A 141,920-nucleotide genomic window follows, 5' to 3' on the forward strand; every position below is an offset into this window, starting at 1 on the left:
ACTCCTCTCTAGAATTAGAGGTCTCTGGGCTCCACAGGGTCAAATTCAAGCCCGGCAGAGAGAAACTTCTTACCCATGAGCATGAGTACTTTACAAACCTTCTCTTTATGACCAAAATGATGTCCCAGCCATTCAGAGATTAGTGATATGAGAATTTGTTAGTAAACTGGTGTAGAAGCCTTTGGAGGCACGTGTTACAAGCTATGCTGGATTTTGGGGCCGTGGACCTGAATCTGATTGTCAGCTTTGGTGCTCTGAGCCAGGCCAGCCTCTCTGGGTTCTTGCTGACTGGCTAGCCTGCAGCACCCCATCTCACCCAGCACAGACCTGGAATGCCCTCTGGGGAACCCATTGTTGGGGCTCTTCCCTGCTCATGATTAGAGCTGCTTGCCAGGAGGCCTCCCAGAGCTGGGCGTCAGGTGCCGAACCGCAGTCTTGTCCAGGGACAGACACAGAGTGGTGGAAGGAGCCTGGGCTTGGGAGCCAGGGGCAGGGACAGCCCTGCTCTGTCGTTTACGGACTGTATTGCTCCAGGCAGATTACTTCGTCCTGTTGAGCCTCAGTTCCCTCGTTTGTAGAATGGAGACAGAACTACTCCCTTCTCAGTGCTGTCGTGGGAATGAAGTCAGCTAGTGCACGCACACAAGGCCTCTGTCAATGTTAGCTACCTGTTATCATCACTTTGCCCCGACAGGGATCCCACTCGGTGGGGGCAGGCGGGAGCACTCGGGCTTTGTGAGCTGCCTGGAGGAAGTCCTGACGTCATGGGAGCAGATGCTCTTTGCCTGTCTCTGGCTGTAATTGTCAGGCTTTGTTCTCTTCCACAATTAGACATATCAGGTTCAAAAGAGACGTTGTCTCACACTAATGAATAGATTAATAGCCTCCCTCCCCAGAGCAGGAGACTTTATCAGCCTCTTGAAATGTTGATGACGTCTCAGAGAGGGAGCTTTAGGGAGCCACTCGTAAATAAATCATTCATCCCTGCCGTACCTGAGCCCCATGCTTGGCTGAGAGGTGGGGGCTGGTGGTCATGGCACACGAACTGGCCTGGGGATCAGTCAGGGGCACATGCAGTGGGTGGCCGTGGGCTGGGCTCTAATCAGCTGTGTAGGGAAAGATGAAAAACCTGACTCTGATATCAGAGGACAGGATAAGGGCTGAAGGAGCTAGAGAAGGTAATGCCTTTCAAGCTCGGGCTCAAGTTTGCAACCCGAGGGTGTGTCTAGCAGACCTTGGGTCAGGCCAGAGGATGCTGGGCAAGCTGAGCTCTGGAGTTGGGAGGCTGGTGGTCCTGGGGGAGCTGGTGGACACCGTGCCTCTGCCTTTCTTCTCCAGGAGGCCTGCTTGCTAATGTGGTGCCCTTGCCGAGTCTCACTGGGCTAGGTGTCAGCCTGTAGGCTTGAGCCTTGTTTACTTCCTGCTCTGCTATGGCATGCAGACCACTCAAGCCAATGTGCTATGCGTGAAGGCCTCCTCTTTTGTCTTCCCAAGGAAACCCAACCAGTGGTCTGTTTCCTGTATCCCTCGGTGCATATTTCTGCTGTCTGATATGGGGGCAGACCCATTAGCTGGCAGACCATCTCTGCTCCCATCTTGGGGGGAGCCCTGGCTTGTCAGCATTTGATGAGATCTGACACCTTCTCACTTTCCCTGCCCAAGGTCAGCTGCCTGGGGAGGTTGCAGATCATATCTAGGGGAAAGATATTTCCAAGAATTTGAAAATAATGTCAATCTTTTAACAAACAGAAGCCAATTTCATATTCATTCCTCTGCTTTGACCTATCCTGAAATGAGTGAGTTTTTAAAATTATCTATCAGATCACACAACAGAAGGCATTAGTTTTTTTTTTTTTTTAATCTCTCCCTTTAGAATTAACATTTTAATTTTAGAGGCAGAGTTAAAAGAAAAACATCGACACCAAGGTATCTAGCATTTCATGAGAAGATGGTGAGAATTTCAAAACAGGCAAGTTTATCAGGCCAGGCCCCCCGCCCCTGTTTTGGCCAATCTGTAGGAACTGACCTTCTCAGAAGGATTGGAAGTCTGAGCAAAGCCAACTACTAGTTTCCAAATTGATTTTCTGACCAAAATTGGAACAGTTCTCAAATGCTCCCGGGATTTGGGGCTATTAATACCGAAGAACAATGAGAAGGGAAAAGTGAGTGTGTAAGAGGTGATTTATGACCGAAAGGAAGTTGTGAGCTCGGAAACTTGCATGCAACCCAGTCACAGAGCCCTCTGGAGAAGTTCCAGGGAAGAGATGGGGAATGTAAAGGGAGAGCGTTTCCAAGGGATATTAAAGCTTATAAAAGGAGGTAATGTGGGCTTTGGGCCTGAAATGAGCGAGCGAGGAGCAGACCATGTTGAACTACTCACAGTCACAGCAGGTTTCATGCAGCTGTCATCAGCGCCTGAGACTGCGCCCCCCCCTCCCCCGCCCCGAGGCTCTCCTTGTATTTATTTCTTACCATTAGTTTGTCACCAAGCAGGTTAAATGGCAGGAAGAGAGTCTCCCCACCAGAGTGTGGAACTGTGACCGCTGCTGCTCGAACCCGTGGTGTCGTCTCAGGTGTCAGGTTCTCGGGTGTCAAGGCTGAGGCTCAGCTGCTAACCGTGAGACCAGGTCGGAGTGGAGGTGCACGGGGCAGGGCAGTTGGGCAGTCACAGCCTGGCCAGGTGTTCTGGCAGTGGACACCCAACGTCATCCTTTTTATTTTGCCTCCCGGAGTTCTTGCAAAAATTATCATTTACAGCTTTACTGAGGTAGGATTGATATTCAGTACATCTCTCATATTTAAGGTGTACAAATTGCATGCTTTATGTGTACACATAGTTGTGTATAGACATGCGCATATACAGACGTGCCTTTACTTGAAGGACTGAAGAGAATCAGCTAATTCATACAATGCTTTGGCTCTAGGCAGGGCATCCTCGTGGGATGTCCATACCAATCATATTCCTTTGGGATAACAAAACCAGGAGGAGGTAAGGCTGCTGAGGTGGGCTTCCAGCTCTTAGTCCCTGAAAGGCAAGAGGTGAGACCCATTTGCAAACATAACCCAAGTGCCTCACATGGCCAGGTAAACGACTTTTTTGAAAAATGAACAACAGGAAATAATCTCATCTAGGGGGCCAAAACAATACAGTGGGGCCATCTTTTATAGACTTAAAACTATCATACCACCAGGATTTCATCCAGGAGGTACAGTGTATCTGGATTGTTATGATTATAATTAATCATCATTTACCAATTCCGCTTCTTGGAAGTCATGCTGTGGCTAAATGGGAGCGGGAGAATGGGATTCACGTCACTGGAGGACTGCGGCTGTTTCTAAGCCCCGAAATCACTCTGGGGAATTCTCTGAGGGGTCGGCCAGAATGACTTTCCAGTGTTCCTACCTCTACTTACGCCACTGATCGCAACCCTCCACCGCCCAGACGGTGACTCCAGACAATACACGTTGCTGCCAACAGAATGAAAGTGGAGAAAATACTGTGGGTGTAATCAGTGTTGGCCAAGGAATGGCGGGGCGGGGGTGGGGGGGGGGGGAGGCCAGGGGCGCAGAAAGGTCTGGGAATGAGGAGAGATCTAGTACGTGGAGAAGAGTCAGGCCTCATAAAGGCATTTTATGGTGTGGCTAGGACCAGAATTGTTGGCATCAGATATTTACTGGTCCCGCAGGATCTGCAAGAGCTGAGAAGTGCCTCCACTCCCAGTCTCTCCCTCTGCCAACTGGCATTCTTGCTGACTTAGCAGTTCTTGAGAAATTCACCTCTGATCTCACTTAGAATGCTTCAGTTGTATATTCATAAAGGGCATGAGGAAGAAATTTCTAAAGGCAAGGGCTTGGCTCACTGTGGAGGCAGAAGTTCTGTTTGGAGGAAGCATCTGGAAAAGCACACCACCAAATATGTGTTGAAGAGCTGGGTGGTCAGCAGCACCAAGGCAGGGCGAGGCCAGGCATCCAGATTTCTTCCCAGAAATGGGCCTGGTGGGAAGGTCAGCTCCATCATCGTCAAAGTGCTCCTAACCGGAGGATACACACTACCTTGTAACTTTCCTGTTCTCTGAAGGATAATTCGGTTAGTGCCAAAGACCCGAGTTCCCTGGGTGACACCTGCACTTTGGAAGCAACCCTGCCGATTGCACAGGTAGGGATGCCTGACAAGAGCCATTTCTCCTTTCCAGCCCAGCTTGGATCCAGGCTGTCTCTGTGGGTTTTGAAACAGAAAAGGAATAATGTCCTCCCTGCAGGAGGCCAGAGGGTAACCCAGACTCTCTGATTTCAGTGCTGTGACCCAGGGTGTCTGGCTAGCAGAGACCTCAAGCTGCTGGCAATTATCTAAGGACTGGAAGAGTCCACTTAGGTTTTCTTAAGCCTCCTCTGCCTTCGCTTTTTAAAGGCATTGTTACTTTTTCCGTTTTGTCAGTAGGCGACATATGCCAACGATATAAATTTCAAAAACACTAAAAGGGGAAACCCTTTTAAAATTAAAAAAAAAAACAAACAAAACAAAACTAGAAAGGGTCTCTCTTTTTCCCCTGGCCCCCAACCACCAAGGTCTCCTCCCCAGAATTAATCCATATTGCACGTTCTTGCTTCTAGAAGTATTTTTTTGTACAATCAAGCAGGTATGTAAATGGATAATCTTTCTGCCCTTACCTTCATGCCTTTTTCCCTTACAAATGGTAGCAGCAGTGGTTGATTCTATGGAAACAGACTCTGAGATGGAGATTGGCAGGGCCGGAGTCAACACCTGTGAGGAAGAGAAGGAAGCAGGATTGTCCAGACGGAGGAATTCTAACTGTAACGCTTTCACGGCAGAGGTTTCAGACCTCCCCACCCCCCTCCCCCATCCCCGACCCCGGGGAGCTCTGGAGCCAGAATGTCCCTCTGAGTTGTCCCAGTTTGGGCTATGGGGGGGCCAGTTTTCGATCAGTCTTTGCATATGGGCATAATCTTTGGTGAGGTGCTCTCTTCAGGCCTGGGCAACCCCCTGGAGAGAAACTTGGGGTCCCTCCGACACTCCCAGCAGCTGGTGAATCTAGGTGGGCCCAGTTTAGCACCCACTTTAGCAGCATATTATGTATGTTTGGTTTTTTCCCACTGTACAGTAGATCTTGAAGATTTTCACATCAGTACATAAATAGCTTCCTTATTCCATTTTTAATGGCTTTAGAGTGTTCCATCGGGTAGGTATAGCATAATATAAGTTCTCCATTGATAGACATTTAGTTTATTAGCAGTCTTTCATAAGTACATCCAATTTTGTGGAGTAGATTTGTCTTTTTACACATGTGCAAGTATACCTTTTTTAAAATATTTTTTAACATTTATTCATTTTTGAGAGTGAGAGAGACAGAGGATGAGCACGGGAGGGGCAGAGAGGGAGGGAGACACAGAACCTGAAGCAGGGTCCAGGCTCTGAGCTGTCAGCACAGAGCCTGACGCAGGGCTCGAACTCACGGACCACAAGATCATGACCTGAGCCGAAGTTGGACGCTTAACCAACTAAGCCACCCAGGTGACTCTGTGTGCAAGTATATCTTATAGTCAAATTGCAAGGTCCAAGATTATGTGTGCCTATAATTTGGAAGATACTATCTAATGCCATCCATTGAGGCTATATCAGTTTACTTTGCCACCAGCAATGTGTAAGCTTGGCTATTTCCCCTACTGTTGCCAGCATTATGCTATTAAACTCCTTTTTTCCCCCCCAGTCTGAAAGGTTAAAAATAGTATGTCATGGTAGGGTCAGTTTGCATTTCTCTTTTTATGAATCAGTGTCTCTTTTTGTTAAGTTTAATGCAATTTTCATCACCTTTTCTGCAAACATTTTAATTACAGTCTTTGATTTTCTTTTAGTTGGCTATTTTCTTATTGATTGGTGGAAACTCTTTATATAGTGTGAAAATCAGAACTTTGTAATATAATATAGTATATTTAGGGAAGTTTTAAGGATTAGGCATTAAGGCCTGCAGCTTCCCTGGATCATTTCCACCTGGGCTTGATTTTAGTGTGATCTACCTATTTCCCATCTTTCTGTCTCTCAGGTGACTGTCCCTGGAGCTGTAACACCCTGACTTGGGTAGATCTTCTTGTGGGGTGTGCTCTTTATTTTCACAGGTACTAGAGTTGGACAGACCTGAGTTTGAATCTTCTCTTTGTCACTTAACAGCTATGTCGTAGTATTATTAGCCTCTCGGATGTTCAATTCCTCACGTGTACAATGGAGAAAATAATAGAGATCTCTGTGGGTTGCTGAGAGGATTAAATGATATGCCTCTGTTTATCCCTCTAACCTCCCCTCTGTCTGGCACTGTCCCTCTTGCTACTTACACTCCAGCCACCCTGAGCCTCCTTTAGTTCTTTGGAGACACAGGCTCAGGCTAATGGCCACTCACCTGTAAGTCTCAGGGTAGTCTTCTCCTCAGAGAAACAGCCTTCTCTGGCTCCCCTGTGTGATTCAGATGCCCCTTCCAGGGTCAACCCTGGCATGCTGTGTTACAGAACTTTTTAAACTTCTCCTTTCCTGACCACCAGTCTCCCTCCTTAGACTGAGAGTCCCATAAAGGCAGGCCCACTAGATCTCTCTCCTAGACTCACATATATCCAGCAGGCACACCAAGTTTTCTGGAGGACAGATGGGTGGTTAGATGGACAGTTGAATGGAAGGATGGGTGGGTGGTGGATGGGTGGATAGGGAAGAATGGGGGCACCTGGGTGACTCAGTTGGTTAAGCATCCAGCTTTTGTTGTTGTTGTTGTTGTTGTTGAAGGTTATTTATTTATTGTGAGAGAGAGTGTGTGTGTGCAGCAGAGGAGGGGCAGAGAGAGAGGGAGTGAGGGGGAGTAAGAGAGAATCCCAAGCAGGCTCCACACTGACAGCAGGGAGCTGGATCTCACGAACCGTGAGATCATGACCCGAGCCGAAATCAAGAGTCAGAAAGCATCTGACTCTTGATTTCGACTCGGGTCACGATCATACGGTTTTTGAGATGGAGCCTCATACCAGACTCTGCACTTGGGATTTTCTGTCTCCATCTCTCTCTGTCCCTCCTCTGCTTTCTCTCTCTCTCTCTCTCTCTCTCTCCTATCTCAAAATAAATAAATTTAAAAATAAATCTTAATTAAGAATGGATGGCGATGAATCACTGGATTCCACTCCTGAAATCATTATTGCACTATATGCTAACTAACTTGGATGTATATTTTTTTAAAATGAAGAAATAAATTTAGAAAAAAAAAAAAAGAATGGATGGGGTGGATGGGTGGGTGTGTGTGTAGGTAGGTGGATGGATAGATGAATTTCCTGGGGTGGGGGTCACCCCTGGCACTTGGGATGGGAGGCTTCATTTATTTCTGCAGGCTCTGACTTGGAAAGAAAGAGAAAATGCTTTCCTAGAAGCATTAGAAACCTGATAAGAACAATTTCTTCTCGACAGAACCCAGGCCATGATAACTTTTTTTAAATGCACCAAGAAAGCATGACTGATTGTCTTGGCTCATTCAGGATCTCTGTACCCAAAGCCTGTGAGGCTGAGTCTCAGTGTCCTTACGCTCAGGAGCAAGCCCTCAGGGGACTAGGAAGAAAGCTGACATTAAAGAATCTCACTTACTTTCCAAAAAGTTTACCTACAGATTGAATGAGAAGGTGAACCACTTTACCACCTACATTATTTGAAAATCATTAGGTATGCTTTTCTAAAAAAGCCACTCATAATCTATGAAAGGATTAATCCTCAAAGGGTTTACAGTGGCACTTAGGAGTGTAGTATTTATCCATGGAAAATGCTTCATTTACTGCCAAGTTGAGGAACATGGTGTTCCAGATGAGTGAGATTTCTTCTTCTTCTTTTTAAAAATGTTTTATTTATTTTTGAGAGAGAGACAGAGCACAAGCAGGGGAGGGGCAGAGAGAGGGAGACACAGCATCTGAAGCAGCCTCCAGGCTCTCAGCTGTCAGCACAGAGCCTGACCCTGGGCTTGAACTCACGAACCATGATATCATGATTTGATTGGAAGTTGGATGCTGAACCAACTGAGCCACCCAGGGGCCCCTAGTGAGATTTCTATATAACGGAGGCTGGGTATTTAAATACTTGTTTTATTTTTCCAACACTACTGTTAGTTTGAAGCATTTTTGAAATCCTTCTTTTGCAATTTCCTTCAAGTTCACTTAGGACAAGTCTTATTTTTTTTATGTCACTGTTTTTATAGAGCTATAGTCCCTTCCCCGCTAAGGAAACAGACCACCTCAGACACAAGTCACCATTTCACAAAGATTCAGGCTTATCATAAATAGACCTTGTTTTCCTGAGTTTTGTGTTCAAGAATGTTTTCTGGGGCTGCTCTAATCTGAACGGCCGTTTGGCTGTGTGGGAAGGGGTCTGTAGCTGGTGTGTCCATTACTAAAACTTCCTCCCCCCCTGTTTGTTTCCTTTCCTTTCTGGTGTCTGCCATTGTCCTGAGTGTGTCTCCTGTGGTACATGGGCTTCTTGATGGCCAGTCACTTCTCTGAGGCCTTTTTGTACAGCTTTCATGGACCTGGGCAGTTGAGAGGTTGACCTTTACTGGGGGCCTGATTGCTAGGTCTGAGGAACCACAGTGCTCTTGCATTTCTTAAAAAAAAAAAAAAAAATTGTATTTAATTTATTTTGAGAGAGAGAGAGAGAGAGAGAGAGAGCGAGCGAGCGCATGAGTGGGGGAGAGCCAGAGAGAGGAGACAGAGAATCCCAGGCAGACTCCTCATGGTCAGCATGGAGCCTGATGTGGGACTTGAACTCACGAACCGTGAGATCATGACTAAGCTGATGTCGGATGCTCAGCTGACTGAGCCACCCAGGTGCCCCTTGTATTTGCTTCGGGCTTCAGGGATGTCTGTGAAGATGGCCATCCTGAAACAATGTGTTGCAGCTTAAAAAGAAATAATGGAAAGAAATTGCTCAAGAACCGATTCCATGAGGGAACGTGGAGATTGTTGTCCAGGAAATATGGATCTAACATTCAGGTTTATTGTGCACATGCCAGAAGCGGAGGCTGAAGTGCCAGCACTCTGCCTGCGGAGCTGACACTCACCCCGTGCAACGGGACTTGTGGTGAAAGTACTCTGCCCCTGCCGGCGGGCGTGAGTCCACGGAGAAGCGACTGTCTCGGTCACCTGTGCAGCGAAGGGAGCAGTAAGGGGGACTGTGAGTGAATGTTATCACCACCTGCCACCCCCTGCCTGAGCCTGGCTGAGCCCTCACTGGGGGTCCACCTCCACAGGAGTCAGATTGGCAAATATCAATCCAGTCCCACTCGATTTGGGGCCCTCTTAAACAACGAAGGTTGAAGATCTGGCCACTGTCCTTAGGGTGTTTGCATCTGCTTGGGGGCTTGGGGCTGAGGATGGGGAAGGGAATAGGAACAGGGAGCATTGGAGAAAGAGCACTTTGGGGGCCAGCCAGGTGTTTGCGTTCAAACTAAGGTGACCTAGTTTGCCTGGGACTGAGGAGTTTCCCAGGACAAGGGACATCCGGTGCTAAGGGACCAGGAAAGACCCGGGACCAGATAACTTGCTCATCCAAATGTTGCCAAACCTCCTTTTGTGCTTCAGTTTTCTTATCTGCGAAATCTGGACAATAACACCAAACCCTTAAAGTTGATGTGAGAGAGGATGGAATGTGATAAGGTTTGTAAAGCGTGGGGCATGTGGGAACACTAGTATATGAATGCCTCAGGACATCAGAAAGGGACAGAGTCCCACGGAGCTCTGGTGCATTCAGGAAAGGACACAGCCGGCATGAGCCGAAGAGAATTGGGGAAGACTGTATGGAGGACATGGGCTCCAGAGAGCCTTAAAGAGCAGTGGCACTTGGTCTGAAATTATGCATGGAAGTTCGATTGTCTTCGAACAGATTGAGTGACTCTAGAAATAACTTCTTCCCTGCTTCAAGCCTCTTATGTTTTGCACAATTTAGCCACTGCTCTGATTTTCAGTTCCCTCTATTCCCCACCCCCACCTATCTACTCTTTTCCTTGGGATTTGCTTCTGCTTTGCCATAGGCCGAGTCCCCCTTCTCTAAGACACCTGCTCATTAATTGGCCACCCGCCCCCTCCCCATGAGAGGTGTCTAGTGAGCCAGGATTAGGGAAACTTAAGCTCAGAGAGGTCAAGTGACTTGCCAAGAATCACCCAGCAGATCAATTTTGAATCCAGAAACAGGAACCAGATGTCTGCACCTTACTCCGTGCTTACTTTGGAAGGTGGAGTGTGGGGCCCCAGAGGCCCCAGTGGAAACTCAGAGCTCCTCTGGGAAGGACCAGGAGACCAAGAATTCCAAAGGCGTCCTGTAATTTATGGCCAGGAGTTCCCCATAAATATGTGTCAGGGAAAGGCATTTTTATAAAAATTCGTCTTTGAGGATACCCCATGGTTTGGGAAGTTTTACAGGTGAAGGAAATTTCTGACTGTCAGTAGGAAAAGATGCCACAATGAGTGAATTTAATGAATTAAAGATTTGGCACAAGCTCTATCAAGTATCAAGTAATGGGCTTTCCGTTTCCAGTCCCACATGCGATACTGCTCAATTCAGCCAAAATTGGCGAGAGTCAAGCTGGTTATTAAAGCAAAACCTGTAAAAGGCAATTAAGCACTCCCAGGGTTAAAAGGTTAACTCCAGTGGAAACACGAATCATAAATTTTGCTCACAGATACTCCTGTTATTCGGCACCCTGTGTGAGGGGAAGGCTCCTCACCCAGGCGCAGGGCCGTCAAAGGTGCGGATGGCAGATGGCGCTTTGCCTGTCCCAGGAGACCGCACTCTGGTGCTCTGTCCCGCTGTGGGCCACGCGGGGGTGAGAGCAAGCCGGGGAGTCCGGGCAAGCTCCATGTCTTTCCAGTCGCTTCCCCGGAGGTGGAGGGCACTGTTGGAGACATCTGGCATGTGCTCCTTGGGCATTTAGAAATAGGCTGAGCAACCCGCCTGGACACTGAGGGGTGTCCTGGGATGCAGGACTTGGTTCAGCACTAAAACTAGAAAAATCCCAGGTGAACTTGGTGACCAGTTTGGTCACCCTGTAAGGGACCCTGATAGTTTTCCAGGAGTCCTTTCTTCCTGCCTAGTAGTTTTGCGGAATGTTTAAGACCAGGGATGTTGGATATAGACGTCATGCTCCCACGTCCGGAGCTGTAAAATGAGAAGCTCTGCGTCCCGCCACCTGGGGCGGCGTGAGGCTTTGCTGAAAGTAGGCGGCTGAGTGCCCAGCGGCATGCAGGGCCCGGACAAGGTCACTGCCCCTCAGCCGCACCCATTTATCATCCACTCCTTGCTCCGTGTGGCTGCTTTAGGGGCGCTTCCACTTTACCTGCAGCAGCCCAGAGGGCTCGGAGAAATCCCAGGTTCTCACCAAGGGCTACTCACATAGTGCTCTCCAAGCTAACCTATCTTTGGAAAAGAGGTGGGCATTAGCTCGTATTAGTTCTTTGTCTGAAAGTGGGCCCCTTTTCAGAGCAGCCAGCCAGAAGGGCCAGAGCTCTCTGGGGAGCCAGGCGTGCTGCCCTGAGGATGGCTTTATCTTGTGTCCCGATTAAACCTGTTTTGAACAATCAGTCGTGCAGGTGAAGAAATAGATGACCTTGGGTGGATTTGTGAAGGCTTTTTGGTGTTAAAGAATTGTATCCCACTTTGCCCTTTTCGGAGGATTACTTGCCATGAGAAAGTGCCCCAGAGGAGACGCTATGGGGAGAGAACAACTGTCACCCCCCAGCCCTGAGAGCTGAGAAGAGCCGGCCTTGTCTGCATGTGTTCATGTCTTTGGAAAAAGTTACACGGCTGAGTGTCTCACTCCAAATTTACATGCGATGCAGTCATCCATGGAGACGCTGTCTTTGCTAATAATCTAGCAATTAAAATGGAATGTGGCTGCTCGTTAAGCCTGCCACTCAACTACAAGATGCGTATTTGTTTTCAAGCAGAGCTGGGTTTGTTCAGCCAGCCTTCCATGGGAGCTGAGGATTGAAGATTTGGATTGGAACATAAGGCCCCAAGAGGAAAGTTCCTCTAAATACCTTTGGATTTTCTTTTTCTTTTTTCTTTTTTTTCCTTTTTTAAATGGACTTTAATACCAGCTAAGAGCGAATCAAAAACTCAAACCAAATAAATCATCTCCAAGTTGAAAAGTGTTTGTCTTCAGGATGTGTTTTCAACATACTTTTTAGTCATTTGATTTGTGGATAGAATTTTAATAATTTGAAATGTTGAGACGTGTTTCGCGTTCCACTTTCCTTAAGTTTTATCTGTTTAAAACGCCTGCCATTTAGCTTGGAAGCTGCTTAGGGTGCTGTGGGGGATGCCAGTCTAAAAAGTTCTGGGTTTGAAACCTGCTTCAATCTGCAAATAGGGAATTTTGAGTCAAGGAAAGGAATGGATCAGGCCTGGGTAGTGCTGGGCAGTCCTGTGCTGGGAGACCCATAGGGCCCCGAGTGGGATGGAATTGGGGAACTGGTTCTACAGAGTGATTCACCTGCCTTCCAGATGCTCAGGTACACAGAGGAAGATGCAGTCGTATGCTGGCTCCCTTTCTGATGTCTCCACACCTGCTGGCCTGTGACAGGATTGGCAAATCAAGGCACGTGCACCTCCAGTCTTTTCCCATGCTCAGGGCAGACATCCCTAATCTATTCTTTCCTTCCGTCCTCCTGAACCAAGAAAAGATGCGAAGCCCTTTTTCTCAAAGCAGCCACTGCCAGTTGAATGGAGCGGAGACTCAAGTGAGACATGGCCACCATCCTGGCCACATGGCATGCCGCCTGAGTGCCTGCCCGGTGAGGCAGGCCAGGTCAGAGATGAGAGGTAAGGAGGAAGGGCTGGCATGCTACAGCTCCGTCCACAGTCTGAATGAGGATCCCAGGGTCCTCTTCCCCAATCCCTGAGCCCTGCTCTGACTCCCAGCCTGTGGAGTGCATGTGGGGAGACTGGCCTCCCCAGCTCCAGAGAAGCCTGCTGGACCTTCTCGCCTGCAGGCTTCTGGGGCTGGTGGGATGGAACATCCTGGAGAAAGAGTGTTGACTCGCCAAATGCTTTAAGGGGCACACTTGAAAGGCAGTGAGGAAGGTGTGGGTGGTGAGCTCCTGGCCACTGCTCACCTTTGCAGCCCTACCAGGTGTCTGTTCCCGGACACAGGAAGCCAGACAGCCACGACAGTGGGCAGGACCATGGCGGGCCAGCACGGAGACACAGAGAGACTGCGAAGGAGGCTCTTGGCTTCTGGATGAAATGCGCCGGTCCCCTGGGTGGTCTGATGTGCTACATTTACTATTTTTATCGAGCCACCGGCTGCGCGGATGTGTCCTACCCACGCAGGCTTCCAGAGGCCCAGTCCTGGCCATAGGCTCCACGGAGGGGAGGGCTGCAGAGGGTCAAACAATCTGAGCAGTCTTCACCTTGAGGTATATGAAGATGAAGCCAGCTCTCCTCTTAGCAAGACACTGCTTAGGTATTTAGGGATGTGAAATGGCTCCGGGACATGGCTGCAAATGATATTAACGTCGGAACTCTATCAGCTCCCATCGCCCTGCTTTGACTTTTCTCTCCAGAAACTCAGTGTCCTCCTGGCAGCCAGAGTGAGCTGCCCTCTCAGACCCCACCAGCTCCCTCTCTCCTCACGTCCTTCATCTTCTCCACTCACGACTTCCTGCTCCTCCAAAGCACGAGCCTGTTGGGGCCTCTGCCTGGACCGCCTTTTCCCGATACTTGCAGAACTGGCTGCTTCTTATTCCCTGTGGATCAATTCAGGGGTCCCCTCCACAAAGGGGCCTTTCCTGGCACCCCGTCCAAAGCAGCCAGCCACCCCCTCCCCCCGTTTCCGTGTCACTCACCACACAGAGCTCATCACTCTTGGAAGTTGTCCTATTTACTTTTTTTTCTTGCTTATTGTCAGTCTCCCCCTATGAGAGTGTAAGATCTGTGAGAGTAAGACATAGCACCCAGCCCAGAATATATTCTCAGTATGTGTTTGACAATGAACTTGACTTTGCTAGGTCTCCTAGGACCGGAGGATTGGTTTTTTCTTGTTTTTTCCAGCTGGCTTTGCAGAGTGGTGAGCTAGGATGTAAGCAGTCTGAACCTCCTGGGGCTGGTATGCCAAAGCTATGTATGCATATGCCCGGGTGACCCCTTTCCCTTCAGCCCTTGCTGGACACGGACAAAGGGCTGCCTTCCACCCACGGGAGCCTCTCTTGGGCCGGCCTCCCACCTCGGGGCAGCTGTGCCGGCACCTTCCTCCCACTGCCTGTGCTGGAGGCAGCTGTGTTTCCTCTTGGACCCCGGCTGCAGGAGAGACACTCCTGGGAGTCTCCTCCGATGCTGGCCACGTGTTTTTGTTCCTGCCACCACCTTCCCAGGACACAGGCTTTTGAGTTCAGAAGTGAAAAGATTCCCAGCCCCAGTGGGATGTGAGGGATGTTGGCCTTCCTCATTTGGAAAGAGAGAAAATACTGAAGTCTCACCATGAGCAGGATCTCTGCCCCTTCCTATCCCAGACAGCCTATCCTAGCTCAAGAACACAAAGGTTTTCGCTTTCTAATCTGCCGTGACAAAGCAAATAATCTAAGGGAGAGATACGTGGATCCCCTGTGACGTGCTGTGACCATGATCTCTCTTGAGCCTCAGTTTCTTCACCAGAAAAGGCAGTAACATCTATACCCAAGGGCAGTTTTGAAGAGTAGACTGCAAGTCATGCATGGAAGGTGCCTGGCACGAGGTCAATGAAGAAACAACCAGGAAGGCCAGGGAGTGTTCAGGGAACACAGAGCAGCAAGGCCATAGGTAGGGACCAGATCGACTTGCCTCAAAGGGGATGGATCCTCCTCCCTGCTCTCAACTGAGGATGGGGTGGGGCCAGGAGTCATGCCAAACTTGGGGGTAGGGCCAGAAGTAGAGGAGCTCTGAGTGAGAAGGATCTGAGTCGTACTTTGCTCAGATCCCTTGTGCCAAATTCTGTGCCAGGTATACAGTAGGTGTGGATGGGGAGAGAGATTTGCTTGGCCATGAAGTCTAGGAGGACAGTGATGCTCAGTGAAGTACGAATGAGCGAGTGAATGAATGAACGAATCAATCTGTCAAGAGTTGCAGTCTCCCTGGCTCCCGTACTGTCCCCACTGGGCCCCTTCAGTTGCATGCCGATTCAGATACATGCTGTGGATCAAGGGCAGGCCCGGGAGTACCACTGGGAGTAGGAACAGGAGGAGGCTGATATGGGGGTCTCTGCTCCTCTCCAATACGTGCTGGGGCTGCAGCTCCCTGTGCACCTGTGGGAGGTCTGTGGATATGCGCAGGTTAACCTTGGCCTTCATGCTGGAGAGCAGCTCCAGCCAAAACTTCCCACCTCCTGCCAGTCATTGTGCTTAGAGATGGGAAGTCAGTCCCAGTTCATGATGACCTCTCCTCTGAACCAGTGTGCGGGAAGCAAGGATGCCCTGAAGGAGCGGGGAGATGGGGCTGGGTGGGACACATGACCTGGTGACAAGGTACCGCACAATTAGAGCCTCATCACTTAGCACTTATCTCAAGGAGAAAAGAAAGGTAATAGAAGGATAATTGGAAGCCTTCTTTCTTTATTTATTTACTGAAAGGAGAAAGAAGCAGAATGCCTGAGTGTGTAAAAAGTGCTATTTAAATTTCTTGTCTGTAGCATATACTCAAACCTATAATTATGGCTTTGAAGAAAAAGGGTAATTATGAAAATTTCTGGGCTCATTAAAGACACACAATTGACATCCAAAATTATTTGAGTTAGAAATGATGCTGGAATGAATCTCTTACAAGAGAGTCAGAGGAAAAGAACTTGGATATTTAAAAACTCTAAGTTCTGGATGGACCTAGAGTGTCATAGACCACCTCACGTGATGCTTTTCTCCTTATGAAGGAGATTACATAGACGGTGCTCCCTCTGCAGGGCCAGCTCAGCTTGGCCTCCAAGGTTTAGGCTTGCTGGTCTCAGTGGGTGATGATTTTCAGGGGTTCCCATAAGGGGCAGTCGCGGAGAGCCTTGCTGTCTGTTTTGCAGAGGCACCTGTCCTGTGCTGGACCGCTCAGGCAGCTGAGGAGGATTCAGAAACCGCTGGTCCATTTATTTCCTTGGGATATGCTGTGACTCTAGAGTCAGGCTGCCCAGACTCAAGTCCCTATACCATCAGTTGTGAGCTGTGTGACCTTGGCCATCTCTTCTTCTTTCTGGAGAGGTTGGACCCATGGAGTGTGGGCAACTGAAAAACCTCCTTTGCCAGAGCTTGGACCCTGCTGTTCTGTGAGTCCTGGCAGCACCCTCATCTTTGAGAGTACAAAGAAGAGAGAGAAGCAGTATGACACAGTTTATATTAGTTTTAGCCAGTTCGTATTAACTCGTGTTATGATAAGAAGAGCCAGGTCCAACTAATGAGAGGGTAGACCAGATGTACGAGGGGTAGCTAGTGGAGACAGCAGGGCACTGAGGTTGTGGCAGGGTTTCTGGGAGAGACGGAACACCCCAGTGGCTTTCTCCCAGGGCCCAAGAGATGGACGTCCTTTGAGTGATAAGAACATGTCTCCTAGGCCCTAGCTTCCAGATGAGCTTACAGAGGAGGGCTTTCACAGGCTGGGCTGCTAAGGCATTTGCTGCTAAGGTCACCACCTTTGGGTGCCTCTCTGCCTTGCTACATCTCTCAGTGACCTCCCACTGCCTCTGACCCAGGATCCCATATCACTCTATCTCTGGACCTGCCTCCCCAGCTGTCCAGACTGTCACTGAACCATGTGGAGGGCTCTGACTTCTGCTGCAAGCAGGCCCTGCCACCTTCAGGACTGACTACATCCAGCCACAAAGAGCTGCTAAGTCATGTCATTTTCCACGTTGTCAGTTCAGGGAGGCTTCTGAGGGCCAGCTGGACCACAACGGGGCGGGCCTCACCTGTATCCCGAGTGCTGTCTCCTGGTGGTCATCCTAGGTCCCTGGGCTGGGACCTGCTATGGTTCCCAGGGCCACTGTAAGGTCATGCTGTGGTTGTCTGAGTTAGTAATTGGAAGTAATTGGGGAAGTCAACATAGCTTTTTCTTTGGCTGGTAGTTCTTACACAGGCCATTTGTGGCCTGTGGTCATTCAGCCACGGCTCTAACAAAGCCTCTTTCTTTGAACTGACATTATGTCTTTAGCCTGAGGCTTAAGTAAAGTCTGATCTTCTAAAAAGCCTGGGTGTTTTCTTAGTCTTTATGGCTCTAATCAACAATTTTGAAAAATAATAATTTGAGTTGGATCATAAATCTAAATGTGAAACCTAGAATCAGAAAGCTTCTAGAAAAAGACATAGAGAATACCTTCACTGCCTTGAGGTAAGCAAACATTTCACAGGCTGGATACAAAAAGCACAAACCGTGAAAAGGAAGAATTACAAACTGCTTGTTAAAAGTGACAAAAGGATGCCTTTTACCTTCCACAGACACCATTAATAAAATGAATGGGTAAGCTACAGAAGGGAAATATGTGAAATACATGTATCTAAGGAATACATATTCAGAATATATAAAGGAACAGTGTTCAGAATTTATAAAGAACTTCTACAGATCAAAACTAACATACAAGCCAACTTTGAGACTGCACAAAATAACACATACCGATGGCCAATAAGCACGCGAAAAGATGCCCAGCATCATTAGTCATCAGGGAAATGCAAATTAAACACGGTGAGGTGTTCTTTATCACCCGGTGGCAGTATGGCTGACGTGGAAAGGGCTGGTAACAGCAGATGCTGGTGAGGGTATGGAACACCCAGGACCTCTCACACACTGCTGGTGGCAATGTCAGATGGCAAAGGCCTTTGGAAATGGTTTAGCAGTCTCTTACAAACATATGTCTCTTCCGTGACCCAGCGATTCCATTCCTGATTATTGACCCAAGAGAAATGAAAGCATCTGTTCACACAGAGATTTTGTACAAGAATGTTTATAACAGACTTATTTATCATAGCTCCAAACTCTAAACAAACCAAATGTTCATCCGCAGGAGAATAGGGTTTGAGTGATGTGTTAATACAATGGAATACTATGCACCAATTAAAAAAACAAACTGCTGAAAAAGAAAAATAACAAACTGCTAATACCTGCAATACCATGAATGAACCTAGAAAACATTATACTGAGAGGGGAAAAAAAGCCAGTCAGAAGAATGGGGCCAGGGAATGTCCTTTATGATTCCACTTATGTGCAGTTCTAAAATGGACAGAGCTCGTCTATGATAATGGCAGTCAGAAATGGTTGCCTCTGGGGGCAGTGGAGGCAGAGAATGACCAGAAAGGGGTGAACTGGGGTGATTAGAAATGTTTAATATCTAGATCTTGTCTGAGGTGATGGTTTACACAGGTGTGTACAGTTGCCAAAACGCCTCAAGTGAGACATTTAAGGTCCGTGCATTCTGTCTTATATAATATTCAATGTGTTTTATGTTTTAATTAGAAAAATAATATCAACAGCCAGCATTTTTTGAACGCATACTCTGTGCAGCATTGTGACTGACCTCCCATCAGGGGCCTCAGCAATGCTCACAAACACCTAGAGGGGCGGGACCCATCATGACCACTTTTTTTTATTATCATTTTTTTTTTTTTTTATTATCATTTTTTAAATGTTTATTCATTTTTGAGAGGGGGAGGAGGGGCAGAGAAAGAAGGAGACACAGAATCTGACACAGGCTCCAGGCTCTGAGCTGTCAGCACAGAATCTGACACGGGGCTCAAACTCACGAGCTGTGAGATCATGATCTGAGCTGAAGTTCGACGCTTAACCGACTGAGCCACCCAGACGCCCCTTGACCACTTTTTATCTGAGGGGTTACAGGGCCATTTAAATGGGGGAGATAGAACCTAAATTCTGTGGCCTGAGGCTTCACCCACCCTAACTGTGTCTCTCATTCTTACTTTGTTATCTCCATGTCTCCATTAGCATTTGTCCCCTGGCCTTGCAGGCACTTACAAAATTGGAATTCCCGGCATTGTCAAATACTGAGTGAACAAATGCTGGCCACTGTACCATCAGTCACGGTGCTGAGGCTGAGGAGAAGCAGTGAACAATATGGGGGCCACCCCGGGAGCCCACAGCCTGCAGAGGTCTACGCAGGCAGACATCTGGTCTCCTGGGTATATGCTGCCCCAGTGTCCCCCCTGACCTCTAAGCCCAGTCTTAGGTTGTATTTTTCTGATTCCTTCCAAGGCTCCACCCTGGTTCCAGAGGGGGCCCTGGTTGGAAAGGCTTCCCTCGATGGTGCAGGTGCCCTTTTATCTTCACAGACACTGGTTCCAGAAGCAGGTCAAGGCACAGACCTCCTGTCAGAGAAAGAGAGGGTTCTGAAGCCCCCTCGGGCTCCGGGTGCACACCTGGGCCTTTGCATGGTCTCCTCATCTCAGGGGCTCTTGGGGAACATTGCTGCCATCAGCAACACACTGGATGCTGCCTGTGCATGTGTTGAGGCCCAGGGGCAGGGGGCCAGGCCTGCCCTGGCTTCCAAGTTTCTAAAGACAGGTTTGGTGCAGGTTGAGACATCATGGCCCCCATAAATCACAGGGCCTTAGGGAGCTTGCTTTCCTGCCTTGAAATCCACAGGCTGCTTTGCTGGGCTCTGTCCCACCTGGAGATCTGGTGATAGGCATTCTTCCCTATCATTTGCACAGAGTCTCCTGGAGACCTCAGCCCCCAGCGCCAGCCCCAGCAGCAGTGAGCAGAGTCATGTCCACCTACCTCAGAGTTTGGGCCATTGGGCACCCCATCAAGATATCCTAGTGACAGACCTCTGCTGCCTACTCTGCTCTACATGGCCCAGGCCGTGCCTCACTCTGCTTTTCCTGCGCCTGTCTGGTAACGGGCAGTCAAAGACCTCAGCGACATGGCTGAGGATGGCTTTGGCTGAGGTTCAACACCTTCATATCTGAGGGGACTTTTTCCTCATAATGGCCTCCACTCTGTTCTTACCTACTTTGGGATGTGAGTCAGCCAGACTGTCCGACCAGGGCACTTGGCGACCTGCAGGGAGCAGCATTTTGAGGGGCATAATCCCTATCGTCAACACCATCCCACATACATACATCTTGAGCACTAATTGCATATTACAGGGCTCTTTGCTGTGCATTTTGTCATTCAATCCCCATGTCATCCTATAAGGGACATAGCAAGAGACTGTCACTCTCATGTGTAGAGGAGGAAACTGATCCCAAAACTTATGACAGGCTGGCCTATGTCTCATGGCGATCGATGTCTGAGCTGACTGTCAGTGGGACAGTCCTGTCCCAAGTCCTTGTCAGACAAGACAGCCCTGACTCCCTGTTCCCTGGGCAGAGACTCACATGGTCCAGATCTGGGCATTGCTCATACCTATTTTTTTTTTATTGTGGCCAGGTAGGCTGTGTGGGGTGTTCCTCAGATGTATCCAAGAGAAGGAAGGCCCAGGAAGATGAAGAAGTCTGGTCCTGCCACTCATCCTTCACCCAAAAACCAGGGTGATTGTTTTCTGCCCAAAAAACTGATCTGACCCTGTCACTTTCCTGCTTAAAGCCCAGTTGTGTACCAGGCACTGGGCTCTGTGCTTTATGTATTTCTCTCTTTCATCCTCACAAAAGGCCTATGAGGTCAGTGTTAGGACTTCACACACTGATGAGAAGAATGAGCCTGGGGGTACGACAGTTACTAACTTGCTTCGATTCAGCCAGCAGTTGCTGGTTGGAATTTAATTTGAGATCTGGCTGCAAAGCCGAACCACACTGTGCTCTGCTTCTGGCTTAAAATTTTCTTTCGCTCCAAGCCATCTGTAGTGGTTGGTGTCCCCACCGCCCCCCTAAAAGATACGCCCCAGTCCTAACCCCTGGTAGCTGGGAATGTGACCTTATTTGGAAACAGGGTCTTTGCAGAAGTAACCAAGTTGAGTCAGACTGGATTAGGGTGGGCCCTAAATCCCAGGACTGGGCTCCTCATAAAAAGGCATGTGAACACACAGAGCCATGCAGGGAGAACACCGCGTGACAATGGAGACAGAGATTGGAGTGATTTGTCTCTAACCCAAGGAATGCCAAGGGTTGCAGGCACCCACCAGAAGCTAGGAAGGCATGAGCAAGTATACTTCCCCTAGAATCTTCAGAGGGAGCATGGCCCTGCCAACATGTTGATTTTGAACTTCTAGCCTCCTGAACTGAGAGAGAACAAATTTCTGTTGTTTTAAGCCACCCAGTTACACAGCCCTGGGAAAGCAATACACCATCTTACCGTGGCAGTGGGGAGAGTCTGGGCCGCTCCCGGTGCTATATTCCCCTCCCAGAGATTCTCAGTGCCCATCAGCATATGAATGGCTCTGAGAAGTCCCAAAGCCAGGAAATGTATTGAATATTTTTTAGCCAAGTATTTCCCAAACAAATGACCTTGGGACTCCTTTTCTCATAGAACACCTTTTGGCATCATGTGAAGCTAAAGCTCCAGGGAGCATACTTTGAGAACTGCTGTCAAATGCCAAACAGGTGCCCTTGCCAGTTAACCCAGGGCTGATGACACGCAGGGCCCTTTTTAGGAAACTGCCTTCCTGATTGAACTGCCTGAGAATTTCCATCACCCTGTCACCGGCACTGGGGAGAAAAAGAAAAAAAAAGACATCAAGAAATTAATTATTATAGAAAGGGCTATGAAAATGCCATTCACAGCAGCGAACAAGATGGCAATATTTAATATTGGACAGGGACCCACAGGCAAAAATAGCACAGGCAGATGTGCAGGCTTGTGCTGTTTCATCTAAAGTGTGAAAAAACATCACCTCTGAAATCTGGAGCAGCTCTGTGGGAACCATACGTTAGCTTCTGCGGAGGAATTTCCCCAAAGGCAAACCTGGAAACTTCAATCACTACTCAGGGATGCTTTGGCTTGCCTCCACCTGGGAGCCAAGAATGTCTCAGAGATAACCACGCAAGGCAGCCCAGCCAGGCCTCCCTTTTGTTCCCGAAGGGCAAGGACCAACAGCTTCTCACCCTTTGCAGCTACAGATACTAAGGCTGGGGGACCGATAAGCCACACCGTTGCTTACTCTGTGAGGAGCTGTTTCCATCCCCAGGCCCAGTGTGTTCTAACAAGCTGGGATGTTTGAAAACAAGGTGAAGTAATGCACCTGACATTCTGCTGCCCACAGTCTTCCCCACCACCCATCCCTGCCGGGTTAACTTCTCAGAAGTAATGTCCCTTCTTCCAGGAAGCCATCCCTGACTCTCTGGCCTATGGTGTCCCCCTGCTTTACTCTCCCTAAACACCCTGGACGTCCTGCTTTGAGACACTGACACCACACTGTGATGTGCTAATGTCCGTCTCTGCCAGACTGTAGGGCTCTACGGGGATAGGATGGTCATATTCACCACTGTGTCCCCAGCACCCAGCCCAGTATCTGGCCCAAGAGGGTGCCCAGAACATAGCTGATGAATGAAGTCTGTGCTTTTCCCTGGGTACCTCCTCAATCCCCACTGCCATGGCCATGAGCATCCTTTCTCTGTGTGTAAGCCCCACCACCACCACCTGCCCCCTGCCCCCATTTGGGGGAAAATGGCCACACAATCACCAGCACCCACGAGTGCCTTTCTGGTGATCAGCAAACGATGCCAGACTCAGTGTGTGGTGTTTACAGCCGGCTTCTGCTCTTGCAAAGATTTCCTTCCCGAGATGTGGCAACTATCTCTATCAATTTGCAGCATTCAGTAAGTGTTACGGTTGTCACATTCACTTTGGACCTGGGTCAAAGTCCTGAAGGAGGCCTAGGTTTTAATGGTGGGCTTATGCACTGCTCTGAGCTGGGGAGGCTCATGGGCAGAGCAAACTCTACTGCAAACACAGAGGGCCAGGAGGAGGGCATGGGGGTTACACTATGGGGATTTGCCAGGGAGCACATCTGCTGGGTGTGTGTGTTGGTGGCAAATCAGAAGGAGACAAAGGTTGTTTTCTTTCTTTTTTTTTTTTTTAACGTTTATTTGTTTTTGAGACAGAGAGAGACAGAGCATGAGTGGGGGAGGGTCAGAGTGAGGGAGACACAGAATCTGAAACAGGCTCCAGGCTCTGAGCTGTCAGCACAGAGCCCGACGCGGGGCTCGAACTCACGGACCGCGAGATCATGACCTGAGCCGAATCAACCGACTGAGCCACCCAGTTGCCCCGAGAAAGGTTGTTTTCTTAACCCACTCAGCTTCTCATTGGCATCAGACCCCGTACCCCAAGCTGCCCTTAATGAGAGCTGGTAGATTCTGGATTTGTTATCTAGAGGACAAGGCACTTCTAACTCATCTTCCTCCAGGCTTTAGGCTTTCCAAAGGTCCTCATGCATTGGGGTGCCTTGGTGGCTCAGTCAGTTAAGCGTCTGACTTCGACTCGGGTCATGATCTCACAGTTCGTGAGTTTGGGGCCCCTGTCGGGCTCTGTGCTGACAGCTCAGAGCCTGGAGCCTGCTTCGGATTCTGTGCCTCCCTCTCTCTCTGCTCCTCCCCTGCTCACACTGTCTCTCTCTCTTCCTTAAAAATAAATATTAAAAAAAATTGAAGAAGACAAAGGTCCTCATGCATTGGCAACATAGATACTTTTAAAAAAATATTTTAAAAGTAACATGTGGGCAATATCCCCATTTTAAAAAGAGAGAACAGACCCAGAGTCATGTAGTTATTTGGGTAAATAGAGACTCAGAACTTGTGACTTTCTGGTCAGTGCTATTTGGTCATTTACTCTAAGGGACACATATAAGGGCCAAATTGGATCAAAACTAGCTACTTTTTTTGTTTTTTTGTTTTTTTGTTTATTAAGTTCTGGTAGGTACGTGAAGAGCTGTATGTACATTATGTCATGTAATCCCTCTATCAACGCTTTCCAGCAGGTATTATTATGAGCCCATTTTATAGATAGGGAAACTGAGGCTCCGAAAAGTTAAATAACTTGCCCAACTTAATATGGCTAATAAATGGCAGACTCAGGATTCAAACCCAGTACTGGCCAATGGCAAAGTTACAATCTTAACTGAGTTTTCTAGCAACTTCCACATACTAGATAGTTCCCTGGTATAGGGCAGACTGCAGTGTGCAGTCTGAGTTGACATGGCAAACACCCTGACTGCCACCCAGGTGAGGGGGACTAGGAGGACGACCATGATTAGGCTTTGACATGGATGGGTATGGCCAGGATGGCTGCAGAGGAGCTGCGGGTGGGGGTGGGGGCGGGAGCATTCTTGTCTGGAGGAAGTTGACCTGGGCCTGGGAGGGACTAGCCAGTGTCTCATGGGGCCTGACCATGTAGCTAGGCTCTAGAATCCCTTCCTGTTAGAGCCACAGTCTATACTCAGGCCCTCGGGCCTGGACTCCCTGGTTCTGAGCTCCCGTATCAGGTTTGAGACCTGCATTTCCTGGGTCTGACTCACAGAGTGGCAGTCCCTGTAGGGAGAGTAGCTGCCCTCATGACGGTCCCCACATTGCCGCTGTGGCTTTGCTGGGATGGCTGGCTCCACCATCCAGCAGCGGAGGCCTTGGGCATGTTCTGTAGCTTCTAAGAGCTTCAGTTTCTTCATCCATAAAGTGGGAATGTTAATGCTTGTCCTACGAGTCACTGTGAGGAGTCCGGTAAATATGCAAGGCAATTGGTACACAGTAAATATTCCATACCTGTTAGCTTTGAAGATGATGATGATGATGGCGGCAGCAATGACAATGCACGGGCTGTGTACCCGGCAGATCCCAGTCCGTGCTAGGCTGCGTACCCGCATCATTCACTGCCCCAAAGAGGACACAACAAAACTGCCTAGGCATGAGGTGGGCTGGGGTCATCCTTCTAGTTTTGCATCTGGGCTCTGGTGCCTACTTATCGTGTGAGTTTGAGCAAGTTACTTAGCCCCCCTGAGCCCATCTGCTCAGAAGAGAGTTCGCCTACCACAGGAGGGCTGGGTCTGCTTTCCCCATAGATGGAGCTAGGCCTTCCCAGGGCATTGGGACGTCAGCAGCTCCTGAGGTTGGCTGGTCCCACAGACACGTCCCATGTCCCAGCAGCGCCAAGGCAGAGGTGGTCTGGCTGGAGCACAGGCGTGTGTGTGTGTGTGTGTGTGTGTGTGTGTGTGTGTGGCCACTTTTGGTGTCCCACCTTTGTTCTCAGGAGTCATTCACCCTGCAACCGCTTTCTTTGAGCTTTCTTTGAACTCTCTTCCCGGCTGCTCATCTGGCCACCAGTCCAGCCCTTTCTTTTCAAAGAGAGCCTCCTGTCTGTGAGGTGCTCTGCCTTGAACCCAGACCCCCCCTCCCCACCCGGCCCGGTACACCTGGCACCTGAGTAAATAGGGCCTTTCTGGTGCTTCTTCCCCAGGGCAGGGCCTGGCCCTAGGCCGGGCAGTCAGGACTGGGATGTGTGTTCTGAACCTCCTGGGGCCCTGGTGACTTGTGCCAGGCACTGGGTCTAAAGGCGATTCAGACTTTCTCTCTCCTGGGCTTGGCATTGGAGGGTGGTGTACAACTGACCAAGAGCAGGATCTCTGTACTCACACAGACCTCAGTCCACCTGTTGGCTCTGCTACTCACTGGTGTGTGAGGTTGGACGAGGTACTCACATTCTTGTCGCCTCAGTTCCCCCTTCTGTGAGTTGGGTTAGCGATATTACCCACCTCAAAGGATCAATGGGAGCATAAAATGCACTTAGCATAAGGCCTAGCACATAACAGATATGCAGCATTGATCTACCACCATCAGTGCTTTGTTCTTATGGAGAGGCTTCTGATTTGTAAGAAGCTCACAGACCATCCCAGCGTGGCAAGGCCAGTGCTCCAGGGGAAGCAAGTGCTGGAGGCACGAGGGCTCTGAGAGCTGCCTGAATGCCCAGAAGGTGCCATGGGGATGAGACTTGAGGGAGGAGCTCCCAGGAGGATGAGAATCGGTGTAAGAGGCTCAGTCCCTTCCCTTAAGCTGCCAATGTGTGGCCATGTGTCACCTCCCCATATATGACAGGCAGGCCATGACAGATGTCATGTAGGAGCTGAGGGGACACTGCCGGGCAGGGGCAGCAACCTCTTTGCACTTCAATGATCAGGAAAGGTTTCAGGAGAGAAGTCAATGTGTGATGGATTCTGAAATAGTGACAGCCTGCGATCTGATGCCCCCTAGTCGCCATTCTTGCTCCCTCTCTGTCTTCTCCTCACTTCAGACTACAGTGGTTATTGCATTCCTCTCTCCCCACTCACAGTGAGCTCCCACAAGACTTTAGAGGACTTGCGTAGTACCCCCAACCCAACCCACCCCCATAGTGCAGTGCCTGCCCCTCACTCCTGCTTGTTGCACTTCAGCCATTGTGGCCTCCCTGTGGTTTCTCATATACTCCCAACCAAGCCCTGCCTCAGGGCCTTTGCACTTGCTGTTCCCACTGCTGGAGCACTTCCCTGAGCAGCCCTTATGGTTCATTGCTTCCCTTCGCTCAAGTTCCTGCTCCAACGTCACCTCTTCAGAGAGGCTTGTCATGACCCCATAGGTAAAGCAGCCTCTCTTTCCTAACATCCTGGTTTCCTGTCTTCCAGCTTTTATCAGTCTGAAATGACCTCAAGCGTTTGTTCATGTGTTTACTGTCTGTTTCCCCAAGGTAGTGTGTGAGCTTATGAAGGCAGGCACCATATCTGGTCTTGTTGATTGCTGGGCCCTGGTGGCTGGCACGGAGCAGGCTTCCTGGTAGGAGGACAGTTAATATGTGAGTGGCAGTGGATGGGCGCAGGCAGTTGAGGCGTCCCTGCCTCAGGCTGCACATGAGGAAAGAAGGAAACATGGGACCCTGCAGCTGTGACATCCCTCCCCCGTTGGCTTCGTGCCATTGGGACACGGCCCCACAGCCTCCCAGGCAGCAGGAACTGTGCAAAGGAGTATAAATTATATCCAAGGGTCCCTTTTTTGATTTTTAACTTTTTATTACAGAAACTTCCAGACATCTGCAAAAGTAGAGAAAAGAGTATAATCTGTACCATCACATATCACCCAGCTGCAGCAGTGATCAACTCCTGGCCCATCTTGTTTCGTGTATTCTGCGCACACAGCCCAGTCCCCATCCCCCGCAAGGGTTATCCTGAGGCAAATCCATGGGCCCTCCTTTCGTGTAGAGAGCTTAGAAATACTTCCTGGCAAGTGTGTTCCTTCACTTCCTCCCCCAGGAATCCCAAGTGCTTCTGCTGACTCTCCCCAGTCAGAACTAGCTCCCAGCAGGGCTCTACGAAATACAGTCCCATAGAGGTGTCATTGACTGAGATTTGCTCGGTCCTGGGTGGTGCTGTCATCCAGAGTCTGTATTGCAAGGGCGGGTGTCAGGCCCTTCCCCAGCCAGGCAGAGATGGCCAACCCATCCCAGGGCAATGTGACCACGGCTGGTTTAGAGCCTGTGACACGGCTGCTTTCGTTCTCCGAGGTTGGTGCCCTGTAGGGAATGGCTATGGGCAATGGAAAGGACATTTGCTGTGAGCTGTTCCAGACCTGAGCTGGGGCCAGGGAGAGCCCAAGTGTCTCCAGAATCACTCCTAATGACTTCTGGAGGAAAAACCCATTTGAGGGAGGGAAGGGAGACAGAGAGAGAGACAGAGAGAGAGAGAATGCCCGCAGGCTGTGAAGGCCAGCGTGGTGGGCAAGTGTGGGCTGTCCCTGGTAGCAGCTGTGGCCAGATGCACCCATGAACCAACCCCCTTCCCTTCCCATCTAATATATGACATTTACTTTGTTTCATGGTCATCAAGTGCCATTTCACCGGACAGTGTTTTCGTTTATTTAGGTTCATGGCTGTCCTGCCAAGGTGATTTTATTATTATAAAATGTGGGAAAGTATTTTAGGAAGAAAATAATGCAAAACAGATTTGGTGCACATACTGAAAATTGTTGTAAAATTGAGATCTTAACCAGCTCTTTTCCTGACAAAGAAAGGTCCTTGCCACCTGCTTCGGGGTGCCAGTTCCCAGGGGCCCGGCTGCCCGCCGAGCCTGCCGAGAGGGGGTCTCACCGGCTTCTGGGGAAGGAGTTGGAATCAGAGTCTGGACTCCCCAGCCCTAGGCTCTTGGGCCAATGCCTCAAACTCTACCCAAGTTCTAGACCAACTCTCTGGCCAGGTTTTCCAGTAAGTTTTGTGGCGAGTCATGAGAAGACCCCAGTCCGAGGCTCATTCTTAACCCGTAAGTACTGACTTGCAACTTTTAGTGAACAGAAGAATCGCTAGAGAGCTTGATACAAATCCGGAGTCCCAGCCCCTCTCCCCCAAACATCATGACTCAGAAGGGACGGTGTCTTGGAATCTGCATTTTAATAAACCGGCCAGGGTGCTTTGGAAGCAGGGGGATCTGGACTGTATTTCAGAGGCACTGCTATGCTGAGAGGTGCAGTGAAATGGTTATAGGGTGGTTTAAATGAAAATGGTAATAGGTACATAATATGTTTCCTGTGGGTTACATAAGATAATACCTTAGAAGCACAGCACAATGTCAGGTACGTTGTAAGTGCCTGGCTCATGCTGGTTGCTATTATTATTGTTTATATTTCCTTCCATGCCTCACCTGCACATCTCCCTCCCACAACATATATCCTCCCCAAGGACACTATCAACGGGATCACTGCATTTAAAAAAAAAGTATTGATTTGAAGCATTTACCAGTTTCTCTGGTGTAAATGCTCCCACCGTGGCCGATTTAAAGCTCATACTGTGATGACATCGAACATGGAGTTGGGAAGAGATGTGCACAACTGGCCAGGATGGGCTGCTCCAAGCCGGTACCAGTGCCCCAGCAGAAAGTCCCTCTTCCCTGTGAGATCCCGAGTGTATGTCATTGTCTCAGCTGGGGCTGATAAATGCGGAGGGCTGAGGGCAGAGTCCCAGGTAGTTGCTACCTCCTGCTGCAAGGGGAGGCTGGTTTTTGCACAGTTTTGTTACCCGTGTGTACTCCTAGCTAATGCAGGAAATGGGAATTGTAGCCTTGAATTACCGGCATTGGGAATCCAGAGAAGAAATGATTACCAAAGGGCAGGGATGGCCCCAACATGCTCATTTTTACCATTTGCCACAGACCGTGTGAAAGGGTGCAAGGCCTCTGTTGTTTCCTTGCTGGTTCTGCTTTTGTTTTGTATTGATCGCTGAGAAAAGCAGGCTTCTGCCGAGGAACAGGTGTGGGTCTTGGAGCCAGACAGTTTGGGATCATATCCCAGGACTGCCATGTGACAATAGTGTGACCTTGGTGCAAGTTAGCTAGCCTCCCTGGTGCTCCGTTTGCCCCTCTGACAAGTGGGTGTATTTGTGGATACGTTGCAGATTGTGGTGAGACACAGACGTAACACACATCATGTGCCTAGGATAGGGCCTGGCAGAGAAGCACGGCTCAGAGAAGGGGCGCCAAGTTATGGCTAATCCTGGCATGCCCCCGTGGCTTTTCGGAAGCTGTCCTTCATCCAAGAGTTTACAAGGTCAGTGAGAATCCAGCCTCACTCGTACGGATGAGAAGGAGAGGTCATTTCTGTCACGGCAAGTTTCATTTCCTCCTCGAAGAGACATTTTCGACACAAAGAAATATTAAGTTCTTTCCTATTATTCCAGCATGTGAAAGAAGCTGGATGGACTTTTTTTTTTCTTTTGCCAAGTTTGGAGGAATCTTTGGAACGCTTTGATTTAAAAACATAAGTGGTTACATGCCATTTAGAGGCCTGGTTATAAAATATGACAGTCTTTGAGATGGTGGAGCCACACAGTGGAAGGAGCCAGAATGCCGGCATTCCCGCTGGAGGAGAGCTGGCTGGCTGATCAGGGGTCCACTGTGGACTTTCTGTGAGGGAGAAATAAACCTGCTGTGTCGTAAGCCTTTGAGGTTTGAGATATTGCTGCTACAGCAACTAGCCTTAGCCAACCCTGACTAATACACTCCCATTAAGCAAACACTTTGAGAAGCTGGGTACCACCTAGGGAGATGGTCAGGTACAGTCCAGAGAAGCTACCGTGTCACTGCCATTGTCTTTGACATAGAGCAGCTGTGAGAAGACCCGGACAGAAAAGACAATTAGTGGAGTCAAATATGAACCTCACCTTGGCAGGCACGGGGCACAAGTCTGCGTTGCAGATGCTTTTCCTGTGGATGGCTCTACATGTCAAGGTCTCTTCACTGTCCTGTGCCCCCTCCTACCCTTCACTCCAGGGGGAGTCAAGGTGGCAGAGACGAGCCTCAAGTAGAGTTGATGATACTCAGCTCAGTGTGGATATGATTTTCCCCAGCCTGTGGGGAATTGCAGCCCTCTCCAGGGCCCTGCCTCACCTGTTACCTTTTTATTTTTTTTTATTTTTATTTTTTAATTTTTTTTTTAACGTTTATTTTTGAGACAGAGAGAGACAGAGCATGAACGGGGAAGGGTCAGAGAGAGAGGGAGACACAGAATCTGAAACAGGCTCCAGGCTCTGAGCTGTCAGCACAGAGCCCGACGCAGGGCTCGAACTCACGGACCGCAAGATCATGACCTGAGCCGAAGTCGGACGCCCAACCGACTGAGCCACCCAGGCACCCCGCCTGTTACCTTTTTAAAAAAAATTTTTTTTAATGTTTTCATTTATTTTTGAGAGAGAGACAGAATACAAGTGGGAGAGGGGCAGAGAAAGAGACACACACAGATTCCGAAGCAGCCTCCAGGCTCTGAGATGTCAGTCCGGCTGACAGCTCGAACCCACGAACCACGAGCTCATGACCTGAGCTGAAGTCGGACATCTAGCTGACTGAGCCACCCAGGTGCCCCTCACCTGTTACTTTTGGCCTCATGTGTGGCCCTGCATGGACCAAGCAGTCGCTTCTCAGGAAGACACTATGAGGTGCTATTTTCATGCAGTTTGGAAGGAAGGGAAGCTTCAGTGCTCAGAGCCTCAAGGAGTGTCCCCAAGAAGCAAGGTCCCCACCATTTCCTTTCTCTCTCTAATCCCCTCGGTTCACTTCAATTCCCTCCCTTCCTGGGGGCCCGGGAACATCTAGGCGCTGCCGGGACACAAGAAGCAGGCCTACTTTCACACTGCTGCTGACCCCACAGAACTCTCCCCACCATGTTTTATTCTCCCATCCTTTGTTTCCTCTCCCCGTTGCTGGACCACGTTCTTCAGTCACTTGGAGGTGGCACCTCGAGACGGCTGTTGTCTCCCGGACCCCCCTTCCGTACACTTTATTCCCTGCTAGGCCCTCTTGGTTCTCCCTGCACAGGCTTCTACCTGGATCCCTCTTCCCAGCCTCCAAGCTGCCACCTCTGTGGGCCTCGAGCTTTGTCACCTGGACTGTTGTAGCTGTCTCTGGCGCCCCTGCCTCTAGGAGCCCCTCATCTTACCAGGGATCCTGAGGCCTGTTTTTCATCACCCCCTGAAGCACAGCACTCCCAGCTCGTTGCAAGTCTGCTCCAAAACTTTCCTCGTCTCTGTTGGCCTTGACCCTGAATTGTCGATGATTTTCTGATGGAATCAGAGGCGTCCTTTGTTCCAAAGTTTTCTCATTGTTTTCTTTCCATGGGATTGTAGAAAACATCTCCCGCCAGGCACACCCTACTGTTTTTGTGAAAATTATAGGCTGCAAATAACTGCTTAAGTCAACTGCCAGACGAGGTACTCTCTTCAGAGGGAAAATTCCAGCTGTTGAACAAGTTTATGGGCTTTATTTTTGGCGCAAAGAGTTCATCAAGTGAAGAACAGTATTTTCCAGGTGCCCCAACTCTTATTGTAAAGCATATGTGTCTGAGTGGGCGTCTGCTACCAAGGTCAGATTTATGACCCCAGTACTTATTCACCCCTTTTCTTTCTGTTGACTTCCTTGGGCCCCTTCTGCAGCCCTATGGTAGACACCTTGGGGAACACAGACAGGAACAAAGATGAGAGAAAGAGGGCCTGAGCAGGAGGTCAGCCCCCAGCCCTCTTCCTGAAGCCTGACAGCATTCCCTGCTGCAGACTCCCTGAGCTGATGCTCTGCCCTTAGGATATTTTCTGGCTTTAGTCAGACTGATCTCAGAATCCAGTCCCGACTGAGACCCACCAAAAGACCAGCCTCCTCCCCTTGAACACGTGTAAGGAGAAGCGGATGCCCCCAGAAGAGGCTGCCCAAGACCCATGCCCAAACTCTGCCAACCCCTGGCAACCTGGGGCAAGCTGTCTTTTTGCAGAGCATGCTGGACCCTCCTGAGGAGCCCGTGAAGTGGGCTCGTCTGTCTCTTCCTCCAGACCTCACGTCCCTCAAACGTCCCTGCATCTCACTCTGCCCTATAGGTGCATAGACCACCCTCGCTGGCCACCACTCAGGGAGGTCCTGTATTCTCTTTTTACTAGGTTTTTTTTTTTTTTTTTTTTTTTTTTTTTACGTTTCATTTATTTTTGAGAAGCAAAAAACAGAAAGAGACAGAGAGTGAGCAGGGGAGGGGCAGAGCGAGAGGGAGATACAGAATCCAAAACAGGCTCCAGGCTCTGAGCTGTCAGCATCGAGCCCGATGCGGGGTTCGAACTCACAAACCGTGAGATCATGACCTGAGTGGAAGTCGAACACTTAACCGACTGGGCCGCCCAGGCGCCCCGGGAGGTCCTGTATTCTAAAACTTGCCCATGGGGCGCCTGGGTGGCTCAGTCGGTTAAGCGTGCGACTTTGCTCAGGTCATGATCTCGCGGTCCGTGAGTTCGAGCCCCGCGTCAGGCTCTGGGCTGATGGCTCAGAGCCTGGAGCCTGTTTCCGATTCTGTGTCTCCCTCTCTCTCTGCCCCTCCCCCGTTCATGCTCTGTCTCTCTCTGTCTCAAAAATAAATAAACGTTAAAAAAAAAAAAAAAAAAAAAAAAAAAAAAACTTGCCCAGTGTCAGGCACTCCCATCAAAACTTATCCATTCTATGTTCCCCTCCCAGCAAATCCTGCAGTTAGCTGATCTGATAAACCAAGTTGTATTTTATGTTTAATGAAGGTAATCACTCAGCGTTAACCTGATACCTCACTGTTCACAACATGGCCCACAGCCCAGGAGCTGCAGTGTCACTTGAGAACTTATTAGAAATGCTGAGTCTCAGGTACATCCCAGCCCGTTGAATCAGAATATCTGTCTTAACAAAATCCTCAGGTGATTCTAGTGCCCGTTAAAGTCTGAAAAGCATAACCTAATATACGTTTTGCCCTTTTTGGCAGATAATTACCTTTTTAAAAAAATATATTTATTTTTTTAAATTTACATCTAAGTTAGTTAGCATATAGTGCAACAATGTTTTCATGAATAGATTCCTTAATGCCCCTTACCCATTTAGCCCATCTCCCCCTGACAACCCCTCCAGTAACCCTCTGTTTGTTCTCCATATTTAAGAGTCTCTTATGCTTTGTCCCCTTCCCTGTTTTTATACTATTTTTGCTTCCCTTCCCTTATGTTCATCTGTTTTGTCTCTTAAAGTCCTCATATGAGTGAAGTCATATGATCTTTGTCTTTCTCTGACTGACTGATTTCACTTAGCATAATACCCTCCAGTTCCATCCACGTAGCTGCAAATGGCAACATTTCATTCTTTTTGATTGCTGAATAATACTCCATTGTATAGATATACCACATCTCTTTATCCATTCACCCATCGATGGACATTTGGGCTCTTTCCATCCTTTGGCTATTGTGGATAGTGCTGCTATAAACATGGGGGTGCATGTGTCCCTTCGAAACAGGACACCTGTATGCCTTGGATAAATGCCTAGTAGTATGATTGCTGGGTCGTAGGGTAGTTCCATATTTAATTTTTTCAGGGAACTCCATACTGTTTTCCAGAGTGGCTGCACCAGTTTGCATTCCCACCAGCAGTGCAAAAGAGATCCTCTTTCTCTGCATCCTCACCAACATCGGGAGGTAATTACCTTTAACGTGAGTTATTCCGTGTTAATGATGTCGGTGTGGCATTTCACACTTTAATGAAGATTTTTCACAACTATGGACTTGAATGGTTATCCAAGCAGCTAGATTGGGAGCTCCTGGAGGCACCAGGGACCCGCAGGCTTCCCCTGACAGCCCCAGCTCAAGCCTGGCATTTGACTGCAATTTAATTAGCTGCACAAATGAATAAATGTCGAGGCCCCTGCGGGAGACAGGACAGAGGGCATTATTTCCATTTTGCACGTGAGGGAACTAAGACTCAAATCAGCCAAGACTTGTTCCAGTTTATTTCCTAAGTGTCAGAACTGAAATTCCACCAGCCTCCCATCTCGGGGTCACTGCAGGCTGTTTTTCATGTTCTGTTGCAGGGGATTTGCACGGTCCCCCTGTCATGGTTGTGGAGTCTGCTTGCAAGTTCTAAAAGGAACCTCTGTGTGTAATAACCTGCTCTGGGTGGGGACATCCTTTACAGCCCGCCTGAGTCTCTATCCTGGCACCTGGCACAGTGTCACAGGCCTCTGGCCACGGGAGGCCCCCTTGCAGGCTCTGTGGCTGGCGGTGGGAAACCATGCAGGCAGGTGTTCCAGAGGATGGGAACACCTGCTTGCCCACTGCCTCCCCCGCCCCCCCAACCCTTCCGCAGGACTGATGGGAATGGGGGAGAGTAGGGCAGGAATGCTGATGAAGCTTATTGAGAATAATTTCCGGTTGTGAAGCTTGTTAACATGTAATGATTCGATCAGGAGCCCCTTCCCCGAGGGCACAGGGTTCTGCCACCCACCTGAGTGTGGAGAGGCATGTATTCGCAGAAGACCTCACAGGACCCTGCCATGAGACCTGTGGCAGAGTGAGTAATCAGGGGGTCAGGGGGATCTGAGTGCTGAACCCCAGACCACAGGAATGTGGCAAGCTTCCCTCGGGGATCCCTGCAAATGACAGAAGCCGACGAGGCCTTTGGTATTCCACAGATTCATCCAGGCCCTGTCCTAGGCCTTACACGAGGGGTACCTGAGCCAAGAAGGAGCCAGGAGGGCAGATGTCTCTCTCTGCCATCTTCCACAGTTGGAGGCCCATCATCTCATTCTTTTGTTTTGTTTTTTGTTATTGTTTTTTTTTGTTTGTTTGTTTTTTGGTTTTTTGCAATTGCTCAGCTTGTCAGCAGCCTGGACGTCTGCCCACCATCTCTGGCTGGTGGTGGAGGCCGAGCCCAGTGGGGTTGGTATAGCATCTTCTCCCGCACGCTTTGGCTTAGGTGCCCTGGCTGAGGAAAGCCCCCAAGTAGAGGTGATACCGCTAGTGATGGCGGGCACTCTGTGAGCACTTCCCACCCCAGGCACGCTTCTAAACACTTGACCCGCATTAGATCCTCCGACCCCCTACCCCAAACTAGGCAGTAGGTCCTGTTCTTATCCCCATTCTACGGATGAAGCACAGGGAACACAGAATGGCCACGTGATTGCTCCTAGTCACACAGGGCTGACTGGAAGAACCCTTCTAACCACCTCTCCAGGTTAATTAGCTAGGGGAAGGCAGGGGGCCCCCGTGGTCCTGCACAGTGCAGCGGGAGTCAGTACAGAGGACACGAGCAAACCGCGTGGTGCTCTGCACCCAGACCTGGAGTGGTGCGGAGCGGCGATGCTGAGGGGCAGGGTAAGGAGTCTGAGCTTCACCCCGCGGACGAAGGGAGTCCCTGGAGGGGAGTTAAACTCTGACGCATGGTTCAGGAAGGTAGGAGGTGGCATCCTGGGCAAGAGACAGGAGGCCCAGAGGCCACACCTGGAGGCTGCTTCAGCAAGGCAGATCGATAGGAGGTGAGGGCAGAGCACCCAGGCCACATCTGCAAGAAGTTGCAGAGGTGTGGCCCCAATGGTTCCTCTTCCGGGCTGGGGTTTCCAGCCCCAAATGGGCACTTTTCTGTCTCTCTTTGCTCTGTGAACCATGTGAGTCACTACGGCAGAGAAGAGGAGGGTTGGGGTTGTGTTCAAGTTTCTGAAGTTTGGCCTCAGGGCCCCCACCCTGGCCAGGGTAGCCCACCTCTTCCTGAGGGTCCAGAGGTGGTGGATGTGCCTGAGGGTGTCTCTATCCATAGCCTTTTCAAATCCTTCCTTGTCACCCAGCATGGCCTGAGCCATTGTCCCTCCGTGGGCTGTTAACAGATATTATAGCTACTGGGTGGGCTGCTGCTCAGGTGGGTGCTGAGAGGCTGTGGCTGGCCAGGGGTGACTTCACCTCTCAGGACTCTCTCCAAAACCCCAGGGGGTGGATGAAAGGCTTGGACATAAGAGTGTTGGCCCAAAGCTGCCAACTCGCAGTAGGAAAAAACAAATTTCTTCAATTACTAATCCATCCATTCTGTGCTAATGCCTCCTGAAAGAAAACTTTCAACTTGGATAGCAGTCTCTTCTCTCTTGGAACCACTTGTACCTATAGTTAGGAAGCTGTGTCTCATTAAAGCTATGGTCCTAGATTACAAAGCTGGAAGACCCAGCTTGACCAGGGCATGCATGGCTTTCTGCGGCTAAAATCAGATTTCATTTTTGCCATGGTATAGTCCTGTTTCCCTGGGCCACCAGGCTCCCGTTTTGTGTTTCCTGTTTTTTACTTGGAACAAGCGATTCTTATGGAGATTTCCTCTTTAATTCCCAGCACTGATAATAACTAATGCCCAGATACACAGTTTCTGAGTCTGTTCCAAGGCTTTTTGGTGCACGTAGCTTGGACCCCTTGTTGCCTGGTGATGTATTTCCAGCTTGAAAAAAGAACGTTCACCTACAGGGGAAAGTGAGCCTCAATCTTACCTGGTCTCCAACTACAGGACAACCGTCAGGATCTTCCTCAGGAAGAGAAGCAGAACTGACCACATCACCGAGAAAACTGGATGAGAGTTCCTCACACCCACAACCCTTACCCCACACACATTGTTGGTGTATTGGCTTAGACAGCTGGGGTTCTGATGAACACCTTTACATGGGCCAGCAAGAAGGTAGTGGGTTTGAAAAAGGTGAGGCTCTTGCTCACCTGACGTCCCCCAGAATCTTCTGACAGAATCTTCTGTCCCCCAGAATCTCCCACCGAGGGGAGATAAAATGCCTCAGAGTGACCATTCTCTGATATCATTGATTTTTGTTTCTTTACACCGTAGTGTGTACGAATCGGCTACTTCCTGGGGAGTATTTGCATAGCAAACCTCTCTCATGGTAGATAATTGGCTTTGTTTCTTCTTCAAGAGCTCTCAGGCATCTGTGAGAGGAATCCTGTCCTTGTTCGAGGAGTCTTTCCTGAGATTGTGATAGGAAGGCAGTCCCTGATTCTGTCCATGTAAAAAGTTAATAAGAGACAGTTCATGGGGCTGAAACCTTAAATCGCAAACATGGGATTGGGGCTGTCGAAAGCTGTGGACTAGGAAGAATGACCTTTGAGACTGTTCACCCCAAGATCCTGCCAGCATAGAATTCCCTCAATAGCGTTGTGCTTCAGTCTGTTCAGACACTTTCCACCTATGAAATTTTAATACCTCAGAAATACCATGTATCTGTTTATGTGCTATGGCCGTTTGAAGGGCCACAGCCATTGTAAGAACTCTCAAGAACTGGGTTTTGTCCAGCTAGGTGTATATCACTCTCACTGAGATAGGTGGCTGGATACCATATCCCTGAGGAGTAGCTAGCCAGCTTCTGCTTGGATGTTATAAGTATCAGGGAGCTCAACTACCTGCCTCCTTCTCGCGGTAGCCTTGGAATATTACTTAGCAACAAAAAAGGAGCAAACTATTGATATACACACAACTCGAATGAGTCTCCAGAGAATGATGCCACATGAAAAAAAAAAGCCAGTCCCAAAAGGTTACATATTGTATGATTCCATGAATGTAACCTCTTGAAATAATAGAATGTTAGAAATGGACAACAGATTGGTAGTTGCCAAGGATGGGGGGGCTCGAGGGAAGTGGGCGTCAAGAGAGATCCTGTGGCTTTGGAACATTTCTGTATCTTGACTGTGGTGGCAGATATACAAACCTTCACGTGTGATAAAACTGCATTGAACTAAGCACACACTGAGTACAAACAAGACGAGGGACATCTGACAGTGCTCCGCGGGTTATATCAATGTCAGTATCCTGGCTATGATATTGTACTGTTTACTGTTTCACAGATGTCACCATTGAGGGAAGCTGGGTAAAGGCTCTCTCTGTGTTACTTAAAACTGCATGTGAATCTATAGTTATCTCAAAACACAACATTTAATTTAAATAATAACTAACTTAGGGGGTCCCTGGGTGGCTCAGTCGGTTAAGTGTCCGAATTCGGCTCAGGTCATGATCTCACCGTTTGTGAGTTTGATCCCCACGTCGGGCTCTTTGCTGACAGCTCAGAGCCTGGAGCCAGCTTCAGATTGTGTGTGTGTCTCTCTCTGTGCCCCTCCCCACTTCTTGTGCTCTGTCTCTGTCTCTCTGTCTCTGTCTTTCAAAAATAAGTAAAACATTAAAAAACAATTTAAAAAATAGCCAACTTAAAAAAAATAAAAATAGCGAATTTGAAACTAGAAATGTAAACAAAATAAAAGCCCATGTTTTCATTTTACAGGTCGAGGATTTATTATGCCCTTTGGGATTTTCTTAAGACCCACTGTCTCTTTGTCAACTTCAGTCAAATTGACTGACAAGAGAGGTAAATGAGCCCACTGTGTAGCAGAGGCAGCAAGTATCTGCGTGTCCCAGTGTCCTGGAGGCTGGGCTGGAGGCAGGGGTGCCGAGCAGGCTTGCAGCAGAGGCGGGAAGAATGGAAACCTGGATTCCATCCCTCCCTGTGGAGCCCCAAGGGTAAGGACGGGGACAGGCAATGGGGGACAGGAGAGGATGCTCCCTGCATTCCCCTGGGGGTGCCCCTTCAAAGGAGCAGCAGGAAGGGAAGGTACTCAGATTGCTACATAAGGACGGATCTGAAAGCATAAAGAAGCTTCAGTGAGGGAAATGCCTAGGCCTGCTCAGGAATGTGGTGGGGGTACTGGGGGAGCAGGACTGGGGAGGCACAAGGGAGAGCCCAGTGGTCTCCAGTGCTGGGCCTGACAAGAGGCTGAAGGGCATCACCTGTCACTGAGGAGGGCCGAGAAGAGGCTCTGGATTCTCATTGTAGCAGCTGAGCTCCCTGATACGGGGTGGGGGCACTTTCCCCCCGGGGACCCTCCCCCATCTGGAGCTGATTCACTTGACCCAGACCAGACCCAACCCTGGGGCCTTAAAGACAGACTCCACATTTTGGGTCCCAGTGGGCTGAGGTGCCTGGACCCGGGGAAAGGATCTCCATTGCTTGCTCAGCCTTCTGTTGCCAGGGCCCAGCTGGCAGGCTTTTAAAGCAAGCCTGAAAGTCTCGGGGGCCCTGGAAGTGCTGTCTGGGCCTGGCCCTTTGTGAGTGGGTTTGGTGGATTGGGTGCTGAAGGCCAGGCCCTGTACTGAGGGATTCAAAGGACACACGCAGAGCTCACACACTCTTGCCCCGGGCCTCGACGTGGTCCTTCAGTCTCCTGCTCCAGGACAGGCCCGCTGAGTGCCCGAGGCCCCACAGCTGGCTGTGTTCACACTCAAACCCAGGGCGGTCTGGACCCCCGAGCTGCACTCCTCACGAGATGGCTGTTTGCTTTCCAATCGCGTGTCCCGCTCTGCAGGGCCTCTCACAGCAGATTGTGTAGCAACCAGGCGAGGGAGGTGGGGATGGGTGCTCAGATCCCGGAGACGGTGACATGTGCAGAGGTACCCAAAGCTGACAGCAGGGTCAGCTTCTGACACCCACTTGTGTGTGCTTCACCTGAACTGCATGACCTGTCCCGTGACCTGGGAGCCTCGTGTAGCTGAGAACACATTTACCGAAGAGTAAGGCCACTCTTCACGGGAATCGGTGGTCCTTGTGAGCCCCGTATTTGCTGGAACTGAATTTTTTGCTGGTACTGAATGACACTGGGTTCCTCAGAATGGTTTGATGCCCAGGAAGTTTGATGTTCCAGAAGCCCCAAAGCCCCTGCCCAGCCCAGCCCTGGCACAATTCTGGCAGATGCTAGTCACCTGATTGTCTCCCACAATCCACTGCACAGAGATGCCAGGGTGGAAAAAGGAGAATAACATTTGGGGCCTAGACACCACTGGGCTCACACCAACAAATGTGGGGAGTGAAGCAGGATGGTGTGGGGAAGGGAGACTGTTTTGGGGGGGGGGGGTTCCTCTGGGTAGTGGATTTGGTAGAAGCTTCTGGCTGCTGTCGGGAAGCCCAGGTTCTGGCCCTCCCTCTGACACTGACCTGCCGGATTATCTGCACATGCTCGGACATATGCGTGTGCAGAGGCTGCTGGGAGGAAGGGGCATCCCGAGGGGCCGGGAGCACAGGGGAACCTGGCAAGGGGGCTCTGCACGGCCATCCCCATTTTAACCACTGCTGTTCCACTCGCATGTGATTGCACGGTGGAGGCCACCTCGTGTGGCTCATCAAAAGGATTCCCCAGCTGAAGCTGGTTGCAAGGCAAACTACAGGGTTCCACTCTCCAGAACCAAGTGTAAGAGGCGAGAGAGAGAAGGGAAGAAAGGGAACAGTTCCTGCAGGAGGAGGGGACTTCAAAAGCAGGTGTGGGTTAGGGAAAGGGAGGGAAGGATGCAAAGAACTGGGTGTCGACCGTAGGCCACTGACAGCCTTGGTCACTGACAGGGATGACTCCAGAGCTCTGGGAACATTAACCTGGACGCAGCCCAAGAAGATGCGGTTGTGATGCCCCAGGATTACTCTTCGATTATTATTAGACGTGCTCTGGCGACAATGCGTTGCTGAAAACCAGCAGTGACGGCATCCAGCCCATGCACGCGGGGCTTCTGCAAGCCAGCCGCAAAGCACCCCCGAGCAGGGTTCAGGCCATACGGCTCGAGACCCCAGGCTTGTGGGAAATGGAGCATTGTGGTTTTGCCTCCGCTGTCAACAATTTCAGAAGGCCCAGGGCAGAGCAAAAGTTTAAGTCGAATATCTCCTTCTGAGTCTGTGTGCCGACTGCTGATTGAACAGCCAGGGATCCGGATTCTGGTTTCTTTGTTTTGTTTTGTTTTTTCTCTTCTATCTTCTGCATCTCTGACATGGCTCACTGTGTTTGCTCTCCACGAAAACAGCACTGGGTCAGGCCCTCGGGCTCTGTCTGCTGCTCCATCCACCGCAAGCTCCGTGCTTCTGTCCCCAAGCTTCTCATGCTGTTAGCAGCAGTTGGTATGTCCTGGGAAGTTTGACCATGTAAACCTGCTGTCTGAGGACTCTGTGGGGAGCGGGGTGTGAGCGCAGAGGGAATTTTGCCTGCAATTTCTCTTTTCTTCCTCTTGTCAGGCACGTGGCTGCCCTTTCCTGTATTTTCATTATGGGAAACAGGCAGGAACAGGATGTGGGCTTGAATCTCACCCGGTCACTTACAGGGACACGTGGCTTTGACCTTGAGTAAGTTATTTGTTTCTTTGAAGACTTACTTTCCTCACCTGAAGAGATGCACTATTCCTGTTTACGGACTCTCCCTGGGAGAGACCAAAGACATGCGGAGCCTTACTGCATCACAGCTGAGCTGACGTATTGCCTGGCTGGGCCCCAGTGAGGGGGGGGGACAAGACCCGCCCCCCCGACTGTCGGGACATTGATGGGGGTCATTGCTGTTGTTTCCATCGTGAGTGATTATCTACAGTACTGCATCTCCCCACCCTGGCTGCCACGAGGGCCAGAACACAGGTCCCCAAGTGACCGCTTTGCTCACGACACAACCTCTGTCCCTCTCCAGAGAGGCCTTCCTGGCTAGGTGTCCTGTGGCTAATGAAGTAGCTGGGCCCAGTGGACTCTACCTGAGGGGTCAAGGCTTTCTCTCATTCATCAGGCTCCTTGCAAATACATGTTTTCATGGCTTCCTCCCCCTGCCCTTAAACTCTTCAAACTCCCTGTTGTGCCGCAAGCCTTGATAACAAAGCCCAACAATGTTTTTCTCATTGGCTAGTCAATTTGCTCTTTTCTGAGCTACTGTAAATTTGCAAAAATCCCTCTTGGACAGGTCCTGTTGGCTAGAGCCGTTTTAAACGGTAGCAAGTGGGAGAGATTGAGTACCAGAGAGGGAGAATTAATGAAGGAGGCAATGCCAAGCACCCCTACATACATACACGCCAGTGCAATCCTAACTCGCTCCTTTTTACTGTAAAAAAAATGACAGAGACCACAGTGTAACAACCGGGGCAAAAACGTTCTTTTAATCACCCTCGATGCCGTCACTCAGGCAAATCAGCTGTTTTTAATCTTTGCTTCTCTAGCCTGTGTGCAAGCAAACGTGTTTCTAAGCAGCCATAATTGGAACACAGTTTTGTATTCCGTGTTTCTCCCTATTTCCTAAGCCTCGCCTCTCATTGCTACACAGTCTTTATAGGTATCATTTTTAGTGGCGCTCACTCAGTTGTGGCTTCTGGAATGTACTTCCTGTCCCCCTGCATGGCCATCACATCATTACCCGTAGGGGCCCACATCTGCGGGGAAACAAGCGTGGAGGTCATTTGTGCAATCCGTCCCTATTATTGAATTCTAGAAGCATCTGGCGTGAAAATGCTTCCTTGGGGCAGGCGCATGAGTGGTCCAGGAAGGGAGCCCTTCCGTGTGCTTTGTGTATAAACAAATGCTTTCGTTTTCGAAGAAGGCTCAGGCCCAGAACCCTTGCAAGCATACTTTAGTCTCTCAAGGGTATAACCAGGGGTCATTGCTTTTGCTGCTTTGTTAGGGTGCGAATTCGTCTTCCTCCTCAACTTCTCCATCATCCTCGTCCTCGCTGTTGTACTCAGGGCTGCTGTTTATTGAGTGCTTACCCTGTGCCCGGCCCTGTATGTCGTCTTGCATCCTGGTTGTATCTAATACCATCAGTTGCCGCTGTTGTTATTCTCAGTTACAGATGAGGAAACTGAGGCCCAGGATGCTGAAGTGACTGTCGAAAATCTCTTAGCTCTCAAGGGTCAGAGGCTGCCTGCCTCCAGATGGGGGAGCCTTGACACCATCTGGCTCCTCACGTGAGGGCCTTTCCTCCAGGGCAGAGTTTGGTCTGAAGCCCCTAGGTTGGGCCGCGGGGTCTAAGGAGCCTTACTATCTTAGTCCCTCTGGGCTGCTATCACACAATATCACAGACTGAGTGGCTTATAAACAACGGAGATTTATTTCTCACCGTTCTGGAGGCTGGCAGAGTTGGTGTCTAGAGAGGGCCGGCTTTGCTGTATCCTCACAAGGTAGAAGGGACAAGGGAGCTCTCTGGGGTCTCTTTTATAAAGGCACTGATCCCACTCATGAGGGCTCTACTCACATGATCTAGTCACCTCTCCAAGGCTCCACTTCCTTTTACCATCAACTTAGGGATTAGGTTTCAGCATATGAGTTGGGGGGATGCAAATGTTTAGTCCGAAGCATTTACCACGATGGACCTCTCTCTCCAGGGGAGAAAGAAGGCCTCTCCCCAATCCCATAAGAACCCTGGGCAGGATAGGGTGTGCCTGGCTAATAAGATGGCAGCTGAGAGGCCATGTGCCCTGGTCAGAGGCTCCAGGCATGGGACACACTTCCCCCAAGGTCACACGGAGAGGTATTGACGCAGCCGGGCTAGAATCTGGGTCTCCTGACTTGTGACCAGGGCTATGTCCTTCTTGCGGAGAAGTGATTTCACATCTGAAATTGAGGGAGAGGCTTTAGAATTACCCAGCTCCTCTGTTCTTAGAAACTGCTGATGCCGTCGCATAGGTATCACAGGGCAAGAGAGAAGACCGGGGAGGAGACAGTGACTGAGCTCAGCACGGGTGGGTGAGGCAAGAGAAAACAGCGTGACTTAGAAATGTCAGAGATACCGCCCTGGGGCCCCTGAGCCTGGCCTCAGTCTGCTGACTGGACTTGTCAGACTTAGCAAAGTTCCTGCCAAAGGGATTTCCTAAAAGGTAAAGGCTCTTTGCTCTTCTGAGTCTCCCATGGGCAGCAAAACCCCCTGAGAGGAGCCTTTATTGTGACCACAACCTTTCCTGAGCAGAATTAACCCAGAATTAAAGCTGCTACAGGAAAGGAGATATTTTACTTATGATTCTTTCAATGGGTATTCATTGACACTTTCTGTGTCAGGTAATGGGAATGAGAGACATATTTCCTATCTTTATGATAGGGATAATACACTAGTAAAGGTAAGCTCTGTGAAGGACACCAGTGAGGAGATGTGGTAGGGACTGTGGGTAGAAGTGGAGGTAGGAAGCCAACTTGGAGGGAATTGTCAGGGAAGGCCCTTCCCAGGAAGAGGCACGAGTGTTGAGACCCAGCAGATACCTGGGCATCTTCCCAGATCTGGGGGCAGAGCATTCGGGCAGGGGGAAACAGCAAGTGCAAAGGCCCTGAGGTGGACTGTTGAGTGAATTGCAGGAACAGAAGGAAGACTGATGGGAGCAGTTCTCTTCAGGTTCAGGATTGGTACTGTTTCAAGCAACGAGAGAGCCGACCCAGTGGGATTGTCGGCCTTCTCAATACAGAGCATCCACTTGGACTGTATTCTGCCTTTGCCTCTGTCAGTCACTACTGTTTTCCCCTCCTGCCTGTGTTTGCATGCTGCAGGGAGTGGCGTGTGGCTGGTGCTCTCATGCAAACAGTAGCTCCTCTAAAAGGCAGTGCTCCCTCCCATCTCTCAGTACCCTTGATCTGATGGTTTGTTTACATCTGATAGCTGTGTCCTCATTAGAGCCAATTAACGTGGCATTTCTTGGACCTCGTAAAAGTAATAAATCATGTTGTGTTTACCTTTTGGTTACTAGGCAGAGTGCTAGGGTTTGCAAAACAAAACAAAACAAAGCAAAACAAAAACTAAAAAACCCCTGCCTGTGGTTATTTAATTGGAGAAAGCTGCTCTTGTTGCGGACTCAGCTAAACGGGCCATTTGCTCTGGAAGGGACAGCCCTGAGCCAGCCGCACCTACTCATTTGCTGGTTGCTGATGGACACTGACTCCAGACCTCACCTGGGAAGAGACAGTGCCACGGTTTTATCCTGCCCGTGGGCTGGGTTGGTCCAGGTGCGTGTTACAGTGAGGTCTGCTGCTGGGATCTGGCCGTGCCAGGACAGGGGTGCCGGGCTGGCTCTGCCCACCGGCCCAGACTGACTAGGGAGAACCCCCGCCACCCTGGCTCCTTTCCTCCCCTTCCCCTAAGGACCGCCAACAGGACAGGGGGAGGCTGTGCCTTCAGAAGCTCAGAGGAGCCTGACAGGCTGTTGGGGACCCCGCCATTGCCCTCATTCTTGCCACCCTGCTGTCACTTGGATGCTGGGGCACTCCTGGGCACACACAGTCTGCCCCATCTGGGCTCCCTGCTGGATGCGACGCCTTCGATGAAGCCCCAAGCAGCACAGCACACAGGCCCATTTCTGCCAGTTTTCTGGGGACAGTCTCATCTCTGTCCTTTTTATTCTCATGACACTTTAATTTTTTTTAATTATTGTTTTAATGGTTTCAGGAGTGGAATTTAGTGATTCATCACTTACAGATGACACCCAGTGCTCATCCCAGCAAGTGCTCTCATCAGTGCCCATCACCCATGTAACCCATCCCCCTACCCACCTCCCCTCCAGCAGCCCTCAGTTTGTTCTCTGTATTCAAGAGTCTCTTCTGGTTTGCCTCCCTCTCTGTTTTTATCTTGCTTTTCCCTCCCTTCCCCTATGTTCATCCGTTTTGTTTCTTAAAGTCCACATAGGAATGAAATTATATGATATTTGTCTTTCTCTGCCCGACTTATTTTGGTTAGCGTAATACATTCTGGTTCCATCCATGTTGTTGCAAATGGCAAGATTTCATTCTTTTTGGTTGCCAAGGAATACTCCATTGTGTGTGTGTGTGTGTGTGTGTGTGTGTGTGTGTGTGTGTGTATACACCACATCTTCTTTATCCATTCATCTGTCGATGGATATTTGGGCTCTTTCCATACTGTGGCTATTGTTGATAGCGCTGCTATTAAACACTGGGGTGCATGTGCCCAATTTTTGTATCCTTTGGATACAAAATCAGCATTTTTGTATCCTTTGGATAAATACCTAGTAGTGCCTTTGCTGGGTTGTAGGGCAGCTCTGTTTTTAATTTTTTGAGGAACTTCCATACTGTTCTCCGGAGTGGCTGCACCAGTTTACATTCCCCCTAAAGAAACTTTTAATTTTGAGATCAGTATAGATTCACATGCAGTTTTAAGGAATAATACAGAGAGATCCTGCATACCCTTAACCCAGCTTCTTCCAGGGGTAACATCTTGGAAAACTATTGTGCAAGACCACAAGGATCTTGACCTTCATAGTCAAAATACAGACATTTCTGTCACCACACAGGATCCCCCATGTGTCCCCTTTATAGTCATACCCGCCTCCCTCTTGCTTCTAACCCTCCTTAACTATTTGCAACCACTAAATGTCTCCATTTCTATAAGTTTGTCATTTCAAGAATGTTACAGAGAAGGAAGCACACAGGACATAACCTTTTAGGATTGGCTTTTTCCACTTAGCATAATTCCCTGAGCATCATCCAGATGGTTGTGCATGTCAGTGGTTCTTTCCTTTTTGCTGTTGAGTAGTTTTCCGAGGTATGGACATACCACAGTCTAACCTTTTACCCACTGAAGAAAATCCATGTTGTTTCCAGTTTTTGGCTCCTATGAATGTGACTGCTACATACACTCTTCTATAGATTTTGGTTTCATTTCTCTGGGATAAATGCACAGGAGTGCCATTGCTGGGTTCTCTGGTAGTTGCATGTTTCGTTTTACAAGAGACCATTTTCATGAGTGAATGTCCTATTTTACTTTCTCACCAGCAACGTATGAGTGAGTGATCCAGTTTCCGAACATCTTCACCAGCCTTTCGTGTTGTCACTATTTTTTATTTTACCTATTCTGACGGATGTTTAGTGGTATCTCATCGTGATGCAACTTACATTTTCATAATGGCTAATAATGTTGAACATCTTTTCCTATGCTTATTGGTCATATGAATGAGGTATCCTTTTCCTAGTTGGACTCTCTGGGTTTTTTTACTTCTTGGTTTTGCAAGTTATTTACATGGTCTAGATACTGGTCCTGTGTCCCATATGTGCTTTGCAGCTATTTTCTCCCACTCTGTAATTTGTTTTTTAGCCTCTTGCAGAGTCTTTTTCTGAGCACAAGTTCTTAATGAAGTCTAGTTTATCAATTTTTCCTTTTATGTATTGTGCTTTTGATGTTATAGCTGAGAAATATTTCCTGGCCCTAAAGATTTTCTCCTAGTTTTTCTTTTCCTAAAAATTTTATAGTTTTACATTTTACATCTAAGTTTGTGATCTGTTCTCAGTTAATTTTCACATAAGGTATAAGACAGGTTGAGGATATTTTTTCCCCCCACAGATGTCCAATTTCTCTGGCACCATTTGTTGAAAATACTATCTTCTCTCTGTTGATTTGCTTTTACACTTTCATCAAAAGTCAGGCATACTCGTGTGGATCTTTTTCTGGGTATCTCTGTGTCTCCACCTATCCCACATAATCTTGACTTCTGTAGGTACACATTAAATCTTGAAATCAGGTAGAATGATTCTTTCCATTTTATTCTTTTTCAAAAATTATGCTAGCCATTCTAGTTCCTTTGTCTTTCTGTATATATTTTAGAATCATCTTACCTATATCTACAAAATATCTTGCTGGTATTTTGATAGGACTTTGGGGTTCTGTCTTTTTTTAAAAATGTAACTTTTCTATAGCTAGCATGTATTTTGTATAGTATTTTTTTACAAGTTGAAAATAAAAAATTAGCAAAAAGAGAACTGAGAACATACATACATATATATGTATATCCTGTATATACTGTTTCTTAACAAGCTGTCTTGGGGTGCCTGGGTGGCTCAGTCAGTTAAGCATCCGACTTTAGCTCAGATCATGATCTCGAGGTCCATGGGTTCGAGGAATGGGTCGAGCTGTATGACAGCTCAGAGCCTGAAGACTGCTTCAAATGGTGTCTCCCTCTATCTCTGCCCCTCCCCAGCTGGCACTCTGTCTCTCTTTCTCTCAAAATTAAATAAACATTAAAAAAAGATTTTAAACAAGCTTTTACTTAATATATTAAGACTCGTTTTTGTATGGCAACAAATGCATTTCTATGTTATAATTTTTAATTGTTTCATAATATTTACTCGTGTGGATACAGTATCATTTATCAGACCAATCCCTCGCTACTGGATATTTGGGAGTTTTCTTAAAAAATATTTTTTATTTACTTTTCCCTGTTGTAAACAACACTGTGCTAGATATGTTAAAAAGCCATATCTCTGTAAGTATCCTCAGTCATTTCCTTAGAAAAAAAATTCTGTGAGTAAAATAGCTGGCATCTTCTTGATTCTTATGTGTTTTTTGAGTTTTTAAAGAGAGCTTGAGAATGAGCAGGAATGAGCAGGTCAGAGGGGAGAGAGAGAGAGAGAGAGAGAGAGAGAGAGAATCTCAAGCAGGCTCCACACTCAGTGCAGAGCCTGGATGCAGGGCTGAATCCCACAACCCTGGGATGGTGACCTGGGCAGAAATCAAGAGTCAACACTCAGCTGACTGAGCCACCCAGTTCTTCGGTTTTTCTGATCACAGATGGAGATCCAGTTCCTTGAACTGAGTCTAATGTTCGGTTATTAGCTCAAAAAAGGCAAGCCACTTTCTGCCTCTGGCTTGCCTACCACCTGGGCTTGCCCTCACCCTCACCTGGACCAAAACTTGGGTGCAGGCATACTACAGATGGGAGATCCAAGTTCTCTTCTGCTTTTTAACTATCTTGGAGGCTCTCCCTGTGGTTGAGAGCTCTAAGGCCTGTTTCTAACCCCAGATGTAAAACAGATGGGAAATGGACCCTGTGCCCTGCTCTTAGGAGATTTCCCCCGCAACCCTACCTTTGCCTAGTGATTCTCTGAAAGCTGTTCTCCCTTTCTGGAAAAAGGTACATGGGGACTCATGGGGCCTTCCACCTCCACCATCGCTTAAAAAAGCCTCTCTCCTCCACCCTGAGTAGCGTGTGACTATTTTAAGAAAAATTCTTTAAGGGCTTCAAAGAGTAATAAGATAGTCTTCCGGGATGACTATTAAAATTCTTGAATACATTTAAGGGATTTACATTTTCAAAGAGAGAATGTTTTCTGTTTGATGTTGAAAAAAGATGATTTTTTTTTCCATCCCTGTGAATTTAAATTATTTGCTTGACTTTCTGGTGGAATAACCACAGTGTTCTTACATTCTGGATGCAGCATTTGTTAGGATTCTCCATGATTGACTGCAGGGAGATTGTGTGTATAAATGATTTTGAAATATGTTTTCAAACCAACAGCCATCTGTAAGTTGTCAGCTTAAAAAAAATGGCATCTTCCTCGCATAGGGAAATCTCATTTGAGAGAAATAGTCACACACACACACACACACACACACACACACACACACCCCAGAAATACCAGTTTGAAATGATCTTTAATGATGAGCCAATGGAGACCTTTCAGAAGAAATGGAATCAGTCTTCCCCCTTGTGGATAACTAGGAAAATGCCTATTTTCCCTGCTAAAGGTTACATGTAAGAGTCTTGAGGGAACCATAGGGTATATGATGTTTTTCTATCTCATTTAAAAGTAATTTTAAGTGTATTTTATCTAAAATTTGTGTTAAAGTGACAAAATATCTCTGTAATAGGTAATTGGATTTATGACTAGAATTTAATTTTTTTTAATTTTAAAAAATGTTTATTTCTTCATTTTGACAGAGAGAGAGAGAGAGAGAGAGAGAGAAGGCAGGGGAGGGGCAGAGAGAGAGGGAGACAGAGAATCCCAAGCAACCTCCACACTGTCAGCGCAGAGCCAACCCAGGGCTCGAACTCACGAACTTTGAGATCTTGACCTGAGCCAAAAATCAAGAGTCAGATGCTTAGCTGACTGAGCCACCCAGGCATCCCATGACTAGCATTTTAAAATGAAACACAGAAAATATAAGTACAAGGGGTAGTGTGAGACATATATATTTTTATATATAATAGAATGTTTATATTATATATATATATTCATATATACATACACACACATATATACATATGTATATATGTATACATATATGTATACATATATACATATAAACAGGGAACTCTAAAATTTTATATATAAATATAAAATTTTATATATGTATACATATATGTATATATGTATATATATATGTGTATATATATATGTGTGTATATATATGTATGTATATATATATAAAATTTTAGAGTTCCCTGTTTCACATGCCCAGAGTATTGGCAACAGGTAAGTCAGTCTTTTTTTAAAGTTTTTATTATTTTTTTTAAAATATTTTTTAAAGTGTATTTAATTTTGAGAAATTTGAGAGACAGAGTGCAAGCAACAGAGGGGCAGACAGAGGGAGACACAGAATCTGAAGCAGGCTCCAGGTTCTGAGCGGTCAGCCCAGAGCCAGACGCAGGGCTCGAACTCATGAACCGTGAGATCATGACCTGAGCCAAAGTCAGACGCTAAACGGACTGAGCCACTCAGGTGCCCCTAGTTTTTTTTTTTTTTTTTTTTTTTCCTTAATGTTTATTTATTTTTGAGACAGAGTGTGTAAGTGGGGGAGAGGTGGAGAGAAAGGGAGACACAGTATCGGATGCAGGCTCCAGGCTCTGAGCTGTCAGCACAGAGCCCGAGGCAGGGCTGGATCTCATCAACCGTGAGATCATGACCTGAGCTGAAGTCGGACACTTAACCGACTGAGCCACCCAGGCATCCCATCAGGTAAGTCAGTCTTCATGTCTCTGTCTGGATCTTGGAAGCTGGGAAGTTTGGGAAGAGCTTTGGGGACTCATAGGAGAGGTGACAGTAATGATCACCATCATTTGGGAGCAGGCTACTATATGTCAGTCACTATTCTTACCCTTACTGTCTAAATTAAGAAGCGTATGCTGTTCTTGTCCACAAATGACAGCTGAGGGATTGGAGACTCGGGCTTTCTTCCCCAAAGTGACACTGTCAGGTCATAGAGCTGGGATATAAACACCCACATTTGGATGCATCCAGAGGGTGCAAGGCAAACTCCCTGCTGGGTACCAGGAGACACCAGAACAGCCCTGGCTGGTAGCTGAAGCAGGTGGCCTGGCTCCTGCCCCTGAGAGATCATGGCCCTTCTGTCTGTAACACAGCCTGAGGGGCGGGGACAGAAGAGGGCTGGACACCTCACAACCCAAACAAACAGAAAGCAAAGCAAGGTGAGAACCCCTCCAACCCTTGGCTGAGAGGAAGCCAAAGACTAAGTCTGAGGATGGACAAGAGGATCTAGAATTTCTGGAGTCCACCTCAGAGGACTTTATAGGCTAAATTGTGTCCCCTAAAATCCGTGTGTTAAAGCCCTAACCCCTCGCACCTCAGAATGTAACCCTGTTTGGAGATAAGATTTCTTTACAGAGGTAACTAAGGTAAAATGAGGTCATTAGGATGGGCCCTATTCTAAGATGCTGGTGTGTTTATAAGAGAGAAGGACATACACACAGAGGGAAGACCGTGCACAGACCAGGGGGAAGCTCAGCCTCCAGAACTGTGAGAAGATAAAATTTCAGTGTTTAAGCCCCTCAGTCTGGGGTCTTGTGTTAGTTGGGCCTAGGAAGTGAATATAGCACCCGTGGCCACCTGGGCCGTGTCTTGGGAGAAGGCTGCGGGCTTGCTCAGGCGGGAGCGTTGCCCCACGTCAAGAAAAGCACAATAGGGCAATGTGCCAGCTTTTAGGGGCTTTGCCAAATCCAGGGTGGCTGAGGGGAAATTTGTTTTGCATAGTAGAGAGGCAGCTAGATTGTAAAAGCCCTGGGGCACCAGACTGTATGGTTTGGATTTGCTTTCCCTTTTTTTTTAAATTTTTTTTAACGTTTATTTATTTTTGAGACAGAGAGAGACAGAGCATGAATAGGGGAGGGGCAGAGAGAGAGGGAGACACAGAATCCGAAACAGGCTCCAGGCTCTGAGCAGTCAGCACAGAGCCCGACGCGGGGCTCGAACTCAAGGACCGCGAGATCATGACCCGAGCCGAAGTCGGACGCTCAACCGACCGAGCCACCCAGGCGCCCCTGGATTTTCTTTCTTAAACCAGAGGGACCCACCAGAGGTTTTTGAGCAATGAAGCGATAGGAAAAAATCAGAATTTTAGGAGGAGATGTCTGGCAACATGTGTGGTTGGCAGGGGAGCATCTGAAGGTCGGAACCAGCTGGAAGGGACTGCAATTGTCCAGGATCAGAGTTTTAAGTGTCAGAATGAGTGTGGCTGGAGGTCAGGGTCACATGTAGATCCTGGAGAAGAAATAGCTAATACGTGACATAGAGACCCTGGGGCGGGGGCGGGAGGGACAGGGGGTGCGGTGCAGATGATGCTGATAGGCAAAGAGGTGTGGAGACCAGAGTGGGCAGGGAGGTGAGGGTGGGAGAGAGCCAGGCTCTCCAGTAAGAGCTACAACACTCTCAGGTGGCCCTGGTACCATTCCTGGGACTGCTGTCTGTAAACGCATGTCTTTGGTTTGCCAGTGTTGTAAAGCAGACAGTCCTTGTAAGTGAAGTTCTGTCCTAACAACTGCAGACTTATCTGGATTGCACAGAAGGTGGGTGACCTGCTCACCTGGTGGCCTGGCCGAAAGGGGAAATTAAACACATCATCAATCCTTATGGGAAGAGATAAACGACATAAAAAGTACTGGATGATTATTACATCTTGAAAAGGCCCTAGGAAACTTGGCCTGCTCCTGCCCTGAGGTGGCTTAGAATATCAACTGTACTGGAGCTTTTCCCTGGAAGACAAAAGAAGATGAGAACATCTTGAGAGAGGTCAGAAGACACTAGAAGCTTGGGGGAGGGCTTCCCAGAGGCAGGAGGCAAGTTCCACCCCTGGAGGGACCCTCAGGGCATCTATTTCCCCTCCCCTACCCCCCCCCCCCAGAGCAGCAAACCCTGGGGGCAGCCTCCAGGTGATAAAGGTGTCACTCCTGGCCTGGCCTGAGGAGGAAAACACAAAGAGCCATTTTGGCAGCAGGAGCACCCAGGGAGTGGACGTTGTTTTTTCCCAGCGAAGAAAACAAGGTTGGCAGTTGACACAGAATCCGCCTAGTGGTTGAGCTCCAGATTTTAGTCTGACTTCTCATCAAGCGCGAGGTCCCCATGTGCCCTCTGCACCCTGGGCCCCCATGTGGCCTCTGCACCCTGGGCCTTGTCCATGCTTTGTGTCCTCAGCAGGGACATTGCAAGGGCATTTGTTCCTCATGTACATTCCCTGGTGGGACAGAGTCACTCTGCCTGCAACCTGGGCCCTTGTGCCTCCTGCGGGTGGCTTCGCTGGTCACCCCGCCTTCTCAAATCTCTGCTTCCTCATCTGGATTGCCCGGGCAGCGAGCGTACTCCTCCTGGACGACAGGGGCTAAAAGCTCAGGCTGAAGGGCCAAAGGGACCTGGAACAAGACACTCAGCCACACTGGCCTCACGTGCCACATCTCCAGAACAGAGATTTGAATCCCTGCCCCCGGGATTGTGAGGGTTACAGGGGAGGGTGTGTTCCAGGTGCTTCCTAGGCGCAGTGCTCATTACCCGGTCCTCGCTCCACATTCTGTGACTCCAGAAAAGTCAGTCCGCATCTCTGGGCCCCGTCGTACCAGCTGGTCCACGAGTGTGGGGATCGAGAGGGGATATGCAGTGAAGCCACAGAAGGCCCATGCCTCATGAACTGGCGGCAGCCCCCAGGGGATGGGTCCCCAGTGGTAGAGGCTCTGCTGAGCCAGACGCTTGAGCTACAGTTAGAGTAAGTGGCACAGCAGCTGTGAGGAGGGGGCCCTCTAGAAGTCGCCTGAAACTTCTTGCACCTGGGGAGGAGCACCAACCCCACGGAAAGGCCAGAGGGGCTGGCTTTAAACTATATGGAAGGGCGCCTGGGCGGCTCAGTTGGTTGAGCGTCCGACTTTCGCTCAAATCATGGTCTCAAAGGTTCGTGAGTTCGAGCCCCGCATCGGGCCCACTGCTCTGAGTGCAGAGCCCGCTTCGGATCGTCTGTCCCTCTGTCTCTCTACCCCACCCTCACTAGTGCTCTCTCTCGCGCGCAAAAATAAAACATTAAAAAAAAGACTATACTGAAAGGGACGGGCTAAGTCCAGCACATATGGAGTGAAGAAAGCACATTGTGACGCCTGAGTCCTTTTATGTAAAATGAGTTACAGTCATCCACATCTACAGAGGCACGTGGACGCAGGGGCCAAACTGGAAGGGGTGAAGTGTAGTACGTGTGGCCTGGAGCGCAGGTGTTCTCACGTCACCTGTGTGTTTTTGCCGTACCTGATGACAGCCTGTGATCAGTATGCAAGGAGACTCAGCATTTTATTGAAAAACAGTCTACCTTAGTCTTGTCCCAGGCAGAAATACCTGAAAAATCATGGCTTTGATGGGAAAATTACATTTTTTCTAATATACGGTAAATCAACTGTATTTGCTGTTAAAATAAAAACTGATCACATGGTCACCTAAAATAATTTTCTTTTTTTTTTCTTTTTTTTAATATGAAATTTATTGTCAAATTGGTTTCCATACAACACCGAGTGCTCATCCCAGAAGGTGCCCTCCTCAATATAAAATAATTTTCAATGGCAAAGTGATTAAATACTTTGGCCTCAGCATCCGGCTGCCTAAATTTGAATTCCAGCCCTGCCATTTACTGGTGGCCTTTTATTGCCCTCTTTAAACCTCCTTTCCTTATGTTTACAAAGGGGTAATAATGGTACCTCGCTGATAGGATTCTTAAGAGGACATAAAGTAATCAACAAAAAATGACTAGCATGGATCCCGGCCTAGAGTGACCACTGAAATAAATGTGACTATTAAAAACTGGTTACAGCGATTTCTGCTTCTAATCACATCAATACTGCTGGTATTAGTTGTTCTCCCACTGTGAACAACTAGAAAACTGGATAAAATAGGAAGCCACTATTTGAAGACGGTGGAAAACAGAAAGTTCTGGACAGTGATCTAGGAGGGAAAGGGAACAAATGAAATGGGCCCTAAACCACCCCCTCCCCCCGCCCCCGGCTTTCTGCCTGATTGAGAATGCAGCGAGAAGGGACACTGGTGCAGACTCCGTGGCCTCTGGTAGTCCAGAAGGCAGAGATCTATGTTCTAGAGGATGGGAGACTGGAACTTGCATCCGATTCTACTTATGTGAGTTTGGGGAAAGGCAAAACCACAGGGACAGAAAGATTGGAGGTTAAATAGAGGTGAGAAGGGTTTTCAACTGAAGGACAGAGTGAGTGGTGCCCTAAGAAGCAGCTTACAGGTGCCCAGTCCGCACCTCTCTTCCCAACTGCACATTTAGTGATGCCGTGTCAGCAGTTTGAAACTGGCCAGGGTGGGAGTGTTGACACCAGGGAAATGAGCCAACAGTCAAGGCTTAGTTGTGTTGTCTTCTTTGTTTGTTTTTGAGAATCGGTTTACCAGCACACCACTGGGCAAAAGGGAATTTGGGGAGTAATTGGACTGGTCTTTATCTTGATTAAGGTGGTGGTTACTTGATGGTATGATTGGTTAAAATTCATAGTTCTGCAAACTATCGAAGGGGTAGATTTTACTAACTAAAAAAAGAAAGTGCAAAAAGCTTGAAATTTAGAGATAAATTCAACATAAATTTCTATGAAAGTGTGGACATAGGCTTTTGAAAAGTATTTAATATGAATAATGTGTTAACATTAAATATTTAATATTATTTAATATTTATTTAAAATTTTTAAAATATTTAATGTATTTTTTTTGGAAAATTTTTAATCTTTATTTTTGAGAGAGAGAGCGCACGTGCACACACAGAAGTGGGGAGGGGCAGAGAGCGAGGGAGACACAGAATTTGAAGCAGGCTCCAGGCTCCAAGCTGTCAGCACAGAGTCCAACACAGGGCTCAAACCCAGGAACTGCGAGACCATGACCTGAGCTAAAGTCTGACAGACACTTAACTGACTGAGCCACCCAGGCACCAGTGAACTATTTAATGTATTTTTTAAATGTTAAAGTATATTTTGAAAAAAAACAAAATTGGCAAACTACCCTAGCTGATTTCAAGGCATAGAGTAAATTTGAGCTGTCCACAGGACAGCTCCCACATCAAAGAGTATAATCTGGCTCAAACTGTCAATAGTGCCAAGATTGAGAAACACTGATCACAGTAATCAAGAAAATGCCACAGTATTGGTCAGTTGGACAGAGCAGAGAGGCCAGGATGAATGGACCTGTGCGTATAGTACTGATTATGAGAAACAGGAAAAGTCTTCAACCAATGACATTGACATAGTGGAGATCTAAATGGAAAAATAGATCCTGATGCCTACCTCAAACCGTATCAATTAACTCAAAAACAATTATAGGAGACCTAAACATAAAAGGTAAGGGTATAGAACATCTAGAAGAAAACATAGGAAGAAATCATCACAGTCTTAGGATAAGCACGTGTTTCTTTGGATACCAAAAGCCCAAATGAGAAATGCAAATTGGATTTCCTCAAAATGAAAAAAATTTCCTAGAAAGACATTGTTAACAAGATTGAAGTCAAGGCACAGCCCGGTAGAAAATATTCGCAATACATATTTCTGACAAAGGACTTGTATCCAGTATATATAAAGAGCTCTTACAACATAACAATAAGAAGACAAAAAACTTTATTAAAAGTGGGGGAAAGGAGCTTCCAGTGTTGGCATGGTAGCCTAAGCTCACTTAGTCAACTCCTCCCACTAATTATAACAAAAACTTTGAGCCATATTAAAAATCCAACTACCGGAGAACTCTAAAAAGTAAACAAAAACAGATTGTGGAGATGACGCTTCTAGACAAGTGATCCATGCAGGGGGAACTTTCTCATCTTCTCTCTCTCGGTCTCTCTCTGTCTCTGTCTTTGTCTCTGTCTCTCGCAGTCTCTTGGCTTTACCCAGAAGGCAGGCTCCACTTGCACAGCAACAATGCAGCAGTGGCAGAAGGGGGGCCCTGGGAGGAAGTGTGGAAGGAATCCAGGAGTGGATTCCAGTGTGGAAGGAGTGTGGAAGGAATCCAGGAGGAGAGAGAGCCAGGAAAGTGGTCTCTTAATTCTGTGAATCAGTGCACACGGATGGCCTAACCTCTGAGCTCTGCCTGAATGGGACAGACCCAAACCAGCACAGCCAAGCTTTGAAAACCAAACTGAGCTTTAAACCATGTGCACGTATCTTTTTAGCTCAATCACTAAATAATTCATGCTCAAGAACAGAGCCAAGCCAATACAGCACAGGCTTAGAGAACTGAACTGAGATTTGAGTCGTTAGGTACGGAAGGCAAGACAGAACATGCAGCTTGAACCTAACCCAGTTGATTGTCTGCTAGAACAAAAACATAGACTTCTCTGGAGGATTATTTACAGGACCCAAAGTCTACACAACATAACATTCACAATGTCTGGGACAATTCAAAATTAGCCAACATACAAAGAACCAGGAAAATGTGGCCACTTCTCCAAGGAAGAAACAATAAATGCCAATGCCAAGGTGGCCCATGCATTGCAATATCAAACCAAGAGTTCAAAGAAGCTATTATAACTGTGCTCCATTAGGTCAAGTAAAACACATTTGGAATGAATAAAAGGATAGAAGTTCTCAGCGTAGACACAGGACCTATAAAAAAGAACCAGATGGAAATGTTAGGACTGAAAAATACAAAATCGGAATTTAAAAAATTTACTGATTTCAATAGCAGCTTGGTGATGAAGAGAGGGCGAGAAAACCTATAAACTTCAAGATAGATGAATAGAAATTATGCAATCTGAAGAACAGAGAGAAAAGAAAATTAGAAAAAAATGAGCAGAGCACCAGGGACCTGTGGGAAAATATATTTAAATTTTTAAAGGTTAGTCAAATTTAATTTTTTTCTTTTTTAATTTGATAGAGAAGGCATCAAGGATGTGTCATGGAGAAGAAAGGGGCAATGCTGAGGGACTGGGCACAGACAGGTCAGGAAGGGTAGGCATCTAGGTCTGACCCCACCATGGGAGGTCCTGGAGCCACTCCAGGGAGGGGAGAGCCCAAAGATCTTGTACCCAGTCTGCCCTGTGACTTCAGTGGGACACTGGCTTGGAGAGGGGCAGATGGTTCTTAGGGTCACAAACATCAGGAAGAGGCAAGAGCCATAAAAGGGATAGTTAGAAGGCCCAGGAAGAACTCCCAGCTCCAGAGATTCTCCAACAACCCCCACTGCCATTGCAGCTCGGTTCCTGTGCCCAGCCCCCACCCCATCCAAACAGCAAGGTTCTAGACCAGCCCCCACATGAGTCCATGCTCCTCAGGGTGGAAGCCCAGAAACAGGGGCTAGGTGGTCCCTCAGAGGTGTCACTGGAGTCCCAGCAGGAGAGGAAAAATCAACTGCAAAAAAACATTGGAAGAAATAAGCCTTCCAAGATTTGGTGAAAGATGTAAACTGATATATTCTGGAGGCTCTGCAAACCCCCAAAGGATAAGGTCATTGGAAACCATGCCTAGACACATTATAAATGGCTGAAAATGAAAGCTAAATACCATCAAAATAGCTGGAAAAACATGACACGCTACATATTGTGGAATAAGGATTGTGATACATCCATACGATGAAACAGCACTCTGTAAGAAAAAAGGAACAAACTATTGGTACATGCAAAAACATAAAGGAATCTCGCAAATATTATGCTGTGTAAGACAAGTCAAAGTAGGGGCATCTGGGTGGTTCATTCATTTGAGCGTCCAGCTCTCAATTTTGGCTCAGGTGATGATCCCAGGATCGTGGGATCAAGCCCCACATCAGGTTCTGTGCTGAGTGTGGAGCCTGCTTAAAATTCTCTCTCTCCTCCCCTGTCCCCCTCTCCCCCATGTCCTCTCTCTCTTTCTCTTAAATTAAGAAAAAAGTTAAAGTATCTGGTGTATGATTCCATTTATGTAAATTTCTAGAAAATACAGAATAATCTATAGTGACAGAGAGCAGATCAAGTGGTTGCCTGGACATGGGAGGGACAGATTACAAAAGTGCATCAGGAAATTTGGGGGACTGATAAAAATACTTGGTATCCTGATTGTGGTGATGGTTTCCCAGGTGCGTACATATGTGAAAACTGGGCAAATTGCATACTTTGCATATATGCGGTTTGTTATACTTTGTAACAATAAAGTTGTTAAATACGCAAAAGATTTCAAACACTTAACAGATGAAGGTATATGAATTGACGATATGCACATGAAAAGATGCTCAACATCACGAGTCGTTATCGTAAACTAAAACCATAATGCTGTCCTTGTACATACCCACCAGAATGGCAGAACTTTTAAAGTGATGGAGAGAAACTCCATCTTTCACACACTGCCCCTGGGAACGTAAAAGGGCGCAACCTGGCTTGGGAATCAGTGCATCAGCTTCGTAAACACATGCTTACCGTGTGATCAAGCTATTCACATCCTAGGTGTATGATCAAGCTATTCACATCGTGAGTGCTTACCGAAGAGAAACGAAAACTTTGCCCCCACCGTCTCATACACTACCATGCCCAGCAGCCTAATTGCTGATGGAAACAACCCAACGGTCCACCAATGAATCGACAAACACACTGTGGTGTAGAAAGGTGCAAACAGAATGCCGCCAACGTGGATGAATCTTAAAAACAAAATGCTGAAAACAAGGAAGCTGCGCACAAAACTACGTACTGTGTGATTTCATTTATTCTAGAACACTCAAAATGAATCTCTGGCATCAAAACGCAGATCAGTTGTTGCTTGGGGCTGGAAGGCCGGTGCAGGGGGTACTACGTGAAGAGAGGCATTTCTGTATATTAATTTTGGGGTTGCTACATGGATTTTTAGGTTGTGAATGATATGCTTTATAATGTATATAAACTAGACCTCAATAAAGCTGATTTTTTAAAATATGGCTGTATAAGGGGGCGCCTGGGCAGCTCAGTGGGTAGAGCATGTGACTCTTGATCTCAGAGTCATGAGTTCAAGCCCCGCATCGGGCACGGAGCCTACTTATTTTTTTTTTTAACGTTTATTTTTGAGAGAGGCAGAGACAGAGAGACAGAGCGCGAACAGGGGAGGGGCAGAGAGACAGGGAGACACAGAATCAGAAGCAGGCTCTAGGCTCCAAGCACAGAGCCTGACGTGGGGCTTGAACTCACAAACTGTGAGATAGTGACCTGGGCTGAAGTCGGATGCTCAACCGACTGAGCCACCCAGGCACCCCGGAGCCTACTTATTAATAAATAAGTAAATAGGGGTGCCTGGGTGGCTTAGTTGGTTAAGCATCTGATTTCAGCTTAGGTCATGATCTTGCAGTTCATGGGTTTGAGCCCTGCGTTGGGCTCTGTGCTGACAGCTCAGAGCCTGGAGCCTGCTTCGGATCCTGTGTCTCCCTCTCCTGTGTCTGCCCCTCCCCCGGTTACACTCTGTCTCTCTCTCTCTCTCTCTCTCTCAAAAACAAACAAACAAACAAACATAAATAAATAAATAAATAAATAAATAAATAAATAAATAAATAAATAAATGTATAATGTATGGAATTGGTACCAAAAGAGACAAAGAGGGACAGAGCAATAAACAAATTAGAGAAACTGACTGGAGTTTAAAATAGTTACAATTTGGGGTGCCTGCGTGGCTCAGTCGGTTAAGCAGCCGACTTCGGCTCAGGTTATGATCTCGCGGTCTGTGAGTTCCAGCCCCGCGTCGGGCTCTGTGCTGACAGCTCTGAGCCTGGAGCCTGTTTCGGATTCTGTGTCTCCCTCTCTCTGACCCTCCCCCATTTATGCTCTGTCTCTCTCTGTCTCAAAAATAAATAAACGTTAAAAAAAAATAGTTACAATTTCAAATGTGGTTACTCTGGCTTTTCAAATCAGGTTGGTGGAGAGATCCATTATTCATAAATGATATTGAATCAACACATATAACTCATAAAATAAAATTAGAGCCTTATCTGTTACCACTTACAAAACATACATTCCACGTGGATTAAAGAGTTAATTCCATAAAACAAGAAAAGCAAGCTTTAATGGCCCCGGGGTAGGGGTGGGGGGTCCAGGGCCTGGCCCCGAGGAGTCCTGCTGGGTCACACTGTGCTTGGAATCCAGCAGTGGAGAAGCTTGAGGTCCTGGAGATACCAGGGCCTTGTGGCCCTCAGCTGGGGTTCTCCAGCCTCCAGCCCTAAGGCTAAAGACTACCTCTGAAGGCCGTCCTAGCGGAGGCTCAGCTTTCCAAGTCTGTAACACGGCACAACAGTGGTACTATTTCTAACTTGAAGGTCTGGGAAACGCCCAGTGCAGCAGCTGATTCTTGGGAGGTGACAACAAAGGCTGGTCTCTTCCTCTGTGCGGGACCATCAGGCCTGGGACAGAGCTGGGAAGGGTGGCTCTGTGGGGGAAAGTGGGCATTAGGCTTTGTGTCTCACTCTGTGCTCTCAAGTGACTGGGAAAGACCCACAGAGGAGAGGGGGCTAAAGTCAAGTGGCAAGAGTAGAAACCCAACGGGACTGAAGCACTCAGGTATGGAGCGGTCTAGACAGCCTGAGACAACAGCATGAATCCTTGGGGTGCCCCCTCACCTTCCTGGGGAGGCTGCTGAGGCACTGAGTCTCTGGGCACAAGTCCTTGAGTGAGCTCACTGGATCTGTCATGGAGAGCTGTTCTGATTCCAGAAGATGCCTGCCCTCCCTTTGTATCCTGCAAATCCCAGGGGGGAGATCTGGATTAAGCTGAATTAAGAGGCAGGTGATGATCACAGGTGTTGGGTGCTTGGGCAGGGGTCTCCATGGTAACGGTGCCATCTGGCTTTCTTGCCTGGCAGCAGGCCTTGTGACTTCATGGTGGAACCTTCTCTGACAGGCAGAGGGGGATTTGCCAGGGGGAAGAGCAGGCCAGGAGGAAGGGATCTGCCAAGGGCAGCTTTGTCTTTTCCATCAGAGTCTGAAGATTAACCTTGATCATGGCACGACGTGGGGCTACCACTGACTCCAGAACAGATGCCAAGACGGTGGCCGAGGGACAGCATAAGCCCCTCTGGAAAGTAGGTGGGGACATACCTGGCCTCCTTGAATCCAGAACCCACTGGTGAAGTGGAGCCAGGGCCCAGGCGGGCAAGACTCAGACATGGGAGAGCCTCTGGGCCAACACCTCTGGATGGCAGGAAGGGTAAGGTCTAGGGAGACCCAGCCCCTGCAGGGAGACTCTCCCCATAAACTGCTCATGAGGCTCCGCAAGCCTTCATTCTTGTGTCGACTCCCTTCACCCACACAATCAGCCATCCAACCCACCTGTATGTGTGAGTGTCCTGGGGCTGCTGAAACAAGTCACCGTAAACTGGGTGGCTTAACACAACACCAGTGTATTCTGTCACAGTTCTGAAGGCAGGCTCCTTCTTGGGGGCTCAAGGAGAAGGTGTTCCTTGCCTCTCCTAGTTCCTGGTGGCTCCTGGCGATCCGTGGCATCTCGTGGCTTGGGCAGCATCCCTCCCATCTCCCCTTGTGTCTGTGTCCAAATTTCCCTCATAAAGGACACCAGTCATTGGATATAGGGCCATCCTAATCCAGTATGACCTCATTTTACCTTGACTGCATCTACAAAGACTCTCTTTCCAAATAAGATCCCTTTCCCAGGTACCAGGAGTTAGGACCTCAACATATCTTATGGGGGACACAGTTGAGACCACAATACCATGTAGGTCATTGTGAAAAGGGCACAGGCTTCAGAGCAGGGTGGGCTTGGCCTCCAACCCTGGCAGGGCCTCCACACCATCTTGTTCCCTAGGCCCAGCAAAGTTGGGAGGGGGCTCCCGTGGTCTACCTGCAGAGGGGCCGTGGTGTGTCTGGGGAGGAGGAGGAGGTCTGGTCCCTGCTCTTCAGGAGCTCACAGTCTATGGGGCCATGGGCCGTCACCAAGGGTTAGGACTTTCAAAAGGGACAGTGGTGGTCAAGCTGCACACAAGGAGTTAGGACAGGCATGACCACACATGTGGCTGGGGTGGGGAACGCAAGGCCCAGAGACCCCAGCAAGGATCAAAAAGGCCAGGGCCAGACCCTAAGTCCTTCCTATGGGACTCAGAATCCACGGGGTACCCCTGCACCCCACATGTACCCATGGGCTCTGGGTCTGACCCTGATGGGCAAAGGTGGAGAATGGGTTGTTTTTTCACTGACGGGTGCTCTGGGCTTCTGTGTCCCACTTTGGGCCTGGGAAGTAATTCCTTATTCCCCTTTCCAGCCTCCCCACAAGACCTGCCTTCCCCTTCCTATTGACAGGGAGTCTGGCAAGGACTTTGCTCCTGGACAAGCCCAGTTTAATATTCTCTTTCTTCCTCCTTCTCTCCCACCTTTCTTTCCTTTATTCCAATATTTGGTATCTGCCATATGCCAAGGCTGTTCTAGGCCTTGAGGATACAGAAGACAGATGGGCCTAGCCTCAGTGGAATTTATAACTGGAGAGATGAGAGATATTAATCAAGTCACCATGCAGATGAATGTTTCACAGCAGAGGTGTGGGTGCTCTGAATGAGGGGCATCAGGGTGGTGGGAGTCAGCAACAGAGTGAAGCAGCTAAACCGGGGAAGGATGGGAGCCTGGAGCCACGAGCTGAAGTTGTCAACCAGGAAAAAGGAGAAGGAAGAGATTCCAGGCAGGAGCATTAGCATGAGTGAAGGGCCTGTGGCAGGAGGCTGCTTGGCGAGTTGAGAAGGACTGAGAGGTCTGTGTGGATGGACTGGACAGTGCAGGGAATATGAGACGGCCTGAGAGTCAGCAAATTAGCCCCATCATTGTTGAAAAAGTATCAATATTGCATGCCCACAATGAGACGAGACCACCACACCCCAGAATAGGCAGACTCAGACCAAGAACGTTCCAGAGGGGGAGATGTGAGGCTGGAGTGATTGGGAGTCAGTGCAGGGATTGGGGGAGGCAGGGGCTGGGAAAGCTCCTTTGAACTGAGAGGGGAATGGCAGATCTGGGCATAGGTTCTAAAGCAGGGCCAAGCTTTGTGTGACCAAGGAAGGGCAAGGAGGCCTGTGTATAGAGTGGAACCAGATGTGCGTGGGGGAAGGATGCAGGTGCTGGCAGGGCCAGGCCCTCCAGGGCTCTTGGGTAACCTGACTGTGGCTGGCAGCTGCCGCTGGGTTCTCCTGGAGGGGAGCACACTCAGGTTTATGCTTTGGAAAGACCCCTCTGGCCTCCAGTGTCAGCAGGAATGGGAGAGGGGGCTAGGGGGTGGGGACTTTGGGCTGCGGTAACAGGTGGAACACCATTCTCTTTCCAGTCATCCCAGAAGAGCTGTGAGCCTGAGCCCAGCGTCTCGGCTTCCCAGAGCCTCCTGGAGGCGGCCGGCCCAGAGCCCCTGTCCCAGCACCCACAGGCCAGCCATTCAAGGGGCAGTGAGCCCCTCAGCAGCCTTGACCTCTCCCATGGGTCTCCAGTGGCCTTAGAGTACCTGCCCTTCTTTCGCACCTATGGGACTCTCCTGGCTGTGGGGGAGCTGGTCTCACAGCCTGAGGCTTGCAGGGACCAAGAAGGAGACCAGACTGTCAGAGATCCAGCATTCCATGAGGACTCAGAACCGCCCAGCGGCTTCTTCCCTTTCTACCGCTCCAAGGAGGAGTGTTTTCCCAGGCTGGCCCTTCCTGGCAGGTCGTGCTGGGGCTCCCGAGACCCATGCACCAGGAAGGAGGCGCTGGCCGGCTGCGTCTGCAGGATGACCTTCAGCTGCGCGTGCTCTGTGAGTGGGCGTGGCCCCGGGGAATGTGTTTAAGCCCCTTGAGCTTCAAAGTCCTTACAAAGGGAGGCAATAGTGGAGCTACTGGGGGAGCCGTTGTGAGAATTACGTACAGTAACGCGGTCATTACACCAGGCTTAGCCGGTGTTCCCCGACGGAAGCACCTGTGTAGTCCTTATGACTCGCTCGGCACCCCAGCCGATGCTCCAAGTACATCATCTCACCTGTCCTAACAATAGTCCGATGAGAGACGGCTGATTGCTGCTCCCACATGACAGGGGGGAGAAAAATGAGTCTCAGGGCAGTTAAGCGACTCGGTAGCAAGAGCAAACCTGGGCTCCGACCCCAAGCCGGTGCCCTGTCATGTCACTACCAGTCACAGAGCTGGGGGCCGTGCCGTGACCACAGAGACAGAGCAGGCGGGATGAGTGGATTGTGATCCCAGATGCACTCCTTCCGGCCGGGAGGCCCGGGGGGCTGAATGATATTGCTCACTGTTCTCCAGTCTGCAGAGTAGTCATGCACCCTGCCTCCTTCCCTACCGCTGCTGGGGTGTTGCAGGCACAAGGCCAGCGCTGGATTTCTAGCCAAACTTGGGAGCCTAGCTGACCGTCTTGTCTCCTTCCCACACAGGCTGCCTCGGCAAGCCCAGACCACCTCCCTGGGTCCTCTCGCTCGCCACCCTGCTGCCCCATCCTGCTGGTCCCAGAGGGGCACTGCCATGACAGCGGCCTGACTGCCCCTGCCTCCAGTGATGCTGCCTTCAAGGACCATGCCCTCGGTGCCTCGGGATTCGTGCCTTACTACAGAACCCTCGAGGAGGAGCTGCGTGCCAGCCCTGGGCCTCCAGTCTCTCCGCTGGGGAGCCAGGAGCCCACAGGGATGCTGCCCAGGCCTCGTGCAGCTACTTTGTGAAGGAGTGTGAGTTACTAGCAGCTGGAGCCGCTGAAGATTGGGCCCCAGCACCTGCTCATCTGCAAGAGGTGAACGTGGCTGGGGGTGAGGCTTCCAGAACTGGCCTGGGACCACAACTCTGCCTTACCTCCCCCTCTGCCTGGGTGCCTAGGAACCACGGAGCTGGCAGGAGGAGCCCAAACGCGGGCAGGCCTGTCCATCCCCTCTCAGTCTACTTGGGTGGGCCAACAAGAAGATCCTGTGCCCTGCCAGGGTGTACCTCCACACCAGTGTCCGACTGAGCAGGCCTGGGGCAGGAGCAGTCCTTCTCCTCGAGGACTGGAGGGGAGATGCTCAGCCTGTGCCCCCCGCAGCCACAGCCTCAGGGAGTGACCCCACAGCCCTGGGTGCTCCCTCGGGCCTCCTAGCTGGAAAAACTGCCCGAGGCCAAGGGGACAGCAGCAGCCCCCAAAGGCGCTCCACCAAGGAGATGTCTGCCCGGCCCAGCACTCAGACCGTCCCACGGTCCTCCTCTGCCGTAGCCTGTTCCAAGCTCAGAGGAAGGGAGCAGGACCAGGGTCCTCTGAACAACTGAGGGATGCAGACCAGAGACTAAATAAATCACTTCACTACAAGGATTGGAGTTGGTGCGCTAACGTGGTGCTTTGGAGTAATGCGTGCAGCTTTGCATTAAGTGAGCATTTGCTATGTGCTAGGCACCTTACAGAGACCATCTCTCTATCCTCAATGGGGGTAGACCCTTGCATCAGCTCCATTCTCCAGATGAAGAAACAGGCTCAGAGAGGTAAGTTGCCTGCCTGGGCTCACACAGCTCACAGACAGCAGAGCTGGGGTTCATAGCCAGGGCTGTGTGGGCTCAGGGCCTGAGTACTTAAAACCCTTCCCTACACACCCCTCCTCAGTGGGTCTTGATGCAACAAGGAAAGAGCCAGCTGCCAGCCATGGAGCACCGTGAAGGCCACCCCACATCGCCTTTCCTCCTTCCCCCTTTCCTTCCCTGGCTCCCCATGCTTTGCAGCCGCGGTAGGGGGGAGCAGCATATGACACATCTACTGAGGCCTTGCCCTCCCTGGCCTCTCTGGATACCATTTCCTGGTGCCCCAGCCTGACCCCAGACTCCAGGCTCACCCCACACCATGGCAGATGGCTGTGAGGCTGCAGCACGTGGTTATGACAACAGCATGCGCTCACCCACCCCACCCGCTCCTGGGACTGGTGCACCACGGTACCCACATTCACAGCCACTCTGTCCCGGTGCACTGGTTCCATGGCCCCCCTCCTCCCTCCCCTCTCCGGTGACCTGATGGCTGCCCCTCACCTGCTTCCTAGTCCTCCTGAGGACGGTGAAGTTGAGAGGCCATGAGAGAGAAATCATTGGTCATGCTTCAGTTATGTCCAAGAGTTTCTTTTTTAAAATGCACTTTTAAGTATTTCTTGAGGCACTCCTATGACTTCCCTTTGGGCTGGGTTGGCAATATGGTGAAGAAATATATGTGCCCTCGCTGCAGGACTCCTTGGCTTTGTTCTTGGAGGGGGTGACTGGTCTTTCCCCTCTTAGATTCCCCATGGCTGGGTCCAACCAGCTGGCATCCCTGGGCTGTCACTGCCCTCAGAGACACAGATTGGGTGGGGAAGCATCTGGCTGTGTGTTAGAAACTGGGGCCACTCTCTCCCCGTACAGCCCAAGCTGGGTCGGCCATATGGCTCCCTCTTCCCATACACGTGGCCTCCCAAGCATCAGCAGGGCCCAGAGCCCTGCAGGTTCTAATCCCAACCGTCCTGAGGGGAGATGCACAAACCTGACTGGCTAGCAGGCTGAAGAGAACCTCCAGTGTTCAAGACTGAGAGTTTTCTTGAGGGAGCTATTTGCAGGAAGGATCTGGGGCAGGAGAGGTCCTGGGTGAGGGAGTGAGCTTATCTGGAGGACCAGTCTGCTTCTGGTCGGTCCAGCTGGTGTCAGCTGTGAGTTGTTCTGTGCTGACACAGACCAGGCATGAGCACACATCAGGATGCAGAGGCCTAACAATGATAAGAGCTAACTTTCATTGTTGGCCCTGTGCTGGCCACGGGGCTGAGAACTTCACGTGCATTGATTTTCAGTTAAGAATGATTTCATGTAGGGGGGCCTGGTTGGCTCGGTTGGTTAAGCATCTCTTGATGGCGACTCAGGTCATGATCTCACGGTTCCTGAGTTCGAGCCTCCCACTGGGCTCTACACTGACAGTTCGGAGTCGGCTCGGGATTCTCTCTCTCTCTCTGCCCCTCCTCCACTTGCAGTCTGTCTCTCTCTCAAAATAAATACACTTAAAAAAAAAAAAAAAGAATGATTTCATTTAGGTACAAGTAGCACCCCCATTTCACAGATGAGAATGTCTAGGCACAGGTTGCTTAAACGGCTGACTGAAGACTACAGAGCCAGAAAGCAGTAGAGGCAGGCTTTGAACGTATCTAATGTAAACCCCATGGTCTTGACCATTATGCTTAGATATAATACACGTTAATAAATGGTGGGCTTACATTAGCTTATAGTAGACCTCTAGTTCTGTGTAATGATAAGTCATCTCAAAACATAGTGGTTTAAAATAACGACGTACACGCATTTTCTCACTGTTGTGAGGGTCGGGAATCGGGGAGCAGCTTGACTGGGCCATTGTGGCCTGGGGTTTCTCATGAAGTTGTGGTCAGGGTCTTGGGCAGGGCTTGGTCATCTGAGGGTTTGATGGGCTGAAGGCTCTGCCTGCTCACTGCCTCGGCTGCCAGGTTGGTGCTGGTTGTTTGGGGAGAGCCTCACAGCATCGTGACTGGCTTCCCCAGTGACCCTAGAGACTGAGACAAAAGCTGTCATGACAGTTACAACTTAGCCTCAAGAGTCACATCTCACCGTTGTCATACTCTGTTGGTCACGCAGATTAGCTGCAATTCAGTGTGGAAAGAGACCTCACAAAGGCATGGATGGTAAGTCTGGGGGGCCCTGTTGGAGACTGGCTGCCATAATGGTCTAAAACAAGATAGCCAAATTCTGGTGATTCACGGGGAGAGCTCATTCACCGCGGCTGGTGCACAGGAGGAGAAGGGGCGGCTTGGCAGGCAGGAGCCCTGCGGTGGAGAGGTAGCCGGCTGACGTCATAGGACGTCGGCTACAGCAGAACCACGCAGGCTTGGGGGCAGTGGGTGACTTCCCTTCTGCCCCCGCCCCAAGTGGGCTTGTACCTCATTTAAGTCTGGTTCTCCTGAGCCTTCTCCCTGGCCAGAGCTTTTGTCACTTTGCAAATCTCTATTTTGGAGAAAATCTAATCCATATGGTTTGGGGATTTTGCTCTTTTAAATTTTTCCTTTGTACTTTGTACAAAATTGAGAGTTCTTTGGAGTCCTTTAAAATCTCTCCTACCTCAACAACAGGAAGTGTGCTCTTTGCCATGTACACAGGGACCCTGGAGCACAGAACAGTGGGATTTGGGTGGGTTCAGAGCTGGGGGGTTTGTCATACCCTGTGTCTTTCCTGAAGGTGACTCACAGCAAGTGGGAAGACCTGTACTGTCCCTGGAGGTGGAAAGTAGCTCTAATTCCTGCCTGTCCCTCCCCCCAGTCCCCGGTCCTGGCCCCCGTTCTCACACAGAGGGCATTCAGGTCACACGTGCTGGGGTAACAGTGAACTGCCGAGGCAGCTGCGGGGAAGGAGACCACAGCTCAAGCTGGTTTGCAAGGAGCCAAAGCCTGCCTCGGCGTGGGCCCGGGGAGTTTGTCTCAGTGAGATGCAGGCAGATGGCTGCAGGACGGGTCCTATGTCCACTTGCAGGGCAGCATGAAGACTGAGGACTGCCCACAGTCACTTTGCTGGCCAAGGTCCTCTGCCATCAGACTCCCAGCCTCAGCCTCCCCTCCCACAGCAAGGAGCATCTTCCAGGCATCCTGCTTTCCCCGCTTGACATTGTCCAGCCTCTTCCTTCTGGCCACCTGTCCTTCTCTACTACCTTCATGGGTCAAAACCCAGTTCATCTTTTTAGGACCGGCCCAAATGTCACGTCCTTCCCGAGGCTTCTGAGTCTGCCCTCAAGACTTTCCCCTGTCCCTACTGGCCTGTTTTCTTTTCAGGTGAGGCAGGGTATGGGGTTTTCTGGCCTCCCCTCAGGGTCCTGCAACTGATGCTTGAAGAACACATTATGGGGGAGACCTGCCCATGACGGAGCAGGTAGACATCTTCAACACAAACTTGTCTCTGCTATCAGCGTCTCACGCCCTCTGCACCCCCAGCAGGCTGGCTCACGGTAGGTGCTCCACAGGGGCTTTGGGATGTGATCTCAACTGCTGTACTGGATCCTCCCCCCCCCCCACCCACCCCACAATGTCCCTTTCCTCCTACAGAAACTCCTCCAGTCTAGATCTACTGGTCCCTTGACCTGCCTGGCCTCCACTTCTCCTCAGCACCAGCCCACATGCGTCCATCAGTTGAGAAGAAAAGGTCAAGGAGAGCCAGGCTTTCCTTCCTCTCAGATGAGCACAGAGCCAGCAAGGCCCATGGGAGTCTGTCAGGAAGGAATGGATGGAGGGTACCCCAGGGTACTCCCCTTGATGACCATGGCATCTGCTCCAGAAGCCCTGAGAATATGAGTGTCATTGGCAAATGTTAATACCAGCTTATTGATGGTGGGGAAAGTGAAGCACAGAGGTTAGGACATTTATACAGAGGGGCCAGGGCAGGGATGGGAGCAAGGGCTTTGGGGAAAGTCACCTCCACTTTCTGAGTCTTGGCCAAGAGGCAGCACCTTGGTTAAGAGCTGGTCCTGGAGTCCTACACCAAGTGCATAATCCTCCATTCATTGCCTGTGTGGCTTTGGGGAAACTGCTTAACCTCTCTGAGCTGTACTCTTCTCACCTATAAATGCGGAATTTCTTCACAGAATACGATGAGATGGTGTAGGTGGAGCGTATGGTACTGGGCCAGCTTAGAGCCCTGGTTAAAAAAAAAAGACCGTGGTATATTTGAGGTCTTGATGAATCAAGGCAGGTGAAGAGACTGGGGCTGTCCCCTCTCTTTACTGAGGCATTCTCCCTCCAAGTACAGTCAACTCCAAAAATCCTCCGCTGGGTCCTCACCAGTCCTCTCTGACACCCTCAGACTCCTCTGAGTCTCCCAGGTCTGCACCTCTTTCAGTGCCCAAGTGCATACTCTGCCAGCCCAGGGCAGAGGAAACCGGACCAGAAAACTCTCCCCACTGGGGCAGCCAAGCGGTTTTTTCCCCACCTCCTGGGAGTCCCAAGTGCTGTACAGCAGCGCCCTCTGCTGGCACATCTTGACAAGACACGCATAGCTGGTGGTGCTGTGGCCCAGAAATTTCAGACCTTTTGGACACCACCTAAGAGGGAACTCATCTGCACTCTCTCTCCAAAAGACAGAGGGGGAAATTGAGGCCTGGACTTGCCCAAGGTGCAGCGGCAGCACCAGAAGCAGAGCCCAGGCCGCCCAGCCTCCCAGTGGCTGCTTGGCCCCACTTCACAGCCCTACACCTCTTTTCTTGACTTGGAGTCACATTGAATAGACGCTGGGCCAAATACAGTCTGAACATGCTCTGAGTAGACTTTCTCAAAGAACTGTCAACGAGAAGCTCAAATAGCAGCTAGGAAATCACCGTATGCTCCTTCCTTTCCCGTCAGAATCAGGGAAGGGACCCGAGAGCTCCCATTATCTGAGGTCAGTGCAGGACTGCTTGCAGCAGGTACAGCTGGAGGGTAGACGGGCAGCAGCTGGAGGGTAGACGGGACGGGGAAGAGGGCCTCTGTCACCATGATCCAGGCAGAGACGTCAGAAAGGGCTGCACGTCAGAGCCATGGAAGAGATGGCTGTTGGGATGGGGCCCAGGGAGAGAAAGGAATCGCAGACGGCATCCAGGATCCGGCCTGGGTGACTGGTTGGGTGGGGACACGGAGTAAGGCATGCTTGGGGAGTTAAAACGGTCATCAGGGATGTGTCACATGGGAAATGCTGTGGGGTCACCCAAGTGGAGGTGTTGAGTAAAGATAGGCAGGCTCAGAAGTGAGGTCTGAGTGGGAGATGAGTGCTGGTTTCCTGGCCTCCCCCCTCTCCCCTCCCCCCCTCATGGAAGCACCGGGGAGGAAGCACCAAGGAGTGAGAACAGGGCAGCAGAGAAGGGGAGAACAGCTGAGCGGTGGGGGGATGGGCTTCCAGGAGGCGAGAGAGCAGGAGTCAGGGCCACGGCCACAGATCATCAGACTGACTGGAGCAGCCGGCTCAGGACTGTGCTGCTCTGCTTGGCTCGGCAGGTGGGGAGCGAGGGCTTGGCCGAGGGAGAGTTGAGGAGCTGGAGCCGTGGGCTGGATGGACTCAAGGGCAGCTGGGAGACTCGAGGCCTGGGGGCCTTCCCTGAGCCCTGCCTGCCACACAGTGCTCCCACAGCCACCTCCGTGTGGCAGCTCAGACAAATTGTCTCCTCTCTTACAGCTCCCAAGAACAGAGGCTGGCACATAGTGGGTCCTCAGGCAAGTCCTTACCTGAAAGGGCAGATGAGAGGTGGGAAGTGGTGGCTGTCAAACGTTAGCAGCCCATCCCGTGTGCACCACCCCCAAATGCTCCTCGGGGCTACCTTCCAGGAAGGAGTTGAGGGAGCAAGGAAGTGAGGGGTGTTTTTCTTGCCCTGGCAACCCAGGAAGTTGATCTGTCTGTGCCTTAGTTTCTGTACCTGCTCTCTCCCGAGGGCAGAAGACACGTGTGTGTGGCGACATGGCAAATGCTCCAAAGCAGGGAAGCCAGGTGTAAGTGGCAGGCCGGATCCCACAGCCTGGTGGTCTGGGATTCTCCAGGCCTGGCCCTTGACTGCCACTGGACCTGGGTCCTCCCCCTGCCTGTCGGTCGGTGTGCCTCATGGGCAGACCTGTGACATACATTTGGGAATGGAACATGGACTGTGGTTTCTTCTGGAAAGGAGTCTACTCCTTCCCTCCTGCCGCATTCATGAACAGTGCAAAGCAGCGGATTTCGGGACTCAGGCGGCTGTCCCAGAGCTGCCGGAGCCACTGCCTGCCAGTTCGTGCTGACACAGGACCAAGGAATGACAGTCCGCCTTAGCACCCCGTAGGTGGTCCTCCAAGAGAGTGGGTCTTTCAACCTGTTGACTTGCTCAATAGTGACGGTAAAAAAAGGGCCATTCTTTGGAGACCTTTCATTTATTCTAATGTCCGGGCATACATCGCAGGCCCGGTAGGTAGGGCAGTGCTGATGGTCAGCCCCGACTCCTCAGCAGCCTCTTGGCCCTTAGGATCAAGCCTCAGTGGTCAGACTTTGTCTTGCTTGGGAAGAAGGAGGCCTGGGTGATGTGACGTGGATGTGCTGGTGGGAGAAGAGCAGGCCCAGCAGAGCCCCCTTCTTCTAGACCATCCCCTCACCATTTTGGGTGCCAAGGTTGGGTTCCTGCCGGGCATTAGCATCGAATCATCTTCCTTCTTGGAAGGGGATCAGGAACTCCCAGTGCACCAAAAGAAGCCTCTCCACACAGCCAGGCCAAGCTGGGTCCCTGCTGGGTTCAGGGCCTCGCTGCAAAGAGGATACCTGAGGAAGAGAGGACTACCCCTCTGCCTTCCTGGGAGCCCAGGGTGGAAAGTGTAGGCTGAACCCGGGGCTGGAGGGAGCTGGGCCCCTGGAGAGCTGGAAATTAGACATGACCCTGAATCCCCAGGTCTTGCTTGGGCCCAGGATGCTGAGTGGGACCTGGCTGTGTGACAATAAGCATCACCCGCTGAGGCTGGGAGGGGGAAGAGAAAGCCCGCAGCTGATTGGAATCTGTACTGTCAAGATTGTGTCAGGTGAACAGAGGGGTCTACCAGAGAAACAATCAGCAGGAGACATATATATTAGGTAAGCGTGGGGTCTAGCTGGGAAAATCTGAAATCTGGAGCACAGGCTGGAAGGTTGGGAATGCTTAGGAGCTGACATTGCATTCTACAGGTGAAATTTCCTTTTCCTCACGGATGCCTCCATTTTGTTCTTTAAAAACAAAACGAAACGAAACAAAAAGCAAACAAAAACATTGGGGACACCTGGGTGGCTCAGTCGGTTAAAAGTCTGACTCTGGCTCTGGTCAGGATCTCATGGTTCGTCAGTTCGAGCCCTGCATCAGGCTCTCTATCCCCTCTCTATCCCTCCCCCACCAGGATTCTCTCTCTCTCTCTCTCTCTCTCTCTCTCTCTCTCTCAAAAATAAACATTTTTTTAAAAGATTGTAAGTAATCTCTACACCCAACTCACAACCCTGAGATCGAGAGTTGTATGCTGTTCCAACTAAGCCAGCCAGGCACCCCTCCATTTGGCTTGTAAGGCTTTTCAACAGTTTGGGTGGAAGCCACCCAGATTATCAAGGATAAACTCCCTTACTTAAAATCAGCTGGTTTTAGGTGTTAACCATACCTACAAAAATACCTTCGCGGTCCATTAATGTTTGACTGAATCACGGGGTGCTGTTGCCCACCCAGCCAAGTTGATACAAAGCTGACCCTCACTGGGGGTGATAGTAATGCCTGCTCACAGCTGCTATGAGGGGGAAGCAGGACCACGCATAAAGCACCCCCCTCCTTCCACGCACAGACCCTGGCCTGAAGACATCCTCATAGCTAATGTTTATTTAGAGCTGACTTGGAACCTAGCCTGGGGCTAAGTGCTTTCCACACACTATTTATTACTCATGGATAGATGGGGTTCTGCAACCTGGGGCTAGGCAGAGAGGTGTGGAGGGTGTGTCGAGAAAGAGTCCCTAACCTCTAAAACGGGCATGGAAAATCGTGTGTCCTGTGTCTAGTGAAACTGTCTCTGGCTTCCAATCAGATCATCACAACTAAGAACTTGTGGCCCAGCTGAAAGCCGCTCATTCCGTTAGAATTCTTTCGGTGCTCTTTTGGAAAGAGGATGTGTCCTCACAGGTAAACAATCCTATCTCAGGTCTTGGTATTTGTAATCAAATACTTCCCGACCTTGGATAAGGCCTTTCTACCTCTTGTCATGAGTCCTGCCAAACTGTCCCGGACACCACTTGCAGTGTCTCGGAGGAGTGAGCGAGGCAGGGGCGGGCATCTGAGCCTCAAGGCGCCGAGGACGTGTGGTGGCAAGGAGTGGGCGCGGGAGAAGGGCGGGCTAAGGGAACGCCCCGCGCGGGCCCCAGCGTCCCGGACGGGCGAGGTGCGGCGCCTTTAAGGTCCGCTGGGGGCGTGCTAGCAGCGGCCACGGGCCCTTGGAGAGGTGAGCGCTGGCGCCCCGCGGGTCCTGTGCTCGGAGACGGGACTCGAAGTAGGACCTACGGCGCGCCCGAGTCTCCCACCTCCTCCCCCGAGCGCGGGCCGGCGGGTGGTACGCCCCGCGGACTCTCACTGGGCACCCACCCGGCTGCGGGAGCGCGAGGCGCCGCTACTGTGGCCATGGGCAGCTTCCAGCTGGAGGACTTCGCGGCGGGCTGGATCGGAGGTGAGCCCGGCCCTGGATGGGAGGGAGCCCCCCCACCCCCACCCCCACCCAGGAGGTGAGTGTGCTTGTGGGAGACGCCCGGGCCAGGGAGAAGGAGAGAGAGCCGGCCGAGCTCACACACGGTGCTGGGGTCTGGGGGCTCCGCGCCGGTGCGCCTCCGCTTGGCGCGCAGCGTGCGCGCCGCCTGCTGCCCGAGCGCCCCTCCGCCGCTGGCCTCGCTGTGCTCGCGGTGCCTCGCCTGTTGCCGGGGCTGACCCCCGCCAGCCTCGCAGCTACTCTCTGAGCTGCGGCTTTGCCTCAAAGTGAGGACCCGCCCAAGCGGCTCCGGTAACGATTAAACCGGCCGTCGAAGCCGACAGCCAATGGAGAGTCCGAGCGCGCACACACCCTTCGGAGACTCGGTGTGTGTGCCTGAGGTTGGGGTCCTCACTGCAAGAGCTTGTGGGTGAGGGTGGCGATTGCTCCTGGCGCGGGAGGGCGCCTGGCTTAGCGATCCGGCGGTTCCCAGGAGGAGCGCTGGCTGAAGCGTGCCGGCGGTCTGGGAGCCCAGCCCCTGGCGGCAGGTGCCCGTTGCCAGATAGGAGGAACGCTTCCCGTTTTCAGCCTTTGTCGGCTGTCCGGTCTCTCCTCCCAGCACTCTTGGACGAGGTCGTCCCTTTGAGCGGCTGCTGGAGCCGCTGTTTGCTGGACCTGGGATGGGCTTGCGTGGGCGAGAGTTGCATTGATTTCCTTACTTCTCTGATCTTCTCTTTCCAGTAGATTTAGTTCTCCTCTTTTCTCAGCTACTGACCAGGTTTGGGGAGGGTTTGAGAAGGACTTCCCTTTTTGTTAAGTATTAGCTTTCTTTTGGCCCCATCTGAGAGGATCATCAGAAAAGGGGTGCTGGCAAATGCAGCCGCTGCCCAAAGACAGAATCCAAAACAAAACTAAAAACCTGAGGGACTGAGGCAGAGGCTATAATTAGCATGTTTGTGCCCCACCAAGAGTTTTGGAAATGGAGAAGACCAAGAGATTTGTAGGAAAATGAAAATGAAACGAGAGCCACAGACCAGATAGTATTCCCGCCCCCCCTTCTGTCCCATTCTGGTGGCCCCTCCCACCTCTGTCCACCCACAGGTGGCTGCAGGGCCCCTGCTTCTCCCTGTCATGAGCAGAGGTCTTTTCTTCTACCAAAAGCAGGTTTTTTGTACAGGCTGTCTTGAGTCAGACTGAGACCACCGTGTCCTAACTTTACCATGGGGGGGGGCGAGGGGGGGTCGGGAGGCTGTACCCAGAGGCTCATTGGCCATATCCAGGCCCTCTTCTTTTTTTTTTTTTTTTTTAATGTTTTTAAAGTTTATTTCAAAAGAGAGCGAGTGAGGGGCAGAGTGAGAGGGAGACAGAATCCCAAGCAGGCTCTGCAAGCCAGATGCCCAGCTAGAACTCCTGAACCTCTGAGACCATGAGCCAAAACTGAGTCAGATGCTTAACCTACTGAGCCACCCCTTTGGCCAACCATCACCCACCCTGAGGGAGAGCCTTCCCTGATTAAGGCTGTCCACTTAAGTAGCCAGACCAACTTCAGGAGGGCTGCCCCTGGCTGGGTTTGAGAAATGCCCTAGAGGGTGAGGCTGTCAGAGTAGCTCTAGGTCTGTGATGACTCAGGGGCCTTCCCCAAGTCACGCAGTAAGCAGTGGATGGTCCTTTATTCTGCGATGGTCCTTACTTTCTTGTTGTTAACATTTCTTGTGTTTTGCTCTCGGGGCTTTCTCGCTTCTGTGAAGTGAGGAGAGTGTAATAACTGAATACTTAGTAGGTAGCAGAGGCTGTTTAAGTGCCACATGTTTTTTTTAATATTTATTTATTTTGAGAGAGAGAGAGTGTGTGAGCTGGGGAGGGGCGGAGAGAGAAGGAGAGGGAGAATCCAACCACACTCCATACCCAGTGTGGAGCCCAAAGTCGGGCTCAGTCTCATGATTGCAAGATCACGTCCTGACTGAGCTAAAATCAAGAGTCAGTTGCTCAGTGCAGGGGCCCTCACATGTATTTTTTAAAGTTGTTATTTGTTTATTTATTTATTTAGGGAGAGAGAGAGCAATTGCTAGTGGGGGAGGGTCAGAAAGAGGCGAGAGAGAGAATCCCAAGCAGGCTCTGCGCTGTCAGCTCTGAGCCGCATGAGGGGCTCGAACTCACAAACTGTGAGATCATGACCGAAGTGAAATCAAGAGTCATTCAACTGACTGAGCCACCCAGGTACTCCCCACACACATGTATTTTTAAAACAACTTCACTGTGGGGCACCTGGGTGACTCAGTTAAGTGTCTGACTCTTGATTTTGGCTCAGGTCACGATCACAGGGTCATGGGGTTGAGCCCCTCATGGAGCCCATGTCGAGCCCCACATCCAGCTCCATGCTGAGTATGGAGCCTGTTTGAGATATTCTTTGTTTCTCTCCCTCTCTCCCTCTCTCCCTCTCTCCCTCTCTCCCTCTCTCCCTCTCTCCCTCTCCCCCCCTCCCTCCCCCTCTCCCTCTGCCCTTCACCCACATGCATGCTCTCTATCAACATAAATAAATAAATAAATAGTAAACAAATATTAAAACAACTTTCTTGAGGTTATTTTACATATCCTAATATACACTCATTTCAAGTATGTAATTCCGTAATTTTTAGCGACTTTACCAGTGGTGCAGCCATTTACCATAAATTTGTTTTAGCCCATTTTCTTCCCTGTGAGATCCTTCATGCCCGTTTACAGTTAAATTCCATCCCCTCCCTCTGGGCAGCCGTGAATTTCCTTTCTGGCTGTATAAGTTAGCCTTTTCTTGGCATCTTATATAAATTGAATCATACAATGTCTGGTCTTCTATCTATTTATATATTTCTTTATAACCCCAGTGAGGTTTTACATCCTCATCGTACAGATCCTCATTTTACAGACGAGGAAATGGGAACAAAGGGGCATCCAGTGACTTGTCCAAGGCCATGTGTCTGGCATGAGCAGAGAGTCTGATGCCAGGCCATCTTAACCCCTGTACTCATCTGTACCTATTTTCTTTCTTAATGAACTTGCATAATAAAATCTCACCATCGTATCCTTTACATTTTGTTTGAAGTTTCACTGGTCTGTGAGGTCCTCGGGTCTGGAAACCACTGGCCTGATTGTCTTGTTTCTTATCTTGCATTTCCTGCTTTCAGGTGGGTGGGCTAATGAATGAGTAGGGAGACACAGGTCCAAGATGGGCTCTGGGTCTGTTTCCCTGGGCCAAGAGACACCTGTAGTGAAGGCTGCACTCACTAGGGAGGAAACAACTGGAGTCTGGGACCAGAGGTCCTTTCTTCCCCTGCTGGGAGGGGTTCCTGTAGAGTGAACTTCCCGCTGTCACCTTTCTGCCTCTGCCCACTTCTGTGGGAAGGAGGGGCTGAGAGGGATCTGGAGGTTCTAGACCAAGGGTACACCTGTTCTGGTGTTAGCTGCTTCCTCTGCCCCTGTACCCATCTAGTATTCCAGCACTGTTTTACCTGATGAAATCACGGCTGCTAGCAGAGAAACTTCCTCATCTGGGTGACGGGGAATTTGTCATAGAGGATTGGTTCCCATTTCAACCTCACAGTCACCAGCTTCTATAAGGGCGTCTTCATCTGTGTGGCCTCGGGGCAGCCTTGCTTCCTTCTGAAACTGCAAGCCTTGTGATTATGTGTGTCAATTGGCATTTTTCTGTGAGAAGAGAAATCCAGAGTATCCTTTAAAGGAGAGGCCTTCTTCAAAACAAAACAAAACAAAACTGGATAGTGGCAGCATCTCTCTCTCTTTTTTTTAATTTTTTAATGTTTATTTTTGAGAGAGAGAGAGAGCGAGCGAGCATGAGCGGGGGGAGGGGCAGAGACAGAAGGAGACACAGGATCTGAAGCAGGCTCCAGGCTCCAAGCTGTCAGCACAGAGCCCAACGCGGGGCTCGAACTCAAGAACTGTGAGATCATGACCTGGGCCAAAATCAGACGTTTAACCGATTGAGCCACGCAGGTGCCCCCGCAGCTCTCTCTGCTGGTACTTTACAATCATTACCTCTCTTCATTCTTACAATGGAACTGTGAGGCAGGTGCTGATGCTACTCCCACCTACACGTGCTAAAAGTGAGGTATCGAAAAGATGAAGTAACCTTTCAGGTAACCGAAAAGTTTCTGGGTTTTCTCCTCACACCCTCCCCTTTTTATTTGAGGTGACATTCACATAACGTAGAATTAACCATTTAAAGGTGCCCGATTCACTGGCATTTCGTATGGTCACAGTGTTGTACAACAGCTCCCTCTGGTCTAGTTCCAGATGTTCCTCACACCCAAGGAAGTCTCTGGACCCAACAAGTCATTCCTATCTCCCCTCTCTCCAGGCCCTGACAACCACTTGTCCACTTTCTGTCTCTGTGGATTTGCCTATTCGGGATAATCCACGTAAACAGAGTCAGATGATACGTGACCTTCTGTGTCTGGCCTCCTGCACTCAGCATCACATCTTCAGCATTCATCCACGTGATGGCGAGCATCGGCCCTACATTCCTATTTATGTCTAACAACATTCATTTTATGGATTTACCTCATTTTATTGGCCCACTCACCCCCTGATGGGCATTTGGGCTGTTTCCACCATTTGGTCATCATGAATAGTGCTGCTGTGCTCATATGTTCATGGACATGTCTCAGGGCCTGTTGTAGTTCTTTTAGGTATCTATCTAGGAGTGGAATTGCTGGGCCATGTGATAATTCTTTGTTTAAGTTCTTGAGGAAACGACACGCTGTTTCCACAGTGGCTGCACCATTTTGCATCTCCACCAGCAACGTACAAGAATTCCAGTCCTCCATATCCTCGCCAACCCTCTTATTTTCCTTAAAAAAAGAAAAAAAATTAGGGCCATCCTAGTAGGTGACAAGGGGGACTGTCTCTCACTGTGATGTTGATTTGCGTTTCCCTCATGACTCGTGATGTTAGGCATCTTTTCATTTACAGGTTGGCCGTTTGTATATTTTGTATTTTCTTTGGAGAAATGCCTATTCAAATCTTTTGCCCTTAAAAAAAATCCTTTCTTTTTTTTTTTAGTTGTAAGTATTCTTTATAAATTCTGGATACTAGAGCCTTATCACATATATGATTTGCAGATATTTCTTCCCAGTCCATAGGTTGTCTTCACTTTCTTGATAGTGTCCTTTGCTGCACAAAAGTTTTTAATTCTTACAATACCCACCTCATTTTTTATTTTGTTATTTGTGTTTTTAGTGTCCTGAGAATCTGTTGCCCATCTAAGGTCGTAAAGATTTCCTCCTGCATTTTGTAAATGATTTTTATAGTTTTTTATAGATTTTTATAGTTTTAGTACTTCCATTTAGGTCTTTGGTCTATTTTGAGTTCATTTTTTGTGTATGGTATGAGGTAGGGGGTCTAACTTCATTTTTTGGCATGCGGGTATCCAGTTTTCCCAGCACCCTCACTGTCCTTTTTTGGGGTGCTCGTTTCTCGAGGCAGAGCCCAGGTTTCACTTCCTTTTCTCTGCCTTCCTCAGTGCCTTTGCCAGTGCCCGGCACATTGCGGGTGGGGGAGGCAACTGGGCATTGAGTGAATGAGTGAATGTGAGTGCCTGAGCCCCGGTCTTATCCCAAGAGGCAGCCCGCGCAGGTGAGAAGCCCAGGGGCTGAGTGACGAGGTCCTTTTCTTTGATCTACAGGTGCAGCCAGCGTCATTGTCGGTCACCCTCTGGACACGGTCAAGGTACTTCAACCACGTTTGCCATTACCTCTTGGAAGGGGGCCTGGAGTGAGTCTGCCTCCAGGAATGCATCTGCTGTTTCTGATCCCAAGACAGTCTCCAGCCCAGGGAAGATTCTGTGTGCCAGCCCAGGGGGGGTGGGGCGCCAGGAAGACTGGTTTGGATCATCCTTCTCCTCTCATTACTTGGCGGTGATTTTGTTTTTGTGAATGTTCCATTTCTGCCTTGAGGTTCTCATGGGCTGTGGGGGAGGGGGCCAAGGCAATGGTGAGTATCCCCTTAGTCTCTGTGGAACTAAGAAACTGGGAAAGCCTTCAGATGTGAAGTGGCCACGGAGTCCAAAATGTAAGGTTGGGTTTTAGGTGATTAGAAAAGATGTTCTAGGCGTGGAAAGCAGTGCGGGCAGAGGCGGAGATGGGGACACTGCCCGGGGGCCACTCCTGGGAAAAGCGTGGCCAGTGTTGCTGATGCATCAGGTTTCTGAAAGCACCTATAGGATCAGAGTCCAGGAAAGGTGGGTCAGCGCTTAATCTCTGGAAGCCTTCAGTATCATGTTAGGACTGTGGATTTGGGCTGGGGTTGGCAACTGTTGTAAGGTGACGTAGTGCATGGAGTGTGAGGACTCAGTAGAGCCCTCTGACATTGGGATCATCCATGCTCCTTGTTCTACAGATATAGAAGCTAGCCCGAAAGGGGAAGGGGCTTGCCTTAGGTCAGACAACAGATTAAAGCATTGAAGAGTGAGGTGAGTGACCCCCATCCTTGCCACCTGTCCCCAGGACTCAGAGCCTTACCCTAAGAGCATGGTCACGAATAGTGCCTTCTCACCCCTGAATTGAACATTCATGTCTAAAGCTCTGGCTGGATTGTGCACAAAGAGGAGCTGTTCAGGCCCTTCCCAGCCGGCTGCTACAGTCCCTTTTCTCCCCGTCTTCCTCCCTTTGGGACAGTGCGCCCCTCTTAGGTCAGAGCCCCAGCCTGCTCTCTTCTTGACGGGGCATCAGCCCATTTGTCTTGAATAATTGAAGATATTTCCTAGCTCCTTGTATCCCCCTATGGCCCTGTCTTTTGCTCATACATCAAGCACCTACTAGACACTTGTTTTTGCAGGCAGTATGGGGATAGCAAGGCATCAGTAGGAGACAAAACATGTCCAATCCCTGCCCCTGTAGGCCTTCCGGCTACATTCCTGGCACAGGCAACCATTGTGTCTCCCGGGGAGAGTGTCCTTCCCTTACCCTCAGCGTGACCAGGGGCTGGTGGAGCTTGTTGGAGGCATGCCCTCCCCACACAGGCAAGTCTGGCCACCTGAAAAGGTGGAGCTGTCCTCCTCTCCACTTTGCCCCTTCCTGATACATCAAATCCAGTCTCTGCCCAGCCTGAGAACCTCTTCACTCAGCACACCAGGCTGGTGATGCCAGCTTGCATGGCTGGCCTTGCATGCCATCCGGGGATGTGGCCCGGGGCCCTCGTAACTCCTCAGAACGAGGAGCCTTCCTTCCTTTCTTCTGGCTGATGTTTTCTCTGAAGTTTCTGAGAAAGGTCCAGGCAAGAGGCTCAGAGTCTGAATTACCTGGAAGACAGTCTCTGCCTCCCCACCTATTCTCCCGTGCCCAGGGTACAGCCCTTACCCTCCCCACGCCTTGCTTTTCTCATCTGAAAAATGGGCAAAGAGCATCCCCCGGCAGGGCTGTCGTGAAGATTGTCGCCGTGGCACCGAGGCTGGAGTAATGAGTGAGACTTTCGCATCCTGATGAACACCCCTGCTGGGATGTCGGGAGTGCGTTGTGACTTGTCCGAGGTCCCAGGGCTTGCCCTTGGAAGAGCCCAGCTAAGAGGACCTAGTCAGGCTCCTTCCCCTGCCCTTGGCTACCTCACCCAAGTATGAGAGAGCCAGCCCGTGGCTGCTTGCTGGCCGTGGAGCTGGGATCTGGATTCTCACCTGGCTCTCGGCACACCTGAGGCATTTGGGGTATATGCCTGATGCAGTGTGACTTACCAGGGTTTGCTAATCAGGGTTCAGCTGCCTTTAGACCAGCTAGTGAACTATGGGAGAGCAAGTAGGCATTGTTGTAAGCTGCTACGTTTGTCATAATTCGTTACAGTGGCAACAGGAAGCGAATAGAGGAAGACAGCTTTGTCCATCTGTGAAAGGGGATAGTATCCATGCTGCCTAGTGTTTGTGGGGTTCCGTGAGAGAAGTTCTGTAGGATGCCCCATGTTTCCCCAGGAGTGCAGTTGTCCTACACTGAATACAGGCACCTGTTATGATGGTGCACTGTGCTGCTGGCCACAGGGGCAGCCTCCTCAGGCACTCAGCATGGCGGGGAGACCATCGCTCCATGGTTTTGAAACTATTCTGTGATCTGGGTTTGACTCATGTACGGTTTGCTTGAGTGACTCGAGCCCGTGAGTTTTTCAGTGGAACTTGATTCTTCTCGGGGACTCAACCTTTTTGTGGATTCGGTACCCAGGGGCATCCCTATCAGCGCTGGGGCCAGTGGGAGAGGGCATTCGGCCTGTTTATGCCAGTCTTAAATGGGGACGAGAAAGAGGCCCGTGCCCACCTCCCCTTGCCTACGTTCTCATCCTGGTTGGGGATACCCCACCCCCAGGTAGACCTCTGTGGGTCTGCTTAATGGGAAGACCATGAATGCCCTGTTCTCATCTTGCTACACCTTCCGGGGTGTCTTCACCTCCACCTGACTTAATATTGCATTTCCTTCAACCAGCCCACACTCTTGACCCTGGGTCTCTTTTTCTCCATGGCACCTGTCATCATCTGGCATATATATTTGATTGGGAATTACCTTTTATTGGCTGTTTTTTCCATCCCCACTTGGGTATAAGTTCCAGGAGGCCAGTAAGTTTGTTTTCTCTACCGCTGAATTTCCTGAGAGTAAATCAGTGACTGTTATAAAACAGGCGTTCAATAGTACTGGTTGAGTGAGTCCATCGATACATTTCTCTGATTATGAAAGCAATCTTTATGAAACATAGGATACCATTTGTGTATCGTACCTGTAAGAGCGCTACAGATTGCCTGTGGCCAGCTGGGTTTCTAACACTGTTGTGATGAATGTCGAGCTCTTAGCCGTGCTGTTAGCCATGGTTATTAGCTCAGAGGGGGGGTGCAGAGGGAGAATGTTGGAATTTTTTTATTAAGAAAATGTATTCCCACATGAGCTGTGCACTGAAAATTATTTTTAAATTATGTAAGCTAAAAATAATGAAAGTAACTCCTGTCTATCGTAGGAAAGTTGGAAAATGAAATGCAGTTCAGTGCAGAAAAACATCACCCATGATTTTCCCCTCAGAGGCTGTCACTTTTATGATGTGTGTTCTGCCTAAGTTTCTGCTACTTGTCTACAGACTGAGCTCAGGCTGTTAGTGTAGAGTATTAGTCTGCCCGTGGGTCTTCGTGGTCCCTGGACCCTGGATTCTAGGGGGCAGGGTCCAGATCATTCCTTCTGTGGTTCTCAGGGCTCCTTCTTACCAGTTTCAAGGGGGGTGCCCTGGCCCTTTTGTGGGCTTCCTCAAACCCTCTGTGGCTGTCAACTCATGCCCCTGATCACCAGAGCCAGTCTCCATCACAGGACACCACATCTTCCCCTCCAGCCCCTCCTTCATCCAGTGCAAAGGGGACACGTGGTAGGGCCATGCTCAGCTTGGGGACAGGAGGGAAATATGAGACGACCCTGCCATAGAAAGGGAGCCCAAATAAGCCATAATTAAACAGAGAAAGGACACCATTGCAACATTTAAGTTCAGACCGAAAAGATGAGCAGGAGCTGGAGGAAGAGCCTTCTGGGGGGAAGGAAAGGCTGATAGAAATTTCAGGCAGGGAGGGGAAGGGGGAAAGGGACATTCTAAGGACTTGGGGACATGCCACGTGGTGGGCACAGACAGCAGGGGCATGGAGAAAATGACACGCAAGGGTGAGAGGCAGGCTGTCCCAGGCCTCCTGGGCACTGGCAGAGAGGGTGGGGTTTACTCTAGGTTTGCTGGGAAGCCACCAGTGAACTTTGAATGGCAGTGGTGCGATTCACTGTGGTTGGAAGAGAACAGCGTGACTGCTGTGCAGATGCAGGTGAAGGGGTGGGAGGGAAGCAGCAGGCCAGTGGGGAGACCAGCCCATCCTCCAGCGGGGAGATGCGGGGGTTCCAGGGGGTGAGAAGGACAAGTCGCTCTGCGGACTGAGGATAGCAGAGTGTGGACAGCAGACAGAGCAGGGCCACGGATTAGTTTTTGTAGTCAAGAGACAGGGATCACATGTTGATCATTCAGGCATCACTTTGGAACAACAAACGGGCCTTTGTTCTTCTCTCAGACCAGGAAGACTTACGCTATGTTCAGCAAGCTCTGAATGGGACATTGAGGGACGCGGTGAGGGTAGAGGACAGAGCACAGGCCTGGTGCAGACAGAAACCCAGCCCTCCTCACCGGCCAGGTCACTTGGGGCAGGGCCTTCCCCTCTCCGGGCCCCGGCGCCACAAGGTCAGCGTCTCTGGGGCAGCGGGGATGTGAATAATCCCGGCCTGGGCCCTCACGTCACTGCATCTCTCCACAGACTCGCCTGCAGGCCGGCGTCAACTATGGGGACACCATCAGCTGCATCCGCACGGTGTACAGGAGGGAGAGTGTAAGTGCCCCCCGCCCCGGGGCAGGGCCTGGAGCCACACCCGCCAGGGACTCCCACGAACGAACGGCTCGAAGCCTGCCCAGGCCCCGGACACCGTGGCCACGGTCCTGATGCCAGCCCATCGGGCAGGAGGCCTGATCATTGCTTTTGGCTCAGCGTTGCCTCCTCCCTCCTCATCTCACACCACCACACCTCAAGTGTCGTGCGTCACCTAAACTTAACCCTGCCACCTCGTGCAGTGTTACTGGAGAGAGACCCGATTTTGTGTAACCTCTCTGGAGAAATTCTCAGGAATTTGGAGTCACAGGAAGGAGAAGTCCTGTGAAAACAGGGTGACCCGTCCATTTTCAAAGCCAAACGAGAGGCCACTAAACCACGCGCTCACTGGCTTCCCTTCCTGTGGCGGGAGCCAGGCCCTTCTGATTCCAGATGTCCAGCACTGACTTGTACCTCAGGTTTCTTGAGACCAGGAGGCCCAAGATTTTCCTTTTCCAAGGGGAAAACGGAATAATATTTTTTTAAGTTTGTTTATTTTTGAGAGAGAGAGAGCACACACATGCATATGAGCGGGGGAGGGCCAGAGAGAGACAGAGAGAGAATCCCAAGCAGGTCCCACCCTGTCAGCGCAGAGCCTGACTCAGGGCTCGAACTCACAAACCCTGAGATCATGACGTGAGCTGAAATCCAAAGTCGCACACCTAACTGACTGAGCCACCCAGGTGCCCCAGTTTTGAATAATATTTTATAGAGGGTATCAGGTACCCTTCTTGAGAATTAGCGTGTGCTTTCCGAAGACTTTCTCAGGCCCCTCTTTGGGGAGTTTAAAATACATTTTCTGATTTGTGATGAAATGACAATTTATTTGTTTATTTATTTTTGAGACAGAGAGAGAGAGAGAGCATGATGGGGGAGGGTCAGAGAGAGGGAGACACAGAACCTGAAACAGGCTCCAGGCTCTGAGCCGTCAGCCCAGAGCCCGATGTGGGGCTCGAACTCACGAACTGTGAGATCGTGACCTGAGCCGAAGTCGGACGCTTAACTGACTGAGCCACCCAGGCGCCCCTGAAATGACAGTTTAAAGAAGAGATCAGTTACAAGCCCCGTGGCAGCCCTGGGCTTTCCCTTGAGTCCCTGGAAACGTGGCCCCATTGCTGACCACCACCTTTTCCACGGCCTCCATCATAGGAGGTGCCCTGGGGCTCGGGAGCCTCCCATCCATCTGCGCTCGGAGATTTTCCTCAGAGGTGTGTTTTTTGTTTGGGTGTTCTAACTCTCTTGATAGGCTGCTTGACAACGGACTACAAACCTCACTCTCGCTGTTCCCGGCGATGTGCAATTCGTCACTCCCCTGAAAGGTGGCCATCAATTCTGCTTTTTGGCACACATGGTCCCCATTGCCTGCCAGCCAATGTCCCAGCGCCGGGGGTTTTGTGGGAACTGTGGGCGTTCCTTGGAGACTCAGCACTTTGGGGCTAAGTGATGTCCCACATTATCTGGAGGAGCTTGTCTTGGAGGGAGGACCTGAGGCAGGCTGTGTGTGAACGTGTGCGTGGGAGGCGTCCTGCCTCTGACAGGGCGCAAACACCTAGGTCAGGATTAGCAGGTTTGTGTTGGTCCTGGAGTTTGTACAACAGCTTCCTGGTGCTTTTTCGCTTTTGGCACAGAGCTAAAAGTATGTGCTGGCCTAACTCCTCCAAGGGCCTCTGGAATTTTCTAGGTTTCGGAGGAGTGTCTGTGATGTTCCTCAAGAGTGCAGGGTGGAGGGGAGCCTGGGTGGCTCAGTCGGTTAGGTGTCCGACTTAGGCTCAGGTCATGACCTCACAGTTTGTGGGTTTAAGCCCTGCACTGGGCTCTGGGCTGACAGCTCAAATTCTGTGTCTCCCTCTCTCTCTGCCCCTCCCCAGCTCGTTCTCTGTCTCTCCCTCCCTCTCTCCCTCCGTCACTCTCTCCCTGTCTCAAAAATAAATAAACATTAAAAAAAATTTTTTTAAAAAAGAGTGCAGTGTGGAAAGGACCCTCTCCTCAGCCTGCAGCCCCCTCTCCTGTGGTTTCTGTGTATGTGCAGAAACCTTCTGAGGACTCTGCTCCCCTTAGACCCTCCCCATAGGCTTGGCACATTGAATTTTAGTCACCTGTCAGTTTGTCTGGCCCTGTCCCCCTCCCCTTTCCTGCACCCAGAGCGTAGGCTCAGTGAGGGCAGCGAGGATTTCTTATGGTGTCCCCATGTCCCCCCGGGACCTGGCAGATGTTTCAGAGAATGGTGCTTGGCAAGTCTGTGCTACCCTCTAGGGCTCCTCGCAGCCTGGTATCCGTCCAGCCCAAGAACACGGCCACCCTGGTGGCAAATACGGATTCCAGGCCCAGGACACCTAGACTCAGGAAACAAAACTGCATACACGCGCTGATTTCTCCGCCCAGGGCAAGAGTGCCCTGGAGAGCACCCCCTCACCTGCTATGGCTCTCCTATCACTCAGCATCCTCTTGTATTCTTGTCGCTGTCATAATGATTTATTTTTCCTGTAGTGTCACCTCACCAGCCTGCGGGCTCCCAGGCGGGCAGGGACTGTGCGGAGCGCAGCATGGGGAGCTCGGCGCCTTGGCCTGCAGACGTCCCCGGGCCCTCATGCTCCACTGCCCTCGTTTTCCCACAGGTCTTCGGCTTCTTCAAGGGCATGTCCTTTCCCCTTGCCAGCATCGCGGTCTACAACTCTGCGGTGTTTGGGGTCTTCAGTAACACGCAGAGGTTCCTCAGCCAGCACCACTGCAGGGAGCCCGGGGCCAGCCCGTCCGGCACCCTGTCTGACCTTCTCCTGGCCAGCATGGTGGCTGGCGTGGTCTCTGTGGGGCTGGGCACGCCCGTAGACCTCATCAAGATCCGGCTGCAGATGCAAACACAGCCATTTCAGGAAGGTAAGAGTAGGGGAGGGGTCCTGATGCCTGGGTACCTGCGACCCTTGGCTGGTTCGCCGGTCTGGGATGCAGCTGTTAATATCCTTTTCATTGAGCAGAGCATCTGCATGGTCACGTGATAGTCTATAATTATTCTTCTTATCTGTAGTATCAATCATTAATTAGATGATTAATCAATTGTTCTGTGCCAGGCGCCTACCTAGAGCCCTGTGTATGTTCACTTAATTGGTCTTCATAACAATTGTGTAAGGCAGGTGCTATTACTGCGTCCATTTTGCAGAGGAGAAAACCAAGTCTCTCAGAGGTTGAGACACCTATACAAGGCCACACAGCTAATGATCGGTGGGTGAGGAGCAGCTACATAATTTGCAGTGTCCAGTGTGGGAGGAAAATGTGGGATTCCTTATCGAAAAATTATTAAGAATTTTCAAAGAGCATCCCAGAGCATTAAATCAGGCATGGGGACCTGAGGAACTCACAGACGGATCTCAAACCCACACACTTGTCCACAACACCAGGGTGTGCAGCCAGGACGTCTCATACCTAGACCACCAGCTGTAGGGGGTGAGGGGTCACTCCTCTCCCCCTCCTTGACTTTGTAGTTAGAGCTTCATTTCTTGGTGTGCTACACAGCAACCCTGTACCACATGCCGAGTCTGCTGCTTCCTCTCTGCTGAGAAAGGAGTTTCTGTGTCTTTTCCTGGGAGTGGTTTTGATAAAGGAGGATGGAAAGAACGGGAAGGCACTTGGTGTGCAGAGTAGAAAGTGCCAGCTTGCACGGAAGGATAAGCTGGGGGCCTTAGGTTTCAATCCCTCCACGTACGGTTCTTGACTCTGACTGCACTCTGTCTCGTCAGGGTAAGATACGCCCCTGCCTGGGCCACCGTCTCCTTTCTGTATAATGGAAGGGCTGGATCTGTGGTGCTTCCTGACACCTCAGATGTCTGGTCTGGGCTGACAGCTCTCGTGGATAAGACTCCTCTCCCTGGCAGCCTTTTGAATGACCTGTATGTGACGTCTCTGCCCTCAGAGGCTGGGGCTCAGCTGGGCTCTACAGTCAAAGCCCCGTAATACACTGGGGAGCATTCCAGCCAGCCCAGCAGCTCTTCTGCCTTGATTCAGCCCGCACATCTTGTCCAGCCCAGGATGTATTCGGGACAAGGCTGTACATTCCCTGAGCATGATGCTGGTATCCCCACTGGGGCATGTGGAGGGCCTGGGACCAGCTGCCCTAACCAGTTGCGTCATGGCTCAAGGATTCTCAGTACCCCCCAGGCCCACAGTCACTGTCATCATGTGGGTGACACAGGGCAACAAACAGGTTGGCTCCTCTGGAGGGTTACAGCACACCCGTGTTGGGACCACTAAGAGACCTGCGGGGCAAGGGGATCCCACCTCCACCTGTTTGACATACTGAGTCATGTCTTGGTACAATTTAGTTGAGTCGAAGCATTGCACCTCACAGAAATGTCTGAAGCTTGCTGATCTGGTCCTGTCCCAGAGGCAAAAGCAAAGATGTAGAGGAATGAACATCATGAACAGACTGAGAACAGGGAGTCCTGGCTCCCAGCCTGGTGTTTTCTCTGTCCTATTTCAGGAAAGCTTTATGTCCATCTCAGGCAGAGAGGAACTCTCTCCTTAAGTCTTAAAACTCTTTGGGATCGGACGTTGGAAGATTTACCATTGATGAGTCTTCTGCTCCTGGGGGCAGACCTGCGTCCTTCACAACCTGGGCACTTTGACCCCGGAAAGGGAGGAAAAAGGGCTAGGCGTGCATGTGCCTACTGGGGGAGGCGAGGCACAGCCAGCCCGGACACCGGGGGAGGTGTTTCTCAAGAAATGCCTTCCTTAGGAAAGCCTGGGACATTTGGAGGCAAATTAAGTGATTCCATCCTCTGTCCTGCCCTCTCCCACCCCCAACCTTCCCCACAGAGGGTGCTAGAATGGTGGCTATAACCTGGCAGGCCTGAACCACAGGGGATCTTGAGGCCAGGCTAAAAGCCTCTGGCTCCTGGAGGAAGGATGGGAGACAGTCCAGGAAGGGCCAGACCCAAGAAGGGTCCCAAAGCTGGGTGCAACCAGCCAGTTTTAGGGAGCTGGGCAGCTGCAACAGCTCACTGTATGCCTGACCGTGTGTGTGCCATTCAACTCACACCCCAGCTCGACACTGTAAGGTCTGTATAGCTGTTAGCCCTGTTCATTTACCCAGCACACTAGGTATGCATGTGCTATGGGCCAGCACAGCACTGAGGGTCACCTGTGCTTGCTCACCAGCAACCAAGAGAGCCTGACGTATAGCCCTCCCAGGCTATAGCCCTCCCAGGCTGTAGTCCTCCCAAACTGCCCACCTGGGAAGTCCAGACCCTTCTGGGGCCTTGTCTCCTGGATAAGCTCTCCGAGCAGTGACAACATGGAGACCAGTGTGCCCTCCCTGTCCCTCTCCACCAGGATGCGGAGGAGGAGGAGGGATGTGATTTCTCAGCCCAACTCCTGTATGGGTGGAACCCTGCCCATAGCCTTCTATGGTGAATTCATCCGGAATGCCCGAAGGAAACTCGTTGTCTTTAGTCAATCCCTCGAGGCAGCAACAGAAAATGAACATGTGTTTATTCTGTCCTTTTCAATGTGCCAGGAAACTGGCCTTTTGTGGGCTCAGGGGAGGCTCTTAATAAGAGGACAGGGGAATTTCCTGCAGGCAAACATTTCTCAGCTCTGCAGTTCTAAGTCTTAGCACCTGGGCCCCCTGGGGCTTAGCTGGCAGGTGTGAGGACAGAGGCGGTTTACCTGAGCAAGTGCAGGGAGGGTAGAAACTAGGAATGCAGCATCCGCCTGAGCTGTGCTCCCTAAGCCTCTCGTCTGGGCTCAGCCAGATCACAGCAGTGGGGGCTGAGTAGCTAGTATTTACTGAACCTGTATCCTGTGCCAGGCACCATGTGAAGAGCTCTGTGTGAGTCTCATCTTCCTAGCAACCCCGTTCCTAGACCTTTACAAAGGGGAGCCCGAGGCATGTCCTGAGGTTCCTCCCCCGGGGGGAAGTGGAGTGACTCAGGGCCCACTGGTGCTGTTTCTTTGTCTGCCCAGATGTAGAAGCAGCTTTGATAACACTCCTCGGGCCTTGGCACAAAGTTACCACAAATCTAGCATCGGTCTTGAGGGAGAAAGTGGGCTGGGAGCATGTCTCCAAAAGGACATTGTTTAAAGTAATAGGCCCCGCTCCTGGAATCCAAGGGATGGGTGTGAATTCTGTGTCTGCCTGGTCTGTTGTTCACCCCCAGTCCAGCTGCCTGGGGTGGGAGAGCGGGGGTGGGGCTGGGGGGAGGTCTTTGGTAGCTATCATGCTGCAGGGTATGGAGCAGAAGAGGCTGGCCCTGTGTCACCAGGCAATACTTTGCGCCAGGAGCCTCTCCAGGAAAGCGGAAGGACGCGGCTTTCTTTTCCTCGTCCCTCAGAAACCCTCTAGGCCAGAGATGGAAGGCTCAAAGACTCACTGAGACCTGGGAGGTACCATAAGTGAGCAGAGGTGCCTGGAAAATGTACCCACTTCCGTTTTCCTTGACACCCACAGCCCTCCTAACCTACATTTCATTTTTCCTCTTTTGACTGAAACGTGGACACAGAACACGTTTCACTTTTGCTATCACTGCCGTTGCAAAAGCAGCAGCTCAAGCACGAGTCAGCTTTGGTGCCAGGGAAGGCAGCAGGGAGTGGTGGGGACTGTGGCAAGGGTGGCTCACATCCTGTCTGAGGGGTCAGCTATGACCCCATCCCAGGTCCCAGTTGCCGCATGGCCTGGATTGGAAATTGTCAGGCAAACTAATTAAAAGCAAAACCAGACACAAACACGACGCTGTGAAGCCCGAAGCACTGTGTGGACTGGGTCAGCGTGTGGCTGGTCCTGACTTAGCAGCTTGTGGTCTTGGTTCTGGGTCAGGCCCGCTCCGTGTGGTGACTGTGCTGAGCTGGGCGTTTGCAGGCAGCCTTGGGCAGGGCTTGTGGGATTGTCCACGGTTTGTGGCTTTACCCCAGAATTGTCCAAACCACTTCCTGGGTAGAGACGATGGGCCGTGAGAGACTGTGCCCATATACTGAAGCTGGGTGCGGGGGGTCTCTGGCATCTTTGCTTTGGGACATGTGACAGGTAGAATGGAGGCCACGTCAAGGTCAGAGTTCAGCTCAGCTGAAGGCTTGCAAATATAGCACCAGGGAGCTCATCCTGATTATCTACCAGTGGTGACCCATGGTTGAAAAGGTACAAAAGACATGAAGCTCCTGGGTGGCTCAGTCAGTTAAGTGTCTGTCTCTTGTCTTGGGCTCAGGTCCTGATCTCACAGTTTGTGGGTTCGAGCCCCGCATCAGGCTCTGTGCTGACAGTGCAGAGCCTGCTTGGGATTCTCTCTCAATCTCTCAATCTCTCTCTCTCTCTCTCTCTCTCCCTCCCCCCCTCCCCCCCCCACCCCCCCTTCACTCCCTCCCTCCCTCCCCTTGCGTCTCTGGCTCTCCCTGACTTGTAGTTTGTCTTTCAAAATAAATGAATAAACTTAAAAAAAAAATGTACATAAGACAGAACATTAAATGTAGAGGGAGAATGTCCAAATATAATCACTGTTACTACAGTAATGTGTGTCTTTTTCTAAATAAAGTATATATTTTAATCAAATATTTAAATATAAAGTATTTTAATTAAAATATTTTAAGAGGTTGTCCTTATGTAGACAGTTTCATATTCTGTTTTAAGTCAATATTATAACAAATATTTTCCATTTATGAAAATGGCATATAAAATTACTTAAAATAGATGACTAATATTTAAAATCGATGTGCATCTCTGTGCACACAAGGCCCACAGACACACATGTATCGAGAGGGATGATACAGTGTGGCAAAAATGCAGTTTCTGGAGTTAGACTGCCTGCTTCTAATCCTATCTCCATGAGAACCCAGGACCCCTGGGTAGCTCTCCTAACGTCACCCAGCCTCAGTTTCCTCATCGGCAAAGCAGGCATAACCATACTAGCTACTTCATAACAGGGGTAGAACGGAATGATGTATCACACGTGACTATTTTAGCACAATGCCTAGCTCGTTGAAAACATGAAATAAGTGTTAGCTGTACTATTAAACTTCTGTAACCACCTTTCCCGTGATGGACGTTTAGGTTTTTGACCGTTTGTTCTCTTTTGAAAATAGTAATGTGCTCAGGCAACGCGTCCATAAGGAGTTGCTTTCAGTTAGGGTTGTTTCCCTAAATGTGTGGGCTCTTTGATTCATGAATGAGTCAAAAGTTCTGGTCATTTTTAAGATTCTTGGCACATACTGTGAAATTGTTCTACAGAAGCGTTTTACCAAATTACATCAGCAGTTGCCGAAGTTGAGAGGGAAGTTCTGTCTGGCTCTGACTGCCGCTGCATACTAAACAGCAGTTACCCCGCACGAAAACTCTTGTAACTTAGCAGAGGTTTTCTGTTGGTGCCCCTGCCGCCTGGCCAGCAAGGAAAGGCTGGCCTGGGTTCAGCTGGATGTGGCCTGGACTGTAAGGCACCTGTGAAGAAACCCTCCCTTTTAAGTCATCCTTACCCTGTGTGTGGGCATGAGCCTCCCTGGGTGCCCTACCAGGCCTGAACTGGAATTCAGGGCTGTGGTCCCAGAGGCCAGCAATCCCTCTGCCGCCTGGGCCAAGTCATATCCTGGAGGTCTATGGCCATTCACACTCACTTCTCCATCTTCGAGCTTTCAGGTCTGTGTTTTAACCAAGAGCCTGATTAATGTGCGTATCACAAAGACCTCAACCCCCCAGGAGGGCAGAGTTTGGGGCCTAGAGGAGGAGGGCTCAGCATTAACTCTGTGCTGACCAGCCTCTAATTTCACCAGGCCCAGTTGAAGGCAGAGAGCTGAGTGTTATACCTGTTGGAACACAGTCTCTGATTCTTTCATTCACAAGCCTTTCCTGAGCTCTTGCTGTGAGCCATGCAGAGTAGATAAATCAGAGGTATCAGATGCACAGCCCCTGCCTCCAGGGAGCACACAGTCTGGTGGGGTGTAGCAAAATGAGAAGGGCCTATGGAAGGCTCTGGCACCTCGGAGTCTGGCTCTGCAGGTCAGGAAGACTCCAGAGAGCAAGTGGCCATTGATGGGGTGTTTGAATATTGGCTAGGCTTTGGAGAGGAAAATGTGGTGATGGAGAGGGGTTTCAAACAGAGGAAACTTGTAGGGACAGGGTCAGAGGCGGGAAAAAGCAGGCATGTGACAGAACGAGTGAACCGTTCTTGGTTGAGGCAGGGAGGGGAAGGTGCAGGGTGAGTTGTGAACATCTTGGATTTCTTTTTTTTTTTTTTTTTTTTAATTTTTTAATGTTTATTTTTGAGAGAGACAGAGTGTGAGTGGGGGAGGGGCAGAGAGAGAGGAAGACACAGAATCCGAAGCAGGCTCCAGGTTCTGAGCCGTCAGCACAGAGCCTGATGTAGGGCTCGAACTCACGAACTGTGAGATCAAGACCTGAGCTGAATTTGGACACTTAACCAACTGAGCCACCCAGGCGCCCCTGAACAGCTTGGATTTCTTACCCGAGGGTGGGCTAAGGTGCCCTTCAGCAGGCAGAGAGGCATATTGGACACCAGAATGACCATGCAGAGCTGTGTGGTAGGAAGGTGGATCCGGCCTTCAGAAGGAGAGGTGAATGGGTTGTTTTGGGGGCTGTAGCCTTAGACCAGGGAACAGGGGGCCCAGGGCTTTGGGGACAGAGGGGAGTGGTCCATGGGAGGCATCTGTGATGGAGAATCAGTGGGCCAAGCAGGAGAGAGGGAAGTGTCTAAAATGACCCAGGACTTGCCATTTGGGTGACTGTCAGGGAGGAAGCCTCCCACACGGGGAATTAAGCGGCACGTGAAGTATGTTGAGGCCGCGCTTGGCGTGGAGCAGGTGACCCGTATACACTTCTTGTCCCTGCTGCAGTTTTGGAGACTGGCAGGAGGGCAGGCATGAGTGAGAACATGCGGAGTTTGGCTGGGTTCCTGTGCGAGGTACTGCAGCTGGAATATCAGGGTGGGAGCAATAGTCAGGGGTGTGACAGCAAAGTGACAGCTGAGGTGAGCCGCAGAAAGGAAGAGGGTGGAGATGAGTGGGAAAATGCTAGGAAGGAGCTCCCGCAACACCAGCAGCTGTACAGTCAGCAGTTACTGAGCCCCTACCACGTGCACCCCGCCTTTAAATCATCATACCATTCTCTGTATCTTACAGATAGAGAAACTGAGGCTCAGGTCGTGTGACGTGTCTGTGCTCCCTCAGCTGTTACATGGTGTCTCGGGGCATTGCTCCCGGCTGTCCACCTCCATGGTCCCTGGAGGCAGAGTCCTGGGAGGCCCCTGTCACCAATATCGTGTAAAGGGAATCAAGAGGGGAGAATTGCTGAAGAGGACGTGACACTGGGGACAGAGACCAAAGGGTGGGGAAGGAAAAAGCCTTTCCGTTTCCAGGTTGTGAGAGAAGAGCAAAGCAGATGATGCAGGGCCAGAGGAAGGAGGTTGAGGGAGCCCTCATTGGAAGGCCTGACTCTACCATGTTCAAGATTATATGAACAGAACGAAGGGGAGAGTGTGGCCAGGATTTGAGGAGAAGAAGGTCCTGATTTCCGAACATGCCTAGGTGAGATAAATAGGGCTGGAGTGGTGACAGCAGGGAGGGCCACGTGAGGGCTAGATCTGGGCAGGCAAGATCATCAACCACGCACCAGCATACAAAGCCTGTTTGGGCTTCAGGATCTGCATGATGACAAGATGGGGTAGAACCATTTGTCCGATTTTTCTGAATCTTCAGAGATGTCCGGCTGGGAAAGTCGCCAACCATGTCTGGGAGGCCCTGACTACCTCGGTTTGTCTCTTTGGCAACAGAGTTTTATTGCCACCATAAAGATGTGTGGCTGCCAAGAAAAACACTCTTCTTCAGGCAGGTTGGCCTTGGGGAGGAGCAGCCTTCTGATAGAGCAGATCTTTCAAGACTTTGCCATTGCAGGGCAGGAATTATTGATGCTAAACTCCCTCAATCTTGGTCCATTTAACTCCTGAAGAAGAGGGCCTGTGTGGGAGGACAGGCACCCTTGGAGCATGTCAAAGGACTGGAGACAAGCCAGGACCGTACAGCCTGAGCCTTCTTCTTATGTAGGCTGTGAACTGCCAGTGGTACGTGAGGGCTGGAGCAATAGCAGCCCTAAAGTGAAAGGAGGAAATGTGTGCAGAGGCCAGGCCTTTAGCCATGTAGTTCAAGAGGAGTCCTTGAATTCTGGATGGTTTGGCTGAATCTTTTCCAAACTGTGGTCCCACACCGCTAGCAGAGATGAATGAAGGTGCGTACAACATAACACATGCCACTGTGCAGGTGATATACCTGGGTGACATATCCATTTGATCTCTAAATCAATTGACAAGGGCAAATAGTGTTCTGATTTCAGACTTGACGTTAGCATTGGTAGTTTCTGGCCCTGCGTGGGCGTCTGCAATCTCCCACAGTAGGTTTGGCCGCAGGCCACTGCTGCCCGAGGTTGGTACTACCAGCACTTCGAGAATCTGGAGTCATATCAGGATAGGGGCGCTAAAAATAGGAGTGACTATCCGCCTCAAGTAAAGTTCATTTGTCAACATGCTCACTCAATTTTCACAAAAGCCAAAAGAAATTGACAGGCTATTTATCCTTCCCCTTTTGTAGATGATGAGGAAACTCAGGGCCAGAGTGGTTGAGTCTTTTCCACCAGGTTGTACAGTAGATGGCAATTGAGCAACAAAGCAAACCCCAGCTGCTTCTAATCCGGGGCTCTTTCTACTAAATCATCTGCCTGTCTTGGACTCTTCAGACCATAAGGAAACTGCTGGACTCATTGGAAACAGGAAGTGAACGAGAGCTTCCCGGTTGGTAACATTCCGAAGAAGTGCCCTGAGGGGTTTGCCCAGCCTGCGTAAACCCACATCATAGAAGTTACACCCGGCTTGTCTGCTGGAGGATGTATATCCACAGTACGGCATGCTTCCATGACATTCTGGAATAGCGCAGTAGCCGGGACCATGATTTGGGAGTTTCTTCTGGTATCTACAGCTTCAGGGACAAGGACCAGACAGGACCAGGACTGGATGAATGCCAAGCTAGGGAGGGAAACTTTGGGAGGCCTAAGTCCTGAGAGCTGCCTGGTCAGATGCTCAAGTGTTGACTGAGTGGATATTGAGGCACAAAGCAGACACTGTGTCAGGTACAGGGTCACGGTGCTCTAGGACAGGCCGTAGCGTGGGATTCCTGTCATCAGGAAACTCCTTGCTCGGTTAGGATACAACAACATGTTCAGAAAACAGCAGTATCTAGAACAGAACTTTTAATAGGGGGTAGCGCCTTTGCAGGCACTGGGAGGGGTGATCCCAGCTTTTCCTAAGAATACCTTTAAAATACAGGGGCGCCTGGGTGGCTCAGTCGGTTAAGCGGCCGACTTCAGCTCAGGTCACGATCTCGCGGTCCGTGAGTTCGAGCCCCGTGTCGGGCTCTGGGCTGATGGCTCGGAGGCTGGAGCCTGCTTCCCATTCTGTGTCTCCCTCTCTCTCTGCCCCTCCCCCGTTCATGCTCTGTCTCTCTCTGTCTCAAAAATAAATAAACGTTAAAAAAAATTTATAAAAAAAATAAAAAAATAAATAAAAAATAAAAAAAAATAAAATACATTAAATGGGGTCCAACCCATAGAAGAGCAGCTGTACTTTAAGTGTCCATGGATAAAGCGAGCACCTATGGCAAGAAGTTACTATGGATAATTAGTATATTTAGGTACATTTTTGTCATGTCCCCCCCAATAACGCCTACACATAAGAGAAAAATGGTTATACATGTATGTGAGGTATTTTAGGAATTATGTGAATCTATAATGCTAACCGATTTGTGGGTCCCTTGAAATAAGTCCATGCTCCCAACTTGCTAGTCCGCTAGCCTAGAAGTATTTGAACACAGAAAACTTGGTAAACCTGCATGTCACTGACCAGCAGGACCTTGTCCGTGGATGGCTTATTTGTTAAGGATTTTCTGTAGAAAATGACCTGCTGAGGGGTGCCTGGGTGGCTCAGTCGGTTAAGCGTCCGACTTCGGCTCAGGTCATGATCTTGCAGTCCGTGAGTTCGAGCCCCGCGTCGGGCTCTGTGCTGACAGCTCAGAGCCTGGAGCCTGTTTCAGATTCTGTGTCTCCCTCTCTCTGATCCTCCCCCGTTCATGCTCTGTCTCTCTCTCCAAAATAAATAAACGTTAAAAAAAATTAAAAAAAAAAAAAAAAAAGAAAGAAAGAAAATGACCTGCTGAGAAATAATGTTGTGTTCCCATCCCATCTCTATGCACCCACGGGAAAGGTCTGGTGGCTCTGTCCCTTCCAGAGAATGGCCAGGCCTTTGTGTTCCTTGTGGCTGGTCCTCTTACCGCTGTGGATCAGTGACCCGCCATTGTGTTTCAGCTGACTGTCCTGTTTCCACAGTCATGGCCCATTGAAGAACTTAAACAGCACTATTTGAGAAGGGAAAGAGATGAAACTGTTTGGTGTTTGTGTCTCAAAAGGGCCCAGCAGTATTCTGTGGCTGTGTCCCTGGCTTCTGAGAAGAGGGGCAACAGTGGCAAATCTGTGGGGACACCAGCCTGCGTCTGGGTTGCTTCAGCCCCTCTGAAGTGGGAGAACTCCCAAGAGGTGGCTGCGAGGGTACCTGTTAGGATTGGCCAAACATGCAAACCCCCACCCCGTGCAGAGGCATCTGCCTTCAGAGGAACCTCTTGGCCCTGGCAGGGACCAGTAAGCAAGACACCTGACCCTGGTGTGGAGCAGTGGAGCCAGACGGCCTCACTGTGTGGCCTAAGGAGTAATGTTAGGGACCCAGCTAGACAAGGTGAGGGAGCCTGGAGGAGAAGCGATGTTTTTAGGACTGTATAGGCTCTCCTCTGCTCCTGGATGAAGATGACGAGCATGGTAGGGGTCTATTTCATTGACTTTGAGCATCCTGCCTGTCTTGGTATGGGGGCTTGAGTTTGTCCTCACTGAATTTGGGAAAACAAAACCACAGATGCCCTGAGTGTTTCGGGTATTTAATCCACACCTGTCATAGTAAAAGGTAATAGGGTCTTGATTTAGGGAAAAAAAATATCAAGAAAAAATGGTCTAGATAGCAAAACCTCATGATAAGAAATCAAAATTTGATTTATAATTTATCCTCATTTTAGAACAAAAAACTCTAATTAGAGAAACGAAACATCTTTTGTCCTAGAAGGAAATATGTCTAATGTGAATCCTTTCACATGCACCTGTACACCCCCAAGCCAAGCCCTGAAGGTTCAGGAACAGCAGTCTCAGAGCTGGTGGTTCAGTGTGAACAGAGTACTGACCCCAGCATCTCACCTCCTTTCTCCAGTTCCTTCCACAAACAACATGCAGGTCCACGGATTTCAGTTGTGCACATTTCCCAGCGCTGCTTGCCGGCAACCTCCCAAGTCGGCTTTTAAAGGTCATCCAAGTTTGTTCTAAATAGAGTTAACTGTGAACTCTGATTCAGCGCTTTTCTGAGGTCTGCCAAGCCACGCCTCCCCAGGACCTGTCTTCCAAGCCCCGCCCCCTGGACTCCGCCTCCTAAGCCGCGCCTCCCTGGACCAGCCTGTCAAGCCACGCCTCCCCAGGTCCTGTCTCCCAACTTCCTGCCTCCCTGGATCACGCCTCCAAAGCCCCGCCTCTTTAGGCCATGCTTCCCGGGGCCCAGCCTCAGAGCATCTTTTGGCTGGAGCAGCTGATAGGAGTTCCCGCTGTTTTCTGCTTTGTGGTCCCGTGTGAATCATCACGCCCCTGTTGCTAATGCAGATGGGCCCTAACCATCGTCCAAGTGAAAGATTTGCTTCTCACTGAGTGACACGTCATTGATGCCACAGAGTTCTTTTACCTTGTAAAGCAAGCAGGAGAGGGTAGGTAGGCTTGGGATCTTCACTGGGACCAAAACAGTTTGTTTCAAGTGTAAGACGTCATTTTTTCAGTAAGGTGTGTTGACCCAGGTGCATGCAATTGTCACAGCTCATTAACTGTGCACCTATAAGCAACATCTTTTATTGAATGTAAATTATATCTGAATTAAAAAGGAGACTAATAAAAACCAGGATACGAGGCCAGAGAAGACGACCAGGGGCTCCTGAGAGTCATTAGTCCTCATGGGAGAAGAGGTGAAAACAGGGAGGAAGTGCAGTGGAAGAATGCATCATCTCAATGAGATAACAAGGAAACCTCAAACAAACCCCAAATGAGGAAGGGTCTATTCATCAGAAGGGAGGCAGCATACTCTTAAAAAATGCCTGTGTCATTAAAAGCAAAGAAAAGCTGTAAAAATGATCCAAGTTAAGGAATCTGGGGGCGCCTGACTGGCTCAGTAGGTGGAATGTGTAGACTCTTGAGTTTGGGGTTGTGGGTTGAAGCCCCACATTGGGTGTAGAGTTTACTAAAAAATAAATAAAGGAAGCTTAAGAGTCATGACAACTAAATGCAGTGCCTGGTTAGACAAGATCCTGCCCTTGGGAGAGAAGGAATGCCATACAGGTCAATATGAGATCAAGTGATAACTTGAGTATAGACAGTATATTAGGTAAATGTATTGTGAATATAGATTATGACTCTGATTACTGTAGCAGGTAGGACAATATTCCTATTCTTAGAAAACACATACTGAAGCATTTAGGAGTAAAAGGCCATTTTGTATCTAACCCTGAAATGGCTCAGAGAATAATATTATGTATGTATGTGTGAAAAAAATATATACACGTATGTACAAAAGAATTTCCTCATTGCTTACCTTGGGGAAAAGAATGAAAAAAGTACAAGCTTGGGTCTCGTTGACAATGCCAGTTCAAAGTTTGTCAAGTATTTTTCCAACATGGGCACCTCTAAACAAGGAAGATTTTTATCCAACATCTCCTATCAGTAACTCCTGGAAGCCACATCATACCCGTAGCTGATTCATGAAACCTTTCATTCTGGGTCAGGTCACTGTTACCTGGAGAAGAACACAGCCCAGGCAAAGTTTATGCATTGGGACAGGGGCATCTGTTCAGTGATAAGGGAGAGGAGGGGAGAGGAGGGGGGGAAGAGAGAGAGAGAGAAGGGAGGGCAGAGGAGGAAGGGGGAGAGAGAGAGAGCACACAAACCATACATTTTACAAATGGTAAGATGTTAGCAATAGGTAAATCTGGGTAAAGGATATAGAAAGGTGTTCTTTGTACAGTTTTTCTTTTTTGCACTTTTTTTTTTTTTTACAAATTTGAAATTATTTCCAGATAAGTGTATGTGTGTGTGTGTGCTTTACCATTGGTGATGAGGGAGCTGGAAAGAGTTCCAAGGCCTTTGCAGCATCAACTGGTGTCCAGAAGGCATTGGCTGCTGGTTCAGATTCATGTCAGTATTCCAGGTGATGGTAGTCACCATGGCAATTATATTGCTTTCATAGTCATAAATGGATATTTCTCAAGCAATGAAAGCTAGGTTGCTTATGTTACAAACCTGGGAGAATATATGAGAGAATTTCCTTATCGCTTATTCTGGGAAGAAAAGGAAAAATGTTCAGGTGTTTTGTTGACAAGGCATGCTGGAGGTTGGGCAAGTATTTTTTTTAAACATCCATGCCTCTAAACAAGCGGAATATTATCAGGACACGCTCCTTCAATCAGTGCCTTCTGAAAGCCACATCATACCTTCAGTTGATTCATGAACACCTTGACTTCTGGGTCAGGTCACTGTTATTTGGACATAAGCATGACACAGGTAAAGTTTATATGTTGGTACATTTACATCTGTTCTGTTTCATACCCAAATTTCCCAGGATGACCCTAGCAGCATTATAGTGGATTTGGGAAAGGAAGGGGTGTCCAGTGACCTCTCAGTGGGCTTCCAAAGACCATAGTGTCTGACCTTGCTCTGAGCTCAGTGGACCCTTTGCCCCCAAAAGTGGCCACGACCCCTGCTCACTCCCTGGGGGATCTGCTATGAAAGTGGATGGGACTCTGCCTCCTGCCCACACTGTAGTTGGCCAAGCACACATGACAGTGATTATGACTCTCTTCCCCCCCACACAAAAAGAAAATGTGGGATTCATTTGTTCAGGCACACTTCACAGGCAGATAGGAAGTTCCCCCTGTACCCCACCTCCTTCTGGGAGGGGTAAAAGGACAGGTTGCACCTGATTCTCAAATCTGCAGTTTGGACTCTGGAATCATGAAGCTGAGTATTTTCTCTCAACCGTTCATCTGACAAAGATGGACTATTTGGGGAGCTTAGAAATTCAACTGTGTAATGAACGTTGCTGCCTCTTTGTCAGCGTGTGTAAAACCAAACTGAGGTGCCACATTCAGGGAACTAAACCCAGGTGGCAAAATAGGTGTGTGTCACAGGCAGGCTTTCATTCTGTGTCCTTCCTGGTCATGCCATGTGAGTTCTTCAAGAAGAGAGTGTTGAGAATAAGAGTCCACTTTATCTGCAGCGGGTCTGGGAGTCCTCTCTGGTCCTGAAGCAAAGCTGAGCCAAAGGGTCTGTGGAAGGGGAGATGAGCATCAGAGATGGAGACGGGAGAGCCAGCTGGAAGGGTTATATGGAAGAGACGGAGTCGCTGCTTGCTGGCTGCATACAGCCCTAGAAGAATCTAGGGACACCATACCCCGTAATCTGCCAGTAGACACCCCAGAGGTAGACAAGGAGATAGTGGCCCTGTGCCCCTAGACTTTGAGGAGCCAATGGCATCAGGGCTGCCCTCCAGCTGTTGCAGGGCACAGCCTGACCAGGGCTGGAGTTACAGAATGTTTGGCCCTCCAGCCCCTGTATCCTGCCCCCTACTTATGCCAGTCACCTCAGTCTCAGTAATAATCTGTTGATAACTTATTCCACTCCTACAATGTACCTGAGCACTCTATAGGTGTTACCTTATTTATATTCACCTGTTATCTTTTTTCCTTTAAAATATTTTTCAGCTCTATTAGGATATAATTAACTTTGATATAAATAACACTGCGTAGGTTTAATATACATGTGTGTTTGTTGAATGGTTACCAAAGTGAGGTTAGCTAACATGTTCATCGTGTCATATAGTTACCATTTGTGTTTGTGAATTGAGAACTCTCAAGATTTACTCTCTTGGCAACTTTGTATACAATAAATATTGGCCTGTTCTCTTTTTAAAGATAAGGAACCAAAGGCTAACAAAAGGTAGCTTACCAAGGTTGAAAGGTTTTTAAGTAGTGGGTTCAGGATTTGGAACCAGAATAGTCTGGGTCCAAATCTCTTATGCTCTTTTACCACACTGTGCACAAGTACACACACCCACACCCACAGACAACACACACACACACACACACACACACACACACACACACACACAGAATATATGGGACTTTGCAACCTCTTTTTTAAGAGGGAGCTTGGTACAGCTTGTCATATTTGATCCTAGACAGTCTGCAGTCCCTGCTGCTTACAAAGACATAGTGATGGTTGACCAGAAACCTCTGGACATCCTATGGCAACTGGTACTTTATCACCTGGCAGGCATTGTCTCCAATCTGGCTACACATGTTGGCAGGGGCTTTCTGTTGGGACTTGAGAATCTTGGTTTGAGCTGCCAAGGTCAGCAGTTTTGGTAAAAACCAACAGGCCATGTGAGTGGAAACTGTCAGTGGGCTGGGCTGGGTCCGGTGCCGGAGAATGGCCAGTCTCTTGACCTCAGGTCGCTTGCCATCTTCTCCTCCCTGTCTTTGCAGCCAACCTTGGTTTGAGACCCAGGGCGATGACTCTTGGGAAGCCACCAGTCTACCAGGGGCCTGTGGATTGCATTGCAACCATCGTGCGGACCGAGGGCCTGGCAGGGATGTACCGGGGTGTTGGCGCCATGCTGCTGAGGGATGTCCCCGGCTATTGCCTCTACTTCATCCCCTATGTGTTCCTGAATGACTGGATCACACCCGAAGCCTGCACAGGCCCCAGCCTCTGTGCTGTGTGGCTAGCGGGCGGCGTGGCAGGTAAGGGCAGCCATACTGACCCCTGCACTTGTGCTGATCCCCTGTATTGGGAAGGCTGGGGAGCCCATCATGCCCTTCTCTGCCCCAGGGAAGGACACAGTTCACCTAGCTACTCATCCAGTGAGTATTTGGTAAACACCTGCTATATGCCAGACCTAGCCAAACAAAGGAAGGGCTGGGAATAGAGAATGGTCTCCCTCTTTTCTGCATCTCCTTCCCTATGGACCTATGAGAACAGCAAGTCCCTATTTGGGATCATTGAACCTTCGGTCAGAAGATATATTCTCCCCTTTCATTCTGGGTCAGGTCTCCTTGAGCTCTGAAAAGGAAATCTGTTATCATGGTTCACCTTTTTTCAATGTCGGCACATAGCAAACCTTTCTAATGTGAGCATTTCATTAGCTCTGTAAGGGAGGAATCAGTCTCCCCATTTGTCAGATGAGAAAACCGAGGTTCAGAGAGACTAGGTGACCCACCCAAAGGCACACAGCTAGTGCATGCAGACAGTACAGCAGGGACTCTGTAGTCAGTGAGATCCCAGTTCAAATCCATACTTACTCAGCTTGTGACCATGGACTGGTTTCTTCACCCCCCTTCTCAGAACTCATACAGCATCCCCATTTCCTTTAGGGTAAAAATCAATGTTCCTGCAGTGGTTTTCAGTCCCTGTATGATCCAGCTGTCTCTTGCCCGTCTGCACTCAGCTCCTGCTCTTGCCCCTGTACGTGCTCTGCTTCAGCCACGCTGGTCTCCTTGCTACGGCATGACTGTGCCTGGCTCCTCCCCACCACGAGGCCTTTGCACCTGCTGTTCCTGCTGCCTGGATTTAGCCATATGTAGGTCATCAGGAACTGTGACAAGACCCATGTTGGTGAAGGGCGTGAACACCCAATTGAAGAGAGATCGAGAGAGAAGGGGATGGAAGAAACAGGACAGTCCAAGTACACACGACACCTCTGAGGGGCTTGGTGGTGCTGTGAGGGGGACGGGGTCGAGAGGTATGCAGCTAGAGCCAGAGCAGGGTGTGGAAGCCAACAGGGGGTTGCTTCTTAAGAAGGCTGAAAACGTGGCATGTGTGATGCTGTGGGGAAAGGTCTGGAAAGAAGAAAATCGTCGTTGCTCCTCCACTTCCTGCTTCTCCTCCCCCTCCTCCTCATTAGCTATGCTCAAAATTCAGCAAACACCTAACAAAGCCCATGTCTTAGCCACCAAACACCAGTGTCCAGCCCGCTGCCCCCGTGTGTCTGCGGCCTGGCCAGAGCCAGCTCCTACTAAGGGCTTAGCACTTGCCGACTGAGGACGAACAAGGCCCCATCCGCTCTCATTTCTGGTGAGAGCAGGTATGAGGGGCCTGGTAGGCAGACCTCACTTTGTAATACCCTCGCCCATGGGCTAAGGAGCCAGGGAATATGCCGGGGCAGCACCTGGACAGACTCCAGGAGAATCAGCTTTGTTATTCTGGCAGGAGTCAAGAGGAAGGGGAGGTCCAGAGGGTTCCCAGAGGGTCACGGGCAGGAGGCCATGGGGGTTGGAGGCTGGGATGGGCAGAGGGCCCAGGGCAGGCTAGGGCCGCTTTTGGGAGCTCCTGGGCAGCAATTACAAAACCTTGCAAACAGCTGCCTTGGACTTTGGCATCAGTTTGTTTTTCTCTTCCTGTCCACAAATGTGCCAATTTCTGTGTTTATACAATAACCTGGCATTCTTTTCCTAGAGTCCTTTCAAGTCACAAAGGTGCTCAAACTGCGGCACCTGAGCTTCTCCACCAATGATGAGCCAGGCTTGTGTGGTCCCAAGGCCTCTGTGTCACACCTCTGGAAAAGTCACAAGATTTCTAAAGACCTGCCCCCTGCTCTTTTCCATCTTTGGGCTGGTCCCTCCCTGGCAAGCAGCCTACCTGCAAGTGTTTGTTTAGCTTCTCTGTTTGCAGAGTCGCTTCTGTCTCTGGGGAGCTGCAAGCCTTCAGCCTCAGGCGTCGCTCTGGGCTCTCACCCTTGGTGTCCTGGAAGGGCGCTGCAGAGTATCGGTGGGGCCTGTTCCTGCTTCTCCAGTAAAAGCTGCTAATAAAGGCATCCACTTAGGAAGCTCTGGCTGTGGGCCTGGCACTGTGCTAGATGTTCACGTGCATCCATTTATTTGTCCTCACAGTAACCCCATGAAGATGGGTGCTGGTGCCCCACTTTACAGATGGCAGACCCAAGGCCTGGAGGAAGAGACTTCTGTAAAGTCCCACACACAGCAAGTGACGAGTGAGGTTCAGAGAAACCTTTGCAGCTCCTGACTGAACTCTTTCCACTTCCCCCAGCAGCTTGTTAAGCCTGTTAGTGGTGGAAATGGGCAGGGAGCCACATCCCCTCCAGATCCCAACCAGCCAGTCCCTGACACTTGTTTGTCTCTCTCTTTACAGGAGCAATTTCTTGGGGGACAGCGACTCCTATGGATGTCGTGAAAAGTCGACTCCAAGCTGATGGGGTTTATTTAAACAAATACAAAGGTGTCCTGGATTGTATCTCCCAGAGTTACCAGAAGGAAGGTCTTAAAGTAAGCCCCACAGTAGTCATGCGGGGTCAGTGTCAGTCCCTGGAAGGTGGGCCAGACGTTTGGGGGGTATATGAGGTTACAGAGAGGGGAATCAGGAAACTAAAATGCTCACAGTTACCATATCAAGCACGACTTGAGATTCTTGTCTCATTTACTCCTTGCCCCAGGCTGGTGGAGGAGACAGAGGTTCAGAGAGGACTAGTAACCTACCTGAGGTCACACAGCTAGTGCATGGCAGAGCCAGGACCTAGACCCACATCTGTGTGTCACCAAAGCTTCTCTTTCATAGGGATAGGCTGAGAGCTGCTTCCTCACTCACTGCTCAGTGCCTCACTCTCCTGCAAGCTGGGGGCCCCAGAGCTACCTGAGTCATCACATCTCCCAGTGTCTGGTCACTTGGTCTGTCTTCTCTCTCATCCCACTTGAGTCCTTACACCATCACCTCTGGTCTCAACTATGAGGCAGCCTCCAACATGGCCTTGTCTCCCTTCTCTTTCCTCTTCCCTGCACCCAAAGGGCTCATTTAAATCCATGCCCCTTCCAGTCAGCAGACTCGAGTTTAAAGGCAGCCTGGCAGCCTGAGCTGGGGGGAACATCCAGGCAAGTTGCTTCACTGCTCGGCCTCTGTTTTTCCAAGGATAATCATCCCTACCGTGAACAAGGGGGATATTTGTCAGTGAAATACAAAAAGTGCCTAGCTTCGTGCATAACACAGTATATTTAAAAAGAGTTACTTGTCATTGGCTTTAGTATTAGTAGTTTAATTAGTGCAAATGTCACTACTGAGCATTGGGTCTTTGCTTATATGTGTCGCATCCCCAAATATATGCATACGTATATATGTATACGTATACATATGTATATATGTATGTGTATGTATGTGGATGGATAAGATAATTTTTTTTTTGCTTCAATGAAGTACTGGAACTTCTCTGGAAACCTGGACTTCCACAAAGCCTCTTTTGTCTGCACATACATCTACTTGTATATGTATGCATACACAGAAACACACACACACACACACACACATATATATACACACATATACTCACATATATATACATATATGTGTATATATATGTTTATATATGTATACGTGTATGTATATATACGTGTATGTATATATACGCTTATGTATATATACGCTTATGTATATATACGTATATATATATATATATATATATATATATATATTGGGCTATATATTTCGTGTATACATATATATATATATATATATATATATATATATATATATATATATATATATATATATATATATTGGGCTTCAGTGGAGTGCTGGAACTTCTCTGGAAACCTGGACTTCCACAAAGGCTCTCATCAGTAGGTGACTAACCAAGGCAGTGTTCTCGAGGTGCTCCCAGACAGCAACTGAGGGGGCTGGAGCCAGGTCATACATAGGCTGCTGCAGGTTCCACTGACAGTACTGAAGTCTGTCTGCCTAGTACCTGATACACAGAGGGACAGAACTCTGGGGTACTTGACATGTGGTCCTGGATCCCATGACTCCTTCAGAGGCACCTGTCTTTGTGTATGGATGTCCAGTTTTTGTTGTTGAGGTGGGGTCAACACAGGGACGTCTTGTACTGCCATGATACTGACATTACTCTATGTATTTACTTTTATTGAGGTCTTTAGATCTTCATACAGCTTCAAGTTACTCTCTAGTGCCATTTCATTTCACTCTCCAGGAGAACCTTTGAATATTTCTTGCAGGATAGGTCTTGTGATAATGAACTCCTTCAGCTTTTGTTTATCTGGGAATGTCTTAATTTCTCCCTCAGTCTTGAAGGATAGTTTTGCTGGATATAGGATTCTTGATTGACTGTTTTTTCTTCTTTTAACACTGAATATGTTGACTACTGCCTTCTTGTCTTTCAAGTTTCTAATTAATAATCTGCTGGTAAACTTATTGAGGATTCTTTTTATGTAATGAGTTCCTTCTATCTTCCTGTTTTTAAAAGTTTATTATAATGTGTCTTGGCTTGGATCTCCTTAAGTTTATTTTGCTTGGAGTTGGTTAAGCTTCTTTGATGTTTATATTCATGTTTTTCATCAAATTTAAGAAGTTTTTCGGAAGTAATTTAGGAAGTTTTTGGCCTTTATTAAGGAAGTTTTTAGCCTTTATTACTCCAAATATTCTCTGCCCCTGTCTCCTTTTGCCTTCTGGGATGTCCACAATGCATGTATTGGTTTGTTCGATAGTTTCCCACAGATCCTTTAGGCTATTTTCACTGTTCTTCAATCTTGTTTCTATTTCTCAAACTCAATAATTTCCGTTGTCTTATTTTTAAGTTTGCTGATTCTTTTTTCTGCCTGCTCAAATATACCTTTGAATCCTTATTGTGAATTTTTCATTCCATGTATTGTATTTTCAGCTGCAGAATTTTTGTGGGTTTTTTTCTGGGTTTTCTATTTCATATTGATGTTTTTGTTTTTGTTCATATATTATTTTCTTGGTTCTCTCCACATTTTCGTGTAGTTCTTCAAGCATCTTTAAGACCCTTGCTCTAAAGTCTTTGTCATGTAAATCTGCTGTCAGGTCTTTTTTAGGGACAAGTCTCTTGACTTATTTTTTCTTCTTCTTTAAATGGACCATACTTTCCTGTTTCCTTTGAGGCCTTGTTATTTTTTATTGGAAACCTGACATTTGAATCTAATAATGGGTTAACTCTGGAAATCAGATTTGGTGTCTTTTGTTATTATTTTTGTTGATTGTTACATTTTTGTAATTGTTTTAGGCGGTCTCTATGCCAAAGATCAGCCTGAAATGTAAACTCGAGGTCTTCTCAGGTCTTTTCTGAGCCTTTCTCTGGGTATGCACGGTTACTTTCTAATTTTCCCCATACATGCAGTTCCTTTTTAATGTCATGGTCTATAATGTCTATCTCCCAAAGAGGAAAAAGAGAAAAACGAAGGGGGAAAGGGTCATCAGCCAGAGGAGGAAGGGTTTGCATCAGTGAAACAATAATGACTACCTCCCTGTTTACACCTCTGTGATCAGAAACAGCAGTCAGTGATCAAAACATAGATCTCTAATATTTGGAGAACAGGGTCCTTATTGCCCACTCTGGCTTCCACAAGCTATGTGTGCAGGTTGCTCCTCCAGCGTACATCCAGCTGCCTGCCACAGGTCTGGGGGTGAGGGAGGGGTAGCTGCTACCTTGCTAAGAGCTAAAATTGGCTGCACTTAACCATATTTACTGTGCAAACCTTCTCCTGGAAGTTGTAAGGATTCGCCAAACTGTAGAATTTCAAAAAAGTTACATCAGACGGATTCCATCAGTGCAAATTTTATCTCGGTAAGGAAACAGTTGGCTGGCATTTCCTATTCTGCCACCTTCCTAGAATCCTCACCTCACTTGTCTTTTGTATTATTTTAGTAGAAGCACAGTTTGTGATTCAGTCAACTACAGAAGGACACATAAAGAGACATTCGCATAGGATGCTTCTTTATTTGAGATACTTTGCTATTAATTATTAATGTTTCAAAAAATTCAAGTTAATGTATCAAAATATTAATGTTATAATTCTATAAAGTCTATAGAGGCTAAATATATTGCTGATATTATTTCCTCCAAAAATTACTTTGCTCTGTTAAAAACAAAGTCTGGGAAGGCAACTGAGGTCAGATTATAGATTTCTTAATCTCAGTAGCATTTGGTTCAGTTTATATTCAGAGACAGGTTTTAAACAGAGGCAGGCGTATTTAGCTTGATTAACCACTCATTGACTGAAATTAATTTTTTTAATTTTTATTCATTTTAAAAATGAATAATATATGAACATAGGAAGCTTCAAAAGGTAAAAGATGATATACTGTCTAAATGTCCCTCCTTGGTCTTCAGTCTTCTCTCAAAGATAATCACTGTTATGAGTTTCTTACAATATATTCCAAAAATAGTCACAGCCAGTGTGAGAATATATGTGGATAGGTATATTTATATATGTTTGTATTATGTGTTTGCATATAAACAGAAATCGTAACATGAAGAAAACATCCCACACAGTCCTGGACAGTTGGGTTGTCTCACAATCAGATTTCTGGCAACAAGAGGAATGACTTTTCCTGGGGCCTAAGGGGTGTCCCCAGTGACAGATGGCTGTAACACTGGCTCTATGGGCCACCCACTCCCAAATAGTTTTTACTGCCATTCACTGAGGCATGGTAAGCCAGCCTGTTCCCATTTTACCATGGAAGAAGAACTCAGTGAAAATAAAGAATTAGAATGGAGTAAAATAATGATGATGGTACCCATATCTGGTAGTTCTTTGCAACTCACTTAATGACTACCAGTAAAGCATTCCCTTTTTGATAGAGGGAATTAGAAGTCTAGGACTTTGGGGGCATTCCCAAATCAAAAAAGAAAGCTCTGGAACTTTTGGGTCTACTCTGCCTGCTGTGATGATCGTCATGGGCCACATGGGCCGTTGCTCACACTTGGAGAGCTACCATCTGAAATAAGGAGGCCAGAGGAGTGACTTGGCATCTTTGAGCTGCACAGAGAGGGCTGTTGTTGAGGGGGTTTGTGATAGTGGATTGAGAGAGGTGGAGGAGGAATATTTAGGCAGTCTCTATGCCTCCCTAAGGAGAGGTGGAGAAGAATATTTGTAGGAAGAGAAGTTTCCTGAAGCACCAGAGTTGATTGCCCTTTGGTTCTGCCATCCGGGGACTGGAACCCTCCCTCCACTCTAGGAATCCCTCACTACCACTACCACCATCAGCCCTCTTTCAGCTTGGAACTGTTTCCTTTTCGCAACAAGGAATTTGTTCGTTCATTCGTGTGTCCATCCATCCATTCATCCATCCACTGATTCCTTTAGTGAGACTTATAACAGACCCTCTGGGCCAAGAAAAGCATTTGACGCTGGGAGTTCCAAGGTGTAGATGCTGAGGGTTCTAAGGTGTGGATCTGAGTGTTCTTAGGTATAGATTCTGGGGGTTCCAAGGTGTAGATTGGGGCTCCAAGGTGTGGATGCTGAGGGTTCCAAGGTATAGATGCTGGGGGTTCCGAAGTGTAGATGCTGGAGTATAGATGATAAGTTCTGAGGCAAACCACACTGTAGCCCTGCTCTCACTGCCCTGACTGGGATTATTAATGGGGGTACAGACAAATTATGGGTGGTTAGGGACAGTGTGAGAAGTGCTGTGACAGCAGAGATACTGAGTGCACAGAAGACAACGGGCCACAGTCCAGCTTGGAGTGCCCATGGGAAGACCGCTAGAGGTATAGCCAGGTTTGGGGAACATTCCAGCAGAGGGAGCAGAAGATACCCAGTGGTGGGAAAGAGCTGGCTCCTTAGAGGAATGACAGGCTGTTAACCTACCCAGAATGTCAGGTATAAGAGGCAGCCCAGATAAAGTGCAAGGCCAGAGCAAAGGGGTCTTGGCAGGCCAGAAAAGGGTGTAGACTTGACACTGGGCAGTGTGGAACTATTGAGGCTTCATGAGGACTCAGTCTGGTGGTTTTGTATTCAGAAAGCTTGGGATAAAAGCCACCAGGTGTGTGCTTTGCCATCTTCGGGCCTTACAACAGAGCAAACCATAGCTGCTGGAGGGAGGTCATGTCCATATGTCTGAAGAGTCCCATGGTTCCCTCAGGGCCCAGCACTGTGGGAGAGGAGATCCACATTCCAAGCTGGGCCCTGCCTGGCTCAGCCTCACAGAACAGAGTCAAGCCCAGGCCCACAGGGGAGTGTCTGTTGCACCCAGCATGGAATTTTCCTCTCGGAGCTCGAGCCAGTTCCTTGCTGTTATTCAGTCACTGTGGGTGAGCTTGGGGAATTCCAGAAAGGTTAGACGTCAAAGAGCAGCCCTGATGTTAAAGGGTCCTCCTTGCCTTATGCCTGCATCACTCCAGGGTTTGGCTGAGCCACTTGCTTACCTGTGGGGGTCCTTGTCCATCATCTCCCTTCTCTGTGAGGGTCAAAGCTTCCCCCAAGTTCACAGAAGCCATTCTCTCCCCTTCACAACCAAGCTACATCTTTCAGGCTGCCATGGAAGGCCACGGTGCAGGTGCCTCTCCTGCAGAAAGACATCCTGACATCCTGACCAATGACAGAGGCCTGTACCTACCCTGAAACCACAGTGCCTGACAGCTGAGAAAACTGGGGAAATATAAAAGGGCTGGATTTCTCCTTCCATAAAATTACAGTATCAGTTCTATTTATTACACTTGGTAAATATACAGGGGTCAGATAACAGGTTTATATCATAGGCTTGACAGTTCTTGGGTCCTTTATGCTTGAGTAGGGCTTCCTTTAGATGTGTTGTCTAGGGAAGACATTTAAGGACCACTCCTCCCCACCGCACCCCTCACCAAATCCCTTAGCTGTTCTTATCACATTCTAGATTATATTGTAATTATTCCCAAATGAGGCCTATCTCCCCGCCCCCAGGAGGTTTTAAACTGGGCAAGGGCTGGAACTACATCACACTGATCAGATCTACTCAATGGGAAGATTCAGGGAGGAAGTGAAGTATCTTATCATATGCCCTAGGGATGGAATACAAATACCCTGTTCTTGTATAAAAGGCTGAGTTAAGCAGCTCATCAGTACAGGCCAGGCCAGGACTCCTCCGCACTTACACTAATGATCTAAGGTTGAGTACCACCCTGTGTAAAGATGGCTACTGATGATGATGATGATGATGATGATGAAGATAGTCAACAGGTCCATGGCAGGTACTGTACAAGCGCTTTAAGAGCTTCTTCTCATTTATTCCCTCAACAGCCATATCAAGTCAATAGTATTATTACCCCCATTTTATAGCTGGGAAGTTGAGTTCTAGAGACTTTGCTACTTGCCCAAGCAAGAGCTATTAAATGGCAAAGCTGTGTCTCGACTTCATGCCTAGTGTCTGAAAAGTATGGCCTGAGTTCTTCCCCACTCTGCCCCTTGGGGGACATCCTGTCAAAATGGTTGGTCCTGACTGGGTGCTCTGTCTACCATTGCAGAGTGAGTGGAGTGCAGAGCTCGGATTTCCAGGTTCTAGAGAAGTGTGTGTGTGTGTGTGTGTGTGTGTGTGTGTGTGTGTGTGTGCGCGCGCGTGCGTGCGCATGCACATGTGTGGGGGTACATACATGAGAAATAGCAGCAATTAAACAAGTGTATGTGGGTGTTCATGGTCAGCAGCTTGCCCACAGTATTTAGTTGTATGTATACCAGGCCTGGGAGGAGAAACCCCATCACAGGTGACATGGGTTGAGACAGGAGCATGACTAGGGGGCATCCGGGGTGGTTTTCGCTTGTAAGGACCCTTTGAGCTCTGTGGGGTCCAGCCTGGGACAAGTGGGCAGCATCCCCAGCCTCTCTCTGCACCTGCAGAGGGTCCAGGTCAGTCCCCTGTGATAACGTTACCTTCTGCCAAAGGTGTTTTTCAGAGGCATCACAGTGAACGCTGTGCGTGGTTTCCCCATGAGCGCCGCCATGTTCCTTGGGTATGAGTTCTCGCTGCAGGCAATCCGCAGGGACCATGCCGTGACTAGCCCCTGAGCGCCAGGTCAGTGTGTTTCCTTCCCAGCCCGTTGTACCTCCTGGGAGTTTGACACTGTCTTCTTTGCCATGAACACGTTGTGACTTTCTGAAACATCCCTGCCATTTGTTTCCTCTCTGATCCGTGTGAGTTCTGGGGCCACAGTGGCCAACCTTCTTGTCATCAAAAAGCCCTTCTGAAATGCTCGCCTGTGACTGGTGGTGAGCTGGGTGCTCGCGAACTGAGATGGGCACAGAATTTCCCTGTTTATAGTAAGCTCGCCCATCTCTTTTCCCATCCAGCAGCTTCAACAACCCTTGAAGGGAAGTGTGTTTCACTTTATTATACAAATTCAGTGGCCCAGGCCCAGAAGTGAGGCCTTAAGTTAGAGTGTCCACCCCCTGCCACAGGGCACCATCTCTCCATCTTCCTACTGGACTCATATCGTGAGTCTGAGAGCCAGCAACGGGCTCCAACAGCCCTGGAGGACAGCCTCTGTCCTTGTTCCCTGCCTCCCCCCTCTTTCTTTCTCCCACTCTCATTGCAGAAAGATCACTACAGCCCAAGGGATCTAAAAAAAGAAACCTGACCAAGTGACTCCCTTAGTCACATACCCTCAGTGGCTCCCCATTGCCCTTTAGGTAAAGTGTTAGTCCTTAACCCGTCATCACCAGCACCCTAAAATAATTTTCTCACTCTTGCCTCTGGATCTTTGCACATGCTGTCCCTGCCTGACACCCTCTTGTCACACGCTTCCTCTTGTCCTTGGCTTTACCAACTCCTCTCTGTCATCTGGGCTTTGGTCAAGAAATCTCTTCCTCCAGGAAGCCTGCCCCGATGCCTCCGCTAAGATGAGTTGTGCCTGCTCTAGGCACTCCCCAACAGTCCCTTCTCAGCCCCTACCACATCCCCTTGCATCATACCTGCTGATGACTCTCCTCACTCCTCAGCCAGCGTGCAGTCCTGGGAGAGCTGCCACTGTTTCTCCGCCTCTGTGTCACTGGTGCCTCACGCGGAGCCCGACACCCAGATGGCCCCTCAGAAACATCACTGAGAAGACGGGCAATCAAGTGCCAGCGTCCCCTCAGCTCCTCCCCTTCTTTTCCTCCCTGTTTCTCCTTCTCTGGCTCCACACTGGTGTCCTGCAGAGCTGAGAAGACTAGGTGGAATGAGTCACTGAATTTTCTAGTCAACAAGAAACCATTTTGCTTCAGCCTTGGCGACTACAAATTCTCTCAAGAAGGATGGCTTTTGTCAGAAAGCTCTCGCAGTCCTCTCTGCTGCCTTCCCTGGGCCAGCAGAGGCCTGCTAGCATTCGTGGACGGGCCCAGACCCTAGACCCAAGGGAAGGGTGTGATGGATCAGGCCAATGAGACTGAGCCCAGAACAAGGCTTAGAATGCCGGCTTCATCAGATGATTTAGCTTTTCACTAAAGCACCCACATTCACAGCTCTCCCGGCTTTTGGCTCTCTCTTACAAAAGGAAAAGAGTAGTAACACATTTTGCATAATTAAACGTCTTGAGTGGGTTTTGTCCAGGGCGAGGAAGAAGAACAGCCTGGTTCTTAAAGCTTTGCTCAGATATCAGCTGCTCTCCACCTTGAACAGGTGAAAATAGCTTTCAAAAGAAAAAAATCCTGTCATAAAATCCGTGCCTCTTTATTGCAGAAAAAATAGAAAATACAAACAGAACACAAGAAAATAACCTATTTTCTGCAATATTTTGTAACTCATCCTTCCCATTTAATAGTTCAAGACCATTTTTTCCATGTCATTAAATATTCAGCAGCAAGGTGGTTTTTGTGCCAAGACCTGGCAGATCCCAGAGTGGCTGGACGCTTGCCCGAGCTGTCACACCCGGCAACTTGTGACCGCCCTGGTGGTTGGCTACTTCTGGAGGAAGGAATAAGTTTCTAGCAAGCCAAATTCTGACCATCCTGGATTTAGCCTTTCAGAGCAGCGACCACCCCAGTTGGAAGCCGCCCTTTCCGGAAGTACTCTCACGGTACAAGAGGCACAGATGTGTGTCAGCCTTGCCTCTGCTGGAGTGAGACAGGAGGCTGTGGCCCCCCGGGTGGAAGAAGGGGTTTCCCAATGACTTTTCTGGAGCCTCATCTTGAACAAGCCTTCAGTTTGTTTCAACTTCCTGCTCTAACCTAACAGCCCCAAGGTCCTTTATCAAGCCCTGGATTGGAATTTGCCGAGTAGCTCTGAGATCATGGGCAGGTCCGCTAGGCAGCAGCAGTAGCATCTACTCTTTGAAGACTTGGAAACCACTGCCTCCCTTGTGGTCTAGACTGGGGGCAGAGTGAGAGGTGGTGTATGTTAGAGAACTGCAGAGCCCTACGGTCCCTAATCGGTGGCAGGAGGGTGCCCATCTTGAGTCCCTGGGTGCAAGTGGTAGGATGGCATGGAATGGTTTCCATTGTCTACACTCCATTGGAGCAGCGTCCAAACCACAGTGACTACGGCCTCCTTCCAACAAGCAGGGGCAGGGGCAGAGCTCTCCCTCAGCCCCCACCAACTCCCGTGGAGGAGGAACACTTCACTTTCATTTATCCTCTCCCCCAATTCACACACATGAGTGAACCAAGGACCATGGCAAATCCAGTAAGTGGGGCATGAGGTCATTGTTTGGGATGCGGCTAGTTTGACCTGTTCTCAGGGAGTACCAGACTCAGACAACATGAGAAAGATGACCCTGGGTGGTAGAAGTGGGGTCCCAACCCTGGTCAGAAAGTCAGCTCTTAGGTTTGTTGGAAGCCCATGAGTCCAGCTGGGCCATCCCCACCGTCCCACCAGGATCTCCTATCCCAGAAGCTTCCTGGAATAATGCTGGTCTGCCTCCTGACTTGACATTCTTGCTCCACACCTCATGGATCTACCTTTAAATCCTGGAAAGTCCATTTCCCAGGAAATAAGATACATTCTTCCTATAATACCTTTTTTTGAGCATTTATAGATGACCTCAGACAACCTCCTAGCCCTTCACATCTGCCCTCATGGTGATGCCCTGCCAACTCTTGCTTCATATACACAGTTTTCCCAATGGATTGTTGACCCTTAGATCCTGCTTGATAACTTGGGTTTGATGAAAGCCTTATTTTTCATCCTTTTCCTCTAGGGCCAGCGTCACCTGGCCAGAGCTGGTGTCCTCTGACCAGAGCCTCTTTTTGCTACAAGTTGGTGCTGGAGGCATGACATCTCTAGACTCCTCAGTAGTGAACTTAAGAGAAAGAAGGCCTCTCTTCCACCCGTGCTGTGGGTCAGGTGGGCCCTCAGCCATCGGTGCCAACCTCAGAATCCCTTCTTTCCTGAGGACTCTGCTCCTTACCTCCCAGCTGCGGCCACTCAGCTGCTGCCTGGGAAGGAACTGTTGGACCATTGGACCACTGACTGACCACCAGCTATTTCCGATCTCCACTGGCCCCAATACAAAGCAGGATAAGATTGGCCCTGTCCCCATGCCTGCTGTTACACTCACTGGGAGCTCATGGAGGAGCTCAACTGCATGTTTCCAAATAAAAACACTGAAGACCTCTTCAGGTCATTACCGAATCAGATGCTTCTGCCTGGCTTCCACAGGATACTGGCCACTCTCGTTCTTCCCTCTGTTTAGATCTCTATAGATGGTGTTGGCCCAAAGAACCCGCTCCACACAGGTGAGAAGAGAAACCAAGGATGGCCGTCATGCTTCTTTATGCCCTGCTGCCTCTGGTGGGCAAGGAGGGCACCTGACTCCGGTGGCACTTGCTGACGGGGCGCCTCAGAATGGTGTTAGTGAGCGTGCTGGGATGGGCATTCTCTGGGCCTTATTTCCACACGGAGAACAAAACAAAACAAAGTACTTTGTCCACAGCCTGGTTTCCAGAATGGTTTCATTATTCTAAATGTTCTCTCTCACTAGAACCATGTAGGAAGTCCATTGCTCTTTTGCTGTCCTGTGGCCTGTGTCCATGACGCCTCTCTCACTTTTGTGCCTATGACAGGCATCCCTAATCAGTCGTAGAGGCTTTTCCTGATGAGCTGAATGCTACTTCAGAATCCTCAGCTTAGGACCCTGGGCAGCCATCACCAGTCAGTCTGAACTGGCGCACAGATTAATCTGCCATTCTTAGCTTACATCCCAGTGGGGAAAACATCCTTAGATTATTTTTCTTTCCCCTTTGAAAGTGTCTTCCTTGATTTCTCTGTTCCCTTCCACTGCTGTACAAAAAAACAGTCCCCCAATGGTTCTCTTGGCTGATAAACTGCAGAATCACCACTTGGTGGCAGCAGAGGTCAAGAAAAGCCTCCACAGATGTCAGCTTCTGGTAGCTTGTGACCATGGTCCTCAGCGGTGAGAGCATCTGAACTCCATGACGCTTCTCTTCTGGTTTTCTGGATCTCACCATCTCCCTTGTTGTGGTCCTTCTTCTTCTCTGTGGTGGAACGAACCTCATACTAGGGAGAAATATACTTTAGGTTCCAGGTCCAGTCTGTCATTGGCTACCTTCCTTCGTGATCTTGGCAAACTTTTGGCCGCTCGGGGCCTCAGTTATCTCATCTGTAAAGTGGGAGAATTAACAATAGGTCCCCATTATTTGCCTTCCAGGGCTTTAGTAAGAATCAAATGCAAACAGGGTTTTGTAAACTGTAAAATAAAACACACACACACGCTCACACACACACTAACAGGAGTTAAAGAAGGCAGAGGAGGGGAATACTTGTGTGATTTTTCTGGTTTCTGGTTTTGACTTGCCTTCTTATCTGTGAGTCTGGGTTGTTTGCAACACAAGGTGGCTGCAGTGGTGTTCCTTGGGCCTCGTTTCTACAGCTCAAACTCTAAATGCTACAGATGCCTGGCCTCTCGGCCTTTGGACTTCCCCATGGACATCCAATGCCCATGCATAGGTCAGGGTGGATACAGACACTGCTGTGGTTCTTCTGATGCCTGGGATGTCTGATTAATCACCGATGCAAGCCCTCCAACCTGCTGATTTCCAGTGCCCCTTGCTGCCAGGCTCCCATCAAAGGGGTTTCCAGAAAGCATTTGGTCCAGCAGAGGAGTCCAGCCCATGAGTTCCTGGGAGGTAGAAAAACCATCCAGAAAATTGCTGCTTCTCTCCTCTGGCTAAGAGTGGGGAGGGGCCAGCACGCTTTGGGGTCAGTCACTCCTGCCAGTCATAGGACCCATCCCCAGCTCCTGTGCCTCCTGCCTCCCAGCAGTGCAGACCAGGTAGGTCTCTCCCTCCACATCCATATATTCTGAAGACGTCCCTATAGGTTACATTTGTGTTGAGTCCGGGACCTGCACTCACTGCCTGCCTCACCACTGTTAGCTGAATGATTCCCCCACACCCTTGTGTGTACAACACATAAACGGAGCTTTTAAAATTTTTCTTTAAGTTTAGTTTTTTCCAGGTCTCCGTTCTATCACAAAGTAATTTTGCCATTTTCACGGACAACTCAGAAGCTCCCAAGTTAAGGGCAGTCAGTTCAGGGTTTTCTCCTTCTCCTCCCTCTCCTTGGGATGACTTTAGGTTTGGCAGCTTGGGGTACAGAGAGAGGCTCCTGGCTCTTGGGAGGCGCTCCGTCTTATGCTGGTCTAGTCCAGCATATCTTCTTCCTGTCTAGTCCTAAGTGTGGCCTTCCACACTCTTCTCCTCTCTCTGTCCTGTGGAAAGTCTTGGCTTCTCCATCAGAACTCGGGGGCCTGTGTTAGACCTACCTTTGGGGCTGTCTATGCCACACCGTGTGCTAGATGGCAGATGGCATTCTCTTTTCAGCGTGCTATCTCCCAGGACAAGAAATCCAGAGCCCTCCACTCTCAGGTCCTCACCCCTCCCCGGAGTCCTGCCACCACCGTTCCATGGCTCCGCTGTGGGCACAGTACTCACCAGGGTCTGCTGTCATCCTCTCCTCTCCAGTGTCTGTCTAATACTCGTTTGTGATAAAAAATGCTCCACAAATAGAATAGAAAGGAATTTCCTCAACCTGGTGCAGGGTATCTATGAAAAGTCCACAGCCAACATCACACTCAGTGGTAAAAGGCTAGATGCTTTCCCACCAAGATCAGGAACAATACAAGGATGTCTGCTTTTGCCACTTTTATTCAACATTGTATGGTGGTTCTATCCAGGATCATTAAGCATGAAATGAAATAAAAGGCATCAAAGTTGGAAAAGGAGAACTAAACCACCTCCCGTGCAGATGATAGCATTTTGTACATAGAAAACTGTAAGGAATCCATTGAAAAAATATTAAAACCAATAACCATGTTCAGCAAGATTTTAGGATACAAGATCAATGACAGAAGTCAGCGTATTTCTATGCCCTAAGAATAAACATTCCAACAATGAAATTAAGAAAGCAATTCCATTTGTAATACCACCTGAAAGATGAAATAACTAGGCATATTTTAGCAGAAGAAGTGTAAGACTTACACACTGAAAACTACAAAACCTTGCTGAAAAAAATTTAAAGATCTAGGTAAATGGGAAAGTATTCGATGTCATGGGCCAGAAGACTAAATATTGTTAAGATATTAAGACTCCCCTAATTGTTCTGCAGGTGTAGTTTAACCCCTCCCAAAATCTCACCTGGCTTTTTTTTGGGGGGGAAAGGGGGTGCATAATAAAGCTAATCCTAAAATTCATATGGAAATGCAGAGGACTGAGAATAGCTGAAATGAACTTGACAAAGAATGAGATTGGAAGACCAACACTTCCCTAAGACTACAGTAATCAAGAGAGTGTAGTTCTGGCATTATGATAGATGTGTACATCAATGGGATACAAGTGAGAGTCCGGAAAGAAACCCTTGATTTATGATCAATTGATTTTTCTCAAGGGTGCCAAGACAATTCAATGGAGAAAAGAATAGTCTTTTTAGTGAGTGGTATTGGGACAACTGTACATCCACATACAAAAAAAAAAAAAAATTTAATTGGACCCTTACTGCACACAATATATGAAAATTGACTCAAGATGGGTCACAGACCTAGATGTGAGAGTTAAAGCTATAAAACTCATGGAAGGAAATATAGTAATAAATCTTTACGACCTTGCATTTAGCAAAGGTTTTTTAGAATACCAAAAGCGTAAGTGACAAAATCAAATATAGACAAATTGGACTACAATTAAAAACGTTTGTTGCTACAAATGATACCATCACTAAAATAAAACAACCACCCGCAAAATGGGAGAAAATATTTGCAGATCTTAATTCAGATAAGGGACTTATTTCCAAAGCATATAAACAACTCTTAAATTTAACAATAAAAAGCAAGTAACCCAATATAAACATGGGCCAAGTATTTAAATAGACATTTCTCCAAAGAAGATATACAAGTGGCCAGGGAGCATATGAAAAGATGTGTCTGTAGTTATTAGGGAAATGTAAATCAAAGCCATAATAAGATACCACCTTATAGATACAGGGAAGGCTATCGTTGAAAAGATAGAAAATAGCCAGTATTGACAAGAATGTGGAGAAACTGGAACCCTCACACCCTGCTGCTGGAAATGTCAAATGGTGCAGCCACTTTGGAAAACAGTTTGGCAGTTTTACCATATTACCAGTCAGAATTACCATATGACCTAACAGTTCCACTCCTAGGTGCCCACAAGGAATGAAAACATATGGAGTCACCAAAGCCTTTACATGAATACTCATAGCAGCATTATTCATAATGGCCAAAAAGTGGAATCAACCCAAACGTCTGTCAACTAACGAGTGGATCAATAAAATGCAGTGTATCTACACAACAGAATATTATTTAGCAATAAGGAAACGAAGTATTAATATATGCTATGACATGAATGAAAACATCATACGAAGTGAAAGGAGCCAGTTAGAGAAGAACACATATGATTCCATTTATAGGAAAAATCCAGAAGAGGCAAATTTACAGAGAAGAAAGATTATTAGTTGATTAGGCTGGAAGAAGGGAGAATGGGGAATGGCCGCTAATGAGTGCAGGGTTTCTTTTGGGAGTGATGAAAGTGTGCTGGAATTAGACAGCGGTGATGGTCACACAGCCCTGTAACTACACTACAAAGCGCTGAAATGTACACTTTAAGTGGGTGAGTGGCCTTATGTTTCTGCCGAGGGTCCCTTTGCAGAGGAAGAGAGGCCTTGGTCTGGGGTAGGTGAGGAAAGCAGGCTAGGAATGGAATGGAACAGTTGAGCCTTCTTCACAGTATCTTCCTGCTTCAAATTGGTTGGATGTGCAAATAAAGAGACGGATAGATGGGGACTGGTCAAGACCAGTAACCTCTGGGCTTAGTTTGGTCAGCATCAGTGTGCCCTGGACTAGAATATTCTGGAAACAACTCTGCCTGGGCCTGGCCAACCTGGACAAGGCTACTGGCGCTGTGGAGAGCTTCCATGCTCCTGTCGGTTAGATGTAAATATGGCCCTAGAGTTCAGTTACCTGAGTGGGAACCTTGGCTTCACTTCTTTTGAGCAGCATGCCTTGGACGAGTTATACTAACCTCTCTGGTCCTCAGTTTCCCCATCTGTGCGCTAGGAATAAGTATATGCAATAATTCTATATCTACCTCACGAGGTTCTTTCAAAGATCCAACTAGATATTCCACAAAACATGCCTAGCCGAGTGCTTGGTACATTCAATACATATTCGTTCTTCTTTCTCCAAAGTGCTTTTTAGATAAATCTCAACTCTCCTGACACAGGCAGGAGAGTAATTATTGGGCACTTCATCACAGGCCCTGAGAACTCTGGGTTGAGCTTGTCTGCAGGGGTGTATCCTGTGGGTTATATGACTTTTGCAGAACAGCTGAGGGAAACCACCAAGCTACACTGGTGACTAATCTGGGACACTGGGCTGCCGCTCATCTCTCTGCCCGTCTTCTCCGGCAGCCGATTGTTCTGAAACCATCTCCAACCACCAGCGTCTGTCTGTCCTTGCTATGATCCCTGTGTGGGGCAAGCACTGGTGACGTGGCAGCTGTCAGTGCTGCAGGCTGTAAACCACAGTGTGTGACTTGTGTCTGAGGCCATTCAGAAAACGCAGGTGGAGGAGACGAGAGAAGGCCCTGTGGCCAAGGCCCATGTGGCGGCCATCCAGGGAGCTACAGGAGCCTCTGTCCCTCCTGGAGATGCCCAGACTGGCTCCAGATAAGCCCTTGGGAAAGAGTGCCCCCTATACTTGGGGCCAGAGCTACGGAAGTATCACAATTCTGAAATCCAAACGGCTCTGAAAGCCCAAGATTTGCTGAGACTCATTTGGCTGCCAAACCTGGCTTTGAGTACTCCTGTGTGTTGTCTTGTTTGTTTGTTTGTTCGTTTTGCAGAATATTAATGTATTTAATTGCAGAATCCTGCCCCAGGTCCTGGGTGTTAGGTAACATATGGCTCATGAGCTATGGGTTCCCCATCTAGAAGGCCAGTTTAATTTCTGAAAACGATCTGGTCCTCAGGTGTTGGGATAAGGGCATGTGTCCCATATTATTATGAATCTATTTTACCCTCAGACTGTAGTCAGAGGAAACACACCTGGTATACACAGAATAAGAAAAGAACAGAGAGGATAGAGCCTTGGGTTTGGGATGAGACAGCTGGGGCAGGGGTCCTGCTCCAGTTCTCACCAGCTGTAGGGCCCTGGGAATGTCTTTAACCGCTCTGAGCCTTGATTTCCTTGCTTATATAACAGAAATAATAATCCCTACCTCCTGTGGTTATTAGGGGATTAAATGAGATAATGCATGCTTAGCACATACAGAGTAAGGGCTTAGTAATTGATTACAGGCTTAATATTAATAATGATATATGTATTGCCTGGATGGACTCTTTTCCTCAGTGCCATGTGCACAGGCGTCCACAGACCAGCTAGGGAGCCAGACCAGACAACCGCGACTGGGCGCTGTGCTCAGTGTATGGGAGCGGGATCCCAGTTTGGGGAACCCTGTACAGGAAGGGGGGTGAGACGCTGAGGACACTTAGTGCCCAGAACTTCCGGTCTTAGAGAGGAAATTATGTGGAAGATATTGGAATACGCTACTAAAAACCAGTAATAACGGTTGGGTGGCTCAGTCTGTTAAGAGTCTGACTCTTGGTTTTGGCTGAGGTCATGATCTCACGGTTGGTGAGTTCGAGCCCCACATTGGGCTCTGCGCTGTCAGTGAGGAGCCTGCTTGGGATTCTGTCTCTCCCTCTTTCTCTGCCCCTCCCCCACTGGTTCTCTCTCTCTCTCTCTCTCTCTCTCTCTCTCTCTCCATAAACAAACAAACGAACTTAAAAAAAAACAGTAATAATGGAACATGAAGTCTCATACCCACTCTTACGAGAGATGATCAGAAATCCTCTTTGGCAGAATCTGTGCCCCAGTGCTGCCTACCACCCCCCACCAGTGCTACATGATGCTGCTCACTTATCTGGGGAAGCAGAGGGGTCAACAAGATGTGACGACTGTCTATTTGTCTCAGGGTCTGTGTCCCCTATAACATGTTGACAGCCTTCAGCACTGAGGACAAAGGCTAAACCAGTGGTCTCCTTCTGACAGCCTCTTGACCACGAAAATCTGACTTTTGGCCCTTTCATATGCATGCCACTATAAAGAAATCACTGAGAAACTTTTCTTTCTGTGCGAAGTAAAATAATTATAATTGGATGTCCACAAATAATTATGACTGTGTACACACCATTTCTGCAGCCCAGAAGATAGCAGAATGGCTCAGCTGACCTTAGGCACTCCTCACTAAAACCGCTGCATCTGCCCCAGGCAGGAGGGACTCAGCCGCAGGTGCAGGACCGAATTTGTGGCACTCCATCGCTAAAAGGTTTGCACAACTCCGGGGACCGGGGCTACTTAGAGTATCAGAGAATCTCACCTTTGGCCAAGGGCTGTTTAAAGTGCAGATCACATCTGATAATGCTTGACGTTGTGACTGGTGAAAGGCCGAGCAGAGCTCTTTGAGGAACCTTTGATGCTTTGAACTTTCCATATTATTGTGGTCAGAGGTACTCAAGGATGGTTTAGCTCAATGGAGGGGGGGGGACGATTCTAATTTTGACCGTACCTGGGAAAATACTCCCCACGGGAGATTCTTCCCCAATCCTCTCACCCATCAGGTAGCGGGGGAGAGGGCGACTGTGATTGTCAGACCATCCCAATCCAAGACCTAACCCGGCCTCCCCCACAATGCATCACACACAGCTGGCAGGTGGCTCCCTCCCCAGGGGCCAGATCATGTGAACCCCAAGCTTGGAGGCTGCCTGGAGCTCTGTGGAGGGATCGTTCCTTTCTGAGCACCTGTAGCGTGTTTCTGGATACCATCTCTTCTTAGGGTTAGGGTTAGGGTTAGGGTTAGGGTTAGGGTTAGGTGAGCACTTTCCTGACCTACAGGCCAGTTCATACTCTGCTTTAGCGTCTCAAAGGGCTTTCGTTCCCTCGGCCAATATTTATGGAGTGCCAGCTCTGGTAGAGGGGTAGTGCGGGCTCGGGAGAGGCAACCGGGATTCAACAGTGGGCTAGCAAAGCTCTCCGCCCTCGGGGAGCTGCGCTTCGAGCAGGGAGAGACAACGAACGGGGTAAAGTCATAAGTGGGAGGGCATCTTAGAAGGTAGTGAGTACTATGGAACAGAAGACAGGATCTGGGGTACTGGGGCGGGGGGCAGGTTGAGTATTAAGGTAAGATGGGTAGTACATTAGGGTCCTTCAGAGAAATAGAACCAATAGGCTGAATAGACAGAGAGATAGATATACAGATAGATAAGAAGAAATTGGCTCGTGTGATTGAGGAGGCTGAAGTGCCCCAAGAGCTGCTGTCTGCAATCTGGAGGCCCAGGAAAACAGCTGGGGTGGTGATACGCGTCCACAGGCCTGAGAGCCAGGAAGCTGCTGTGTTTTAAGTCCCTGTCCGAGCACAGAAGAATGTCCCAGCTCAAGCTGTCAGACAGAGAGCCAATTCTACCCCTGCCTCTTCAGGGCCTCGGTGGGATTGAATGAGGCCCACCCACACTGGGCAGAGCATTTCAGTCTACCAATTCGGATGCTCATCTCATCCAGAAACGCCCTCCAGACACACCCCAAAGCAATGTTTAGCCAAATATCTGGGCGCCCTGCGGGCTGGTCAAGCTGACATGTAGAATTTGCCATCAGAGACAGCCACACTGTAAGCCAAGCCAACAACCTGGTTCAGGAATCCCTTGGGTAGACCCCCCATTAGGTTCCGCACGTCAGCCGGGCACTCTGCCTGGCTGGTGGCGGGTTCTTACCTGAAGGTCTTTGGCAAGTGAACAGGTGACTGTATTGATCCCAAGCTTTCTGGGCTTTGTGCTCTAAGGCAGGAGGTCTGCTCCCCGGGTCTTCCCCTGGCTGAGCTTCAAGTACTTCCCTCTGTTCTGGGTGTACGTGCCTACATTCCTGGGTAGGCTCCTGCCTCCTGGCCTTACCACACTGCCTTCTCCCATTTCAGGGACGCAGGTGGCTTCTCAGGACCCCAAACTCCCTGGCAGTGCCCAGGGAGCATCCTTCCCCCAGCGCCCACACACAGGGGGCCTCAGGCGTGCCTTCAGCCTCCCTAACAGCAATGGTCAGACTGTCCCCACATACCCTTCACAACTGTGCTTTCTCCGTCCCCAGGCACAGCTAGTGGGACTTCCAGTCTGTTTAGGGTAACGGGTCTTAGTACAGGAGCCTTTGACCCATTCAGTCCCTTGACAGAGTTTGTAGGGCTTTTTTTTTTTAAACTTTATTTTGAGAGAGAGAGAAAGTGGGGGAAGGGCAGAGAGAGAGAGAGAGACAGAGAGACAGAGAGACAGAGAGAGAGAGAGAGAGACGGAATCCGAAGCAGGCTCCAGGCTCTGAGCTGTCAGCACAGAGCCCGACGCGGGGCTCAAACTCACAAACTGTGAGATCACCACCTGAGCCGAAGTCAGATGCCTAACCGACTGAGCCACCCAGGTGCCCCTGTAGCTTGCTTTCTTCTGAGCAGCAAGGAGTGAATAAACACCTAGCAACCAGATTGTGTTCTTTTTCTTCATATATATTTATTCCAAAATACAGAAATAATTTTAAACACATTATTACAACTGAATTTGATTCATCATGGCTTTACTTAATGTTTTTACCTGCCCCAACTCAAAGAGGAGGCTTTTTAATTCAATAAATAGCATAAATAATATTTCATCTTCATACTGTGCCTTTCACCCTTTCTTTCTGTAAAATTTCCTGGAGACTCTTCAGGAACGTCAGCGTGTTGCCTGTTGCAGTTTGGTTACACGGCTGTTCACAGGAAAAAAACTGTGGGGAGAAAAGTTAATGGAGTGACTAAAAGAGTGTGGACCAGGAACCACCCTGCCTGCAGCCCTGTGAGAGGCAGGGTACGGGTGCAGTGGGGTCGGGTGTGCACACAGCAAGGGCTTGAGACATAGAGCAAATTCATGGGGAGGTCCAGAGCTAGCATGTCGTGTAGACCGTGTAGATGGCTGACTTTGTGCTACCATTTCAGGGGTGCCCCCCCACCCCCACCTATCAAATAATCCTAAATCTCCTCATTAGAAGGAACCTTTTCTCAGGAATCTTTGAATCCTAACGTTTTATTATCCTTTTTTGGTCATCCTTCCAAGGTCACTGAAGAGCTCTATGGCCGAGAATGGGAATTTGGCATCAGGTAGACCAGAGTTCCCATCTCAACTCTGCCACTGCTTAAGTATCTAGCCTTAGGCAAGTTAGTTAACCTCACGGAGCATCTGTTTCCTCCGAATGAAGTGAAAGTGGTAAATGATAATTGCAACAATTGTTACTGAAATTCTATTGTCATGAAACAGTATATATTAAGCATTTAGAACTACAAGCTGTTGATGGTAAGTAACTCAGCTGAGTAGCTGGGTGAAGGCTCTTAGCCTTCTGAGGACACACATGGATTTGCTCATTCCCAAAGAGTTCACGTCCTCCCTTCCCTCCAGGGACCAGGGCACATGCAGAAAAAGAGAACATACTGATGGGCACTTAAGGCAAATGGCAAGCCTCCATCTGGATTTGAGTGCTCCTTCCTTTAAATACCTTCTTAGCCAGTCGGAAAAAAAAAAAAATCTTCTTTTTACAGGCCACAACACCCACTGGGTTAACAAATCGACAGCTCTGATTCTCTAGATCTCAGCTTCTTATTACAATCAGGACAGATTCTTTCATTATTCAATAGGTGGAAAGAAGTAAACGGTAACATGGGTGTGAGTGTTTTTTTTAAACCAGGGGGAATTACAGGGCTATAGGGGCAGATCTCACTTTAATTTTGTCATTCTGAGTACATTTCTTGCAGGTCTCGTATTGGCCTTGAACCACCAATTCCAACTTTATCGCCGTTTCTCGTTTAGCTAGAGTTGTCACTGACATTCACATAAAAAGAACTAACCAGAGCGGAAGACAGGGAAAAACATATTCACCTGGCACTTGCTGCTCTTTAGGTCTTTGACGGTTCTTCTTAGTCGGTTGAAAATCAGGGGGAAACTTGTTTGCACCGTGGAGTTGGTCATCTGAGACAGCCCTTCCTGGAAGCACGGTGTGGTGCAGTTGTCCTGGTAAATGAAAAGAATTTACTAAAAGAAACACCTTGAGGACCACTTTGAGAAGAACCACAAAGAGCTTGCTTTCAGACACTACCTTAATTTAACCAATGTAACCTAAACTGGTATTATTTTTAGACAGGTCCCTCTCCCCATGTGGGAAAGGACTTTCAGCATTTCAAGTCAAGGCCATTTTTCCACAGTGTCACTGCCTGGAGATTTCCAGTATGTTCCAGCAGAGGAACACAAAGCTGATGGACTCTGGAAAACAGCTCGTTCTAGTCTCCGTTGCAACCGATGTTCCTGGGCTCTGTGTCTTGTAATAGTAGGTTCCCAAGGAGAAAGAAAGGAAAAGCTTTCTCACACCAGTCTGATGGCATGAGTCAGTTGAATACAGCCAGTGTTTCAGCAGTAGCTAAAATCACGGACCATAAACTGAAGGGCGGGACTGGGCTATAAATGCATGGTTCCTCCTCAGAAGGCCCCCTACCCTAGTCTCGTGTAATGGATGCAGCCTGATGGGGTGTAATATCTGACCCCAGCGAGGATGACAAGTTCAGATTCTCCCAGGCCTTGCTTGGGACAATAATAATACAGGAGGCACCTTCCTCCTCCCCTGAACCAGAAAATTCCTGCCTCACTTACTCTTTGTGAAAGTGGGGAATCACCTTCTGGAAGTGCTTTTCGTTTTCTCTCTACCTTAGACACCCTGTCCTCCCAGCATTCAAACCATGAGAGCGCCACCCCAAATCAGCTAAAAAGACAGGAAGGGAGGAGTGAAGGAGAAGGTATAGCACCCAGAGAGGTTTTGTAACAGGAAAGAAAAAAAGTTATTTTACTTCCTTGTGCAACCCTTGAGTTTTAGGAAATAAATTAGTAAGCAGTACGATATAAGCTATATTGTTTGTTACATTCTCAGCTCCAGTTTGATTTAATTGTGCACATGGCCACTAATCTAAGAAGACATACAAGATTCTTTTTAAAGTATTGAATAGTGTTCAAACTTCCCAAAGGGCATAAAAGCAGACCAAATACAATGTATACTAGCGATGTATCTAGTATAGAATTCAAGGGCCTGGTTTTAAAAGGAAATCCTGAACTGTAACAATTGCAATTAAGCAACATTTTCTTATTTCAAATATCAAATCGAGCAATTTATTTTTACTTGAAAACTTTTTAAAATTACACCGTCAAGATTATATTGTTTTACTGTACTTACAGAAGGAATGGGCAGACACAAACAATCGGTCACCTGCAAAAGAATAATCCCAGGGTGAAGATTCCAGATGCAAACATTAAAATCAGTTTGGAAAGTTCTTAAAAGAGCATTTACTCACGATGGTGCCACAGCCACATTTTGAAGGTGGATGTTCCTAAAGTAAATAGAAAAACAAGAACCCATAATGGGTGGTGTGCTTTTCATCCTTTTGTTTCACCTACATTTTTTTGTTTCTTTGTTTCTTCTTTTTTTAAGTGAGTGAGAGAGAGAGAGAGAGAGAGAGACAGAGGGAGAGGGAGAATCTTAAGCAGGCCTCATGCCCAGCACAGAGCCTGATGCAGGGCTCGATCCCACGATCATGACCTGAGCCTACATCAAGAGTAGGACATACAACCAACTGAGCCACCCAGGCGCCCCTCACTTAAACTTTCAAGAGTTCCCTTTCCCACTGGCGCCCCCCTCTGCAGCTTACCCGCAGTTTGTTAATGAGGTACGTGACATCATGGATCCCTGACAAGGTCGAACACCTCTGGCTGGCCACAGAGCAGAGAAGCAGGGCAGAGGCAAGGACCACGGACAGGAGCATCTTGCCTTGGAGCTGCAGGGTGGCTTGTAGTTGCCTTGAAATCGAGTCGTATTTAAAGCTCCCTCTTGCAAACCTGGAAAAACCCTGACATCAAACTGATACCAGGTGCCCACTACTTCTATGTAAGTTTGGGCCACTTGACATTGAAAAATACATATATACATTGAACTGAGTCACTTGGCAAAGACTATGTTACACTGTGCTAGGAAATATCATTCCCCAGAAAAGATGCTTTTCAAAATTTGGGTACTGAGATACTGTAGGAAAAGTTAAAGATCTAAAAACCATAATTTTTTTTTAAGGCAGATATTCTAGTTGTGTGAGTTAGAATACTTTCCATGAAAGCCCAGGTCTGTATTTTCCCCTTTTTACTTTATTGGAAATGCTGATATAATAGCCAGTCACAGGTATTATAATGAAGGGGCCAGGGAGGGGGCGGGAGGGTGAGAAATCATGCAGGAGAGCTGCTCTGTTGGGGTTTTTGCAAGCTCAAGCTCGATGAAGTCATTGCAACTTTAATCTTACTACATTTTATTCTCAAATCTTAACAGCGTTTTTCATGCCTGGGGCCAGATTCTCCGCCTAGCACAAGGCATTTTTGTGCCAGTATCTCTTTAAACAGGTGTCTGAAGGAGGGAACTCTTCAACTGTACCAGCAAGAATGTAGCCACAGTGTCTGTTAAGATTGGTCTTGAGGATTCCTTAGTGTCTTTAGGGAACTTATGTCACCCTGCACAGCTGTCAAGTCAAAACTCGGTGCTTGAGATAGGATAACGGCTCACCTGTATTGAGCGCTTACGGCATACCAGCCACAGTTTTCAGCTCTTTACGGGAATTGCGTCATGTAGTACCTACAGCCACCAAATGAGGTAGGTACTAATTTGCCATTCCCATTTCTTCATATCTTAGATTAGAACACTGTCTGTATCCTAGCTTCCCAGCCCTTCGATGAAGCTGTTCTTAACCACTGTGAGCCAGAAAGATGTCTCACTGTAGCCCTATAAGTATTATGGTTATTCCCATTCTTTTGTAGATGGGGAAATTGAGGCACAGAGATGCAAGTAATTCGCTCAAAGCCACACAGCTAGGGAGAAAAAACAAAACAAAACAAAACAAAACAAAACAAAACACTGTATTCAAATCCAGAACTCTGGCTCCCAGCTTCAGCTGCCCCCCTACTTCTCTGTTTTTTGCCTGCCTCTCCCCCTGGGATATATGCCCCGTATGGGTCTTGTTCACCCTTATATACTCAGCCCTTGGAAAACTCCTTGAGGAGCAGTGAGCTATCACTAAATGCCTCTTGAATCAAAACGTGAATGTGAAAGGCAGTTTTTGAAGTAGTAAGACAGGTGCTCAAAAACTATGATTGTGTAAGGTTACAAATCTAGTTTCTGGACGTGTATGTGGAGGTGTGTGGGCTTAAGAAAATTTATCTTCTACACGCTAGAGGCTGAAAAAGTGGGGATTCTCTGGCTTAGCATTTTGAGCCATACTAGCAAGTGGGACACACTCGTAAGGTTTTCTCACCACTGCTGGAAGAGTATGTGGTAATATTGCTTTTTCATTGCATGCTGTTCCCTAGGAGCGGTATTGGACTATGGGGAAAGGGGGTGTCTTGGTAGCAAAGAAGGTAAAAAAAAATGGCTTCTTGCTAACTTCCCCAGATCCTCCTGCAGCTTGGCCTCCATGTCTGCCCTGTGTATGCACCAAGGAGACGTTTCAAAGGCCTGCCAGCCTGCGCCAAATACTTTTATGCCAGAGTCTGGTAGCGATGCCCTTTTCTTGCCAATAGAAGCTCGATTAGTTCAGGATGGCAATGTACCCAGCCAAACACCCACTTTTTCAGTCACTATGCTGCACTGCTGCAGGTGGCCATGTGACGTGTTCTGGTGGTTGCAACGTCTGTAGAATTCATTTGCTTTTCCGGTAACAGGAGACAAAAGTAGCTGAAACCCGTCGTTACCACCTTATTGCGATCTGAGCGTGAATGTGCTAGCAAGAGCTTCGGAAGCGATCTTCTAATCATGCAGGGATGGACCAGAGAACTGTAGCAATAACAACTCTAACGTTTTACATAAATGGAAAAAAGTCCTGAAAAACAAAAATAAAATCATGAAAGCGACAATAGAAAGTAACAGTAAGAATACCAAAGTGGTACTAAGTTCCAGCTAGATATCACTGCCTGCTGAAGACTGTGCATCTTGACGCTCAGGAGAAATGGAAATTAGCATGTGCTAGAGTCATTGCAATCTGCGTGATGCTGTCTTGTGTCTCTTCCTCCAAGCGGGACTGAGTTCCAGGAGAACTGATAGGATGTCAGACTCTGGTTCATTATTGTATTCCCAGGGCACAGTCCATACTCAGTGCTCAGGAATTGCTGGTTAAGTGAATGAATGACGAATAGCTGTCCTTTTCTTAAAATGTATTAAATGTATGTGATTTGTGAAATGACCAAGATGTGTTCCCAGTGGATCAGTAACAAAGAACAGATAGAGCCTTTACAAAACCTGAGCAAGGAAAGCATTTGAAGAGTAAGCAATGAACAAAATACACCCTCCTGCAATGCAGTCCCTTCAGAACTTTGAAGAGTTCTTCAAGCTCTTCTCCCTTTCAGTTCTCTTAGCAACTGCACGAAGAAGGCAGGTCAGGTGTAGGAACTCCGAGTCTGTACAGGATGAAACAGGGAGAGAGAGAGAGGTAGGTGACTGTTCTTTGCAATTCTTTTCTATCTTCCCAGCCACTTCAGTTATAAAAATGAAAAGAATTAAGAATATTTAAATGGCAGCTCTGCATTTTAAAACACCGTTAAAACAGCAGATGTTTATCTAGGCAAAGTCTACAGCTTTTGAGGTTTAGCTTCTAGGATTTATTGCGATACCGGAATGTGAGTATGCAAATGATCTCCTGCAGAGGAAATACACCAAGCTCAGAAATGAACTACTCACTTGTTTTAAATATCAAGAAGATTGGAGAGTGGGATGCTTACCAAGATGTAGCGTAGATTACATATTTTACAATAAATGACAAAAGACAATACCCCACCATTTATTTTGTTTCAAAGATAAAGTTTGACATTTTTATTTTGTGATTAAACACCCATGTGTCAGGGATTATTTCTCTAATAAAACAAAAATGGTTATTTGTTCTAGGAAGCCACAGCATGAAATGACACACACAAAAAAACACTAAATTTCTAAGTAAAACCCATTCTGTCTTTTCTTCTGAATAGCCAAGAGATAACGTTATGAGAATCCTTGAGCACTAATTTCTTAATCAAATAGTTCTTTCCAAGTCATTATTTCCCAGCCAACTATGAGGGGCAAGCCTCGCTGGGTGCACTGTTATCCCTACTGGGGTTTCTCCCCCCGGAAGGGGGATTTCTACGTGGGAGCTCTGTACCTCTCCTTTCGCAGCTCCTAAGCAAATTCCGGGGCCATGGACCTGGGGCCCTGTGCTTCCCGTTTAGCTTCCATGAAGTTTCCAGAGTTACAAGATGCAGGCTCCACTCCTCTCAGCCCCCACCCCTTCTACACTGCTACTCCTCACCAAAGGTGACTAATGACCCAGGCTATCCTCGTAAAAGGAATTTTTACATTCTCCCACTGATACAGCCCTTTGTTGCCTGAAACCTGCCCCTGTGTTTCTTAAGAGTCTGTGGGACCCCACCCCGCTTTGCTGTGTACAATTTACTGGTGTTCATCTACTAAAGAAAGGTATGAAAGGGGCGCCTGGGTGGCTCCGTCTGTTGCGCGTTCGACTGTCGCTCAGGTCACCATCTCATCATTGGTGAGTTCGAGCCCCGTGTCGGGCTCTGTGCTGACAGCTCAGAGCCTGGAGCCTGCTTCGGATTCTGTGTCTCCCTCTCTCTCTCAAAAATAAACATTAAAAAATAATAATAATAAAAAATTTTAAAAAAGGATGAGAACTCCTATTTTGGGCCACATTGGGGAAGGCACTACCATTTGTTGAACCCTTACTATATGCAAGGTAATATATTAAACACCTCATATGTATTAATGCACTCAGCCCTCTCCAGTCTTTATTAGCCTCACTTTATAGATGTTGAAGCTCAGGAAATTGAAGCTCAGGAGGGCTAAGAGGGTTCCCTTAATCACACAGCTAACAATTTGAACTGGATTTATCTAATCCTAGAGCCTGTGCTCTCATGGCCTATGCCATATATCAATCTGTATTTCTGCTGACCCACCTATATGGCATTGTTCTGGGTACCTGTCGTAACTTAAAGGGAAACTTTCACAATGTCCAGAGCACTTGATGTCCTGCGAATGAAGGGGAGGATGTCCTCAAATTCCTTGCAGCAGGAACCCACTTAGGTGGCACCAAGGTTGACTTCCAAGTGGAACAGTGCATTTGCAATAGGAAAAGTTACAACATCTATGTCATGAATCTGAAGAGAACCTGGGAGGTTTCTACTAGCAGCTTGTGCCATTGGTGCCATTGACAACCTGGCTGATGTCAGAGTCCTGTCCTCCCAGAATACTGACCAGCAAGCTATCCGCAAGTTTGCTGCTGCCACTGGAGCCACTCCTGGTGCTGGTCACTTTGCTCCTGGAGCCTTCACCAATGATCCCGGGGGTGACCTCAGCCTCACCCCAGATCCAGGAGCCATGGCTTCGGGTGTCTAGTGACCCCGGGGGTGACCTCAGCCTCACCCAGATCCAGGAGCCATGGCTTCGGGCGCCTAGTGACCCCGGGGGTGACCCCAGCCTCTCACGGAGGCCTCTTACGTTAATCTGTCTACCATCACTCTGTGTAACACAGACTCTCCTCTGCCATCCCCTGCAGCAACCAGGCTGCTCCCTCAGTGGCTCTGACGCGGTGGATACTGGCGCAGGCAGTTCTGCGCATGTGCAGCGCTCTTCCCCGGGAACTGGCGAGCGGTCACGCCTCACCCCGACCACTAGGAGGTCCCTGGAGGGGAAGAACAGGCCGCTGCTGAGAGGGATTGACCTGGGAGGCACGTCAGGGTGCATGGACTGCTCCAGCGCCCCAATTTACTGCTTCTCACCCCCACACGGCAGGCTGGTCTGAAGGTGAGCGGTGCCTCGGTGCTGGTGCAGCCCACCCCACGGAGCCTGGGTGCTCCCCCCCCCGCCCCATCCCGCCGCCACTGAGGACTGGCCGGCGGTTAATGCGTAGGAACAACCACTGAGTGGTCTTAAGCTGTTTTTCCAGACTCTTAAGTAGAAAACGGAAATAAGCTTGATGGAAAACGAGGTTTCTTTAAAAAAAATTTTTTTTCTGAATGAATTGAGTTCTGATAAACTTGTCCAGAAGACGTGCATCTGATGGCTTTGGGGCGGTAATTTTTTTGGAATTTTATGCTTTTTTCTTTTTAGTGCTATTTTAGGTTTTCTCCTTCTTAGTTTTCTATGTGTGGTTTCCTGGAAAATGATCCCTGAATAATGCTAACAAAGTAGTAAGATTGTGCATTTTACCCACATTTTCTCTTTGATGAAACTTGTAAGAAATGTGTATATTTGATTATTTTCAGATATTTAGGTTATGCTTTTTATTGATCATTTCTGGATATGATTTTCCTCATCTTTCCAATTTGGCATTTTATGCACGTGCATTCCTTCTTAGGTGATTTGGATTTCCTAGATTGTTTTTTATTTTTATTTTTTAGTAATCTCTGTGCCCAACGTGGGGCTCGAACTCATGACCCCGAGATCAAGCGTCGCATGCTCTACTGACTGAGCCAGTCAGGCCACCCCTAGATTTATCTTCTTGCTCCTCTTCTAGCTCCTTGAGTCATACGTTTGCGTCAGTGTTTAAACAAATATTAGCTTCAGTTACTGACCACACCGTGTGGCAAGCAGAGCGCTACATGCTTCATTTGCATTATCCCACTGAATTCTCACAATACCGTCTGCGGCTTCCTAAGAAATATTTGTAGCTTAGTGGTGGTGAGTGCAGACTTGAGCTAGATAGTTGCTGCCACTTCTAACTCTGTGACCTCGTGCACATGACTTCTCGGCGCTTCAGTTTCCTTAGCTATAAAATGGGATAATCGTATAATCCACATTACAAGTCTGTTGTGGGGGAATGAATACATTAGTTCTTAGAGCCCCTAGAACAGAGTCCGGCACGTGATCAGCACTATGGAAGCAGTCCATATTATTATTTAAAGATGAGGGATTGAAGCTTTAAAAAGTTAAGCAACTTTCCTAGGATTACACAGCTATTCCCAGATTAGGGGCCACCTTCTCTTGAGCACAGCCTGGGCAGCATCGCGTAGATTTTGGTATGTGGTCAGCTCACTCGCATTGATTTCTTAACAGTCTATAATTTCAATTTTGGTTTCTTCTTTTTTTAAAGAAATTTTTAATGTTTGTTTTTGAGAGAGAGAGAGAGACAGTGATAGAGTGTGAGCAGGGGAGGGGCAGAGAGAGAGGGAGACCCAGAATTCAAAGCAGGCTCCAGGCTCTGAGCTGTCGGCACAGAGCCCGATGCGGGGCTTGACCCATGAACCATGAATGAGATCATGACCTGAGCTGAAGTCAGACGCTCAACCGATGGAGCCACACAGGTGCCCCCATTTTGGTTTCTTCTTTGATGAAGCTCCCATTATTTTTTCCTCTGTAGGAAATCGTTTTGGGAAACCCTTTGCTTTCTACCTGCATGATCTTCATCCTTGAAACTCAGAAGTTTTGCCAGAATTTGTCTAGTTGTGGCTATTCTGTTTTTATCCCTGATCAGCACATAGCCCATTTGATCTTAAGATCACAGTCTTTCTCCCATAAAAATATTTTTCTATTTGTTCTTTGATCTCCACTTCTCTTTTTTCCCCTTCTGTAATTTCTATCGTACACAGGTTGAAATCTTCTAAGCTTATTTTTCATGGCTTTGTTTCCCCCTTGAATTTCTTATCATTGTTTTTTACTTCGGATTTCTGGGGGGTCTTCTGGATTGGGTCTTTTAATTACCAGTTCAGTTATCTGCAGAATCCATTCTGTTTTTAACCACCTCTACTGAGTGTTTTTGTTCCCACCAATGCGTATTTCCATTTTAATATTTTTAAATTTTAATATGCATCCCAAAAAGCATGTAACAAGTTCATGAGGGCCACCCTGCACCATTTTTTAGTGAAAATGTGGAAGAAAGATGGTATATACAAATGGCAAAGACACACAAAATGGCCTTGCATTTTCCGCTAAAATTAAATGAATTAAAAATTCCATTGAAACGTTCACTTCTACTAAAGTTTTTCTGTCCTGAACACAGCCATCCAGCCTCTCTTTCTCCAAAATCTGACACCCACTGCCAGACCTTAAAGGCAGCCTACACTCTGCCATACTTCACCAGTGTCTTTTGGTCTTCTTTTTTGAATTTTATTAAAGTTTTTACCTTAGAACAGTTTAAGATTACGAGACAATTGTTGATGTACTACAGAAACTTCTCATATACCCACATCAAGTTTCCCTGTTGTTAACATTTTAACATTTGTTATATATACACGATACATTTGTTACAGTTAATGAACCAATATTGATAACATTGTGGGGTTTTTAAAATAAGTTTATTTATTTATTTTTGAGAGAGAGAGAGAGAGAGAGAGAGAGAGAGAGAGAGAGACACAGAGCACAAGTGGTGGAGGGGCAGAGAGAGAGGGAGGTACAGAAACGAAAGCAGGCTCCAGGCTCTGAGCTGTCAGCGCAGAGCCCGATGTGGGGCTTGAACTCACAAACTGTGAGATCGCGACCTGTGCTGAAGTCTGATGCTTAACTGACTGAGCCACCCAGGTGCCCCTTGGTACATTATTTTTAACTAAAGTCCATATTTTATTCAGATTTCCTTAGTTTTCACTTAATGTCCTCTTCTGTTCTAAGATCCCATCCAGAACACCTCATTACATTTATTCATTATGTCTCTTTAGGTTCCTCTTAGCTGTGACTGTTTCTCAGGCTTTTCTTTGTTTTTAATGACCTTGATGGTTTTGAGGAGTACTCGTTAGGTATTTTGTACAGTGTCCCTCACTTTGGGATTTGCTTGATGTTCTCATGATTAAACTGAGGTTAGGGAGGAAGACCACAGAAGTCAAGTTTTATTTTCATCACATTGTATCAGAGCATTTGCATCAGCATGACTTATCCTTGTCGATGACCTTCATCCTCTGGCAGAAACCACCTATAGATTTCTCTTTTCCCCTCCTTCCATACTTCCATACTCTTTGGGGAAAAAGTCACCATACAGATAAAGAGTGGGGAGTTATGTTCACTTCCTTGAGGACTGAGTATCTGCATAAATTACTTGGGGTTATTCTGCCTGGGACATTTGTCTCATTTATTGATTGATTCAGTTATTTATTTAATTCGGTATAGACTCATCAGAATTTGTTTTCCATTTCGGGTTGCAATCCATTACTGCTTTATTTTGTTACTTGGACTTTTCCAGCTTTGGTAATCGGGAGTTGTTTCATTTGTCCTCTGTGTCCTTTTCGACTCCACCGTTGTGCCTTTTTTGGTTTTGTTTTGTGAGCACCATGTTACTTTCTGGCACCACAAGATGTTCCAGGCTCATGTTGTCACTTTGCTGTGCCAGTCCTGGAATCAGCCATTTCTGCAAAGAGTGCAGATTCCTTTTATTGGAGCCTGGCATCAAAAAGCAAGATGGAAGCTATCCATGCTTAGTGCGACTGGGATTCTGTTTTTCTTTTCAGTTGTGCAATTATTTTTCTTATCTTTCTTGCCATAATTGCCTGCTCTCGACTTCTCATCTTATCAATGCAATGTAAGAATAAGAATTATACATATATATATATGAGAGAGAGAGAGAAGAGAAAGGAGAAACAAAGGAAAGAGAAGCTCTTTTATGTATTTATTTATTTTTTTTACCCTGGGTTATTCACTCTGAATGTTCTATTTAAACTGCTGAGGTTTTACATATCTGGTAATGTTTTGCTTTCCTGATACATATGAACAGTCGTTCGGAAAGATAACCTAAACGAGATGGGTCCCAACAGAGCCTGTGGCAACCATTGCGATTTCTTTCTGTCCTTAACACAAATAGGAGACAAATTTAGATGTACACTTTTTCTCTAGCAGCTGAGAGGGTGGGTCGTTTGTTCAGGGATAATGCGGTCAGCAGGGCTGAGAGCTACTTGGTTTGGAATCTCACCTTAGCTCCGGACCCAGATCTCCCTCTTGTCTGGGAAGCTGGACATCAGCCAGCACAGAGGCCCTCTCTGGTCTCCATCGCAAAGGAGGCAGGGCTCTGTGTACCAGCATTTCAGGATTGTAGGGGGATCTACTTCTTGCACACCCCCGCTGGTTGGTTAACTATCTAGTTGGCCCTAAACGCAAACTATTGGCTTCTGTTTCTACCTCTCTATCCTGCTCCCTTAGATAGAGCTCTTCAACAAGACTCTCTTTTTAGTTCCTGCCTCAGTCTTTTTCCCCAGAGGGAAAGCTCTGCTCTCCCTCCATGGCTAGTGACAAGTTCTAGAAACCCAGCCCAAGTTAGCGGCCAGGCTTCCCACCACCATTCCCGAAAGTACTATATTACTTAGACCTCCGGGGTCATTCAGCTAGTGAGAGGAACAGCCAGGATCCAACCCACTCTCTTTGCATTACCATTTGTGCTGCAGAGGCTGACCAGTAAATTAAATAGGTGATTCAAACTCTGCACTCAAACACCATTCAGGAATTATTATTTCCATGGTGTAGATAATCCAGTTTGATGAAATAGGTAAAATGGGATAGAGAAAATGAATAAAGTTCCTGCCGTGCATAGTCACAACTGAAAGCAAAGGTCAGGGTAGGAGCGGTAGGGCCGCGGGAACTCAGAACCATGGTGAGTAGGGTTATCATGCACACCCCAAGGGTTTACTTCACAGCTCCTTTTGGTGGGAAAGGAGGCTCCACCTCTGGCTATACCTCTGCTGTCTCCACAACACCAGGGACGCCAAGCATAGCACCCAGGAGGGCCCCACCCACAAAAGCATGTGCTTTGGTGTCCATCTGAAAGAATGTGTTTTTCAAGTTGGTTTCAGAAAAAGATAAGCAAAACAAAGAAAGAAACTGTTACTCAGCTTCCCATGATGCTTCATCAGAAACCAACTGAAGGATCCTGTGGAGTACTTCTAAAAGTTCTCAGTAACAGCAGGGGATCCCCACTCGCCAGTGCTCATTACCTCAGTCATCCCAATGGGGTTTCAGTCTGCCTCAAACAGCACAGCACTCTCTGAATAAAGCATCGTATTAATTAAAAATGGTGCCATGATTTTATGAAGCTTTATTACCACTGGTCATTTTACCTGGCATATTATTATTATTTTTTATTACTGTTATTAATTTCCATTTGGCCTCATTATCCTTCTAAGGAAGAGTGGAGAGTTTGTGGCAGGGCAGGGGCAGGGTCAGAGTGTGGGTTAGGTTCCTTTTACAGTCTTGACCTCCTGGGAACTTTTGATTCCCCTGAGTGCTCCCTTCCTCTGGAAACCTGCCTCTCTCTTGGCCTCAATGGCACCACATGCTCTTCTTCCTACCTCATACACCATCTCTCTGTATCCTTTGCTGGCTCCTTCCCTCCTTTTCTGCGTCTCCATATGGGGTTGTGCCAGTACTCACTTCTGGGCTCTCAACTCTCCTTTATCATGACTGAGATGTCTCCCTAAGTCCTGGCTTGTGCCCCATCCACTGCTGATGATTCTCAAATTCTACCTCTAGCACTGACAGCTTCACTGAGCTACAAGCTACAAACTTGCATTACAAGTGTAGTATATTTAGGGCACCTGGGTGGCTCAGTCGGTTGAGCATCCAACTTTGGGTCAGGTTATCATCTCTTGGTGCCTGGGTTTGAGCCCCACATCGGGCTCTGGGCTGACAGCTCAGAGCCTGGAGCCTGTTTCAGATTCTCTGTCTCCCTCTCTCTGCCTCTTCTCCACTCATGCTCTGTCTCTCTCTGTCTCTCAAAAATGAATAAATATTAAACAATTTTTTTTACAAGTGTAATATATTTAAATATGCCCAGATTCTGCCTCCCTGTGAAGGATAATATCACCACTTCTTTTTTTAAATTAAAAAAATTTTTTTTAATGTTTATATGTTTTTGAGAGAGAGAGAGAGAGAGAGCAGGGGAGGGGCAGAGAGAGAGGGAGACACAGAATCTAAAACAGGCTCCAGGCTCTGAGCTGTCAGCACAGAGCCCGATGCGGGGCTCGAACTCACGAACCATGAAATCATGACCCAAGCCAAA

General features: G+C 48.7%; 3 protein-coding genes, 1 long non-coding RNA gene and 1 pseudogene across 5 annotated transcripts; 3 read left to right on the plus strand and 2 right to left on the minus strand.

The window, feature by feature from the left end:
* Positions 1-60,940: 60,940 nt before the first annotated feature.
* LOC122217965 lies at positions 60,941-61,716 on the minus strand. The gene is made up of 2 exons (XR_006201782.1): positions 61,513-61,716; positions 60,941-61,322 (listed from the first exon to the last, which is right to left on the minus strand). It is a non-coding gene; the product is annotated as an uncharacterized LOC122217965 (long non-coding RNA).
* Positions 61,717-61,791: 75 nt separating this feature from the next.
* Positions 61,792-66,195, plus strand: LOC122217960. The gene is made up of 3 exons (XM_042935711.1): positions 61,792-62,098; positions 64,214-64,669; positions 65,300-66,195. The coding sequence occupies exons 1-3, from the start codon at positions 62,057-62,059 to the stop codon at positions 65,579-65,581; spliced, it is 780 nt and encodes a 259-aa protein (XP_042791645.1). The 5' UTR covers positions 61,792-62,056; the 3' UTR covers positions 65,582-66,195.
* Positions 66,196-74,808: 8,613 nt separating this feature from the next.
* On the plus strand, positions 74,809-118,233 carry SLC25A48 (solute carrier family 25 member 48). 2 transcript variants are annotated; one of them, XM_042935733.1, is made up of 8 exons: positions 74,809-75,043; positions 80,736-80,779; positions 85,347-85,418; positions 88,070-88,328; positions 104,094-104,351; positions 106,756-106,889; positions 114,282-114,411; positions 117,509-118,233. In XM_042935733.1, exons 1-7 carry the CDS (start codon positions 74,998-75,000, stop codon positions 114,402-114,404), a joined length of 936 nt encoding a protein of 311 aa, XP_042791667.1. In that variant the 5' UTR covers positions 74,809-74,997; the 3' UTR covers positions 114,405-114,411; positions 117,509-118,233. The 2 variants fall into 2 exon arrangements, with proteins under 2 accessions (XP_042791667.1, XP_042791676.1); XM_042935742.1 differs by lacking the exon at positions 117,509-118,233 and adding an exon at positions 115,335-115,921.
* A 9,289-nt stretch (positions 118,234-127,522) lies between these two features.
* Positions 127,523-130,700, minus strand: IL9 (interleukin 9). Its single transcript, XM_042955619.1, has 5 exons — positions 130,587-130,700; positions 130,233-130,268; positions 130,115-130,147; positions 128,776-128,907; positions 127,523-127,633 (listed from the first exon to the last, which is right to left on the minus strand). Exons 1-5 carry the CDS (start codon positions 130,698-130,700, stop codon positions 127,523-127,525), a joined length of 426 nt encoding a protein of 141 aa, XP_042811553.1.
* Positions 130,701-134,959: 4,259 nt separating this feature from the next.
* LOC122229988 lies at positions 134,960-135,660 on the plus strand (annotated as a pseudogene).
* The last annotated feature ends 6,260 nt before the right edge of the window (positions 135,661-141,920 follow it).

Source organism: Panthera leo, chromosome A1 (genome assembly GCF_018350215.1).
Source record: "Panthera leo isolate Ple1 chromosome A1, P.leo_Ple1_pat1.1, whole genome shotgun sequence".
Lineage (NCBI taxonomy): Eukaryota > Metazoa > Chordata > Mammalia > Carnivora > Felidae > Panthera > Panthera leo.

Bases quoted from the DNA above. Each gene is read 5' to 3' on its own strand.
- LOC122217960 (XM_042935711.1), top strand. From the start codon at position 62,057: ATGGGAGAGCCTCTGGGCCAACACCTCTGGATGGCAGGAAGG. The intron at 62,099-64,213 runs GTAAGGTCTAGG...TTCTCTTTCCAG, and splicing joins ACCTCTGGATGGCAGGAAGG to TCATCCCAGAAGAGCTGTGA. The intron at 64,670-65,299 runs GTGAGTGGGCGT...CTTCCCACACAG, and splicing joins CCTTCAGCTGCGCGTGCTCT to GCTGCCTCGGCAAGCCCAGA.
- SLC25A48 (XM_042935733.1), top strand. From the start codon at position 74,998: ATGGGCAGCTTCCAGCTGGAGGACTTCGCGGCGGGCTGGATCGGAG. The intron at 104,352-106,755 runs GTAAGGGCAGCC...CTCTCTTTACAG, and splicing joins GCTAGCGGGCGGCGTGGCAG to GAGCAATTTCTTGGGGGACA. The intron at 106,890-114,281 runs GTAAGCCCCACA...CTTCTGCCAAAG, and splicing joins ACCAGAAGGAAGGTCTTAAA to GTGTTTTTCAGAGGCATCAC.
- IL9 (XM_042955619.1), bottom strand. From the start codon at position 130,700: ATGCTCCTGTCCGTGGTCCTTGCCTCTGCCCTGCTTCTCTGCTCTGTG. The intron at 128,908-130,114 runs GTAAGTACAGTA...TTCATTTACCAG, and splicing joins TGTGTCTGCCCATTCCTTCT to GACAACTGCACCACACCGTG. The intron at 127,634-128,775 runs GTGAATATGTTT...TTCTCCCCACAG, and splicing joins TAAAGAGCAGCAAGTGCCAG to TTTTTTTCCTGTGAACAGCC.